We start from the raw sequence: 124,998 nt of genomic DNA, 5'->3' as shown, positions 1-124,998 counted from the left end.
AGGAATTCCAGTAAGCTTCCTTTTACAGACTAGTCTCCTTCTAGTCTGGCTCCAGCAATCACTCACATCCCCTGTAGTTACTGTCCTTTGTTCCAGTTTCTTTCAGGTATCCTTGGGGGTGGAGAGGCTATCTCTTTAGCCAGCTGAAGACAAAATGGAGGGGTCTCCCATGTGCTTAAATAGACTTTCTCTTGTGGGTGGAGACTCCCTCCTCTCTCCTATGCAAAGTCCAGCTTCAAGATGGAATTTTGGAGTCACATGGGCAAGTCCCATGTCCATGCATGACTCCGTTTTTTATAGGTAGCAGCCATGGGTCACATGCTACCTTGAACATCCTCAAGTAGACTTCTTATGTGGATTGGAGCCTTCCAAGATCCATTGTCTCTTAAGTGCTTCTTGATTCGGCACTTAATTTGCACATTCCTTTCTCAAGAAGCTGACCAAATGCATTACAAAGGCTATTTAAAAATCAAGCAAGTACACAGTAAATATTCATAACTTCAAATACAAAAATGTTACATACATGCAAATAGGATTAATAGATTCAGTAGATCATAACCTTTACAGAGATATGTTACATGGCATATGTAGCATAAAACATATTCCAGTTATATCATATATATATATTCATAAGCATATTTCCATAAAGCCTTATGGGGGGCACCGTCACACGCCCTATTTAAAAATATATATATTGGAATTGGAAAAGGTTCAGAAAAGGGCAACAAAATTAATAGGGTATGGAATGGCTGCCATATGAGGAGAGATCAATAAGCCTGGGACTTTTCAGCTTGGAAAAGAGACGACTAAGGGGGGATATGATAGAGGTCTATAAATTCATGACTGGTGTGGAGAAAGTAAATAAGGAAGTGTTATTTGCTCCTCATACCACAAGAACTAGGGGTCACCAAATGAAATTAATAGGCAGCAGATTTAAAACAAACAAAAGGAAGTATTTTTTCACACAATGCACAGTGAACCTGTGGTACTCCTTGTCAGAGGATGTTGTGAAGGCCAAGACCATAACAGGGTTCAAAAAAGAACTGGATAAGTTCATGGAGGATAGCTCCATCAATGGCTATTAGCCAGGATGGGTAGGGATGGTGTCCCTAGGCTCTATTTGCCAGAAGCTGGGAATGAGCTACAAGGGATGGATCTCTTGATGATTACGTGTACTGTTCATTCCCTCTGGGGCACCTGGCTTTGGCCACTGTCGGAAGACAGGATACTGGGCTTGATGGACCTTTGGTCCGACCCAGTATGGCTATTCTTATGTTCTTAATATAACTTTTCAGCATAGACAACCCATAGAAAAGATACAGTTATGCCTATATAAAGGTGCTTTGTGCTCTTATGGGTGTTTCCATCCAGGAAGGGAAATAAGTGATGACAATGTTATACTGGTATAACTGTATCCACAGTTGGGATTGTATTGGCATAACTATTTCAGCTATAAAAAAAAAACCACACCCCTAACCAAAAAATTTATACCAGTACAAAAACTGTGAATGTAGACCAGGACTAAGCACATAAGAATGACCACACTGGTTCAGACCAATGGTCCATCTTTTGACAGTGGCCAGTGACAGGTGTTTCAGCGGGAATGAACAGAACAGGGCAATTCATCAACTGATTCATCCCCAGTTGTCCAGGTCCAGCTTCTGGCAATCAGAGGTTTAGGGACACCCAGAGCATGGGGTTGTATCCCTGACCATCTTGACCAATAGCCATTGATGGAGCTATCCTCCATGAACGAATCTAGAACATAAGAATGGCCCTACTGGGTCAGACCAAAGGTCCATCTAGCCCAGTATCCTGTCTTCCAACAGTGGCCAGTGCCAGGTGCTCCAGAGGAAATGAACAGAACAGGTAATCATCAAGTGATCCATCCCTTGTAGCTCATTCCCAGCTTCTGGCAAACAGAGGCTAGGGACACCATCCCTACCCATCCCGGCTAATAGCCATTGATGGACCTATCCTCCATGAACTTATCCTTGGGGGAACCCCACTATTTACCTCTCTCCATTGTGAAAACTGATAATTTATTCTTACCCGTTGTTTCTTATCTTTTAAACAGTTACTGATCCATGAGAGGACTTTTCCTCTTATCCATGAGTGCCTATCTTGCTTGCCCTTGGTGGAAGGACCTTATCAAAGGCTTTCTGAAAGTCCAAGTACACCTTGTCCATGTTTGTTAAGCCCCTCAAAGAGTTCTGATAGATTGGTGGGGCATGATTTCCCTTTTCAAAAACCACGGTGACTCTTCCCCAACATATTGTGTTCATCTATATGTCTGATAATTCTGTTCTTTCCTATAGTTTCAACCAATTTGCCTGGTATTGAAGTTAGGTTTACTGGCCTGTAATTGCCAGGATCACCTCTGGAGTATTTTTTAAAAATTAACATTACATTATATGTCCACAAGTCATCTGGTATGTGGAGACTGATTTAAGCAACAGGTTACATATCACAGTTAGTAGTTCTACAATTCCAAATTTGAGTTCCTTCAGAATTTGGGTGAATAGTATTTGGTCCTGGTGACTTTTATTACTGTTTAATTTATCAATTTGTTCCATAACCTTCTCTATTGACAGCTCAGCCTGGGACAGTTCCTCAGATATGGTAGTGTAGTGCTCTTACTGAATATTTGAAGAATAAGTTCTACAAGTGCTGATGTGAAAAAACAGGTAAGAGAAAGGCAAAATAACAGTTAAGAAAGGCAGTCTTCATGAGTGGACCAAGGGAATGAAAAAAAAATCATGACAGCAATGCAGGAAACCCAGCAAAAAATAAACTTGTGCTGTAGAACAGAAATAAATAAATGTAGAAAAAAAGTTATAAAATAACAAAGTCAGAACATAGGAAGCATTAACATAAAAAAACACTTAAAGATGCAAGTGCTTAGCTACTAGCATGTTAATATCTGGATATTTGCTATTTTAACAATAATTTAAGTAGCACAATGTTAGCACATCATTTACTTTAGTTCAGGACAGTAAGTCATAAAAATGCCATTTTTAAAATAAGCACACTTTAGGAGTGAAACTACATTAAGTGTGGGGACCAAGGAATGGAGTAGTATGCGGGCAATCAGAACATCAGATAAGAAATTTGTGATTTGCCATGAGATTATATGTAGACATGTTGCAGCTATAGAAGCTGACAAGGAATTCTTTTAAACACCAAAAACATATGAGAATTATGAAAGATTCTGGGATTTTGTATGTGTAAAATATTTCACTGAATCAAGTCTCCTTTCCTGCGGTTTCCCCTTCTGCTACTTTTCCAGGGGCTCACCTCTGTCATCAGGTCCCCAGTTCTGCCTGTCTGTCCCTCTCCTACCCCTCCTTCCACCTGGTTATTCCTCCCTGCAAAAGTTCTCCCCATCCTTCCCTTCCCATTCTGATAGCAAAGAATGTACAGCTAGGGCAGTGCCTTCAGAAGATGTTATTGAGCACGCTCAGATCGGTGGAGCATACCAGTTGCAGGAAGCAGTGTCTAGCACTACGCCTGAAACTCTCCACTCCCTTGCAAGCTGCACAGAGTAGCTAGTCCAGACCAAGCCACCGTTCTCACCAGCAGGGGCTCAGAGCATCGGAGCCTCTTCTCTCATGGAATGAAAACTTCCATCCAGCACAAGGTAAGAGAAACAAAGCAACTGAACGATAGTGTCTGTGTGTGAGCTGGGGAAACGATTTATGCCCTGGGTCTTTTATGTCATTTTTAAGTGATTTAATGTGTTGGGTAACTGGGGTCTCTCTAGTGCCTTGTCTCAGAATCTTAAATGTGAGGCAAATGACAACAGTTATATTTTATTAGTAATTACCACAGTGTTCTAGGCTCTGTACAGAACATATAAGTAAATGTTGACTGTGCCTCACATTACTCTAAGAGCTAATTATGCATTTCTTGTGCTCCCCAAATTCCCAAGGAGCTGTGTATGTGCGTGCAAATAATTCATGATTAAGCCCTAAATGATCAAACTAGTTATGTCCCTCCTAGGACAACCTGTGAAGATGGGCAAAGAAACCTAAATCATGAAGTCCACTGCAGGAAATGCTATTTGAAGGGTCTTTTGAGGTATTTTTATGAAGAAGAAAAAAATCAGCAATCTCTGTGTGACAGAGAGGGAAATTCTCTTCCCATCCACTCCAGCTGTTCCTTTACTCTGAACTGTTTAATAATGTACTTTCTCATTCACCTCTCTATTTTTTTCTGCAGTTTCCAGTATTAGTTGCTAAATACATTGTATTTACTGATGTGTTCTTTACGCTGTAGATCTGAGACCATTTAGTGTGGTTTCCCCCAACTCTCTTCTCTGTATATAAGTAATAGAATTGTGGAAGTTGATCACCATGGTAGTGGCATTTTCTGACTGCCTGAAAGTTCAGAAAAGGATTTTTTAATTTATTTTACAGTCTACTTTTCCTTTTCTACACAACCATCATGGTACTAAAGTTTTTTAAGAGACTGTGTTTAACAAACAGAAACACATATTACATTTGGATTTTTGTGACCTACAAAAGGCTCACTCTTCCTTCCCTGCCCCATAGATGCTGAAGCCAGCGGGAGTTTTTCATTGGCTGCAATGGGAGCAGGATTAGTGCCTTAAATCTGATAGAGGACGGTGTGCTATCATGGAGATTTATTTTTACGAAAACCTTCTCTCCAGAAACCAGATGAAACAACTCTGGGGGAGGACGAACTTCTACTGCCTTTTCATGACATTCAGGAGAAGGTCACATTCAATTTAGGTTTCAAACTGAGGGAGCTACAATGTTCTTTAACTTATTTATTAAGTTAGTTTGGATAATCTCTGTATCTATATAGTGCTTCATTCTACCTGGATTCAGTTCACAGGGGAAATACAGTAACCTTTGCTTGTCTTGTTATTTGTGGCTATAGTGATCAGGAGTGAAGAGAGAGGCTAAAAAGCATGTCGGAGTTCTGGTTAATTTCTGCACCGGGGGATAAAGTAAATCTGCAAGCCCTGGAGAGAATGAACACAGTGACATCCAAAGCCAACCTGTCCAGCAACAATAAATTCCTCATCCCAGACCTCAAGGTAAAAGCAGAAAGAGAGGATAGGGTTTGGGTGGCATAACGAACACAAACAGGGAAATCTTTCTTTTTCTTTATGGGGTACATATGTTGGGAAATGGAAGAGAGTTATGCAGAGAGTCCAATGAAAATGGATCTGAGACAGAGATGATTAGGAGAGAAAAAAGAAATGGGTCTTCTGAGGTTGCCTGCATACATTTTACTTTACTGAGAGGATGTCAGCAAGGAGTGATACATGCCAGGGGTAGCTAGACAATTAAAACTCTACACATGCTGGTTGATCTCTGTTGCACTCTGCTCACCGTTTACCCATGTGCTTCAAGGTAGTATACCATTACACACAATAGGCTCACTAACGCAATGGGAGTAGTTAGATATATGGATACCCAGCAGTGTGTTAATGAGAAACTTGACGAAGAAGAAAATAGTCTGTATGATAAATGTTGCTCTGAGGAAACAAAGAGTTGTACACCAAGGTGTGCACATTTAGATATGATAATGAGCTAAATCTCTCATAGATAGATAGATAGATGATTACACTTCAAATTTCAGTCCATTATTCATCCTTATTTTTAAAGCTCTGAGTCTCATTTTGATCTCAGTTCCAGTCACTCCATTAAAGTCAATGGAGTTACACTAGATTTAGGAACAGATTTTTTGAGGGAGCAATCCAAGTTGACGATGTGCAGCATTTCGAAGGAGAATCTCAGAACATCTGAGAATCCAGCCCTAAATCCAGAGGAACCACTAACCATCTACAAATTGAGTTACTCCAGATTTCTACTGATGTAGTGGAGATCAGAGTCTGGCCTTCTGGCTGTTAAAACACTGAAATGAAAAACAGTTTGTGCAACACAGGACTTTCAGACTGGGACCAGCTTTCCAAATATATAGTTACCTACTATGAGCAACATCTTCAGCTGGTGTAAATTAGCATAGCTCCCTTGGCTTCAAAGGAGATTAGTTGGTGAAAGTTAATAGATCTCCTTTGAAACCAGGGGAGCTATGTTGATTTACATCAACTGAAGATGTAGCCCTATTACTTTGATTACCATATTTTTGCTAATTACACTCTGTAGCATTTGCTTCCACTCAACCCTTCTTCTCTCTTGGTATGACCCTGCAGTAAAGTCCATCATGATGATTTGGCAACATTACAATAATAGATTGAGCAACAGACTGTGATGTCATAAACATAAGATTATGACTATAGTGTGGAATCATACAAAAAGGAGAAGCTGGGCTTGGAGAAAGATATGATCTTCAGTATTAGCAAAGAAAACAGACAAGCATTGCTCAAAAGCATTTCTTTAGTATAAATACTGTTCCTCCTCCCACACCAAGTTTGTTCCTGTGTGTATGTGTTAGTCTCTTAAATTACAAAAATACAGTATTTTATTAGTGAAATGTCCAGCCTATTCTATGTGATGATTCAGGAATCAAAAATAGGAAGGAGGACATCAGTGCATGATCATGAGACTGATGTATGCATTTTTTCCATTTATCATAATGCGCTTTATAGTCCCAAAATCTAAAAAGAGCACCTGCTGCTATTTTCCATTAAGCGAACAAAGTTCTACTAAGTTTGCTGGTTTTATAATTGCTAAAGAGAAGTCGGTGCTGATAAAGCTTTTAAAGCATACGCCTTGCACAGGCTTGTGTACATTTAACTTATTTATGGTCCTTTGCACAGGTGGGGACATTGGATGCTCTTGTTGGTCTCTCAGATGAGTTGGGAAAACTTGATAGCTCTGCTGAAAGGTAAAATAGATGTTATTTACTGCATACAAATGAGAAACGGACGTTGTTTTCACAGGACACAGTGTCCTTGTGTTCATCTACCCTGACTTGTCTAAACCTGGTTCTAGAACTCCACTAAAGTTGATAGGTTTGGCTAGCCTATAGTGGGTCACCACAAATAAGGGGCCAGATTCTACATTCCTTAACCAACAGGCCCACTGAAGTCAGTGGCAGTTTTGTCCAAATAAGAGCAGCAGGACTGGGGTCCTTGTGCAGAATTTGTTTGAAAGGTAACCCTGATTAAGGCTATAATACTAGGAAGGAAGCTCCAATGAGAAATGTAGGAGGTTTTTAAAATCAGGTGCTCCAATGAATAAAGGATTTCTCAAAAGACTCTATTCCCTCCCTGGTAAGAGGCAGGATTTTTCAGGGGAAGGTTTGTCTAAGCAAGAAGTTTGAGTTCTCCAGGAGTCCAATTCACATTCCTCAACTCCTGCCATGCCAACACTGGGTCAGATTGTTGAGCCCTTATTCCCGCAGAGGAGCAACATGTACAGAAGCAAAGAGCCATGCTGATCTCATTGGGACTCACCTTAATGAATGAGTGACCGCTCTAAGGTGTGACCTTTGGGCCAAATCACACTTGCACACAGAGGGCTGCATGCATCATGAAGGGAGCAGAGAGGTTGCCTGGTTACAAGGCATTCTGTAGCACAGGGCAAGACTTCACATGCTGAGCCAGCACAACCTGCTTTTGGGTGTTCTTTGCTCCTTTTTTTTTGGCAACACACATTGCTCATAGTCATGGTTCTGGCGGTGGCAGCGGAATACGCACATGCTCACTTATGGGCTAGTCATGCTAACCCTGTTCAGGCTGTTTTCCTAGCCCAGGTACATATTTGCCGCCTGAAGGGATTTTGTCCAGCAGCTGAAGCTGTATGCAGGGCGACTTGTGAGGGGATATGAGGGCTTCTTACAGCTACATCAGGATTAAGCCCATTAGAGCAAACTGATTCCTGGTGTAATTCTCGACTTCAGTGGAATTACAGCAGGGCTGAATGTGGACCATTGCTTTTAATCATTATATGGTGCACATGGAGTTGCACTTCTTATGGCTGCTTCTCCAGCCTTTTCGCAAAACAGAGCTATTTCATGCTTAGTTCAATGATCAGTCCTCACCCGCCATCCCCGTGGTGGCAGAGGGAGTCAGATTTTCTCCTCAGAATCTTTGAAAACCTAGTCACAGCCGTCAATGTCCACAGTGGTGTGGGGTGAAGAGTGGGCAAGAAATGGGGAAGATGGTTTTCACTTTGTAGTCACCAGCTGTAACAATAGGGTACCACTTATCCAAGTGAGCCAGTGGCCAAGTTACTACATGGTTTGGGTTTGAATGTTTGTCAAAAGCACTTAGGTCCTGATTTTCAGAGGTGCTGAGTATGCACAGCTCCCATCAACTACAGTGAGTGCTCAGTACTTGTTAAGAGTCAGGCTCTTAGAGCTTGGGCTATGCACTGGAGTATTTCAGTGTGTGTAGAAATACAAGGTGTCCTCATCCCTCCCCCAGCCCTTCCCTTTGTTTGTCATCTTCTTGTGTTTTCCTTGTCTTAACTTAGCTCCAGATTCTGATCCCTTATCAAGTCGCACCTGACTCCACAAATGGTCCCATTGACTTCAGCAGTCCCACTTGTGAAGTAACATGATATCCATCGTCAGCAAAGGGATCAGGATCAGGCCCTTATATTATAAGGTCTTTGGGGCAGGGCCTCAGCATACCTGTTTTGTAAAACTCCTGCTTGTCAGTGGTGCTAAGCAGTACCGAGGAATTAAACTGGTTTAAATATAAGACAGATATGTACAATATCAAAGCAAGGGATGAGCAGAGAAAGATATCAGTGGATACAATTGTGGTAAGGCCTTAGCACAGTGAAATACCAAAAAAAAAAAAAAAAAAAGCATATGTTTTATTCACTATATAAATAGTCCGGTAGGTTTTTGAGACTAGATTGTGTAATCCAAGGGTTAATGTACCAAGCACACATGCCTCAGTAGAAGTAAACAATGTACAGTTGGTTATTAGTGACAGGCTATGAAAATGAACTGGACATTTACATTCCTGCTCATTGAAAGGAGCTCCCTGCTGAACTGTTGTTAGATAAACAAATGCAAGAAATGCTGGTTAAAGCGAGGCAGCACAAACCTGTCAGCACTACTTCTCACTAGGACAGCAGAGAAGGGGCAAGAGTTTTCAGGGTCTCTTGTTTCCACATACTTTTATTATTTATTTACACAGCAAGACAGAGTGTTTTTCCATGTCACTGGAAGGCAGTGTTAGGCTCTGATACTTTCTGATTGCTCACTCCTGATACGTGCCTTTACTCAGGGATTCACCAGCATTTTTGTTCCATGGACCACTCTGTAAGGGTCTGAACACATTCACATCCACTGGTTTCAAAGACTGTTGAGGGTGTTCAACACCTTTTCAGAATTGGTTCCTGAGAGAGATCCTGACATTGACCCCTGTCCTGTCCCCATCACCTATCTCCCCCACACCCCTCTGCACTGTTCAGTTCTCATAATATTTCATCCACGTCAATTGAAAAGGAGCTGCAGATCACATACCATTTCCACTGCTCTAACCTTTCCATTAGTATCCTCTGGGCCTATCTACTAACTGCTGTTTAATGCATTGTTGCCTACAAATCCAGTGCTGGGTAGTTTTCTTTAGGTGATGACATTGCAAACTTCTTTCACATGCAACATATTTGATTCTTTGAGTTCAGGGGTTCTCAAACTTCATTTCACCGCGACCCCCTTCTGACAACAAAAATTATTACATGACCCTGAGAGGGTGGACTGAAGCCTGAGCACTGCCACCCTGGGCAGGTGGGGCAAAGGTAAAGCCTAAGCCCAACGGCTTCAGCCCCATGCAGGGGGCCTGTAACTTGAGCCCCGCCACCCAGAGCTGAAGCCCTCAGGCTTGAGCTCTGGTCCCGGGTGGTGGGGATTGAGCTTTGTCTTCAGCCCTGGGCCCCAGCAAATCTAACGCCAGAGCTAGTGACCCTATTAAAAAGGGGTCACAACCCACTTTGGGGTTCCAACAGTTTGAGAACTGCTGTTCTAGACCATTATAATAGACTACAAGATGGTTATTTTGAGAGAACACAGTTCATAGGTTCTGATTCTTATTACTCAAATAAGAGGCTTCATTGAACCATATTTTGCTTCAGTTTTCTCCTTGGCAGTGGAGCCCAGGAGAGTATGACACCAATGCCCAGCAAAGGAGTGGTGAGGAGCCAAGTGCTGCCATCTCTCTCAAGGAGCCAGAGGGAAGAAACCTAGACTAGAGGAAATAGCTGTGTTGTTAGTGAGCTGGGGAAGACAGTAGGGGGTTCAAGGAACTGGACCACTGGCACAAGGCCTCAGCAAGATGTGTTCTTTGTAGCCAGTAAGTCTCCAGATCCCTGTATATCTTGTGGAACCTGCCAGTTCAGGAGGCTGGACTTGCTGCTTTTTCTGCAAGGAGGCAAGTGAAGGGGTGGGGTGCGGGAAATCCCCAACAGAAGTAAAATTTAGAGGAAACTCTGTACGGGGAATTCTGCACTCCCCCAGCTACCTCCCATGGATATTTCTGCAGGAGAGGGGCAGTTAGGCCCGTCCCTCTGTGGAACAATACATAGGGGGTGCACCTTTGCCGTACAGTAGGATTTTGGTTTTGTCCTTAGGAAGCTTTTTAAATCTTAGTGAACTACAGAAATTGATTTAGCATCCTATAAAACTGATTTATTTTTGTTCTAGTTGCACATTTGCATTACTTTTTTTATTTCAACCACAGTTACTCTGGAATACTCAATATTTAGAAGACAATCCCTTGACCATCCTTGGAATTTTATGCACACATACATTTTTCTAGGATTAAGTCTTTATGCATCAGTGTTATGAAGCGTAGTAGATGCACATAAGGTCAAATCCTAATCCCAAAGAAATCAACTGCAAGATTCCCATAGGTTTGAATGGGGCCAGATTATAGCCTCGACTACAGAGTATTTACAGAATACAGTGTATTTAGAAATAAGCAGTGTAGTTATGCAATATGCCATAGGTCTTTTGTTCATCATCATTTGAATTACAAATTAAAAGCCTTGCCTCAGAAATATGTTGAACAAGTACCTCCTTGTTAATCAGATAATTGTTGTAACTGTTTTATCTTCAATTAGATTCTCTCACTAACAAAAGCTTCTCTTGTTACACATAAGCGTAATAAAGAAAGTAGCACAGTACATAGGAGAGGTTATGGAGGACTCGAAAGATAAAGTCCAGGAGAATCTTCTGGCCAATGGAGGTAGGTGCTGTGAATATGAATGTTTTTATTCATTGATGCTTTCTGTATCTACGTTAGAATTTGAACAAGTAGCATTAAGACATCTATCTTTTTTGTGGGGGAGATGCAGGAAATTCTCTAATACTGTTTTCTAAAACAGATCTTAACCCTGGTTCTACTTCCACTGATGTTAATACAAGCTTTTTCCAGTTTATTTCAGTTTCACTTCCCCTTTCCGTTGTCCAGTGTCCATTTTTCATTTAAGATAGAACTTTTATCAGCCTGGGGAGGGGAATAGAAAAGAAGGTAGGCGTCATTGTCTGACTCTTGACCCCTCATGGGCTGCGTGGTTTTGAAAATGTATGGACCACTGAGCCTTAATTTGTTCTGCTTGACTGTCTGACTGGAATGCTAGTTTGTGACATCAGTTAGCAAAGGCATATATGCCTCTCATTCTCCACTACAATACAGAGAAAGGAGGAACTCTCTGGTAACTACAGCTTTACCTACCTGATATCATAAGTGGACACGTCAGTCTGCCTCAGAGCCAGACCCTTAAAAGTCACTTCATCTAATGGAGACTAAGTGCCAGTTCTGGGCAGCAGGACAGCGGACATTGTATTTGTATAATACAGTAGTCTCAATACTTCAGGGGTAAGCAGTACTTTAAGCAGTTTTCTGTACCAATAAGTTAGAATAATGGTGTTCCTGCTTGATACATAGGGCAAAAATCCTGCTTTATTCTGTACAGGAAGAGAGAGCAGATGAGGGGCTTTTTCCAGGGCATGAACTTGCTACAGTGCTGAAAGTGTTTTGAGATGGTCTCTTGAGGACACAGTGTGTGGCCAGGGTACTAGTCTGCCAATTACAGGGCAGGACCAACTCCAATGCAGCAGTCAGTGGCTGTGTGGTAGCTGGATACACACACATGCTGCTCCTGTTTGGAGTGTGTTCCCTTCAATCTTCCCTGTGCAATTCTGCCCTAGCCAGCAGCATTTGTACTCCATAGAGTGCTCTTCATTCTCAAAGCACTTTACAAATATTACAATGACCACTCCTCATTGTACCTCTGCAGGAAACATCATTCACATTTTACAGAAGGGGAAATTAAGGTCACAGGCCATGCCCAAGGCCACAGGGAGAGTCTATGCCAAAACTGGAATTAATGTTTAAGAGCTTCTAGCTCCCAGTCTTGTGCTCATATCATTAGCCTATGAGTGTCTCAGCTGTTTAGAAATGTCTGTTCTCCTCATGTTTTCTTAGGCTACCACAGACCTGTAGAGAGAAATCCTTAGAGACCAGAGGAATACCTTGGCAGTCATACTCTGTGTGTTCCAATTTTAAACAAGTAGTTTAGCGTTGACTGTTTGCACTGTTTTCTTTCCAAACCCTGTAGGAACAGTGTTGGGGTTTCTCTTTTAGAAAAGCTCCTCCTGCATATAATAAATCTGCATCTGATGAGTCGAACTCTGACAGTTTAATAATCCCACTTATTATGTTTCAGGACTGAAGAATAAAATGAAGTGTCTAAACAGTATGTTGAGTATTGATTGTTGCTGTGTTTTTACAAGCATGCACTTGAGTGTGTTAATGCAAATGATGGGTCTCTCAGTCTGGTTGTAGGGATACAGTGATCAGGTTACGAGGGATTTCTCAAGTAACAACCTCATAGCTCGATCACGATATCCCTATGACTTAGATAACAACAGGTTTAACCCATTGTCTTCTTTTATTTCCTCATTTTGCCCTTTTCCTCTCCTCTTCTAACAGCTCTGCATGCACAACAGACAAATGTGGGAATGAGTTGGCTGTGCAATATTTGTTACAAACGTTTAAGTTCTGATGATTAAGATAATTCATTTCTTTCTTAAACTCAGGCTAGGAGTACTTCAGCCTTTCAAAGACTATTGCGTCTTGCAAAATGGAGTCAGATTTTTGTACACTAAAGAGTTCTCCTTATACATTAGGATGTCATGCATAGACGCCAGCTAACTAATCCTTTTTACACCATCTGAGATAAATATTATCCCCACTTCACAGTGGAAGAAACGGACACCCCAAAATTAAAGACTTGCCCAAGGCCACAGAGCAAGTCAGCATCAATACTATAACACTTGAGCTCCTGCTTCCTACTCCCATTTTCAGCCCACTCGACCATACTGGGTCAAATTCTCTCTTCAGTTACACCCATGCAATCCCATTGATTTCAGCTGGATCATGTGTGTGATTGACGGAAATATGGCCCAGACTTTCTGAATTCAGAGAGTTTAAGGCCAGAAGGGGCCACCAGATCATCTAGTCTGATTTCCTGTAAATCATAGGTGACAAAACACCATCCAGCCATCTCCACACCAACCCAGAATGAAACCGAGGTATTTCAGCCCTCAGGAGACTAAACTATCAAAATGGCATGTGTGTCTACATGACAGTGTCTTGTCTACATTCATGCGGGGAGGGCTGGGAATAGCACAACACATTGCCTTTTTAGTTTAGCCAACAGACATATGCAGAGGTCATTAGGGCAGGAGCCAGTTAGTGTTGGGCAGGTGGGGTACACCTTTTATAAAAAGCAAAATGAATATGCTACCAGGAACACTAGCCCATCACAACAGCAAGAAATGCCTTCTTGCGGCATAATTATACGAACTTCAAAAGCTAGGGAGTGAAAATAAAGCTTTTCCAAAGGTGTAGGCCCAAATCTGCTGTCATTTATAGCAACATTGATTCAAGGTGACTTGAAATTCAGTGGAGTTATGCCAGCTTTACAAATTATGTTCTATAGTAGAAGGAGATCAAAACTCATAGGAACAGCAAGAGGGGATAAAACAGGGGTGGAAATACATATACATTTTGAAGAATTAAACAGTGTGGAATAAAATTATTACAGCTGAGTGACTAATTCACAGCCAATAATTTCCTTGAAGGATTTATCTTATAGCCTGTCTTTTGGCTCTTGGAGTGCCAACAGCAGCTGGATTGTAAGCACTTCAGGGCAGGAAATGTCTCTTTTCTTTGTTTGTACATTGTACCCAGCACAATGGAGCCCCTAATTCCAGGTCAGACCTCAGGTGCTACCATAATATAAATATTTACTACTACTAGCAGTGATTTTCCTCAAGGATTTTTAGTATTTGAATTAATGCAATTTTTTGAGGATCTTTCTCTTATCTTTGGATTGATTCTTTACAGTTTTCTGTAAATATCTGGTATTTGGTATTGAAAGTTTGTGATGGTATTGATATTCTGTTTACTTCCTAGGTGGATAAATGTAATTCATGATCAGGAGGAGGGCCTTGCAGAAGCTCTGGGGCTTTGAATCTCAGGGATGAATAGCAGCTTAATCAGTTTTAGAAGGGGTAATGTGTGGCCCATAAGAGGAAACAAAGGCTTGCCTGGAGTGCCATTTCTACTACAATTAGCATACTACAGGGACAGAGCATTGATTGCCTGGGACACACAAAAGCAGTGTGTGCTGTCCCAGCTGCAAAGGTGTGGTAGATTGTTCGGCTCATTTAGTTGCTCCAGTGCTAGCTCTGGTGAGGGGTTTGGGGAATAGTGTGTCCCTGTTGTGTCAAGCAGCGTCCCATCTCAAATTATCCCAGCTCCAAGTACTGTTGCACAACAACTTTGGAAAGACTTAAAGGTCACTTTGGAAGCACTAGTGTGAGTGAAATGCAGACACAAAGAGGGCATAAAAAGGGTCAGAGTGACTGTGAAGTTTGAACAAATGCTTGTGGAAGCTTGTGTAGAATTTGCTACATCTATTTACTATCCAAACTAGGCTGATTGACACCGTCAGATCATTCACAGACTATGTGGGTGACAACCAGTGCTCATCTCTTTCTTCTGACCAATAGTATCAAGCTGGATATACATGAATTTAGCACTCCAGATTTTCTCTCCTGCTGCTCAAATGCCGACTTTCTTCCAAACGCTCTTGACTGGCTAACAGACTTGCAGGTTTACAGTAACCAGCTTTCATTGGCGTTGTACCTGCTCTAAGATGATTTTGAAGTCAGTTAACCCAGTGAGGAAAAGTCACACAGAGTGTTCACTTCTGCTGCCACAGAGAGACCCTTGAGGCTATTTTATCATACTCCATAGCATATGGCTGGAACCCATAAGCTACAATAATTAGAGCATGCATTTCCTCAGGAAGGCAATTCAGTTTGTGTGCATGTTACCTGACCTCCTCTAGGAAAGCTGTCAGAAAAGAGTTTTAAGAGGCATCTGAATGTGGGCAGGAAGGTGCTTTGGTGAATAGGTATTGGGGGAAGGGCATTCCAGACATAAAAAAGAAGCAGAAAAGGGGGATCCTTGGCATCACTGGCAGGTTCAGAGATGATGGAGCAGCAGAGAACACAGAAGGAGGCCAGGTTAGATATCTGGGCAGGGACCATGTGATGTAGCGTGCCCAAGGTAAAGAGAACTCTGAATTTAATGTTTTGAGTGTTTTGGCTTGTTTGCCCCAGGGAGGGGGGTGGTAAAGTCTTCTTGGAACTTCTGTCTTCCATGTGTTTTCATGAGCGATTGCCACATCATTAGTTGCAAGTAGCTCCATGTTGTATTCAGGCACACCTTGCCTAGAAACCAGGTTTCAGTTAGGTTTGTCACCTATAAAGCATTACTTTTCACTATGCACATGAAAGAAACAAACTCTGAAGTGACTGTAACAGACATCTTACCTCTGCAGCACAGAGGTGCATCCACTACCTCACTTTCCCTCCAGCTGCTAGGCTGATTTGGCATGTTGGCAATTTGGCCCTTCACCTTCTCAACTAAATCTCTGTCACAGTGAGCAGAAGGGAGCCTTGTATAGTCATGCCCCTTTTCCCAATAGGCCTTGTTGTCGGCTGTAGTCATATGATCCTTCTGGGGAACTACAGGGTCCCAGAATGCCTGTCCTCAAAGGCCAGAACTTGGAGTAGGGATGGGCTGGACCCCTTGCCTTTCCACCTTGTAACACCCACATAAGTGCAGCCTGCCTCCACACAAAGCATGCAATATAATAAACATTAATGTGCTCTTAACAGGCAAAATCCTCAACCCTGCGAACAGGCCGGGTTAAGGTTATGAGGGGCCAAAGGCTAATGGGAGGGAAGGGCCTAAGTATGAATTACATATTGCAAAAAAATTATGAAGTCATCAAACGTTTATCTACACACATATTTATATATTATTTATTTCTGTAAAATTAACAAGTTTATTTTACTCTCATTACACTCAATTCTTCAAACAGATACTTCTGAGTAAGAGGTAGCATGGGGGACGCTATACTGTCCTTTTCTTAGGCCTCCTTCCTCCGAGGTAGTGGGGGGCTCATCTGGAAAACTGCAGCATTCCCATCCTGCTCACCTCTTTCAACCTGGTGCTTCTACTCTCAGCTGTCCACATGGCACAGTGCAAAGCCAAGCCCTGAAGGTGTTTCCCCCAAGCATGGACTCTACACCACACACCTTGTCTCACTCTGATTGCAGTCTAGGATGCAGCCAGCTTTTATTATGCATAAAAAAAACCACGCAGGTGTAAAATCCACTGAGTAGAGGAAGTAGTCGTGGGGAAATTACATTGGGTGGCATTGTATTTTAGGCTGTCTTGCTCTGAAAACTGCCTCCCAATGTTGCACTGGCTGAGGACAATGAATTACTGTTTTCACATTGAACCCAAATATTATTTGTGGGATGATACCAGTTTGTGGGCCTTTCCCCTGACTCACAGCCTCCTGCAGGCACCTATCTGTTCCCTGTAGGTCTCACTCCCCAGGTCCTCTGCTGGCCTGCTGGGGCCTTTCTCCAATATATGAACTTCGAGCTTCCTAGCCTACAGGGTTACAGTCCCAGACCTGCTGCCTGGATACTGAAGAGAGCCTTTGTCTTCCTTCTTGTCTCCAGCCTCCTCCCTCAACTCAGGCTGCCCATTATATTCCAGCAGGTCCAACTCTGAGGCCCAGTCTTCTACCATGTGATCACAGGACTTATTCCCTTCTGTTGGGAAGGCAGGCTGAGCCTGGCACAGGGTGCAGCCAAGCCCCAGCTCTCTTAAAGGGCCAGCTCACCCCATGACAGTCCTACAATAATTTCTAAGGGTTGCCTGAACTTTTGATGGGACACGGTAGAATTTTAATGTAGCATCATGGTCTTGTCACATCATGACACAACCTGAGGACATGTGAGCTTATCACATCGGACAACCTTGCATAAAGACAGCCCTACACTGACGTAACATCAGTGTACAACTTTTCTGGGTTGACTTATGCAAAAAATTGCCTGTTTCATAACAGCATTTGACATATTGATGAGCAAAAACATTCATTTGGTTTTGTAATGTCTACTCAACCTTTGATGGTACCGGACACTAACGATCACTGTTTTCCAAGAGGTGCATCATGGCAAGAATCCTTTTTGCTAGCTGGGAGTCACTGGTGAATTTCTGCCCCATCACAGGAAGGAGTAGAGGCTCCCATTTCTCAGTTTCAGAGTGACTCATTCATGGGCTGACTTTGGGTCCTGTGATTGATTTATTCTTTCGTAGAAACACTCTTGCACAGCTTTGCTTCCATTAGTCTGGGAATTCTGAGTTTATGCTTGCACTGGTACACTGTCAAAGCCAAATCAGGAGTTTCTTGCTCAGTTTTGACTCACTCCTTATTCAGGTTTGACTTCAGGAGGAGTCTGACAGAATCAAAACTGAGTAACAGTATCAGCTGTATCAGTAGCAAATTGGGTGAAATACTTCTCTCAATACAATTCCATTAATTCCAGTGTTTGCCCCAATGATAGCTCCTACTGATATGATTATAAACTTCAGCCACACTTTAATAATCAAAACTGAGGTGTGTTTCATGAGCATATTTGCCTCAAATGAGAATGACTGCAAAATCTGATACCGTTGAATATCTTTTTGTCCAGAACAGGTACAGCTAATTTTATAGTGACTCTAGTTTGGTGATAGATACTAATGCCCCGATCCTCAAAAATATTTTCCACTGGAAGTTAGGCGTTCGAATATTGTTGAGGATCTGGGTCTAATTGATTGGGAACAATTTACCTCAGTGAGGACGTGTGACTTGATTATTAATTAGTTGGGCCTGTGCTACAAAGTTTAATTCTGGATCTGAACTTTTTCCAAGTTTGGGGAAAGCGGGGGCGGCAGGGGAGGATCTTGAGGGTTTTTTAGAGTTGTGGTTCTGGTTTGTGAAGTTCCGATCTGGTGCGGAACTCTGGGGTCATTCAGACGTGGGATTCTGGGTGAGCCCCTCTCTAATGTTAACGAAAGGTATGGCTAGTGAAGCAAGTGAATAGCTCCCAAAGTTGTATTTTACTTTCAGGTTTAGAACATAGTGTAGTGGATTTCTCAGCTTGCTTGTTTCATACATATATTTGTATCTTTTCAGTTGACCTAATTAGTTACCTGACCCGGTTTGAGTGGGACATGGCCAAATATCCCATAAAGCAGCCACTGAAGAATATTTCAGAAGCATTAGCAAAGGTAAATCGTACTCACCGGCTTCTAAAAAGGCATCCAAATGGGAGTATCATGCTGTTGCAGTTCTCAGGGCTAGTATCAGTGTCTGATCCTTCCCCTATCAGAGTCAATGGAGTTTTGCCATTGAGTTGAGTAGGAGCAGAAGCAGACCCTGTGTACTGAAATAGTCAGTGTGATTTTTTTCATTATGAAATAATGCTGGTGAAATCTACTCAGAATAATATATGGTGAAACCTACTCATGTCACAGGAGGATGACAATGTGCCTTAACAGCTCTTCCTGTAGGGTTGCCAACTTTCTAATCACACAAAACCAAACACCCCTGCCCCGCCCCTTCTCTGAGGCCCCCTCCTTCCCTAACTCTTCCCCACCTTCACTCACTTTCCCCAGGCTGGGGTAGGGGGTTGGGGTGTGGGAGGGGGTATGGGCTCTGGGCTGGGGGTGCAGGCTTTGGGGTGGAGCTGGGGATGAGAGGTTTGGGCCACAGAAGGGGCTCCGGGCTGGGCCAGGGTGTTGGGGTGTAGGGGAGGTGAGGGCCCCGGCTGGGGGTGTGGGCTCTGGGGTGGGGCAGGGATGAGGGGTTTGGGGTGCAGGAGGGGGCTCCAGGCTGGGCCAGGGGTTGGAGTGTGGGCTGGGGCAGGGGATTGGGGTACGAGGGGAGGGGGGGGGGTTCCTGGCCACGCTTACCATGGCTCCAAGGAATCGGCTGCCAGGGTCCCTTTTTGACTGCATGTTCCGGTCAAAAACCGGATGCCTGGCAACCCCATCTTCCTAGAATATTTTATATAAGCTTCCTACTGCTTTAATCTCCTTTATTATAATACTTCTGTTATTATTATATATTGCAATGTTGTTGTCCATATGGAAAATACTGTATTTTTTTTCTACAGTATTCATGGCTTTACATTAAATCAAAATACATCGCAGGATGGATGAATTATTTACACTGTAAACTTCTTGGGGCAGGAGCCATCTGCTATTTTATATTACTATACTGCCTAGCACAATAGGGCCCAGATCCTGGTTGAGGCCTAATGCATTGGATATAATGGAAGGGAGGTGAAATGGAGAGAGCATGGAAACAATGAATTCTGTTTACAACCACTTTTCCTATAGTTATTTTCTTAAACCCAGGTGAAGCTACCTCCTTGCAAGTGTAACACCCTTCATTAACAAACATGCCATCTGATAACTCTCTTACTTGTGCTGGCGGATGCACTGAAAATGTAATGAAAATGTACCTGTAATGAATTTAGCATTTGGTCCAGCTCCATGCATTGTGCTACTTATTTTACAGCACTGTTGACTTTGTAAACATAAATGCAGTCAGTTTACATCAGTTGCATTTTTGCTTTTGTATTTAGCAAATCACACAAATAGAAACAGACCTGAAGTCCCGAACAGCAGCGTACAACAACATTAAAGGAAATTTGCAAAGCCTGGAAAGAAAAACTGTGTATGTACAGTATGTGCCTGTGTATGCTGAGTGTTTGTGCCTGTGTGTTGTTTGTATGTATGTACTTTCCTGCCCACTTTATAAAAGTGTGCATGTTCTGACAGGAATGAGTATCGGGAGTAATTGTCAGAAGTGCTGAGCGCCCACAGATCCCCATTAAGTGAGAATGGGGATGTCCAGTACCTCTTAAAGTCAGACCAATAGATTCCTTCTATTTGCTTCGGCTAAAGTTCATAACTCTTATCTATAGAGGCAATGTGACTGACTTGCTTTGTAATGCGTCAAAACCTAATATCATTGCATTTGTTCTGAGCATATTGCAGAGTATCAGCAATAAGAGATGGGGACGTTCTACTAAGTCAACCAGTGCAATCCCATGCAATGCAGATTGTATCCTATACTTGGTTATAGAAGTCACATGCAATTGTGCTTCCATTATTTCCCCTGGGAGACCATTACACTGCTGTCTGCATCTCACTGATGATCAGCCTTCCCATTCTTAATTTCATCCTATTACTCATAGCTACCCCCTCTTGCTTTTGTAAAGGTTCTCTTTCCTCTCTTCACTGGGTTAAATAAGTTCACTCTTTAAACATGTTGAGACTATTATAAATATAGGGTATGTTCCCTTGATTCACTACTTTTGTAATTTTCCTTAAACAAACAATGAGATTTGGCTGGCAAGCTCCATTCTTTTTAAATTCAAGTCTGCTTTTATCATCTCCCCACTTCCAATGGGAGTTAGAGAATCCTAGGTAAGGATGAATCCTAGGTGAATTGTAAGCAACCCATTTGAGAAGAAAACATCTGTAAACAGAACTTTTGGCGCATCTTAGAGAGTGCCAGGCAAACCCACTGTCAGTGCCAACACAAGTCTCAATGCTAACGTGAGCTTGCCTTTCCTGTGCAGGTTCTCTAGTTCCATAAACAGCCTCACAGCTGCCACTCCACACCGCTGGGACTGTTCCCAGGGAGCTGAACTGTACCAATGAAAGTTACCCAGGCCCTGTGGGAGGGGAAGTAGGGCTCCAGGAATGGAGAAGAGTGCCACATGCAATGTAGCTTAGCACTTTGGAGAATGGTTAGGATGAGAAGTAGCCAGGCATTTTTCATCTGAGTGGGTTTTTTTGTTTGTTTGTTTGATTTCTGTCAAAACCAAAATGTTATCAGGAACTGGTCTGTTTCAATGCATTTTTTCGACGCAAAACATTTTTGAAAAAAAGGTTTTGAAATTGTTGAAATGTTTCATTTTGGCGTGTTTGAACAATTCCGCTTTTCTGTTTGAAATGCCCTTTTGTTTTGAAATGTAAGCTAATTATAGTAAAATAGAACACAGTCAAAGTCTTTTGGAGCTTCAGTTCACAAAAATTTGAGATTTTTGACTTTTTATCCAGATTTAGGATGTGAAAATTTTTCAAAATCTCAAAATTTTTGCCAGAAAGAGAAAAACTGTTTCCTGCCTAGCTCTATTTAGGACGCATCCCCCTGTCCCCCCTTGCAGCAAACCGGTGGATTTGCATCTTCGCTCCCCCAACACAATCTTAATTGTTTGTGGCATAGGCTGGCAGGGTTACTCTGTCTCTCCTTTTGGGTCTGCATTCTTTACTCCCTTCATCCCTCTCTCCTTCCCCCCCTTGTGCTTTTGCTTTTTGTTTTATATTCATGTTTGTTCACTTGAGTTTTGCTGTGCTCCCTGGGTCTTTCCTCCCAGCCCCGACTCAGCAGAAGAGCACTTGCTGCATGGGACAGAAGATACCCATGGGTGGCTAAGTGGAGCTGGGACAGATGCTCCCAGACTAGCTGTCCCCTCTCCAATTCCTCAGAGGGATTGACCTCCAGTATGGGAAAGACAAGGCGAGAAGTAACATGACTGTGGTGGTTCTGTTTCCAGTTATATATTGAGCTGTAATAAGAGATGAGGCAAAAATATGAAGAACCTTAATGAAGGGTATAGTGAAAGCTTCAGTTCTACTCACCATCACAGACTCAGGGGCATGGAGGGTGTCTTTCTATACAGTATGTCCTGGCAATGCGGAAGGGCTGAAGGGCTTCTCTACACAAAACTTATACTGCTTTAACTAGACTCAGTTAACGTGGTACAACACTGCTAGTGTGGGCATGGTGGTACCGGGGTAATAAATATTCCCATATGAGAAGGGGAATAAACTAAACTGATATAAGGCAACTTGATATTGGTATAACTGAGTCCACACTAGGAGTTGTACTGGCATAACTCGTGTAAGAAATCTCACCCCCTTACCAAAATAGATATACTAGTACAAAACCTGTGTGTAGGCGAGGCCTTTAGACATGTCAGATCTGGAATGTGCATTCCTCAGTACGTAACACTACTTCGCAGTTAGCTGTATAGCACTTGACATTTCCCAAGTGCTGTAGTCACCTGTATATGCTCCAGTCATGATTCTTTTTTTCTGATTTGTTTTATTTTAGGGGAAGTCTGTTAACTCGTACTTTAGCTGATATAGTGAACAAAGAAGACTTTGTGCTGAATTCAGAATATCTCATCACTCTTCTCGTTGTAGTTCCAAAGTAAGATAATCTCATGTCTTCCCTTTCGGGGAAGGAGGGAGAGAGACAGAGTGCAAGTGTGTGTGGTTTCCTTTTAAGAGGGAGGGAGGGAGGCAGTTATGAAAGACAGGGTCAGAGTCACAAAGTTTGGATATAGGGTTTTGGTTTGGGCCCATCTCTAAGGGTATGTCTGCATGACAGCAGCTCAGCTGTGCTGCTGCTGTGTTGCACTGTAGCTACATAGTGTAGACACTTCCTACATTAACGGAAAAGGGTTTTTTTCCCCATCCATGTAGTTAATCCACTTTTTTCTGAGAGGTAGTAACTAGGTCAATGTAAGAATTCTTCCATCGACCTAACCACATCTACACTGGGGGTTAGGTTGATGTAATTACATTGTTCAGGATGTGAAATTTTTCACATGAAGCTAGGTCAGTCTAATTTTTGAGTGTAGACAAGGTCTAAGATACATCTAGGAACTACATAAACGTGCAATGCACATGTCACAAGTCATGCCAACTGAGAGCCCATTAAACCTTTATACCAACCCCCATCATCATGGTTTCTTTAATGACACATTGTACAGAAAAGTTATTTTAAGAAACTTTTTGAGAGTTTAAAATACTTTTATTGGGACTATTTAAAAAAACAACCCTGTACCTGTAAAGCTGTGTGTGACACTTTGGGGTTTCCCCCAGACAGTATGGGGTTGTGTCACCATCTGCCCTGTAAACCTAACCGCTTCTGTGTTGGCTCAGAGCCCTGGTCCCAGCAGCCTGCTCGCAGCACCATGGCCTCCGCCTGGCTTCCACCAGCCTGATTACTCCTTGCAGGGTGACCCAAGCAGCACTTCCAGTCCTGGGTCTCCTCAAAACCATCTCCTCTGCAGTGCTCAGCCCCTCTCACTGTAGCACTCCGTTTGCTGTTCCTTTAAAGAAACAGTGCCCAGCACCAGCTATTAGTTTGGCTGAGGCTTTTACCCCGCATTTGGAAATAATCCACTGAGACGGGTGTGTAATAAAACAAGATCAAGTTTGTTAACAAAGCACATGCAGCAGTATTATAGCTATGTCAGTCCCAGGTTATTAGATAGCCCAGGTGGGTGAGGTAATATCTTTTATTGGACTAACTTCTGGTGGTGAGAGAGACAAGCTTTTGAGCCACACGAGCTCTCGAAAGCTTGTGTCTCTCACCAACAGAAGTTGGTCCAATAAAACTATTACCTCACCCACCTTGGTTCTTTAACAAATAAGAGACATTTAAGCAATCCCAAGTAGAAGGCATTGAGATAGGAATGGTTACAAACAAACAAAAGTAAAAGTATGCCTCTAAGACTAAAACCTAACTTAATGAACTAGTTTTCTCGCCATGGTCATTCTTCCAGCATGGCTGGCCAGTTCTTAACCAGGAGCCAAGAGAGAGCTCAAAGCACTCTGTTCCTTTGTCTCAGCAGGAGAAGGATGCCAGAATGGCTCTCTCTTTGCTTATATCCTCAAATTTTATCTTTCTTTTCAAAGTTAGGAAGCCTTCCTGGGGGGCTCAGCTTGGTATGTCCAGCAAGGAGCTGACACCATCTTAATATTTGCAGTCTCCTCCCACTGTCATGACAATTAAGTGGTTATCTCCCCCACTCGCTAGGTTGGTGGCTTTGTTCAAACTCGCTAGTTTGGTGGCTTTCTGCTCTGTAAATGCATTTCCATGGTCTCTCCTTGCTCAATTTACACTGGTGATATATTCAAGCCAGCTGGAAGCACATTCCTTAGTCTAGGGCTGGGTGCCTTAAGCCCTGCCTGCCAAGCGCAGTTGAAGAACATAGTTCCAGCACACATTTATAATTCTTTATCTGCTAACTGCACATACCCTGTGCAAGCATACTAATTGATCAGTGAGTTAGCTTTCCAGTGATATATTGCAAGACACCTTTTAAATAAACATGACAGTGGGTGGTGGGTGTACAGGCCAGCTGAGACTCAGTGCTTCATCTGGGAGCCCCTTGCCCTCTGGCTTTAGGATGCTCTTAGTGGCACATTAAGTGCATCTTTTTACCATGCTGCCAACTGGCCAAGGCTCAAAGGGAGGGGGAAAAGTCATTCTAAAAATACCTTGTCTAAACATCAAAATGTCACTGTGTATAGTCTGTTATCTCAGGCCCTTCCAGGGTGGGCTAGGAGTAAGTGTTGGGTCCCTTTGGGAAGCTGGGAATCTCCCCTCTCCCATGGGATAAAGCTGCTGCTTCTAGACCTTCAAGGCTGTACGATGCCAGATTTTAAAGTTGTGCTATTTTGATATCTAGAAAAACCATCACTGGAAACCTTGGTCATGCTGGGCCTCCAGCTAGAATAACTGGATGGAGGAAGTGGGGAGGAATGCCACATGTGAGGGGATGAGGAAATGTGTGCTGGCAGGCTGATTTCTTATTCATTTATTTATTTAATGGCTGCAGTTTGAAACAGCTCTAGAGTTTGGAATGTTAGAATAAATCCTGGTGAAAGAGCTTCATGGGCAGGTGATGTGGTAATAGACTTTTGATAAGTTAATTTATAATATGCCCTGTGCAGCCTGGCATTGGCTATCACATACCCATGTATATACTTCGTAAAAATGCTTGCGCTTTTCTGTTACTTAATGCACTTTGTTTTGTGTTGCCAACAGATCAAACTATGCACAATGGCAAAAAACATATGAATCCCTCTCCAATATGGTAGTGCCTCGATCCACAAAGTGAGTGACATTCCTGAACTAGCTCCCCTGTTTGCTCCTGAGATCTCTGTGCTGTTTTCATCTTAATCCTTTGAAGTCCCTGGCTTGCAGAGGGAATAGTGCATGTAACAGAAGAGCTCCATGAGACTGTATGGAGCGACACTATCCTCTCAATCTCATTGTTGCTACTTCAATCCCTGATTAAAATGGAAGCTGCTTGGTTGTGGGAAAGTACAGATGAATGAAAATGCTTATGTGAGCTATTTTACAATAACCTTGCTTTTCTTTTGAAATGTCTAGTGATTCAGGTCTCCCTCCTTTTACTTTGACACCTGACTACTCAACAAACCATTTATTTTGCCCGCTATAGTTATGAAAATAGAGGAACACGTTGTTACAATAATATGGGTCAAGTTCTGTCCTGATGTAAATAGGCACGTCATTAAAGCCAGTGGAGTTACAGACACTTACACAAGTGCTGCCATTTAACTGTTTCCTGATTGGGGATGGGTTAATTCAGCTTCCAAGATGTCTCTTGTAGCAGGAAAAGCCTAGTTAACCCTTACCCTGTTGGACTTACCAGGAAGTAAAAGTTCCAGTGGATAGCCAACAGCAGGAAAGTGTAGATCATGGAAGAAGAGAAGGTCCAATCCAGAGATGAAAGGCTTGGAGATGGAAGATCAGGAGGGAAGGAACCAATGGGAGCAGGAGAAAGTGGAGGAGGGCAAGTTAGGGAGTGGGCAGGAAGGGGGATTGTCTGCTACTTCCTGTCTCAAAAATATAGGTGGACAGAAAGGAAGAAGAGGGGCAAACAGGAGCCAGAAAGAAGGAACAATAGGAGAGAAGCAAGCAGACACAGACACCCACCTGACTGGCAGGGTTCAGAAGCTTGGTCATAGGGGGCCTAGAACTGAAAGCCCAGTCCTGCTCCAGCAGAAATCAATGAACATTTTGCCGTTGCTTTCAGTAGCAGCAGACCTAAAAAAGTTCATGCTATCATTCAGTTTTGTAAATGGAAAAGAGAATTGCAACAGAAACCAGGTAATCAAAGCACAGGGCATCCTCTACGCTTGGTCACTGCAGTGCATTTCCTTTCTGCAGAATGATTGCTGAGGATGCGGAGGGAGGACTCTTCACTGTGACACTGTTTAGAAAAGTGATGGATGATTTCAAAGCCAAAGCGAGAGAAAACAGGTACTGTAGTTACTGAATAGCTCCTGCAGAGTGGGCCAGCCTCACGTGGTTGCTCAGGGTGGGGAGAGGATGCAGGGACCCCCTGCCCTGCATGAAGCAGGAGCCAAGCACAACCAGAGCCTTTACACTTCTCTAAGTGCAAGGACTGCTCACGTCTCTTGCTGCTGCTGGCTCTAGATTCACTGAGAGCAGGGAAGCCCAGCAGGGTCTGTCCTCTGTGGGGGTGAATGTACGCGGCATTCTCCAGGAGTGGCACAGCAGCTGTCCACAACCGCCGCTCCTGGTGCTGTCCGACCTGCTTGCCTAAGGCACAATGTCTCTGGGAGAATAACTCCTGCTATGCTGAAGTGACTCCACATTTCTCTGGGGTAACAGCACCATTCAGCATGCTGTATAGTATTGGCTGGCAATTTAGAAATGCGTATTATTCCAGAAGCGTATGACAGATGACCAGGCACGTTACATGAGTGGCAGCTATTACCAGCCAATATATTTGTTTTAAGGTTCATGGTCCGAGAATTTTATTTTGATGAGAAAGAACTGAAATGTGAAAAGGAAGAAATGATTAAATTAGCTTCTGATAAGAAACAACAATATGTAAGTAACAAGTAACGCTTTGATTTGACCTTCCAGTGACTGATTTGGCCCTCATCACTGTAGTATCTCACGAGCTCACAATCATAAATGGATTTTTAGCTCACAGCGTCCCTGTAGGGTAGACAAATCTCTTTTATACAGGGGGAAAACTGAGGCACAGGGTCAAGTCAGTGACTTGCCCAAGGTCACTCAAGCTTGTGGACGAGCCTGGAACCCTGTTTTAGTGCCCCATCCACTAAATCATCCTTCCTACCCTACAGGCCCCCAATCATAAATGTGGATGGTTCATAATTAGCACCAGTATCACTACTTCCAAAGCAAGGTGAGAAACAGCAATGTTACTCTGTTTATTGCCATAGGGGCCACTACTGCGCTGGCTGAAAGTAAACTTCAGTGAAGCATTTGTGGCTTGGATTCACGTAAAAGCCCTGAGAGTTTTTGTTGAATCTGTCCTGAGGTAAGTGGGCAAATATGCAGAAGTTAAAACGAGCGGTTTATTTTCCTATAGCAGTGTTCAGACAACTTTAGAGGGAAAGACTCACCACTTTAGAGTTAGGAATTGCTAGAGCCACCAGCACATGGAAAATTTAGATGACTGAGAGGAACAGCACTGTTACCTGAAGGAGGCAAAAGGGTGAAAGTAACTATTCAAGTGTATTTACAGGCTACAGTGGGGACAGAACATGTTGTTTAATCGACTTTAGACTTCACAAGGGTGCTCCCATGCACTGTGATCAGGTGATGAGACAGCACAAGGGAAAGACATTCTGTACTGGTGGAGAGGAGTGAGCTGGTGAAGACAGGCTGACAGGAGTTTGGAGAGAGAGGAGGAAGAGTTCCCAGAGAGTTTTGAAAGGAATGCACTGTACCAAGAGCAAAAAGTGTACGTCTGTGTATTTAAAGGTATGGCCTACCCGTGAATTTCCAGGCAATGCTGCTGCAGCCCAGCAAGAAGTCTGTAAAACGCCTCAGAGATGTTCTAAATGCAGTCTTCAAACACCTGGACGAAGTAGCAGCAGCAAGTATATTGGATGTATGTGTTCAGGCTACTGCATGAGAGACTATGGCCATTAGTTCTGAACTAGACTATAGTTGCAAGACTTTGTATCAATTTAATTAGAACCAGTGCTCAGGAAGCAGATCACATAGGCCTAAACCCTGGAGCATGAGGTGCTATCTCAAGGGGCTAGGAGATCTAGTGTGGGAGGCCTAATGGGATGTTTCATACACCTCCCTCTGAAACATCTGGCCACCATCAAATGTCGGATCCAGGGTGGCAATTCCTGTGACCAAAAAGCCCCCTGGTTTCTCCCCATCCTCTATGTTGGCTATTCCTAAGCAATATTTAAAAAAACCTCACTTTATTCTAATGGAGGTGAGCACAATCCCATAATAGGGAGCAATTTACAGACAAGTGGCTAGTAGGTATCCACCCTAGAGGGTGGAGGTGGTGAAGAATTAGTTTTGAACAATTAAAAAAATTAATTTATAAATACTTCAAAAAGAATCCACAGTCAGAACTGAGCATAACTTCTCAGACAGAAAGCTTTGATTAAAGCAAATGTAAGAGTATGTTCTGTTTACTGACAGGGATGTAAAAACACAAGTGATCGTATCTCAGAATAGAGTTTATTTCTAGCACCTAAGTTACTTTGTCTCCTTTTGCAGATGAGCATGGACATTCCTGGTTTACAACTGAGCAATCAAGAATACTATCCTTATGTCTATTTCAAGATCGACCTCAGTCTTCTTGATTACAGTTAAGAATTAAAAAAAAAAATTTTTAAACAAAAAATCAAGCTTGACTTACTCATGTGCAAGTCCCCAGTGTCCCAGTAGAGTTATGCTCTTCAGCCATTAACAGTCAAATTAAAATGCAGGCACCTACTTAGCTGGATAATTTTATAAGAATTCTTTTGCATCTGTAGCACAGTAATTTAAAGTGGTCAATCTACTCCACTTTGAAAGAAAAGTGTTTTACTATTTTATAGTCTCTTCACTTTGTATGGTTAGAAACATGCTTCACAAGCAGGTAGTTTTTATTTATTTATTTAGTAAGTTACAAAGAGGGGATCATCATTTTTACTGGAATTTAAAATAAAATCAAAAGTTAAAGTAGTCTGGTGGGTAGTGGGTTAACTAGCAATGTACAATCAGGTCTTTGTAACAGATTTCTTACTAATCCAACAGAAAGGGAGGAAATCTTGCTCTTAACCTTAAAACCAGATGGAATAAAATTTTCAAAGGCTCCAAGTGCCTAAGTCACTTTTGAAAACACAACTTTAGAGCCCAAGGGCTTGTCTACACTTCAAATGCAGCAGCACAGCTATTCCGATGCAGCTGTGCCATTGCAGCACTAAGCGGAGATGCAACCTCTGTTGACAGGAGAGCTTCCCCCGCTGGTGTAGGTACTCCACCTGCCTGGGAAGCAGATGTGTCGGTGGGAGACGCTGTCCCGTAAACCTCGTGCTGTCTGCAGTAGGAGTCACAGAGGCACTTTAAAAAATTTTATCCCAGATCCTTTAGTTAGAATTTAATCATTACTGAAAGCCAGCATGAATCATCATCCATAGCTGGTACAGTCCATCACCTTGTCAGTGTGAAAGACTCTCTAAAGACAATATTGGACTGGGGGTAGATTTGTAAAATTACTATTGTGAAAAGGAGCTTTCAGCTGTGCCGTCTCCCTCTCTTACACACAGGTCAGTCCCACGTACAGTAACTCTGCTAGACATTGATACAAGAGGGGGCCAGCCGCAGAATAATTTATTTAGTACCTTTCGCCTTCAGTTTTTATAATATTGATTTTACAAACAGCAGTAATTATACCAAACACCAAAGTGTAACCACCCCTGGGGTGAAACAGTAAGTATTTTAACAGTGTAAGTTGGGAAGCAAAGAACACCAGATCCAATGGAAAATGCAGGGGACATTTAAGAAGGCAGAATATAATCACCCAAGTTGGAATTGGGCCAGGATGCTGGACATAACACCTGGATTCCGTTGAAGAGACCTGTCAGTATCAGTTTTAGGCCTCTCTCTAGAGAAAGCAGCTACAGCAGCACATTGACCCTTCACACTCTGGTGGGTCACTGACTCACTACCAACTCAGAGGAAAACTGCCACTTTCTGAAATCAGCAGTACTTTTCATCAGCCTGCATTTTCCCTAGAGATCTCCCATTCAAGCAGCAACCCAGCTATCAGATGACAAGATCACCGTCTGAGGTGGTATGTTGTTTCCAAGAAACTGAAAACAGGAGGAAAGGGACTAGACTAGAAAGCTCATTTTAAAGCAAGATTGTCTGGTATAATCTTCAGGCAAAGACTGTCAAGAAGTTTTATAGTGGCAGGGTAGTTTAAGAGCCTTACAGCGCCATTCCTTATGATCCACTGTTCACTTTGCAACAGTCATCTGAACCTGGACAGCTTTAATTGTGTGCTAGTTTGTTGCTCTGTACAAGACTAATACTCTATGTCAAAAATATCTTGTTTTATTCTTTAATTGAAACAGAAGCTGGTCAGGTTCCATCTAAATGAAAAAAAAAAATCACATCTAAAACAGGTTACAGTAACATCCCCCAGAAACATTCAAAAAGCACACACGCTATGGACAAAGTAAAAACCAAGATGTAATCAATGATCAATGTTGTCCTCAAAATATTTGTTACACAGAATACAATCAAATTTACTGGTTACAACAATTCATAGAATTTTTGCAATGTTTTCTTGAGAGGCATACAGTTCACTGTCGCAGCGTTCCAGAGAGCTGGCCAAGTGCTACTTCTCTGTAAAAAGGCCACTGGAATATCCATTTGATTTTGAACAACGTTCCAAACTGCTGCACAAACTCTCCCAAGAAAAGAAACTTCCTGAAGATCTCACAATTCGTCTTTATCCCAGTCTTCGAGATCCACATCACTCAGATCAATGTCATCTTCAACTGGAAGCTGTGGAACCGCAAGCAGAGTTTTTGAACACCAGTGCTTGTAACGCTGTTCTAATATGTGACTTGAAAAATCAATGCCCTGCTGAGGATGACAGAGGTGTCATCCAAAATAAGACTAGGTCTGGATCTACAGACAGAGCTAAAAGAAAAGGAGTACCTGTGGCACCTTAGAGATTAACACATTTATTTGAGCGTAAGCTTTCGTGAGCATCCGATGAAGTGAGCTGTAGCTCACGAAAGCTTACGCTCAAATAAATGTGTTAGTCTCTAAGGTGCCACTAGTACTCCTTTTCTTTTTGTGAATACAGACTAACACGGCTGCTACTCTGAGACGGAGCTAAATGGCACTTCAGTGGAAAAAGGTAAAGCTCGCATGACTGAAAGACCCTTAGTGCATTTCAACACAGGCCCAGTGGCCACTTAACTGAGCTTGGGACCAGTACAATACATGTTGCTGGGAGGGTTTTCTAGCAGGGAATTTATTTACAACATGCTATCCAGAAAGTTGGAACTTGTACGGCATTGCCAAGTTCTTATTAAAACAAAGCCACACCACTGATTCTTTGGCTCCTCCCCGCCTTTTTAAAAACAACAACCACCACCTTTTGCCACTGAACCCTATATAATCAAGGATTTACTGCATGCCTCAATTATCATGACTTCATTATCAATGAAAACTGTATAGCTGAGTCCCATGCAAGTGAAACTTCTGAGTTTCAAGTCACTATACTACAAAGTCAACACCCATCTAAGTTTCAGGTGCTATAGTGTAGTCACCCACTTTAGTTCACACACTAAGGTTCCCTCATAACCAGATGTTGGCAATAAATTGCGTTTCATCCTCAACAGTTTGAAATTTAATACTATTGACTGGAACATAAGACATTAACAAGGCAGAGTATAACTGTCCATGACTTCAGGTAACTAGCTATCTGGTAGGCCTGGTTAGGTTTCCTACTGTTTAAATCCTGTTGTCTCTGTAACTAGGAGATTCAACAGAGGTTTAGTTTAGAGAATGAGCATTACAATATTACCTAGCTATTCTTTATTACCAAGTGGCTATGGAGGTAAGTTTAAAAAGCAGCAGTCTGAATACTTTGTGAGGGAAACTACAAGTGTTTCACTTACTCTTGGAATAGGTATTTTGAGAAAGCATGTCCACCCTGGTTCAGTTCCTATGTCCAGTATTTCTTTATAACCTAACAAGGTGTTCATGCACCCAGCGGCGAGGTGCCTCTTACCTCACCATCTTTGCCATCCCACGGCTCAACTGTGTTAATTTTAGGGAAACCCCCACCACCTACTGGTGCAGTTGATCCTCGACCGAAGGAGAGCTCCCTGGGAGAGAGGGCGGGAGGGGAAGGGGGAAAAAAAAAAAAAAAAAAACATTTAAGAAGTTTCCAATCTCATCCACCTCAAACACACTGTACTACTTTGTATACATTTAATAGGGAATTAGGTGTGCTACTGGATGTTTAGCTTGAATGGATCCCAATTCCACCACATCAAACAGCCCTAATTTGAGGTTCATAGATCATTAGAGAACAGTAAAAACTTTGAAGGTGACAAGAAGAATTTTTAGGGAGATCCCAAGATAAACACCAACAAACTTCAAAGCATTCAACCCATAAACAGGGGAGGTTGGTTTTAAAAACAATTTATTGCCATGACTGGTCAGCTTCTGAGCACCTTTTTATAATGGATTAACCTAGTTGTGCCACTCACAGTAAAGATGAGACAAGCCCAAAATTATTGGTTGGTTTACACGTTCTAGATTCTGGCAACGACGTTTTTATTTTAAGATGGGCAGTAACGTTACTTAGTTGCCAACTGCAGAAGTTCATCTCCTTCAAGTCAGAAGCCTAAATCTTTATCAGTTACGGAGTGACTCACAGGGTGAACAGCTTCTGCATTCATCTCAACCTGCTCTGCTAATTCAGTTTGTAGAAAGAGAGTGACCTTTATGAACAGCAAGCATTATTCCTTTCAGTATTTTTTTTCAGTGGTAAATTCACATTTATTCTGAGGTTGGCCTTCATTATCTCATTGAAGTCTATGTTTTCCTGCTCCTCTCCTCTTCGGAGGCTTAGTTTTCCTGATTTCAACTGAACAGTTTACAGGCTTCCTATCACATTACATAAAGTCGTAAGTTTAGCACCATGCTCAGCGTGCACTAAGAGAGCTAACTAGAGCTATTGTGACTGTACTGCTTCCCTTAGACACAGCACACCTGAGCTGAAGTGTTAATGTCATCTTCTACTTTGCAAGTCCTTCTCTTTGTAAGGTAACATGAATCTTTAATTATACAGCCCATCAATATGGTGGTTACTGTGGGATATTTGCCCTAGGAAGACTGTCCTCTGGCATCACTATTCACAGCACCTGTTGAGGTCTCACTAAAGTTGTTTTAAAACATACAAGAACTAAGTTTGAGAAATGACAGACAGTTGTCATAGCCGTGCTGACCATCAGCATATGGACATTTTCTGATATGCTTTGTGAAGCTATTACTTTTGTATTTAATAGACCTTAAATTTCATGGGTTAAACTTACATCTTTCTGCTTAAAGGAAAAAAGATTCTGGTAGATTTCAACCCAAAACTAAATGGAAAACCCACTAAATCAGTCTAATAAACATTGGTTTAGGTCAGTGGTTCCCAAACTTTAACAACCCGTGAATCCCTTTCACTAAAATGTCCAGTCTTGTGAACCCCCTCCTAAAAATGAATATTTCAAGGGATTTTCTCCCTTACCTGAGCATAAATTATAAAAGCAGCGATCTTGGAAATATAAAGTTTGTTTTTATGACATGCTTATTACACACTATTTATTATTATCATTACATTATGAAAAACACCAACACTCTTCCAAGACCTCACTTTCGTACCTTGTGTCACTTTGATTAAGCCTGTTATAAGACAAGGCTCCTATGTTTCATCCAGGAGTATCAGATGTGAGAAAGCATGAAGGGATTTAAGAAGCCAACTCAAAGAGTTCCTCCTGCACAAGCATTCAGGTCTTGAGCAGCCCAGGCAACCAACGCTCGTTACAACAAAGCTTAAGCTTGTTCTTCATAATCATTTTAAAAACAACACTAGTAGTCATTTAATTTTAAAAACAGCAAAAAAAAAAATCCACTCCCTTTCCATTTCTTGTAAAGAGTCTTGAAGTTTCAATCTCCTCAGTGTGATAGATATGCTTGCTATGATCTGCAGAGCTCTTGGAAGTCCCCGGGGCTCCAGGGCTGATGGCCCCGTGCTGCCAGAGGTCCCTAAGGACAGCTCTGTCTGCCATTAGGGAATTTTTTCCCCAAGAACGCCCTGTAACATTTTGTGAACCCCAGTTTGGGAACCACTGGTTTAGGCTGATGCCTCCACAATGATTTTTACATCCTTGTAAGTATGTATGTTATGCAGCAGCTTCTGTTCTGTGCCATCATCACAGAAGAGTGCTAGGGTTCACAGTGCATCAACTGATTTGAAAGAATACTGTTACAAACTCACTGGTGTTGGCAGTTGTGGGGTTTTCCATCAGAGACAAATCCCTTAACTGAGCTGCTCACAACCAATGGACTCATACTAGTAAAGTTCATGTAAAATCAGGTACTTCCTGATTCACTGAAGCTACCAGGAGCGCATAATCACAATATGAAGTACTCCGGATTAAAATGAACTCTAGTATTGGTGAAGTCACTGTTTGGGAAGTCAGTTAACCAGGATACCACAGGTGCAAAAAACAACTTTTTCTGAAATGGTGGTTAGAACTTGCCATGCTTAGTGCACTCACAATCTGGTGGAGGGAGAAAGAGTGGTGGTGGCAGGAAGAGACATGGAGCACAGAAATGTTTTTGCTTTACAGTGCATTTTTAAAACTTAGGAAGAATGGTGATGGTGCAGACCTACCTTCAAACACTGGTAAAGGAAAATTCTGCATTGGACTTCAATTATTAGCACAATCTCAGTCTATTGGAATCAAACAGTTGGGATAGGCGCCATGTGTCCCCCTCCCCACTACTGCCACACTAACTACTTTGAGTATTTGGCAACTCACAGTTTAAGGGCTCGGTCTGATCCTGCAAATCCTCTGCAGAATCAGGGTCTTATGCTTTCTGACACTCCCCCTTAGCCCCATATTTTAGTTAAAAAAGCCACTAACAACAAAAAATCCACAGCAACTAGTAATCTTATTTCCAGAGCTCCACACTCCTGAATGAATTTACACTGGCATGCCAATGTACATTGTACAATGTGTTCTGTCTCCACAGATCCAGAGACTTAGTTAAATGAACAGTTTAAATTACTTAAAAAAAAAGTTTGTACCTGAGAAATTCATTAATCCCCTGTTCACTTGAAAGATCCTTTCAAGAGTGCAAATTTCATCTTCCGTGCATTGACTGCTGCCATTGCTGGGTACCCAAATCCTCCAATTCCCAATGAGTTTTCAAGCTCAGACTGAGCTCCAGCCTCTGTCCACAGCCACCTTAAAAAAGAAAAAAGAAGAACCTTGAAGACAGTACTGTGTTATTGCTTTACACCAGTTTTGGCAGGTCTGCTTTTTCATTTGCAAAAACATCCTTGTCCTTTGTAGCACTGTTCACAGGGCTGCACAGATTCCCACCAAATAAAACTGATAAAGTTTAAGGAAGATTCCAAAGTTTTTGATCAGTATCATCACGGAGAACTGCACAGAGACCCTCATCTCTATTCAAGTCAGTAAGGTCTAGCCGTGATGTGGAATCATGCTCTGACTATGTGAAGAAAAACTTTTCAATCTTCAACAATGACTTCTAGCCAAGGTCCCAAGGAGGCCCAGCCATTGAAGTCTGTACTATAGAAGTGGCTATAACAGATGCTCCTACAAGACAGGAACCATGTTACTGAACGAATGCTTAAGCACAGTTGAACAGTTACAGACTTGCTCTACTTCAACAGATTGCTGTGCTTTAACCTAGGCAGGCAAGGCTTACAGTGGGCTAAGTCACATACCTAAACAAGAAAAACCTGTAGCCTTGAATAACGCCTGAGGCAGATTGCTGAGCAGAGAAGGGGAGTGTGATGTTTTCACTCTCCAGTTGGCTAATTCAGTTTCTCTTGCCCCTAACAAGTCCTCCACGGAAAGTGAAGCATTAGACCAGTCAGGAGTTCAAAAGGTCTCAGCACTCCCCCGAAGTCCGTCATTCCACCCCCTCTCTCTCCCATGGCCTCTTTCCCAGCAGCTGCCATGTCAGAATGCTCCCCAACACTTCCTGTGATGTCCAGCAACCTGGAGTCCACAGGTAGCCCTAAGGCAACATCACCCTCCTTAGCAGACCTCTCCCTGGCTTGTGGGAAACGAAAGACACACTGGCTCAACCCAGCATGGAGGAAGGGGGAGAGAAGGAGAAAGAAAATGCCAGCTGGCCCACAGTGGGAATGTGAGGCAACACATTAACAGAGCCTGCACTTCTGAAATATAATCAGACACAACAACAGAGAAAAACCAGCCTACCAAAGTAAGGCTCCAAAGAAACCAGACATGTTTTACAGCTCAAATATTGCTTTCAACATTCAGACCTGGGAGGTATGTTTGATCTAATCTCAATGTTTAGATGACATTAGCCTTAAGTAGTCAAAATGCACATTTGAAAGCAAGGTGAAAAAGGGATTAAATCAGTTGTTTTCTGTCTGTTTTTTTAAACAGACCCCATTTAAAAAATAGTCAATTTAACAGAGGTATCCACTGACCTATTCACAGGGCTTTCCGTTTACCATGCTCTTAGCTTATCTGCAAAATAGCACTGTCAGATGCAAAGCTGTGCCCATCTCTGCAAGGTATCTGTGTATTTCTACAGAAAAACAAGACGCGGGATCTTCCAGAACACAGAGTAACTACCTCTCCGAATCTAACGTGGACATCTGAGGTCCTCCACACACACCCCTTTTCAAAGAAGTGGCCAAGCCAGCAATGACACTTACCCCCACATTTTCTTTTGTATTTGTCTGCCATTTTTAACATGACTTCCAAGTACGAATTTCTACCCGCAGCTCCTGTTTGCCAGACAGAATTTGACAAGTTAAGGCAGGTCGTTCTTTTTCCTTAAGTGACATTATAAAGAAAAATGCTTCCTTTTATTCTACCTGTATCAAGAATATGAGGCAACACAGCAATGACACAGAGCTGGTGGGCATCGCAGGTACTCTTCACAATATTTTCATCAATAATCTGGGAGAACGAAACAAGAACCACAGATTACAAAACACCACAGCACTCAGGTGATTAACAGTCCTGGGTGCCATAGCCTCAAACTTAGTCCTGCCTGAAAAGACAACTGCTTTCAGGAGGAAAAAAAACCTACTTTTCCCCATGGCAACATGCCAGAAGAGACACTGGAAGCCTCCCTCTAGTCCACTAGCAGGATGCTCATCTGAAACACCATGCCCAAACCTATGAATATTCCTACCAATACTGTTGATGCTGCATATTCAGATGTGAAGGGAGATCAAATGGAGACTCAGCTGATAGGAAATAAAGTTTTATATAGCCTGTCAGCAGGCTAACTATAAAAGCTAGTGAAGTGGTTAGCAGCAACAGTGGGGAGGAGGGGGGCAGTGCAGCGGACAGAATCGCCATGGTAAAAATTTCACTGAACTGGGAACAGGTTGGGTGATTTCAGTGCCTCTGGTGGAGCCAACCACACTTGGCATGCTGCTAAATCTTCCCAAGCCAAGAGGGACTTCTAGTCTTGAGGCTCATTAACAGACATATTGTGGTTGTCAACAGACAAAAAAAGGCCTAGTCCAACCCTGCCAATCTCCAGGGGGTGAGAGGGGTGCGTGCATTTTATAATTCTGTCAGTCACTAAGATACCATGATTTGGGGGGGTGGAGGGGGGAAGAGGTGTGATGCCAGGCCAGGTAACTATTACTGCTGAACAGTTTATTTCCTGTGAAATAGATGGAATTGCTCCGAAGCGGTGCAGGCACCCAACCCTGGTGAATTTGCATGTGTGTCAGATTACATAAACTGTTGACAGTGCTGCAATGTTAATATTCTCCATGCATACCGTAAACACTTTGCTACAAAGTTCAGCTTAGTATAAGTTTGCCCAGTAGTGTCATTAGCCTCTCTGATGTCAGTTAGAAGGGAGTTTTTGTTAAATGGCAAAGTTATTCAATTGGCCAGTCCCTCACATCAGCACAGATTTTATCACAGGCTAAGGCACAAGATTTGTGGAAGCTCCTTGTTAAAATAATGGCAGCACACCACACTACATAACAGGAGTCCATTTCTGCTTCTAAGTCAGTGGTTCAAATCCAGCCCATGTCAATCAAATTTAGAAGTTACCAACTGTAGGCCGTTAGACTAAGTGACATGAGTGTAGTTTCCACCCAGTCCTTCATGTACAGATGATCCACATGATAAAGCCACCACCAGAGTCTCAGCAAAGGGGCCAATGTTTAGTGGAAATGGAATCTGAACTTTCATCTCACCCCTTTCTCCAAATGAGGATTTAGATACATTGGCAAGATAGCTCATACTGCTGCCACCTTCACGGTATCTATTCCATGGATCAAGGTCTTCAGCATTCAGGACTGTCAGTCCAGCTTCTTTAATGAGCAGTACTATTCACTGTAAAAAATATAAAGCTACACCATGGACGGGATGTGATCTTTGGGTACTTTTGATCCAAAACAAGTTCTGCTCGTGTACCACTTTGGTCATTTCTTTACCGTCACTATTTTTCCTAAAAATAACTGCAGGGCCCAAGAGACAGGATGGAAAAGCACTCAGAGAAGTTAGGTTTGCAGAGCAGGGATACCTCTAGCAGCTCAGGTTGTGGGCACTTTCAGAAAAAAGATCCAGAGCTCGAGCAACTATATCAGATCTTGTTCTTCCACCATCATAATCAACAGGGTCTTCCCCTTTCTGAAAGATCTTGATTGTGGGAAATCCACGGATCTGCAATAAAATATTGGAAGTTATTAGTTCAAATTACAAGAATGTTAGTGGTTGCAATGGAATACCACCATGATGTGGCTCTAGATAAAGAGGAGAGTTTTGCATCAAGACAGGGGATCTCCACACTACATCGCAGGGCTACACCCTCAGCCTAAAACATTTTAAAAGGCAAGTTAGTTATTCCTTGTCTATGCTCCAATTTAAAATTGGGTTAGTCAATACATGTTAAAAACACTGTTAGCTACTTGTAGTATCAGCATCTGTGGTGCATCAAGGGTCCAAGTTTTGACACCAGATCTCCTAGAACCATGGATTTAAATATCAGCAGGGCCAGCTACTCCTCCATGCCTCTGAAGGCAAGGTGAAGATCCCCTAAGTTTATTAGGGGAGAGAGGGTGGCCTGTTAAGAACTGTGGCCACCTCTACCTCACATGGACTTTAAAAAACAACTCGTTTTTAATAAGTTTGTTCTAAGTACCTTCACTGATTGCCAACTGATTATCAGTGACTGTTGAACTGCAGTGAGATTGAATTCACCCTCCACCCGCATGCTACTCAGTGATGTTTTTTCTTTCTACTTTTTAAACTATTTTAGTTATTAATGAGATATGGAAGGACACTTAATACTTTTAAAAAATCAGGCCCTTAGGAGCCAAGCGTGGTTTTCAAAAGCAACTAGACACCTCACACCCATTGAAATCATTGAGTTTTTATGTGCCTAGGTGCCTCTGAAACCCCACTAGGTGCCTAAATACCTTTAAAAATCAAGGAACTTCTTTCTGGGGGAGAGCGAGCCAACGAAGCACCAAGTTCTGAGCCTGCGGTATCACATCTGTATAGCTAACATGACACCTTTGGAATTCTTTCAGCTGGAGATACCAGCTGCACTCGGATCCATGTACAAAACTGCCAGTCTCAGAGAGGTGGTATATACTTTAGGATGGCACTTAGTAAATTACTATAGGGTGCAGTTATGCCAGACCTCGTGGAAGCAAATTGCAGGAGTCAAAGATACTTTCTCAGTGGCAACATCCATATTTATTCCACCTTCTCTCAGCGTTTGGGAAAAGCAACTGATTTCCCCATGAATTGCTCAAGTCCCTTTTATACTAATATTTCTTAGTACTAAGAACTAAAAGTAAGTGGTGAGGTATGAGTTCTTTAGGTATTACCGGGGAACGTGACCTATTAGAGAGATTGCAAACAAGGGAGGGAATTTTCAAGCCTGCAGAGCACACTCACCCCATATCGGCTGGCTAACATCTGATTCACTGTAGCATCTACAGCTGCCAGTTTTACTTTTCCCTTGGTTTGTTCTTTCACTTCTGTGGCAGCAGCTGCCCATTCTGGCTCCAGACTGGAAAGCAACATAATGCCAGTTACTAGTAGTAAAAATTGGTATTTTAGAGGCAAGTTAGTGAAACCACAACCCACAGCTTATACCTGGAGGAATGCGCTCTCTCCAGAGTAGGAGCAGCTCTGGAAAAGGACTCAAGGACTACATGGAATATCTAAGGACATCTTGAATCCTGGGATTAGAAGACTCTCCTAACATAAGAAACTTTCAAAGGGCCAGATCCTGTTCCCACTGGTGGCAGTGGGAATTTTGCCCATGATTTCAAATGAAGCAGAACTGGGTCCAACAAATGCTAAAACTGCTGATGGGGGTGGGGAGGGAAGAAACACAGGTTCCCTGGTAAATTCTGGAGTAGACAAGTTAAAGAGTAACTTGCATCATTGTCAAGACTCACATCCAATAAAACGAGAGAGACAGGGCCCCAATTCAAGAAATAAGCCTGTTTACATAAACTGCAGATGACAAGCGAGTACCCATTTAAAATAATTGCCAACAGCTTCACTTACTTTTTGCAGTGTCCACACCATGGGGCATAAAACTCTACCAGCCAAACGTCATCACTATTCACAACGTTCTTATCAAAGCTGTCATCAGTCAGTTCAATCACATCCTTTTTATCACCGCCTCCACTTTCTCGGCTACTCTGTAGGTCAAAAAAAACCTGTTAAGCTGGGGGAACTTTTGCATTGCTCCCTCACATAACCACACCACAGCCGCTCCAGATGTGATCACTTCCATGTGTGTACCTACACACTTCTTTGCTAAATTAAAACAAGTTTATCAGAAATTTCCAAGTTCAGACAATCTGAGTTTCCCATGCTAGAGCTATCCATGTTAAGAACACCCACAGAGCATATAGATTGCAGCAAACTCCTAAAGACCTATGGGACGCAACACTATAGTCTCTGGAAAGACCAGAACTCTGATCTTAATGGCTCAAGATCTTTTGGTTCACTTTTAGAAAGAAGTCTCACAGCCAGAATATAAAGGGACACAGTCAGGTTAAAAAAAATTACCATAAAAAAGTTCTTATCCACTTTGGTAGGTTAAGTATAAAATTTTCAGGAGGTTCCTAAATCAGTTAGGTGCAAAATCATATTTTTAGAAGCGACTTAGGCACATAGGAGCCCAAATCCTGTTGAAAGTCAATGGCCTTTAGTAACTTTTGAAAATGGGGGCTGGGTACCAAGCGTTTTTGACAATGTTACCCTATGACTTTTATGACAGGTTTCAGAGTAGCAGCCGTGTTAGTCTGTATCCGTAAAAAGAAAAAGGAGGACTTGTGGTACCTTAGAGACTAACAAATTTATTAGAGCATAAGCTTTCGTGAGCTGCAGCTCACTTCATCGGATGATCCGATGAAGTGAGCTGCAGCTCACGAAAGCTTATGCTCTAATAAATTTGTTAGTCTCTAAGGTACCACAAGTCCTCCTTTTTCTTTTTATGACTTTTATAGGGTTCTTATTTTTCACTGTTCTGTTTACATTTTCCACTTCAGGGCTTGGACTATGAAATAATCTCATTCATTCTGCAGCACTTAATGCTTAACAGCTGGTCTTGTTCCTGGTTATGTTTTGCTTTCTGGCTCTCATGTTAATTTAACTAACTACTTTGAGGTCCTCAGATGGAACGTGCCACAGAATTGCAAACACTAATGAACTTAGCCTTAATACAACTCTGAGGAAGGGATGAAGGAACCCCATTTAACACATGGAGAGACAGACAAAGATTGAAGGCCAAGTCACCCCTTCCACAGGGTCTCTCTTGCGTTAGTGCTTAGAAACTTGACAAATCTCCACATTCAGGGCTTGTCTACACTTACATTTTATAGTGCTCTAATTTGCTGGCTCTGGGGTGTGAAAAATCGCCCCCCCCGGGCGCAGCAAGTTTGAGCGCTTTAAAGCGCTAGTGAGGACAGGCTCCAAGTGCTGGGAGCCGCGCTCCCAGTGCTCGGAGCTATTCCCCTTCTGGAGGTGGATTACCAGGAGCGCTGGGAGAGCTATCCCCCAGCGCTCACACGTGACCACACTCACACTTCAAAGCGCTGCCCCGGGAGCACTCCCGCAGCAGCACTTTGAAGTTTCTAGTGTAGACGTAGCTGCAGTTACTCATCTCTTTGGGAGAGTAGGACTTCTCTTCTCATGGAGGGGACTGCAGGTCCTGGTTTCATGAGGCCATTGTGCACAGCAGTGCACTGAGCGCTCCAGAGAATTGCACATCTGCTGCAGGCAAGAACTGATTGTCCAAGTTTCTTTTTAAAAAGGATTTTAGTACACCATTAACCTAATGAGGTTTATATTCAAATCACTATGTGATGCGTTAGCCAAGCTACTCCCACTGACTGCAGTGGATGTGTCAAGGTAAAGAACCAGGCTGCTTTTAAAATATTGATCATATTTTTGATGACTGCCATCAGCATTTAACTTGCTCTAGTTATTAATAACTCTATTATAATACTTAGCATTAGAATGTTGTGGAGATGAAAAAAAGTCAGCTAATACCTAAACGTTCCACTTCGACAAGTCAACAGCTCAAATGATTTTTTCCTGTCAGGGAAAAAAAGTTCCTTCAAGTTGAATTACTGAACCTCTAAAAGGCTGACAGACATCCTGACTGCTTACTGGTGGACGGAGATAAACATGCCATATAAACCATTCTGGCCAATGAAGAGTTCCGCTGCAGCTGGTATACCACATCAGGGTCACATGCAACCTGGCTGTTTTCTAAACCATGTAATTCACTTTCTCTTACCTTATGGGTATGTCTAGACAGCAAGCAGAAACCCACAGCAGCAAGTCTCAGAGCCTGGGTCGACAGACTCAGACTCAAGTTACAGCACTAAAATAGCTGCATAGACATTCAGTCTTGTGCTGCAGCTTGGGCTCTGAAGCCCATCTCCCGCCCTAGGCTTTCTGGTTGCCATGCGGACATATCCTAAGAATGAGACTTGTGGCTTTTCTGGAACGTGCTGCCAAACAGCCCAAAGAGATAATCTTCTGTCAATCAGCTTAACCAATACTCCAAGTTCTTTCACACACTTTGCAAGTGTCGTACCAGCATGAACACATAAAGTGATCCCATGCACCCTCAAGTGCTACACAGATCTTGGAGCACAAGGCTCTGATTTGCTGCAGAAGACATGAAGCCTCATCAATAAAAATAGTGCATTATCCATTCCCTCAGAACTACCTGCTTTCCAGAACTATATCCTCCACTTCTGCCACTAAGACGATCCTTCACCAGTGATCGAAGAGTACTTAAAGCAGCATCAACAATAGCTTCACTTGTTCTGCCACCTGTGACACAGCAGAATAAAGAGATAAAGGGCTGAACTGTCAAATCATATTAGCACCCTATTTTACAAGCTTAGATTCAAGGCCCAATCCTGCTTCAGTGGGCACAGGATTGGCCTTTACTGACATTTTGTGTATGGTGGGACGCAACTAACTTGGGCACTAAGGTTGCACAAGTGTATTTCCTCACAAATGCTAAAAAGCAAGGAAGTTACATGCAAGGCAATATTGATATTGAACACAATACAAGAATTAGGTCACTATCACCAGGACAGCAAACAAATACCCTTTCTAATAAACCCTCTCCTCAGTGCACGCGCATCAAGAAATCAGTAATATCTTACTGCAATGCCTCGGACCTTCCAAACTTGAGCACTGCAGCGTGATTTAACTGGGAATCTGCTATTATGTTTCCATGCCATCACATCAGATGAATTACTCAACTGCAACTACTAGCAGCAGAGTTCTTTTCTGTTTGTTTCCTAAAATAACCACACTCTACATGAAAATACCTGATTATTAAGGCTGAGAGTTTGTCACAGAGGTCATGGATTTTGTGACTTTCCGAGACCTCTGTGACTTCTGCAGCAGCTGGTGCGGCTGGCCTAGAGGCCATCTGAGCAGCTTGGGTGGCCCCCCAGCCAGTCATACCTGGGGCAGTCTCAGTCTCCTCCCCACTCCAGCAGCAGGAGTTTGGGTGTGGAGGGGACTCAGGGTTGGGGCACAGGAGGGGGTGAGGGTTCTGGGTGGCACTTACCTTGGGGGGAGCGGGGGGGTGCTCTCCCAGTAAGCAGCAACATCCCCCTCCCTCAGCTCCTAGGCAGAGGCGTGGCCAGGCAGCTCTGTGCCTTGCCTCCACCTGCAGACACCAACCCCGCAGCTCCTATTGGCCGCAGTTCCCGGCCAATGGGAGCCGGCGCTCAGGGCGGAGGTATCACAGAGCTGCCTAGCCACACCTCTGCCTAGGAGCTGAGGGAGGGGGATGTTGCCACTTCCGGGGAGACATGGAGTCAGACAGAGAGCCTGGCAGCTCTGCCAACCCACCCCACAGCGGAGGTCCCAGGCTGCATGCCCCTGCCCCCCCCAAATCCACAGGCCGCCCCCCCCAAAGATTTAGTCAGGGGTATACAGTACAAGTCATGGACAGGTCACAGGTTGTGAATTTTTGTTTACTGCCCGTGACCTGTCCATGACTTTTACTAAAAATAACTGTGAATAAAACATAGCCTTACTGATTATAGATAGCAGACATGGAATAAGCAATTTCACAATTCTTTTTATCTATCGTGCCAATCATATCACACGAGACATGAAAACACACCACACATGAAAGAGTACCACACAGCACTTACCCTGGTAATCTTCTGCTTTGTTCTTGTTGGATCCAAATATCTTGATAGTTGGAAATCCTCGAACACCGTACTGACCACCTAGGGACTGATGCTTATCTGCATCAACTGCACCAACTTTCACAACACCCTATTTAAATTTTAAAAAGCTTCAACTGTAATTTAATGCATTTGACAGCAGGAGCCATAATGGTCAGGTGGAAAGAACCAGTGAGTAATGTACTGGGGAAGTTTGGGGCCATGGCAGCCTAGTAGTTGGGAATGGGAGACACAAAGTTATCAATTAATGTTTTTTTTGCATTAAACAAAAAGGTGTATAGAAAGACTAAACAGCAAATTCAAAGCTCAGCAGATCACTGCATTGTCACATTTACCATACTGAAACAAATGCTAGTATGTTGCAGTTTACAGAGCTATTTCCACACCCAACCTGTGCTAGGTCTGGGATCTAAAGGCATTCAGAGGCTTTTGCGGGAGGGGGAGAGGGGAGAAAGAGAGAGAGAAAGAAAAATATTTCTCAACCAGAAATCTGGATTATAAACCATTGATTTTTGATTCTATAACAGCCTTCCAAAGCAGTCATGGAAGTTTACCAGAAAAAGCAAAAACCCTTGGACAGATCATTTAGAAAAACCTGACGTTTTGCCTGTTAAAGAATTTTACTTGTCCAGGGCTAGTAGAATTTCACAAGGCTGACCTAAAGTTAGTTGTAAATTTCTAAGAGAGCTGACAAAAGCCAATTTCCCCCAACTCCAAAGCACTGCATGTGCGTGGGAAAGTTTAAACTTACTTTTAATGCTGTCGCTGCTTTCTTCCATTCAGGAGTTAGTCGTTGACAGTGACCACACCTTTTGGAAAAATAAATTTATTTTCATTCAAGTAAGTACTTGGTAAGTACTTCATTTCACAAAATACCTAAGAAATCAATGAAGTTTGAACTCTGCAAGAGTCCAGCATACGAATGTAATCAATCATTTGCTATTTGCATTTTGTGAAACGGAGTTGGGAGTTCTAGCCACGTGAGGGGGGAAGAATACCAAGTTGTGATATCACCGTGTCACTGCAGACACCAGGAGCAAACACTGCAAAGGATTCTTACCCTGCTGACAACGATAATCTAAAAACTAGCCTCAAACGGAGATGGTGAGCTCCAGCCTAGCAAGAGAACTGTATATGATAAGAACTTGGACTGCCTAGTACTGTTAAGCCTTAAAGAAAGGAGAGGGGAAATCTCAAGGGAAGTTATTCCAGTGAAGCAGAACACCCAAGCAATCCTGACTGAGGGGTGATAACTGAGTAGTTTGTTTAAGCAGATCTGCACAAGAGGCATGTCAGAGAAAACTGTAAGAGTATACACATGCTCTGGTAAGCTGTGGTTTTCAGTAAGCTACTCTTCTGTTTCTGGTGTGTAAAAGACATTTTCTTCTGCAAAGAGCATACACTGAGATCTTACCTGTTTCTTATACTTCCATTATGCTTTGCCCCAGGCTAACCCTGAAGACTTTCCCTTTTTCGCTGGTTACTTTACGATAGGTTATCTTTAGTTATAATGGATTAGAACCTGGATGTGTTAGCCCAACAGTGATTCACCCTTGTTAGTATGCTATTACATTTCATAGAGGAGATGAGGGACACATTAATACAGGCTAAGTTGGGCAGGGGTGGGGGCATCATAACCACAAATTCAGCCTTATGCCTTCATGGTGGGGTCAGGATGGGAAAGATCGGACGCAGAGAAACTCTTCATTTAGAACACATTGCTAATCAATTATTTTTAGGGCTGCCAAACAATAAAAAAATGAATTGCGATTAATCGCAGTTTTAAATCGCACTGTTACACAATAACAGAAAACCATTTATTTAAATATTTTGGGATGCTTTCTACATTTTCAAATATATTGATTTCAATTATAACACAGAATACAAAGTGTACAGTGCTCATTTTATATTATTTTTATTATAAATATTTGCACTGTAGATAAGAAAAAAGAGATAGTATTTTCCAATTCATCTATACAAGTACTGTAGAGCAATCTCTTTCGTGAAAGTGCAACTTACAACTGTAGAATTTTTTTTACATAACTGCACTCAACTGGCACGTAAATATCTTGCATATGGCACTGTTGTAGCTGGCGTTGAATGCCTGTTCTCACGTTCAGGTGTCATCGTAAAATAAGAAGTAGGCAGCATTATCTTTCATAAATGTAAACATTTTTGTCTATCTTAGCGACTGACTGAACAAAAAGTAAGACTGAGTGGACTGTAGGCTTTAATTTTTACATTGTTTTTCACGGTAAAGAGAATGAACTATAGTACTTGTATGAAGTGAACTGAAAAATACTATTTCTTTTATTTATCTTTTCTACAGTGCAAATATTCGTAAAAAAAATATAAAGTGAGCACTGTACACTTTGTATTCAGTGTTGTAATTGAAATGAATATATTTGAAAATGTAGAAAAACATCCAAAATATTCATAATAAATTTCAATTCGTATTCTATTATTGTAGTGTGATTAAAACTGCGATTGTGATAAAATTAATTGAGTTAATTTGTTTGGAGTTAATGGTGATTGACAGCTCTAATTATTTTTCTATCTTTACTGAAGTTAATATTGAAAGTTATAAATGCAAAAAGATTTGAGCGTCTAGGCTGGAATCTAATGCACCTCTTACCAATCCAGACTAATTATTTTCCCCCAAGCTGTTCTATAAACCCAGGTTTATTTTGCTGGCCACAAGGCTATTGAAATGCATTGAAACCCAAGTGAGATCTGTGTGAGAGAGTGAATGGTTGGTCCAGGATTTCTAGTAAGTCACCTTTCGTATTCCTCGAAGATATAAGGGTGAGCGGGAAGTCCTTTGCTTATAGAAATTAGTCAACCCTCTTACAAGCCCACCTGGCAGGACAGCATGTGCTAGGATTCTCTGACTAGCTATGATCCTTACCATGGTGCGTAGAATTCTACCAGCCATAAACTGTCGCTCTGAATGACTTCCTTGTTGAAATTTGTTGGTGTTAGCTCTATCACATCATCCACTGGATGAATATAGGCTGTAGCTGCCAGGAAGAATGTGCAGCTCACAGCTCCTAGAACAAAAAGAAAACCCAAATTATACTCTCATCAACAATATCAACGGCTGTACTAGATTCATGGCTGAATTACCCCCCTCCCACCCCCTTTTTCTTTTAGCAGTAGGGAGAAAGAGACAGGAACACCAAATCTGCCAGAGGGAGGGAAATTGCAGCAACCCATCTCTCTCTCCTTGCCATCCTGCAGAAGCCTTCCCATGCAAAGATCATGTGTCCCAGGACTCCATGGATTTAGGTGACAGATGCTTTCTATACCACCATCTTCCAGCAAACCTGATGGAATTTATGCTGCCTCTCCAAACCTCCTCAAGATTTTGGCTCACATTTGGAGGCCACAGCAACTACCTGAAGGCCTGGAACAGCACAGACAGGCTAGACCTCCATGTGCATACCCTGGAGATCTGCAGGATGTCCTCACAGGTCTCGGGAAAAAATGGAGGGTTGGCTGGCCATACCCCTTACCCAACATGATACAAGGACAGCATAGGCCGAAATTCTCAGATCTTTTCCCCCCAAGATAACAGGACATGTATCTTAGTTCAGTTATTTCAAGTTACACTGGTTTGGAGTCTAGGACTTGCTACATTCAATTTGGAACTAGTACCAAACAGCAGCAGCAGGAGGGGTAGGAAGGAAGGAAGGAAGGAACTCCTCTGTCCTTGCTACTGATGAGTCCTAGCACCTACAGTATTGTTTTGTTTCTCAAGTGGTGGGAGGCAAACCAGAAGTTAGTCTTTGGGTCACACCTCCTGGAACAACAAACACTCTAAAATAGGGATGTAAAAGGTTAACGGATAAGCATCAGTCTTATTTACTGGTATTGGTTAACGGTTAATGATTAAACTCCGTTGCCCACTGGAGCCCAGGACTCCACTGCTGCCCCAGGCGCAGGGCCCGACAGCGGAGTCCCCGGGTGCAGTGGCGGGTGGTGAAGGCTGGCGGCAGAGTCCCTGGGCACGTGGGCCGGGATCCCTGGGAGCAGAGCCCCACGTAAAACGTGGGGGTACTGCAGCACCGCCCGCACCCTTAGTTCCCCGGTGAAAGGTTTAACCGTGTAACCGATAAAATTTTAATCGGTTACACGGTCCCTTTTTTTTAAACTGCTATTTACATCCCTACTCTAAAAGGTCCTTTGAACTCTAGAAGATTTTTCATGGTGAAAAGTTGAGCAACTCTTTTTCTTGAACTGCAGAAAGAGCCATAAAATTATTCAAGGGCTGGAAAAAAATGGCTTAAGAGCAAGAGACTAAAGAACTCAATCTGTTTAAACTTATCTAAAGATCAAGAGGTGACTTGAAATACAATATATTAAGGACCTTCGTGGAGAGAAAATACTAGGTACTAAAAGGTTCTTCACAATAGAAGAGAAAAACATAACAAGAACCAATGGCTGGAAGTTAAAGGCAGATAAAAATGTGTGATGTGTTTCTAATTTGAATTTAACAGTGAGGGTGATTAACCATTGGAACAAGCTACCAAAGGAAAATGGTAGATTCTCCATCTCTTGAAGTTCTTTAGATGAAGACTGGCTGCCTTTCTGGAAGATCTGCCTTAGTGATTATGAAATTCTATGGCCCATGTTATAAAGGTGTTCAGACTAGGTAATAATACCACCTCTTACACAGGCGCTTTCCAACAATAGGTCTCAAAGTGCTTTACAATGGAAGTCAGTATCATTATCCCATTTTACAGATGGGGAAACTAAGCCATGGAGGTGAAGAGACTTGCCCAGTCTCAGACTCAGACCTTATGACCAAAAGGAACCATTGTGATCATCTTCTAGTCTGACCTCCTGCACGTAGCAGGGCCACACAACCTCACCCACCCACTCCAGTAATAGGCACATAACCTCTGGCTGAGTTACTTAAATCCTCAAATCTTGATTTACAGACTTCAAGTTACAGAGATGCCTTTTACTCTACTTCAGACCAACAAGTGACCCATGCCCCACTCGACAGAGGAAGGCAATCCCACCAGGACCCCCAGGATCTCTGCCAATCTGACCTGGAGGAAAATTCCTTTCCGACCCCAGCAAATCAGTGCAGTGCTGGAAATATAGCACAGTTCTCCTGAGTCCCATTCCCAGTGATCTCCACTCTGCCACACTGCCTTATAATGGTCCCTTCTGGCCTTAAAATCTGGGACTTTCTTTGAAGTAATCCTGGACCAACTTAAGTATGTTTATTCATGTTCTAGAGCAGGGGTCTCAAACTCAAATGACCACGAGGGCCACATGAGGACTAGTGCATTGGCCCGAGGGCCGCATCACTGACATCCCCCTTGCTGCCCCCGCCCCCATTCCAACCCCTTCCCCGAAGGTCCCCACCCTAACTCCGCCCCTCCCTGCCCCCAGGGGGTGCAGGAGGGATGCGGGGTGTGGCGGGGGCTCAGGGCAGGGAGTTGGGGTGCAGCAATGAGCTTCGGGAAGGGGGGTTGGGGTGCAGGAGGGTGTGGGATGCGGCAGGGGGCTCAGGGCAGGGAGCTGGGGTGCAGGAGGGGTTTGGGGTGCGGGCTCTGGGGTGGCAGTGGCGCGCACTGGGGCCAGGGCAGGCTCGCTGGCTGCCTGCCTGCCCTGGCCCCGCTCTGCTCCAGGAAGCGGCCGGAACCACGTCCCTGGGGGAGGGGGAGGCACAGGGCTCCGTGTGCTGCTCTTGCAGCTCCTCCAGGTACCTCCCCCAAAGCTCCCATTGGCCGCAGTTCCCTGTTCCCGGCCAACGGGAGCTGAGGGGGGGCGGTGCCTGGAAGCAAGCGCAATGCACAGAACCCTCTGCCCCCCTGGGGCCACAGGAACATGGTTCCAGCCGCTTCAGGGAGTGGCACGGGGCTCACGGCGCCACGGGGTAGGCAGAGGGGCGGCGGGGCGCACGGGAAGGGTGGGGGCGTGCAGGGAGCTTGGCAGGCCGCATGAAAGAACGCTGCGGGCCGCATGCAACCCGCGTGTTTGAGATCCCTGTTCTAGAGAGTCTCTCTTCCCCTCATCCCCTTCCTCCAAAAGTACTACCCTCACCACAGGTGATCAACTCATACCAGTGTACTTCAGGAGTGACACGCAGCCCACATACAATTGCTCCTGCAGCATGTCAGGCTGACGTGCAGTAACAGCTGCCATTTAGGGTAAGGTAAAGCATTGAGAAAGCGAAAGAGAGCCTTAGCTGCATGGTACAGCTGCTCTTAAGAGAAAAGGAAAACTTCCCCTCAGAGCTGAGTACACTGTATGTAGAATTACAGCAAAACTTTTTCAGGAAGTAACTCTATATCACCTAAGAGATCTGTGGCAGAATGAAGTCAAAACTAGAGCTCAATGAATTTTATTCAATAATTTCTGCCATTTTCCCCCTTTTCATAAACAGATCTTCCAATTTATCAGAAGCTTTTGTTAATCAGCAAATTGTTAACAGTTCACTATGAAATCTGCCCCAAGTCATTTTCTGTTCCCAGACTGGAAGACATCGCACTAACCAAAAGTGTGATTTGCAATTTCTACAATCGCATATGCAATTTGAAATTTGCCTTCAGCAAAAATTCAAGGTTAAAACTCACTTTCACACAAACAGTAATCAAACCTGGAATAGGGCTTTCAGAACAAAGGGCATAATACAAAGTAAAAGGATCCCCAACACTGTCAAAACAAAATGTGCTTTACAATTTGAATGAATTATACAGAAAACAAGACCATCCATAGTTATGACAGAATAGAAGTATAAATGTTACATAGAAACCTTCACTGTCATGACAAAAGCCACCCATTGACAGGGCTAAGGAAGAAATTTCCCCTAAGGGCAGATTATTTCATGTGTCCCTTACTAAGGATTTTTGTACAAGTCTGATTACTATGCAGTTCATAAACTGGTGCACATGCATGACAGGTAAGACGCTCCACCCTGGCCATGCATGGTGCTGTTTATTCAGCATTCTCACTACCTGTGAATGTTTTAAGGGATACAAACTCACAAAAGCGTTGGAGGGCCAGGTTGAGTAATGGAGGTGGAAAAAAGGCCACAGAAGTATTTATTTAGTCTCTACCCTTCCTTCTTTCCCCCCATCAACATTCTATGCTTTCTGATAAAATATCGATTTCTCACACTGGTATGCAGGATCCTAGCTATGTGCAGCCATGTAAATAAAGCATCAAGACACTCACTGGAGATGTAAAACAGAATTCATTTAATTAGGCCTGGATTAGAGAGGAAAAAATACATACTGTGTATTTTCTACAAAAAACGAACAGGTAATCTCAAGTGTTCTACCACTGTATTTCCTACTGCAAATGATTCATCATTTTGCAATAGTTGAAGTGCACATTGTAGACAGCTTTGCTTTCTATCTTAAGAGAGCCGTCATCTCAGCACTTATTTCCTCTTCCAATATATTTGTGTTGCATTTGATTGCATCTCTTTGGCCATTCCCTCTTATTCATCTTGCATTTCACCTGACAGTAACTGCACATTTCTATTGGTTTCAATATGGATTTCCATTTTCCAGGATCACATCTGAATCCATATTTTGAACCTTCCCATTTAACCATCCATACTGGTTGCCTTCCTGTAATTATTTTTTATTATTTTGGTTAGGGGGTATTATACATGCTTTGACTCTTACGATATATTTTGCTGCTTATGATATACATGCTGAGTCTGAGAAATTTAGTTCTCATTTTTGATTATCTTCCTTTAAAAAAAAAAAAGTCTCACTTTCTAAACTTGCTCACAATGCTTATCCCTCCATGCTAAAACTTACTTACATTGTGGTCGCTAGTACTCAGTAGCCTAGCTATCATTAATTCCTCACCTGTGTGTTACTTAGGATGATAGTCTCTGCTCTTGTGTGCTCTGGAGCTAGCAATTACAAGCAATTCTTTAGGATGTTAAATGATACAACTTATCAACGTGATTCCATTACGACATGATGCTTTTATGAACAGATCACTGCAGTCTCACAGATCATTTTATTAGATCTAGTTGCTGCTTTGGCCTCCCCTCAAAGTTATGCACTCAACACTTTTTACAATTCAGGAATCCAGTAGCATAACCATGCAGCATATTTGTATTCTATGATTTGGCCTTTGCATCATGTTACATCTCATAACTTGAACCCTTATCTCCCGGAATGATCTTCTTCATGCATGGAGAATAGTCTCCTACACCTCCATTGGAAAGCGTGGCTCAACTAAGAATAAGGTTTGCTACAGATGGATACCTTGGTAAGGTTAGAAAATACACAGAGAAGTAAAATTTTTAGAATCAGAGTCCAACAATCCCATGAACTTCCACAGTTGTTCAACAGGAGCTTGGCCCAAGTTAGAACAGAACTGGGTTCCTATAAATGAGAGGGGGGAGGGAGAGCTCAGTGGTTTGCGCATTGCCTTGCTAAACCCAGGGTTGTGAGTTCAATCCTTGAGGGGGGCCGTTTAGGGATCTGGGCCAAAAACTGGGGATTGGTCCTGCTTTGAGCAGGGGGTTGGACTAGATGACCTCCTGAGGTCCCTTCCAAGCCTGATATTCTATGAAAGGATGGAAGAGGCTCACCACTGGCTCATGTAGGCCATTCCCCCAGGAGCAAGCGCAGGATTCTTTCTGGCTATTTGCCAGGCCTAATTTTAAAATGTCTTCAGGAACAGGGTTCCTATTTTCAGAGGGGGTAGACGTGTTAGTCTGCATCAGCAAAAAGAACGAGGAATCCTTGTGGCACCTCAGAGACTAACAAATTTAGGCAAATAAATCTGTTAGTCTCTAAGGTGCCACAAGGACTCTTCGTTATTTAGACTCTACTGTTTCCCCCTCAAAGATTATTCTGCAACCTAACAAATCTCCCCATTAGTTGGTTTCTTCCTTGAGCCCGAATCTATGCTCTTTCTCAATTAGCTTTGGTTACACACTTCTCCCCTCTCAGCTTGTGCCCAGTTACTCAGACCCCCCGCCCCAGCACACACACACAGCCCAACTGCAGCGCTAGGGCCCCCCCGCTCCCGCGTGGGATCTGCAGGAGCCGCCCACCGACCGAGCAGGGAGGCCTGACTCGGCCGTGAGCCTCCCCCGGCCCGGCAGCGCTGGCCCCCGGCCCGAGAGGCAGGGACAAGCCGCGCTACGCCCGCAGGACCCCCGGGCAAGGTGGGCTCGTGCCGAGCCAGGGGCCTCACGGCTCCATGCAGAGCAGGGAGCTCGGCCAGCGATGGAGCCTCCGCCAGGGTCACCGCCCTGCCGGGGCCAGCGCAGCCAGCCTCCCAGGGGAGCCCCCTGACCCCGGCCTGCCGGCCCCACGCAGGCCTCCCCCCGGGCCCCCTCCCGCCGGAGCCCGCGCTCGCAGGGGCGCCTACCCAGCAAGAGGCCGCTCGCGCCGAACATCCCCATGGTGACTGGGCTGCTCCGTGTCCCGCTGGCGGGCTCGCGACCTCCCCGCAACCGGCCCCTACAATCCGCTCCCCCCCGCCACCACCCTGCCCACGCGGCCCCGAGTTCCCAGCCGTGGCCGCTGCTCATTGGTGCTGCCGCCGTTCTCTCGTTTGCATAGCCAATAGATGGCGGCCGGGTCATTCCCAGCTGGGACTGACAGCGTTCGGAGGGTGGAGCCCGGCGGCCCCGCTGAGCCTATGGCGGGCGCGATCGTGGCTGGGTCTGTGGTTGCAGGCTGGAGGAGCGCGTGGGGTTCCCCGCCCTGTTCTCCTCCATGTCCAGCAGCTTCCCCGGGCAGCCGGGTGGGACACGGGCAGTGCACCGCGTGAAGAGCTCCCCGCTGCTAATTTGAGGGGCCCTGTTCCTCTCCCCCTTGAACTGCCTCGCGCTGCTGGCTAGAGGGGCACTGCCCAGTGTATCCCCCAGGAACTGAAACTGGGGAGGGGGTGAGAGCAGGAGGGAGAAGGTGGGCTGTAGTCATGGCACCATAGCAAAAATTGAAAAATGTTTCGTGACCTTTTTATTAATTTTAACTCATGTTTTAAAATCATTGCATATATTAAAGTTAGCTCCACAAGCCGGTGAAGAAGCACAACAGCTACATCCTTCTTGGTTTCGTGTTACAATTTTGCACAACTCTGTTAATGAACTTTTGAATACAGTGTGTCCATCTTCAGTGGCTTCTTGTGTGTCCAGTACTTCCATTCCTTCAACTGATATGCTCATTAGTTCGTTCATATGATCAGGCAGAGGCACTGCTGACAGGTGAATGACCAGCTGGGAGAGACTGCTGCAAGCAGGGAGAGTCACAGTTGCAGTAATTTTAAGACAACTGCCAAGGATTACCCCTGAGAAAGCCAGCGGGTTTTCTCAGGTTGGACTAATTTGAACTTCAATCCCAGAGTATCTTCTGTTTTTTCCAAGAGGTTCAGTCTTTTTGTTCTCCTGCTGAAAAACGAGTATAATGAAGACATTACATTTATGGCTTTTTAAATGTCTTTTGAAGAGTCTGGCGCTCATACTAGTGCTAGTTGGAGTAGATGGCCTCTGCAGCGTGTACAGGAGAGATTAGGGTTACACTTTTCTCTGAGCAAAGCTTGTACTCCACTATGTCTTCCAGAGAAGTTTGCAGCTCCATCAAATGCACAAGCAGCCATCTGTTTGGGATCCAATTTACAAGTATTTAACTCTTCTAAGATATGGGTTGTCACAGATGCAGCCAATGTGTCTTCTATAACCTGAACATCTAGAAATAAATCTACTGGACTACCACTGGCATCAAGATAATGTATGCAATGACGTAATACTTGACATCCATTTTTATCGGTGCATTTATCAGCTCTTTATGCAATTTTTTTGAATGTGGTGAGAGAGTCCTTCACTTTTTCAACTGCTGAGTCTTTCACTGTTGCACCGCATGCTTCTAACCAGTCAGTTGAGTTTCTTGCAGAAAGATAGTGAACATTTGCCAGTCTTGTTCAGAGCCAGTGTCCCACTTCAGGATTAACAAGTGACAATGCACTTAACATTGGCCTCAAGTTTGTAGTGTGTGGTATCTCTTGCTTAAATAGAAAGTATGATGTGACAGCCATATGTTCGCATAAACTGTGTTGTGTCTCCAGCATTCTTAACAGCCTCATAAAGTACTTCTAATATTGGCTTTGACAGTGACTGGTTTATAAGGCTTTCTGCATATCGATGCAGTGCAGATGATTGGGGTTTTGTAGCCTTTTCACATAGTTTGTCAGTATTGACTTTGCAAGTTGGTCTGGAAAACCAAGCCCCTTCACATCAGTTGTAGATTTGGGAAGCTTTCCTTCTTCATAAGCTTTTATGCAAGAGGTGCACTGGTAGCCATCTTTTGTCACTTCAATAAATGGGAAAACTTTGACCGACAAACATTGGGAACTGCCTTTAGGTTTTGGAGACACTGTTTCTTCAGCAGGTTGCTGTATTTGTGCTTTGGGCTGGTCAGATATAGGATATATCACTTTAACCTTCAGATGACATATAGGTATATTCTTGGTTCTTGATGTGTTCTTTATCTTGGCTGGTTTTTGAGGCCTTTGAGTGGACAAATTGTGGCATTGTTTTTTGTCTTTTCATTTTCACTTGGACTTGCAATACATAAAACAGATATGAATAAATTAAATGTTTTGTTAGCATAATACAAATTTAACATAAGGATAATGCAAATTATGCCAAAACACATAACAGTTCTAGATTTCTAAAACAAAAAATATACATAAAAATGTATTCAATTTAAATTGACTTTGGAAAAGTAAGCAGTCATGGGATAAGAAGGAAGGTCTTCTCATGAATCAGTAACTGTTAAAAGACAGGAAACAAAGGATAGGAATAAATGGTCAGTTTTCAGAAGGGAGAGAGATAAATAGTGGTGTTCCCCCGAGGTCTGTATTGGGGCCAGTACTATTCAACATATTCATAAATGATCTGGATAAAGGGGTAAACAGTAAGACGGCAAAATTAGCAGACGATACAAAATTATTCAAGATAGTTAAGTCCAAAGCAGGCTGCGAAGAGTTACAAAGGGATTGCACAAAATTGGGTCACTGGGCAACAAAATGGCAGATGAAATTCAAGGTTGATAAATGCAAAATAATGCACGTTGGAAACATAATCTCAACGATACATACATAAATGATGGAATCTAAAATAGCTGTTACTGCTCAAGAAAGAGATTTCAGAGTCATTGTGGATTGTTCTCTGAAAATATCTGCTCAATGTGCAGCAACAGTCAAAAAAGCTAACAGAATGTTAAGAACCATTAGGAAAGGGATAGATAATAAGACAGAAAATATCATAATGCCGCTATATAAATCCATGGTACACCCACACCTTGAATATTGCCTGCAGTTCTGGTTGCCCCATCTCAAAAAAGATACATTGGAATTGGAAAAGGTACAGAAAAGGACAACTAAAATGATTAGGGGTATGGAACAGCTTCCATGTGAGGAGAGATTAATAAGACTGGGACTTTCCAGCTTGGAAAAGAGATGACTTAAGGGGGGATATGATAGAGGTCTATAAAATCTTGACTGGTGTGGAGAAAGTGATTAAGGAAATGTTATTTAATCCTTCACATAATACAAGAACCAGGGGTCACCAATGAAATTAATAGGCAGAAGGTTTAAAACAAACAAAAGGAAGTATTTCTTCAGACAACACACAGGCAATCTGTGGAAGTCATTGCCAGGGGCTGTTGTGAAGGCCAAAAGTATAAGTGGCTTCAAAAAGGAACTAGATAAGTTTATGGAGGATAGGTCCATCAATGGCTATTAGGTAGGATTGGCAGAGATACAACAGCATGGTCTGAGTGTCCCTTGCCTCTGTTCACCAGAAGCTGGGATTGGATGACAGGGGATGGATCACTTGATGATTGCCCGTTCTGTTAATTCCCTCTGAAACACCTGGCATTGGCCACTGTAGGAAGACAGGATGCTGGGCTGGATGGACCATTGGTCTGACCCAGTATGGCCGTTCTTATGTAAAATTAATTATGATATAATAATAAAAATGTTTAGTACAGAAACTCCCAAGATAACAACCTCTTGAGATAGTAACAATGTGAGATAACGACCTTGGCAAATAATGCATTTTTAAAAATCTTGGCCTACTAGGAAACATATGTTTATATAAGTTTCCCAGTCACAAATCTGGCATTCTGGAGCAAAGTCCCTAAAACATAGTCCAACAAACAAAGGTTCCTTTAACATCGCTGTCAAGTCTTCTTCCACCCCACCTCACTCACCGTTGTTGTCTTTGGTCACTGGAGTTCCGGAGTGCAGAGGTGCTTTCACGAGAGTTCACCTCCCATGGAGGAGGGAGGGGGGAAAGTACCTTGCTGATTCCTCCAGCTGCTCATCGCTTGCTCTGGCCACTGTTGTTCATCATGTCACCGTTCACTCTACCGCTCCATTGCCAATGGCCCTGTGCCCTCACCTTCTGCTGTCACCTACCACTATGACCTCTGCGAGTAGGTCTCTTGAGGTTCCACCCAGCTCTCAGTGATTTCAGCTCTCAGTGGGGGAACCTCACTGCTGGTGAAGGCTGGGCAAGTCTCTTCCACGGAAACACTGTCCCACAGCAGGTCTCAGCACTTAGGCCTGATTATCAGTGATTTCACTTCTAGTGGTATCCTAATAACAAAAGACTCTCAATGGTGCCTAATCAGCTCTATCTTTTAACAGGGGGTAGAGGCAGGTCAAATAGTGCTGGTCACTCTTAGGGCTGGTCTACACTACCGCTTAAGTCAATCTAACTGACATCACTCAGAGGTGTGATAAAGACACCCCCTGAACAACGCAAGTTACAATGGCCTAAGCGCTGTCCACATTGTGCTATGTCAGTGGAAGACGCTCTCCCACTGGCATAGCTTCCACCTCTCGCAGAGATGGAGTAATGATGCCGACAGGAGAGTGCTCTCCCACCGGAATAGCGCGTCTTCACCAGATGCTCTACAGTGGCACAGCTGTATCAGTGCCGATGCGGCGCGGTGGCGTCGACTTGCCCTTAGGCTATGTCTACGCTGCAGACCTTACAGCTGCACAGCTGTACCGCTGCAGCTGCACTGTTGTAAGGTCTCCTGTGTCGGTGCTCTGTGCCGGTGGGAGAGAGCGCGCCCACCAACATAGCGCTGTGCACACCAGCGCTTTTGTTGGTGAAAATCATGTCGGTCAGGGGTGTCTTTTTTTCACACCCCTGACAGACAAAAATTTTGCTGACAAAAGTCCTAGTATAGACAAAGCCTTAGGCAGAGCCCACACCACCAAGCAAAACACCTCAGTCCCCAGCCTCTCTCTCCACTGGGATCTGGCCTCCAAGCCCTCTGCTTAGCGAGTGTAGTTCACTTGAGGGTGGGTGACCCCCTCAGTCAGGACAAGCTACGCACAGTTCTGCTGCCCTTTAATTATAAAATAACAACATTGATAACAACATTTAATTACCCCGGCATTCAATTCTAAAGTGATTTATAACCCAACACCAGCCAGAACTGATCACTTGGGCAACACAACTCTGTCTGCTGGATACCTAGGCAGAATAGGTGTTTTCATATAAATACAATCTGGTCCTGAAGCCTTTCCCCCTCACCCACCCTAGGTCATCACTAGCTGTCAAGGGAGAGCTCATTCAGACCCTGCTTGCAAATCATAATTTAAATTATTAGGTCAGCCAACATCCCTGAAACGAATGCGTCGACAGTGTCATAAAAAACACAGCTGTGTGAGGAAGCTAGTCTTGGTTCATACTTTTCAAACCTATCATGCTTTTTCAGAGACACGTATTTTATCATATACTGTATGTGCTTTTAAAGTGTGTATTAATGTTTCAGTTTGAATTCAAATTTCCAGCCAATGACTAAATTGGCAACAGTGCATGTAACTAGTTGACCATGGGTGGGGTGTCTGGGAAAATTGGTGGAGGAGTGTAGGAAATCCCTGGCACTGCCCCTCTCCCTGCTCTGAACTAACCCCTGCTGCTGCCTGGAGGGGACCTGCCCCTCTGCCCCTCTGAACAGCCCCTGGAGTGGTACGAGGGCAAAATGCAAACAGATTTTTTTACCCAGCCCCCAGCCGCCCACCTGCTGAGCAGAGAAGGGGAAACTGCACATTTAGACTTTTATTCAATCAGAGAAAAAGGCCAAAGCTCAAATCTGCCTGGATTCTGCTGCTATTTAGTATCAAGTCCCCTTTTCTCGCACCAACCCCCCCCCCCCCCCGAATTCTGACAGCACTGGGTACAATTGCTACAAAATCCCAGTTCCAGCTCCTGGATTCAGGCAAATTTTGGCCTGATGCCCCCCATGTTCAAATGCATAAATCAAGAACAACTCTAGCCTCTTCTATTGCACCAAAAACATTCTGGGCTTTGATGAATCTTGTCACATGAGCACTGAAAAATTTTTGATCCACCATTTACATCTAGGTGCATCTTGGCAATTTTTGACTCTAAATTGTTCAGTATAAATGGAAAATCAGTGTAGCTGCTCCTCCTTTATTGGAAAAAATCTGCATTCCATTCTAATAGCACTGAAAACACACCTACATGATATCAGTTGCATGATCTGAGTTTTTACAAGGCTTATGGACTGTGGGGTCCAGAAGTTTTTGGTGCAGTAAGAGTTGAGAGACTGTTCCTCTAACCCCTAGAATATGGGAAATTTGAGCCAAACTTTGGCTGAAGACAGCAGGATCCAGATATCAGATTGGGGTTTTTGTAGTGCTCAGGCTTGAGGATATGCTGAGGTCTGGATTTTTTTGGTAAAAGTGGCTAGTCTTGTTTTCGACTTTGATGGTACAGTTTCAGGGTTGGGCCCAAAGACAAGCAGAACTCACATAGATCTGGTGGTGAGCTTTTTCCTGCCATTGGTGATGTGCCCACAAGTAATGCTGTTAGTGCTACTTATGTTTGGCTCTCAACAGTGCTACATTGTTAGCACAGTAGTGAAAATGACACCCAGACATTAGCCCCAAGTTATCTCACAAATGGGGAAGCACATGGGACGGAGGCACAAGAAATTAAGCAGCCATGATCAGAGTGGCCATCGACAGTAGAAAGATCACATCATCTTTATCTGAGTAGCTATAACAAGGTGCAACCTGCAGAGCTGGCAGGGTGTAGCCTGTGATGTTCCACAGCACCAACATAAAACACTGCATGCTTGGACCTGTCATCTCTGCTGGCTACATTTCTGTATGAAAGATAAAAGGTGGTTGCTGCCTGTTTCATTTTATGTAAGTTATGTGCAGTCCACAACAGCTAATATATTGCCAATACATCGTCTCATGGGGGAACACTGCCCTAGTTTGAAGATATGAATAAAAAGCACTGGAATATTAGGAAAAGCATAATTAATATATAAAATGAACAGGAGTTGCTGTCAAGAACTTAATGCATCCTTTCAACTGTTCCCCAGAGGAGAATTACAGTCAGGATTTCTGTAATGTTGTGCCAGCATTCAAAGAGGGCAAACAGGTTGACCTGAGTAATTAGAGGCAGGTTAAACTGACATCAATCCCTCACAAAATAACAGAAAAACTAATACAAAAATCAAACAATAAAGACTTAAAGGATGGATGCATGGACAACAGGTCTTGGCAGAGAAACCAGATTCCATTTTTTGATAAGTTTGATAACTGTGTAGATATAATAGACTTTTACAAGGCATCTTACTACTGCACAACATTCCGATTTTAAAAAGTAGCATTTTACGACGTCAGTTAAGCAAACGTTAAATGGATGAAGAACTGGCTAACTGTCAGATCTCAAAAAGTAGTTGGCAATGGGGAATCATCATCAAATAGGGATGTTTCTGATGGGGTTCCACAGGATTCAGTACTAGGCCCATTGCTAGTCAACATTTTCATCAATGATCTGGAAGTAAATACAAAATCACTGCTGATAAAATTTGCAGATGACACAAATACTGGCAGTCATTCATTATGCAAGGTAACCTATTTCCCCTTGTTTTTTCCTCCCCCCCCCAGACGTTCTTGTTAAACCCTGGATTTGTGCTGGAAATGGCCCACCTTGATTATCATACACATTGTAAGGAGAGTGATCACTTTAGATAAGCTATTACCAGCAGGAGAGTGGGGTGGGGGGAGAGAAAACCTTTTGTAGTGGTAAACTCCCATTTTTTCATGGTTTGTGTGTATAAAAAGATCTGTACTTTCCACAGTATGCATCCGATGAAGTGAGCTGTAGCTCACGAAAGCTTATGCTCAAATAAATTGGTTAGTCTCTAAGGTGCCACAAGTACTCCTTTTCTTTTTGCGAATACAGACTAACACGGCTGTTACTCTGATTCCTCCTCCTGGCAGTCCTAGCTGGGGGGGTCTCTGCCCCACTAGGACTGCAGCCTCCTCCATACCTTATGCTTGCAGGGATCCAGTATCACTGGCCCCATGGCTGCACAGGGAGCCCTCTGCAGCCCCACTGTCATAGATTCATAGATATTTAGGTCAGAAGGGACCATTATGATCATCCAGTCATGGCCCCACTCACTGACTTACCAGCTGGGAGTGTGGGAGCTGTCTCCAGGTTGGATCTGTTCAGCAGCGGGATGGCTTCCCCCATGGCTGGAGGCTCGTCCTCCTGGTTATGGTCCCGGAGGAAAGGATATCTTCCTGGCAACGCTGGCCATGTGGCCAGGCAAGGTGCACTTGAGCAGGTGATCACCTGACAAAAGGCTAAGGCAGCCGCTAAGTAGGGTTGTCAGGTGTCCGTTTTTTTGACCTGAACGCCTGGTCAAAAAGGGACCCTGGCGGCTCTGATCAGCATTGCTGACCAGGCCATTAAAAGTCTGGTTGGTGGTGCAGTGGGGCTAAGGCAGACTCCCTGCCTGCCCTGGCTCTGTGCAGCTCCCAGAAGAGGCTGGCATATCCAGCTCCTAAGCAGAGGCATGGCCATGGGGGCTCCACGCACTGCCCCAAGTGCCAAGTGCCAGCTCCACAGCTCCCATTGGCTGGGAACCACGGCCAAAGGGAGCTGCAGGGGTGGCGTCACAGACAGGGCAGCACGCACAGCCACCTGGCTGCCCCTGCGCCTGGGGGCCGGAGGGAAATGCTGGCCACTTCTAGGAACAACCTGAGGTAAGCACCACCTGGAGACTTCACCCTGTTACCAGAAGCTGCTGATATTCCATAGTCTGGTAAATGTTTTGTGCACTGAAGTGATTCTAATGAATCCGATCCATGGTTCAAGCTTTTTATTAGCTCTGCTTCGCAAGCATGCATTGGCAGCACACATTTGCCCACATCTTCATCAGCGGAAGAAAATACCTACCTGAAGTTTTTGCTTACCAGCAAGCTGCAATTAAGGATCCTTTGAGTGTTGAGAAATTCTCTGTAGTAACTGATGAAACCCCACAGCTTTCTGGGCAGCCAAAATTAATGTCTTTACAGTGTTCTGCAGTGATCAGAATAAATCACTAAACAGTAATCTCCTGAAGCCTTCTGTTCTTCAGTGCAGTGTGGGATTCATTTAAATTTGGGTTCAAGATGTGTCACCAGAGCACGACCAAACTTGGGGAAACTATGTGTCAATCAACAGTGACTCCATAGTCATGGACAGCGCTATCGTAGACTGGGGGAGACGATACCTCCCTAAACAGCCCAGCATGGCCCCGCCCACACTCCACTCGGAAGGCCCCCTCCTGCTTGCCTTTTCCTCTTGGCCCCAGCCAAGGCAGGCTGGCTGCTACTCTTCAGGGAAGCATGCTGGGGCTGGGGCTGGAGCTAGATCCACCCATGCAGACTAACTTGCAAGACTGGGCTTAAATAGACAGGATGAGATAGGTAGGCATAGAACACAGAAAGAATAGGAAGAAGGAAAACGAGTGACCAGAAGAACACAAGGCTGCATATTTTAACTAGCTGTACAATTTGGACGCTTTGTAGTTATTTGTCATTTTAATGAAATAAGTGAACAGGGGCTGTTAACGAATCACTAATAGATCACTCACCTACCCATTATCATTTGGTTGGCATGGTGGAGTGGATTTAAGAAAGTACCTCTAGTCTATCCCCATTCAAAACCTATCTCTGACTGTACCTAGGCTCTCCTGAGAGGTTCAGCTCAGCCTTGTTTAGCCATAACCACCGACTCAATATAACTCTTTATAAAAAGAAATCTTCCCTACCCCAATTATGCTGCAGCTGACCAGGCAACTCAACGTATTTTTAAGACAAAAATACAAAACTCTTAAACCAATATTAACTGAGTTACCTAGTCACAAACAAACCTGCCTGCAATGTAAGAGATACTCAGCTACTGCCACATGCTTCCCAGAACACCACACAAGCCTAGAGTCAGGGTTCATGCCAGGGGGAAATGATTTAATTCAAGGCAAGCTAAATAAATTGGCTTAAATCACTTGATTTTTTTCAAGTCATTTTTAAAGGTTGACTTTGTAAAGCTAATTTGAAAATTTTTGCTATTGCAAATTTAGATTAAAATACATAAAATTCAAGATACCCTACCAATAATGGCAATTATAAAAAAAAAACCCAGCATTTATAATGTAGTTCATTATAAATTTTATAATATAGAGTGTTACAAAACTGCTATATGCAAAAAAACCCCAAGATATTGAAAATTAAGACCTTGATCCTGCAGACACTTAAATATTGAAACCAATGGGACAGCCACTGGGTTTGAAGTTAAGGATGTGCCAAACAACTGCAGCAACAGGGACTAAAATTGTATTTTTATTTTAAAAAATTTAGTGGCATAAAATCTGTTAACAACAGTAAAAATTATTTTGAAGGGACAATGAAATGTTATCTAGCCTTTCTATACATTAGCAAAGTTATTGGGCACATATTTATACTCACAGGCCAACATTTTCAAAATAGGAGACTAAAGATAGGTTCCTAAGACCCAGATCCACAAAGGTATTTAGGTGGCTAAGTCCCAGTTTTACTCTCCATTGTGCTGCCTAACTCTGTGTGCGCCTAAACTAATTCAGTGACTAAATTTCTGCTGTAAAAGTTCCCTTGGTACCAAAGTTTCTGCCTCAGGGCATGCACGCTGCCTCCTGTCTCTGGGCATCCAGGCACTTATTTCCTGGCTAAGCCCCATGCTATCCACGAACCCGTGAAGGCAGGCAAAGGACTGCCTCTCTCACCTATGGGGCCCAATCCAACAGGTGTGTTCAGAGGCTGCCTGCTGGATCAGGTCCCATTCAGAATCCGGCTGAAGAAGGTGGTGGTGGTTTTGCTATCCGCCTTATAAATTTTAGCCCAGTGGTTAGATCATTTAACCAGGATGTGGGAGACGCAGGTTCAATTCTCCTCTCTGCCTGAGGGGGGAGAAAGGATTTGAACATGTGTCTCCCACCTCTCAAAAGAATGCTGCCACCACTGAACTATGGGATACTCTGATGTGAGAATCCCTCAATCTCTCCTATTGAAACTGTTCCACTGTGTTTTAAATGAAGGGTCACTGGAGCAGGGGGGCTGGACAATGAGTCTCCCACCTGACTGGTGGGCACTCTAACCACTGGGCTATAGAGCCATTATCTCTTTCTCTCTCATGCCCAATGACTCTGTAAGTATATATCCAAAGTGGAACAGCTTCAACAGGAGACACTGAGAGAGCCTCACATCAGAATAGCTATAGTTCCATGGGTAGTGCACTCACCTGAAAGGTGGGAGACCTCTGCTTAAATCTTTTCTCCGCATCAGACAGAGAGGAGGAACTGACCCTGGGCCTCCCACAGCTCAGGTGAGCACTTGAATCACTGGGCTAAAAATTATAAGATGGGCACTTCTTTTTCCTCCTCCTGTTTTATGTGGAGTGAGGCACCTGCCTCACTCATTCTTGCAAGAAATGACTTAGACACCTATACCGCCTGACTCTAGGAGAGGGGCTTTTGGTTGTGGATCGCTAGCAGAGACAGGTGCCTCCCTGCAGCTCTGACTTAAGTGCTTATTTCCATGAGAGGGACAGGGTTTAGGACACACCCTTGTCCTTGGCATCTCCCATTGGCTAGCTTAGAAGGCTTCCCACTTAGCATCCTGGCTTTTGTGGATCACATTCTCAGGTACGTATCTGTCCCCATTCATTGTATAGGGAGTCTAGGTGCCTCACTCAGGCTTTGTGATCACCGTGTTGTTCATGTAATTTTCTAGGCACCTGTAAGTTAAGTGTTGTGAAGCTGAGCGCACCCACCTAAGTCCCTATTTATGTAATCAAATCTAGTATTTTAAAAAATGTTTAAATGACTTAGGAGCACAAGTGTCATTGACTTCAAACTGTAAACGCTGACAGAAGTGTGTAGTATGGTTGAAACATTCCAGATTTGGCTTGTGGAAGCCCCAATGTACTGGAAGCTACTGTTGATTAAAATATAGCATGAACTATTTGAGACACCTCTAGGCTAGGCCCTAGCACCTCATAGCCCCAGCACCTCTGGGCTTGCTGGGTCAGTTATGAAAGTAAAAAAAACTGCTTGAGCCCTAGCACCTAATTGTTTGAGCCCCGGCACCTCTTTCATGACAAATTAAGTACTGAACAATGCCTAACATCCATTTTAAAACTATAAACTGGGAAGTAAGGAACTAGGAAAGTGTGTACAAAAATCTGATTTAAGTTTAAAAATCAATTGAAATGAAAAAGAGTCATGATTTACAATTTAAAAATTTAAATTTCATACTTTCTTTTTAAAATTCATGAGTTTATCTAGCCTGGTTTAGCTCACCTCAGACCCAGGAAACCCCAGCTTCTGGCCGAGCTTTCATTTCAGGGAGTTTCTCCCTGCAGGGAAGAGACCAAAGGTAATGTTCCAGCTGTCACAGGCCATCCTGCTGTGTTAAAAAGAAAAAGCCTATCATCAACTGACAATTAAATGAGATAACTTAATAATAGCTCACCAAGCCCTTCTGAATTGCACAGCATATTGTACTATTGACTTCATTTACTTACTTGTCCCCAGAAATAAATCTTGTTGAGTATAAAAAGAAGAGTGGGGCCTTTCAAAACATCCCTGTAGCAGGGTGCTGCCAGAACACACTGCGCCATGGTATAGTACTGCAGTCACCCTGCCTCAGTTTCCCCTCTTAGTTCTCCAATTATCTCACATGCACCCAGGAGCTTTAAAATAACATTCCCACTCCAGGGGCCATCACAAAATAGACACACAAATCCATTGGCCAGTCCAGGCTCAGATCACTCCAACTATGGTGCAGCGTCTCCGCAGCCTTCCTACTAAGGGCTGGCAGGCCACCTCCACCCAGCCATTTGCTAGCTCTGCCATAGCAGAGCTTTTCTGCTCCTTGCAGATCTCCCAAGTGAAGCTTTCCCCTCAACCCAGCTTGTCTTCACAAGCCCTCAGGCTGGGAGCTCTGGAGAGCTGTTTCTCCCTTCCTCTCTGCCTCCAGCAGGCTCTCTAGAGGAGACCCTCACCCTCCCTCTCTGGCCTCTTTTAGATTGCTAATAGGGCCAGCACACCATCAAGGTGCCCTAAAAGCCCTGGTTATGACCAGGGGAGGATTCCCCTGCCACAGGCCCCTTGGATGACAGCTATCAGGCTATGCCTTAGCTTGCTCATGCACACAAAGTCATGGTAACCACATAGTCAAATGACAGGTTCTACTTCTGACCAACTAGCGGACTGCACAGTTACTGTGATTACCACTCAGTGCTCTGTTTTTTACTGTTCCAGCTTTGTGCTTTTTCCTGGCACGGCCACCCTGCTGCAGAGCCATGTACACACACAGCACTAGAAAATAAGTCATAATAAAGATGTGGGTAGTGAAGGAGCTTAAAACTGATGCTAGGATCAGAAAAGGAGACAGAAATGTCTGAGATGTTTAACTGAAGGAAGAATTTCAGTGTAACAGCTGTGTTAGTCTGTATTCGCAAAAAGAAAAGGAGTACTTGTGGCACCTTAGAGACTAACCAATTTATTTGAGCATAAGCTTTCGTGAGCTACAGCTCATTTCATCCGATGAAGTGAGCTGTAGCTCACGAAAGCTTATGCTCAATTAAATTGGTTAGTCTCTAAGGTGCCACAAGTACTCCTTTTCTTTTTGAAGGAAGAGTATTTGCCATACAACCATAGACCCAGGATAATGAAAAAACAGTAATGTATCAAATTAGGAGTATGTACCTAATGAGGCCAGCAAGAATTAGTGTTAGTGTCAGTATTAATGTCTTCATTAATGATCCAGAAAAAAAGCACGCTCATGAAATTCAGCAGGCAATGGTCCTTTGGAAGATGATGCTAAGTGAGTGCAGAGAAATAATACAAAGACCTAGAAACAAGGGCGGAAAATAATAATGAGTTTGAGCTTGGAAAAATGTAGGCAAACACATCTGGGAAAGCTATGTGAAACACAGGTACTCACTGAGATGGCAACATCTGGAAAATAGTAATATAGCAGGAAATGAGGGGTGAGATCCCTATTGACATGAAACTCCCGTGCACTTCAGCCGAGCGAGGATGTCACCCTAAGTGCTATAGTAGGCAAATAAGGCATGAGTATGCAATGCTACATGCCAGCAAAAAGATAAATCCAATTTGGGTACATACACTGACCTTCCCTGTAAGGCTCTGGTACACATACACTTCCTGTATGCATTCAGTTCTAGATACTGCCTTGCCATACAAGTATCAATGAATTTAAGAGATTTCAAAGAAGAGCACCAAAAATGACTACATGCTAGGAAGAAGGATTTAGGAGAAATTATTTAAAGAGCTAAGTATGCACTTGTATAGCTTGCCCAAGCAATGATGAACTGGAAAGGGGACATATGAAAACAGCTTACAGGTATCTGCAGAGTATAAACATCAAGGTGACTGAGGAACTATTTAGTGTGATACAACTAGGAGTGATGGGATGAAATTAAGAAAGGGACCATTTAAGCTGTAGAAAGGGAAAGACATCCAGATAATTAGCCTGTGGAATAGTCTCTAAGGGAAGTAGTGGAAAGCATATTGCTTGGAGCATTTAAACTGCATTGACAGGGGGACGGAAAGGATGACCTTATGGGTCTGCTGTTCCATCTTTTCTCTCTGTATTTCTCTTTTTCTCTCTCCAGGGACGTGTCCTAGCAATGGGCCCTGATTTAGTATTATAGCTTGGCAGTATTATAGCTCTGACAATATAATAAAAATCCACTAGATGGTGCTCTTGACGTTTCTTAACCAGCATCACAGTATAAGAACACACTACACAAGCAGTAATGTAGAAAAGGATACATTTAATGTTTTAAAAATAATTGAAGTACCAGAGTCTATAACAATGGCAAGATCAGGTGAGTGTGAGTGAGAGTGATGGCACCTTTCTAAAACACTGAGATATAAATCTTGTGCAATAAAAATAAATGTGCAATTGAACAAGATTACCTAAAGAGAGAGCATTCAAAGAAACCATGTAATGGGAATGGAGTATTTATTCTGCAATGTCTAGTACCCAGTTAGAGAGGAATTTCTAGGGAGATGTATTTCATGTTCTAATGAAGGCCCCATCAGTAATAAATAGTGTTATTGCTGTAAACATTTTCTACATCCATAATATCTCATTAATCGTAGTGTCTCCCAGATCAGATAATACAGCTACTAAAACTACCGTATCACAGGTACTCCCTGGGCTCTGAAGCAAATGAGCCCAAATACAGCTCTAATATATTGTTCACTTCCATAATACTTTGCCATTAACTTGAGAAACGGCAAAACCAAAAAACTTCTTGCTTGTACTAAAAGATGGAAAGTAAAAGATCTGCACTTATTCTGTTGACCTTGAATTAAAACTTGTCATTGCTTTTACCTCCAATTGAAGCACATAGATTACATGTTCTGGCTGAATTATGTAATTTCAGATTGATTTATTGACCAAAAGTGTGCCATTTTTCATGCATATTATTTTAGATTTGCTATGCACAAACTTTAAAAGGATATCTTTTCATTTGGGTAGATTCAGTCAATGGCTCCTTCCCAACAAGGAGCAACATGCAGGTGGACCCTGGAAACCACCTGCAGCCCCTATTCAGGCCAACGGGACATTTCCTGCAGTTCTCCATGCAAATCCAGGTGGCAATGATGTCATCTGAAAAGATGGGATATTTCCTGTTGCTCTGTAGAGAAAAGAGCGCAGATTCTGACTGATCTGTCCACATATGTGGTAACTTCAGGATTTTCAGAGGACGGAAATGAGGCCTTCTCTGCCTGAGGATGCTGGTGCTCACTAGGGTTCCAGATATCCTGGAAGAACTCAATTCCACAACCTGGTCTTTGGGCCCCATCCTTCCTAACTGGGAGTCTGGTAGAGAGATCCTCTAGACCTTCCTGGAAGAGATCAGCTGTATGTCTGATCTGGGAGACACTATGATTAATGAGATATTATAGATGTAGATAATGTTTACAGCAATAACACTATTTATAAGGAACTGAAGGGGTCTTTATTAGAGCATGAAATACATCTCCATAGAAATTCCTCTCTAACTGGGTACTAGTCATTGCAGAATAAATACTCCACCCCGTTACATGGCTTCTTTGAATGCTCTCTCTTTATTGTACAAGATTTATACCTCAGTTTTTTTAAAAAGGTGCCATCACCCTCATGACCTGATCTTCCCATTTTTATAGAGCTGAATCTCATCTACTTTTGAGTAAGATCATTGAGAAGGGTGTGGAGAGGTAGCTTTGAGTGTCTAGATGTCTCAGATCTTCCTCATCTGTTTGGCATCAGACCTGGTTATGGCACTGAACATGTCCTGGCAGTGTTGGTCTATGTTTACCTCCTGGCGATGGATAAGGATCAGATGTCCAGGCTGATATTATCAGAACTGTTAACTGCCTTTGACACCATTGATCATGAGGTATCATTGACTCGCAGACCCAAACAAGAGAAGATGGAGCTGCCTTGCAGCAATTTCATCCTTTTCTCTCAAAGTGATTTAAGAGGTTAGTTTTGGATAATGTTTTTTCTGTCCCAGAGGCCACCTCATGTCAGGTCCCTCAAAGTGCCATCTTATCACCCTTTCTTCTCAATGCCTATATGGAATTAATATGAGGGTTAGTGAGTGGATGTGAGTTGAAATTTTTTCAATATGCTAATGATTCTCTCCTCTCTTATGCCACTCTATTCCATGAAGAGCATAGGACCTTCATCCACTGCCTTCCATCTTTGCCAGTCACCTGCTGCAGTCTTAGCTTTTTCCCATGTCATTTCTGATAGCTTTTAGTTCTGCTTCTATTGTGTGTTTCCATGTTATTCTTGGTCTACCTCATCACCTCCTGCCCTGGAGGTTTCAGTCCAACACCTGTCTTGTCATGTTATTCAGATCGTTCCTCCATATATGTCGTAGACATCTCCATTTTCGTTCTGAAATTTCCGTCCAATTGGTTTCTGTTTCGTCCTCTTCCAGAGTTCTTTGTTTGTGATTTTTTTTGGCCACCTGATATTGAGGATTTGGCTGAGGCAGCTGTTTATGATAACTTGGAGTGTAGATAGTAAAGGTCTTAATAAGTCTCCAAGTTTCAGCACCATCTAGTAAGACTGACTTTATAATGGTGTTAGATATTCAAAGTTTAGTTTGGAGCGCAATATTTCTGTTTCTCCAGATTGGCTTAAGAGTTACAAAGGCATATTTGGTTTTTGTTATTCTGGTTTTAATTTCTTGGTCTGTACTTACAATGCTACCAAGAAATGTGAAATATTGGACCTCTTCTATGTCAGTCCCAGAACTTTGTCATAAATCATATTGTTATAATCCTTTCTGAAACTGGTGCCCATTCTATCAGGCTTTTGCCTGCGCTCCTTGATCAGACCCACACCATCTCTGTGTACATCACTGGAATTCAGTAGTCCAGAATATAGTAAGATGTGTCCAGTTGGTAAGGTTATTTGTCCTGATGTTACCCATCTCATTTCACTTAGGCCTAGTATATCTAGTTTATCTATCAATTTCTTTTGTTACTTGGACCATTTTACCAAGATCTGCACATTCCATGTACCAACTTTTGATAATGGATTTAGGAGAAAGCAAATTCATCAGCAGAGTAGCTTCCTTGCAGGTTTGGCCACTTTGTGTCATCATCTTTCTTCTAGGTCTATTTAAATTGAGTTGACTTGGACATGAGTTTGTTGAACAGAGCAGTAGCATACCCTAACGACTTTGTTTTTTACAGGAGAAGGTCGGTAGCCCACTCTCAACCCCTTATGCTAAAGGGTGCTAAAGACACTCATCTCTATATCCCTATTTCAATGAACTCAAAGGGTATGGTCAAGCCTGAACCATGGATGAAAGAGCCAGCTGCCTGAGGCTCAATACAGGGACGATTGAGGTGATGTTGGTAGGTTGGAAGAAGAAATTGGAGGATAGGGTGAGGATTAGATCTGCTTTTTAAACTGAAGGGGCACATTTATTGCTTGTTAGTAGCATTCACAATTTAGGGGTTTTGCTAGATACCCAGCTGCTATTAAATGGTCAGATAGCAGCAATGACTAGGACAAATTCCACCCCTCCCCCCGTGATTAATCAAGAGATGGTAACTTTTCTCTCAAATGTGGACCATCATTGCTATGGTTATTCATGTCTTTTTCTCTTTGAGATAAGACTACTACAATGTGTTCTACATACGGCTATTTGTTAAATCAGCTTGGAAAATGAAGCTAGTGTTGAAGGTTAAGTCCAGTATTTTGCTGTGATTATGTGGTACCTGATGTGGATTTCTGGATGGTGTTTAAGGTGTTGATTTTGATCTGTAGGGTATACCTGCATTGCACAGTTAACCCAGGCTCTTACCAGGGTTTTAACCTTAACCTCACTACCATCCACACACAACAACCTCTTACCTGATGCTTTCAGCCTGGGCTAGCTGACCCAGCTGGGGGTGCCGGTTAAAACCCAGGCTTCAGTTTAACTCAGGAAAGAACCTGCCACTTTGCAGTGAGGAACACTCAAACTTGGGCTAGTCCCAGATGCTGATCACACAGGTTTACTGCAGTGTAGACACAGGCATAGTCAAAGATAAATATCTCATTTGTTTGTATTATAGTGAGACTAAGCTCCCCAGGGCAGGAAGGGACTGTCTTCTGTTTCTTGTATAGCACTAAGAACACTGTCAAGTAATAAAAATAACTGCACTGGGTGGTGTACAAGTTGTCAGTGCAAATGTGGACTTTGTTTTTCAAATATTGGTTCAGCTGGGGTTTTTTTTTGAGTTCTGCACTTTGAGTTATGGAGAGTTTTCCATTTGAGAAACATTCATACAATGAATCAAAATGTCTTATCTTCAGATAATAGCTGGTACTCTGTGTGACCTACAGCTGCTGGTGTTTAAAAAAATAGGGAGACGCATAAGCACAACAATCACTATTGAACATACTGGGAAGGGTTGTTCTTTCTGTGGTTAGTGTATGAGATTCAAGATTCCTGGATGCTGTTTCTAGCTCTGACACAAGCTCCTTGTGACTGAGTTTACAAGTCTGCAAACTAGTTTATCTTCTCTTCCCCACACTGCTCTGGCCTCTCTCTCTGATAAACCCCAGTGACCCGTGAAGTAAATATCACTATTTTACAGACAAGTAAACTGAGGAACGAGGAAACCCTGGCAGAGCATAACAGTGTTAGTGTCAATGCTTTAGCAATTGAGAGTGTCATTTTTACTTGACAGCTACTAACACACACAGAGCAAAGCACACCAGAGAAAGAGACAGCAGTGGTAACGGGATGTGGGGGAAAACATATCAGACTTTCTAATGCCCTTGCATGGAGCTTGGACTTAAGATTTGTGGTCCCCTGTGGTTCATTTCAGGATCCCAAATATTTGGAATGTGCCAGGCTAATGTAGTGCTTTTGAAGGAACACAGGATCGTTCCAGAGGATTGAAAGCAGAAGCATAGTATGGGGCAAACAGAGGTGAGCGTCTAGGAGAAAAAATAGAGGAGTGAAAGGGCCCTTCACCCCTGGGGAGTGCTGGATACCTTTTTAAGCTGAGCTCCTATTAGTTTATGAGGAGGAGCTGTCTGTCTGTGTGTGGCACTTACTGAGGGAAAGTGAAGTCAAATAAATGAGTTTTGCTTTTGGTTCTGAAAGTGGCTAGTTCCATGGCCGGAGAGAGTTCCTAGTGTAAGTCCAGCTCCTGTGAAAAATCTGTTTCCTTCACTCTGAAGCCTCCCCTGTTGGCTGATGGTTGATAGTTTCATTTTGTTCCAGTGGAGCAGGATGATTGTGGGAGATCACAATCATGGGGTGGGTGTGGGGATGGTGGAAGGAGAAAGAGGTTAGGGCCAGTCCCTGCGAACACTTTGGATACCATGACAGAGAGTTTGACCCAGGCTCTTTATCCAATAGGCAGCCAATGCAGAGAGTCACAGCAACCGGTTTACTAATCAGATCGGTTGGATTTTACACCAGTTTGAGATTTTCCAAGATATGTGGCTCATTACAAGATAAGACAGGTTTCAGAGTAGCAGCCGTGTTAGTCTGTATTCGCAAAAAGAAAAGGAGTACTTGTGGCACCTTAGAGACTTACAAATTTATTTGAGCATAAGCTTTCGTGAGCTATAGCTCATTTCATCGGATGCATTCAGTGACCGCAAAAAGAAAAGGGTACTTGTGGCACCTTAGAGACTAACAAATTTATTTGAGCATAAGCTTTCGTGAGCTTTTTGAGCTGTAGCTCACGAAAACTTATGCTCAAATAAATTTGTTAGTCTCTAAGGTGCCACAAGTACTCCTTTTCTTTTTACAAGATAAGAGTTTCTTGTGGCTCATGAATATACAGATCATGGGGCCAGATCTCAGTTTGATAGGATGATATGCAAACTTTTGGGCAATTACAGATGGAAAGGAGCATATTTTGCTAACATGGCTATTTGGGCATCTAACAACACTGGAGTCCCAAAGGACCTCAAAGTGGTGAACTAATTTCACAGATGCCCTCACTGCAGGGGGATGTTATCGGGGGATGGGGCAGTAAATTTAATGAAAACATTTTCTCTTCCTGCATGAGAACTGCGTGGGTTCAGTCTTAGCCAACTGCTCTCTGCAAGGCCTGGGAATAACTGACAGATGGTGCTGTTTCCTTTTGATGCAGAAGAAATGTCGGGGGTGGGTATCATCCTCAGTCTGAGTAGTCTTGCCTACTCTCCAAAGAGGGTCATACAGATGCTGAATTCTGTGGGGAAGGGGGCTGAGTCTTGTGGGCCTTGAGAACTTTTATTTAAAAGAATCCTAGCATAACAAATCAAACGACTGGGGTAACATTGTTGCAGTATGCAGTATTTTAGGCCATTATGGAAGAAAACTCACGTTTAAAATTAGACACAGAGAGCAAGATCTTCAGCTGCTGTAAATTAGCAAAGCTCCATTGTTAGAGCTACATCAGTTTACACCAGAGCATTTTGTGCACTGAATTTCATTGTGCTTTTATAGACTGAAATGACCACATCAAATCAAGTGGTAACTTTCTATTTTATTCAGACAAATATCAGAGCAAAATCACCAGGCTTAAGAGGAAATCAAATGCTCCAGCAGGAGCAAACGGTGACCTTTTCCAGACCGCACAATTTAGAGATGCTAAACTGCATTGTACAGAAGAATCATGTTTCAGATTAAGAACTGTAGAAGGAAACAAGGATTATTTCCTGTGAGTCAGGTGCATGAAAGGAAAATAAAATAGCTTTGCCGCTTAATATAGGATGTTGATGATGTGATATTTTGTAAGATACAACAATGAATTTCTCACATAGTGTTGGTAGGTTAAAATAATTCGTGCATCCAATTTCTTGAGTACAGAGTAGTGTACAGAGTCCTTTGTGATTTTTGGTACAAATGCTTTGTGATGCTAAGGGAAGACTAGTGAAAGCCAGAATTGAGTTACTGACTACTTCAAAAAGAAAAGGAGTACTTGTGGCACCTTAGAGACTAACCAATTTATTTGAGCATAAGCTTTCGTGAGCTACAGCTCACTTCTTCGGTGAGCTATAGCTCACGAAAGCTTATGCTCAAATAAATTGGTTAGTCTCTAAGGTGCCACAAGTACTCCTTTTCTTTTTGCGAATACAGACTAACACGGCTGTCACTCTGAAACCTGACTACTTCAAAGCATCCTTGCCTTGTTCAGTTCCAGATCCTACCTTTCTAGAATGGGCCATTTAATCTGTATTGCTAGCTGTTACCAGTGTGCTGAACAAAATATTCATGGCATATTCTCATCTTAATGTGTGGGACACTGTCAGTATAGCATCCCTTGGTGTTTACAGGAGCCATATAGGTTAAAGCCCTGCAAATTCAAATATATAGCTGAGAAATACTTGGTATCTTGGAGGTGAACTGAAAGGCTTTTTCCTGTCTTAAGCCTGAGAGCTGAATTCAGCTTCCTTTCACCAAATGATAATCTCATATGTATTAGCACCTTTCATCCTGAGAGTTCCAGAAAACTTCACAGTTTTTACAACCATTTCTCAGATGAGTGAGTAGCTGCCAACATGCTGCAAACAGCAGGGGAGAGGTGAAAATTTTGGGCAAGGACAGTTAGGCAAACCCCTACTCTAATATGTCATGGGACTTTTAATGTTGAACAGAGCAGAAGGGACCTGAGTTTTTAAAGGTCTCATCAGATGGACCTCCTTCACATACAGCAAACTGCATGGAACTCACTTGATGTACTGCAGAAAGGTGATAGGCTGATGTGCTGGGAGGACTAGTTCATGTTAGCATAGTCCTCTTCAAACAGGACTACATTAATATGAACTTGGAACCTTTACATTTGCCTGCAGAATCTACATGGGGGAGTTACAGTGCAGCACTTTGGTGCACATTGCTATTCACACCCCCATAATCCAAACTGCGGGGCAGTGTAGTCAAGACCTCGAATGCTATTTCTGACTTTGCCACTGAGTTGCTGCATGACCTGAGGCAAGTCACCTGAGTCAATGTTTTCAAATTTGGGTGCTTAGAGTTTGGCACTCAAATCCATCTTTAGCCCCATAAATAAGTGCCCTGACTTACAGAGCTGCTGAGCAGCTAAAGCTTTCATTGAAATCGGAAAGTCAGGTCATTTTATTTATGAGCCTAAATTATTTAAATCACTAACTTTAGGGATCTGAGTTTTAAAAAATTTGTCCTTGACCTCTAACTGTGTCTCACTTTTCTCATTTGCAAATAATACTTAGACATCTTTGTAAAGTGCTTTGGCGGCTACAGATGAAAGGCAGTCTATAAACAGGATTATAAGTGTTAATATTATAAGACAACTATTCTTGGATTTGAACTTTTGATTCCATGCAGTCTTGATATTTCAAACTTGATACTTTGACTACTCAGCCATCCCCCGGGGAAAGGAGAGCAATGTTTCACCCTTCAAAAAACCAACTGCTTTCCTTACACGGCTTGATTTGTGAAGACATCAACTCCAGCAGAGAGCACAGAATCCTGAGCTCAGGTTTTGATAAGTAGATAGAGAAGGAAATACTTTCAATTTAGTTTTACACCAGATTTTTAGTCTTAAAGTAAAAAAAAAAAATAGGGAAAATTCTTCTCACATTTACACTGGTACAATTTCATCAACTTCAATACAGTTACACCAGAGTAATTGAGCAGAGAATTTGCCTTATGTGGCGTTCTTGATTTGGACTCTTAATAAATTATCTGCCTCAATAGAGTTTGTTTTCCAGCTTTTTTTTTGGTCACATTTTCTGCTGTGTTTCTACATAATGATTGGAGCTGACTGGGTATACAAAGCAAACAACTACACATTCCTGTGTCACTCTTTCCATATACAAAAATCCAACAACATTCTTTATTAAAAACATTTATTTCAGTTTCCTTTTTTTACAATTTAACTTTTTCTCTGACAGAGCACAAGAATAAAGACAAATGCAGAACAATCAACACGCCATGTTTAAGAAATATTGGTTTCTTCAAATCACAAATCATTTCATATATACTGCAAATTCACTGTTTAGGGAAACTTTCTATTGAGAAAGTCTCTGCTGGAGGGAGCCTTCCCCACTACAGGGAAAGACTCTGGCAATTCCCCAATACTGAAGCCTGCCCCTGCTCCAGGGAAAGACTCCGGCAGTGGGGAAAGGCTCTGGCAGAGGGAGGCAGTGGGGAAAGGCTGCCAGAGCCTTTCCTCACCACAGGGAAAGGCTCTGGCAGTGGGGAGCTGCCTTTCCCAGCTGCCTCACCCTGCCACAGCCTTTCACTGACACTGCAGTGTGGATGCAGCTTGTTTTTCATTGTGGCATGTAGCTAAAAACATACCCTATATGCCACTGAAAGTGGTGTATAGTGTAGGTGTAGCAAAAAAAGAAGAAAAAGCTGTCTGCCAACAAGCACTAAGGGACAGATGGATGGAAGTAGTGAGCTGCCACCCCAACTGTCTTCTGGGACACAGGGATCTACCACAACACCATTGCGCCTTCCTTGTCCTGATCCTGAGAGATGTCCTGACCTGAGCGGGCCAGAGACAGGGAACCAGATAACATCACCACCTCCACCTGCTTTGACTAAATCCCAACCACCTCCTGGGATATGAAACTATGTCAAAAACAAAAAAACCCTCCACATATCTTTTTCCTTCTCTACTTTGTTTCTTCTCTCTCTCTCTCCTTTTTTCCTTCGGTCTAATCAGAGACTGGCTTAGCCAACCAAGACTGTATATTTTGCAACACTGCTGTGATCCTGAGACCAAAAGGGGCAGCTAAAAGCAACGCCCTAAATAGCCTGACACTGGTACAAGTTTGCCAGGTTTTGCAGTGGCTGATAAGATGATGTGCCATGCCTCTGTGTCTCCACCAGTGTCAGCACCAGAGACAGAAGCTGCACCTTTGCTGTTTGATTTTCTCTCCCCTCTTGTGTGTGTTTTGTCTTTTAGGAAACACGATTAGTCTTTAACAACAACAACTCTAGCTCATTTCAACTAACTCTTCTCTGTTCCCTAAAAAGAATAGTTATTACCATTTTTAATGCCATCTAAACAACTGTCCTTCTAAAAACTCTCTTCAGCTATAGGTAAAGGGAACAGGGAGATGTTGCTATAATGAAAGCCTTACTTAATTCTATACTTTTCAAATGCTGTAAGTCATTTCCCCCCCCCTCTTTTCTGTATCTTTAATGAAAGGCTAAGCCAATTTCTAATGGTGTGTTTGCCATGGGACTAATCAGACCGGGATCTTTCTATTCCAAGCAGTGAACCTTATTTAAAAGTGTTTAATGGTAGACAGTTACGGGGTCATGTTAATACCTTTGAGTCTGTGGGTATGTCTTCACTACCTGCTGGATCGGCGGGCAGCGATCGATCCAGCGGGGATCAATTTATTGTGTGTAGTCTAGACGCGATAAATCGATCCCTAAGCACTCTCCCGTTGACTCCTGTACTCCAACACCGTGAGAGGCGCAGGCGGAGTCGACGGGGGAGTGGCAGCAGTCGACTCACTGTGGTACAGACACCACGGTAAGTCGATCTAAGTACGTTGACTTCAGCTACGTTATTCATTGAAGGGTGTTGGTCCATCCACCTGCAAACAGTCAGGGCACACCCTGACCGTTGTGAGGAGCAACACATTGCTCCGTCCAAGGACGAGGACCAGATATGAACCCTGGGAACTTGATTAAAGGTGGGAACTTGATTAAAGGACAGTAATCGTGGGAAGCTTCCTTGGCTTGGCCTTAAGGCCTGAGAATTAAGAATGTAGTAGATAGAAGCTGAAAAACAAGAATATTAATCAATGTCATGCATTCCTTTGCGGTGAAAGTAGGTAATGTGCAGGGGGGAGAAATATAATAAAGGAGAAGGTGGAAAGCTGACAGGCAGCAGCCCATTTCAGCTGACCAGCTTGCTTGCTTGAATAAATCTGTGTTCTGTCTCATCATTGAACCGCCACAACTGGCGCCCAAACGTGGGGCCCTCAGCACTCACCTCGCCCGGCAAGGGTTTCAGACGCGTCACTCATCCGCTTCGTGGATCCCGGTGAGTATTTTTCGTTGTGGTAAGTATGGGAAGTTCCCTCTCTGCTTTGCAAGTGCAACATCGCACTGAGCTACAGTATTTGCTGCGTAAGGCTCAGCATGTCTGCCCCACTCGAGAACTCACTCTCCTGTTACAGGAGGTGAGTGCCCAGTGCCCGTGGTACCCTGAAGCCGGAACCCTTAAGCTAGCGGACTGGGAGCGTTTGGGCCAGACATTGCATGAAGAACCTCGGGCGCCCGTGCAGGCTTTACATGCCTGGCACCTCTGCCGCGATGCGATACAGCGTGTCGCCTCGGACAGGCCCTCCGTCGCGAGGCTGGTGATCTCGCCACGCCCGTCGGCTCCTGCAGTCACCCCCCCTCCTACCGATGCAACACAGTGTGTCGCCTCGGAAGAACCTTCTCTCGCGCCAATAGAGGGGCTGCCAATTCCGCCACCGCCGTCGGCTCCTGCAGCCATCCCTCTCCCTGCTTCGCCCCCAGTGCCTTTTTTACCACCGCCTCCCTTACCTTCCCCGCCGGAGCCGGTGTGTGATTACCCTCCCCCCCTAGGACCCCATGCTTCGGGGCCCCCCACGGGGTCGTCTGCATCTGCTCAGAGGCTTTCGCTGGTGCAACAAATGGTTCACGCAGCGAAGACTCGCTCAGATCTTACAGCAGAGGAGCTGGCTGAGCTGGTCTCAGTTTGTCCGGTGACCTGGCAGAATGACGACCAGGGCAACCCGGTTGGAACCTGGGTTACTTTGCCTTACTCGGTGGTTAGAGAGGTAAAGAAAGCGATTCGCGAGTTCGGTCTGACTAGCACGTTTGTGCGTGGTCTCATTGAAGGGCTAGGTAGTGGGTACTCCTTGATCCCTGAAGATTGGAAGGCGCTGTTGCGCATGATGTTGTCACCCAGTCAGTATGTTATTTGGGTCAGTGAGTATCGGCAGGAGGCGGACCGTCAGGCCCAGATTCATAGAGCAGCAGGTGTTAATGTTATTTATGAGCAATTGGCAGGGGAGGGACAGTTTGCTACCGTTGAGCAGCAGACCCAACTCCCTCAGGTCTTCTTCCCTATCATTTCCACCTGCGCCCAGCATGCTTTCCGGAGGGTCCCGGATTCAGGCAAGCCTACAAAAAGCTTTGTCAGTATCCGTCAGGGTGCATCAGAGTCCTTTCTGGATTTTACCAACAGATTGCAGGAGGCTATCCTCCGACAGGTGGATAATGCTGTGGCCGCTCAGGAGATCCTGTTAAAATTGGCGGTTGAGAATGCGAATGAGGATTGCCGCCGTGCTCTCCAGACGGCGCAAGTCTCTGGCATTTTAGAGCTCTCAGACATGCTACGGGCGTGCCAGAACATCGGCACACAAGCCCATAAGGCTGGAGTTCTGGCTGCCGCCCTGAGAAAGACCGGGAGGGAGGGGAAGCGTTGTTACCGCTGTGGTAAGGAGGGTCACTTTCAGCGGGAGTGCCGCTCATCAAAGGCACCCGCTCGACCCTCAAAGAAGTGCCCCAAGTGTGGGAAGGGCTATCACTGGGCTAATCAGTGTCGTAGCGGGTCGGGAAACCGCGCAGCGGGTACCCCCCGAACCCAGGGCCAAACGGGGGTGTTTCCCACTCAGACAACCATTCCTCTGCCTTAAAATCCATAGACTCTATGAGGGCGGCGACTGCTGGAAGTGCAGGGCTTGATTTGATCATGCAGGAGGACACTGATTTTCGGCTGCCAGGGGAGGTCTGCGCCATACCTACTCAGGTGACGGGACCTCTCCCTGCCGGCTTTGTGGGTCTCGTTCTCCCTCGCTCTCATGCTGGGAAACAGGGCTTTTTTGTCATCCCCGGAGTCATTGATGCCGACTACACCGGCATTATTAAGGTTCAGGTGTGGACTCATCTTCCACAGTCGCTCCCGCGTGGAAGGTCAATTGCACAATTGATTTTAGTCCCCTATCAGGTGCCAGCTGCCGAGGATCGAACTCGGGGCGGAGGCGGCTTTGGATCAACGTTGTCTCACTCGCCGTCTCACAGCGCGTCCTCTCCACTTATTGCTCTGACAATGTCAGTCCGCCCCTCGAAACCTCAGTTAACACTTCTCTTAAATGATGTTCCCTTCACAGGGCTGGTGGACACTGGAGCTGACGTTACGGTGATTCGTGATCCGGAGTGGCCGGTTAGTTGGCCTACGGTTCCTTCTAAAGAGTTGTGGGGGATCGGGGGTAGTAAACCCGGGCGACAGAGTTTGTCTTGGGTCACGGTCTCTAAACCGGGAGGCCGTGCCCTTGCTACTATCCGCCCTTTTGTGCTCCCTGTCCACCTCAATATTTGGGGCCGTGATTTACTTACAAAGCTGGACACCACCCTCGATATTAATATCTGATGGCTCAAAACCCTCCCTCACCCACATTGCCCTCCGCATTACCCTTGGTATGGCAATCCTTAGAGCCCGTCTGGATTGACCAGTGGCCCCTCCCTCTAGAAAAACTGAAAGCGCTTCATTCGCTTGTGCAGCAGCATTTGCAGGCACAGCGCTTGGAGTGCTCTACTAGTCCCTGGAACACCCCGGTGTTCGTTATTAAGAAAAAATCTGGTGCTTGGCGGCTGTTACATGATTTAAGGGAAATAAATAAACGCATCCAACCTATGGGCCCCTTGCAGTTTGGCTTGCCAAATCCAAATTTAATTCCTCAAACCGATCAGCTGTGTGTGTCAGATTTAAAAGATTGTTTTTTCACCATCCCCCTTTGCCCACAAGATCGCGAAAAATTCGCGTTTACGGTGCCACAATATAATAATCAGCAACCCTCTCAAAGGTATCAGTGGAAGGTCTTACCCCAGGGAATGCAAAATAGTCCAACCTTGTGTCAGCTTTTTGTGGATCGGGCCCTCACCCCTTTCCGTGCCCGGTACCCTACGCTAAAGGTCTACCATTATATGGATGACATTTTGCTTAGTGGTCCCCAGGTCACGGAACAACAGATTGAATCTTTGTCTCAAATTCTCGGCCAAAATGGCCTGTTGGTGGCACCAGAAAAAATCCAACGCTCTTATCCCTACCACTACCTCGGCCATAAGGTTTTACAAACCTATGCTGCTCCGGTTCGTCCGGCACTAACTCTACCTCAACCCCTAACCCTTGTTAAATTACAACAGATTTTGGGTCATTTAAATTGGATTCGGCCCTATTTTCGTCTCCCCACCTCAATGCTGCAGCCGTTGTTCGAGCTCCTACGTGGAGCCCGAGCACCGGGTGCAGTTATTGCCATCACTGAAGAGCACATTGCCTGCATTCGACAAATTAATGCAGCATTGAGTCAGCAGTTTGTGGACAGACCCCCTGAGGTCCGTCCCCTACGGTTGATTCTTCTTGCCACCCCTCATACGCCCACTGCGGCTCTGTTTGTGCCCCGTACGAATACAGCCGTCTCTATCATCGAGTGGCTGTACCTCTCCTCCACTCCTCCTCGGAATATTTACCCATATCTAGATGCCCTGTCTGATCTTGTTCGTAAAGCCCGCCACCGTGCAGTGCAACTCACTGGCACTGATTTAGTTGATATTGTGTTCCCCTTGTCCCGTAGTGAATTTGATTCCTTGTGCCACACCTCTTTGGCTTGGCAGGTTGCTCTTTGTGATTATGTGGGAGAAATTTCTTATAACCCCCCAAAAGATCCTCGGTTGGTAATTACCCAAAAGGTGCCTCTAATTGTTCATCGTCTTAGCCACTCTCAACCCATTGTTTCTGCTGTTACTCTTTTTACTGATGGCTCTTCACATCGAGGTGTTGTCACCTATCAATCCGGTGACCCCCCTCGCTGGCATTCTCGTTTTACACTGCCTCAGCGTTCCGCGCAGCGCTCGGAACTGGCTGCTGTTATTTTGGCCTTTCAACTTTTTGCTGATTGTCCCTTTAATTTAATTGTGGATACCCATTATGTTTATCAAGTGATTGATCATTTACCCCTTGCCCTCATTACCCCTCAGGTCGATGCGGACCTCCTTCGCCTATTTTTGTCTTTGCAATATCTTATCTCCACTCGTAATTTTCTTTATTTTGTTGCTCACATTCGCAGTCATACCCCTTTGCCTGGGTCACTCACTGAGGGCAATGCGCGCGCCGATCGCGCGCTACGTGGTCAGGTAAATTCTCTTTTTTCTGACCCCATTGAAAGCCATGCCTTTTTTCATCAGTCTGCCTCAGTTTTGGCCCGGCAGTTTCACATTCCTACTGATCATGCACGTTCCATTGTTCGTTCCTGCCCCCACTGTGCCGCTGCTGCCCCTACCTTTTCTTATGCCGTTAACCCCAGAGGTACCGCAGCGAATCAGCTGTGGCAAATGGATGTCACTCACGTGCCACAATTCCGCCCCTATTCCTTTTTACATGTTTCTGTTGACACTTATTCAGGATTTCTCTGGGCAACCCCACAGCGTGTGGAAGCCACTGCCAAAGTGATTCACCATTTGCTAGCCTGTTTTTCTGTTATGGGTCGCCCAAGCCAGATTAAAACAGATAACGCCCCAGCCTACTGCTCCACAGCCCTCTCCACCTTTTGTGCCCGATGGGACGTCCGTCTTAAACACGGGATCCCTTATAATTCCACGGGCCAAGCCATTGTTGAACGTGCCAATCGCACGCTCAAAACCTTGCTTGATAAACAATTAAAACAAGGGGAGCTGCGTCTCCGAACCTTAGGAGACATTCAACAACAAATGCATATCCTTTTGTTTACTTTAAATAACTTAACGCTGAACGCAGATCAGCAGACCCCCGCGGATCGGCATTTTCACCTATCTGAGGTACTGGAAAGACCGCGTGTCTTTTACCGTCAGCTGCCTGATCCGCAGTGGCTGGGCCCAGTACCTCTAATCACTTGGGGTCGGGGATATGCTGCGGTGTCTCTCCCTGCAGGACCGTTGTGGGTTCCAGCCCGGTGTGTGCGACCGGCACTGAAACAGCATGGCATGGCGCCAGGGGCTGCCGAACCCCATACCGGAGTTTCAGCTGACCTTGGAGGAGAACGCGGTGCCTCCCGGGTCAACAACGGCGGGACGGAAACGGAAGAGGCGTAGCGCCCCAAGCCAGCCCGTGACATGGGGAGCAGTAAAAGCATTGGTCGCGGCGGCTCAACGAAGACTGGCAGCAAACCAACAGCCAGAGACTCCTGAGACTTTGTTTGTGGCGATTCTCGCCCAAATCACTGCTAACTCTGTACTGATTGTATGCTTTTTGTGCCTGCTAATTCCTGTAGGGGTTGGCTCGGAAGCGCTTCCCCCGTTACGGGCCCGAATGACATATAACATATGGGAAAGATTGGCTTCAATAGCAAACGTTACCCACTTTTGCTTGTCTAATTCTGTAGAAGCCGGAGAATTGTTAGGTACATGCCTTATTCCAGTATGTCATCACCCTGAGGAGATAGGGAATGAGACGATGCTCGCTGCTTACGCGAATCTCTCTTCCCAGTACTCTGGCATGGCTAATTGGGGCCCGGCCTACTATACCTTGCCTCACACGGCTATATCCCTCCACACACCGTACCCGGCCGGGGCCAACGATGTCACCTGTGCGCGTGTGGTTAACTGCACTAGTACAAGCCATCTCTAGGCTGGCTGCGACAACTTTTTGGTTATGCTGTGTTTATAATCATTGGGCTTATTTTTTGCTGCTGCTGTGTACAATGTATTCCCTCTTTGCTAAGGCTTTGTAGAGATTCGCCCTGGCAAGCTCCCCGAGTTATGTCCTTGCCTATTTGGGAGTTAAATTGCTCGCAAAAGCAAATTGCCGGCTCCCATGAGAGGGCCGAGTATAATTAAACAAAAAGGGGGAGATGAAGGGCCCATGTTTGGTCCATCCACCTGCAAACAGTCAGGGCACACCCTGACCGTTGTGAGGAGCAACACATTGCTCCGTCCAAGGACGAGGACCAGATATGAACCCTGGGAACTTGATTAAAGGTGGGAACTTGATTAAAGGACAGTAATCGTGGGAAGCTTCCTTGGCTTGGCCTTAAGGCCTGAGAATTAAGAATGTAGTAGATAGAAGCTGAAAAACAAGAATATTAATCAATGTCATGCATTCCTTTGCGGTGAAAGTAGGTAATGTGCAGGGGGGAGAAATATAATAAAGGAGAAGGTGGAAAGCTGACAGGCAGCAGCCCATTTCAGCTGACCAGCTTGCTTGCTTGAATAAATCTGTGTTCTGTCTCATCATTGAACCGCCACAATTCATGTAGCTGAAGTTGCGGAACTTAGATCGATTCCCCACCCCCAGTGTAGACCAGGGCTGTGTGTCCATATTGCCATCTAAATCAATGCAACTCTTCCCCAGCTGCAAAATGCACTTCCCTACCTCACAGGGGTATTGTGAGGTTAAATGCATAAAACTTGTGAAGTACTGAGATACTACCATATTGGGAACCATAAAAATACTTTAATCTTGCATGGATTTGACATTGCAATACATGCCCAGGGTCATTCCCTTTGCTACTGCATGTCAGTGAGACCCTTTTTGGAAGCATACAAATGGCCATACTGGCTCAGACCGGTGGTCCATGTAGCCAAGTATCCTGTCTTCTGACCATGGCCTATGCCAGGTATTTCAGAGGGAATGAACAGAACAGGGCAATTATTCAGTGATCCATCCCGTCATCCACTCCCAGCTTCTGGCAGTCAGGGCCTGGGACACCCAGAGCATGGGGTTGCATCCCTGACCATCTTAGCTAACAGCCATTGGACCTATCCCCCAGGAACTTATCTAATTCTTTTTTGAATCCAGTTATAGTTCTGACCTTCACAACATCTCCTGGCAATGTGTTCCACGGGTTGACAGTGTGTTATGTGAAGAAGTACTTCCTTATGTTTGTTTTAAGCCTGTTGCCTATTATTTCCTGGTTCTTGTGTTATCTGAAGGAGGAAATAACACTTCCTTATTCATTTTCTCCACATTATTCATGATTTTATAGACCTTTATCATACCCCCACTTAGTGGTCTCTTTTCCAAATTGAAAAGTCCCAATCTTTTAAATCTCTCCTCATATGGAAGCTGTTCCATATCCCTAATATTTTTGTTGCCCTTCTTTGTACCTTTTCCATTTCTAATATCTCTTTTTTTGAGATGGGGTGACAGAACTGTATTCAAGGTGTGGGCATACCATGGATTTATATAATGGCATTATAATGTGTTGTTATCTATCCCTTTCCTAATGGTGCCTAGGATTCTGTTAGCTTTTTTTTTTTTTTCCACTGCTGCTGCACATTGAGTGGATGTTTTTAGAGAACTATCCCCAATGATTCCAAGAGCTCTTTCTTGAGTGATTACAGCGAATGTATAGTTGGGATTATGTTTTCCAGTGTGCATGACATTGCATTTATCAACACTGAATTTCATCTGCCACTTTGTAACCCAATCACCCAATTTTGTGAGTTCCCTTTGTAACTCCTCCCAATCTGCTTTGGACTTAACTATTCTGAGTAATTTTATATTGTCTGCAAATTTTTCCACCTCACTCTTTACCCCCTTTTCCAGACCATTTATGAATCTGGTGAACAGTACTGGTCCCAGTACAGATCCCTGGGGCACATCACTATTTATCTCTCTCCCTTCTGAAAACTGATAATTTACTCCTACTCTTTCTTTCCTGTCTTTCAACCAGTTACTGATCCATGAGAGGACCTCCCATCTTATCCCATGACTTATCAGGAAACTACAGACCGGTCAGCCTCACCTCAGTCCCTGCAAAAATCATGGAGCAGGTCCTCAAGGAATCCATTTTGAAGCACTTGGAGGAGAGGAAGGAGATCAGGAACAGTCAACATGGATTCACCAAGGGCAAGTCATGTCTGACCAACCTGATTGCCTTCTATGATGAGATAACTGGCTCTGTGGATATGGGGAAGCAGTGGATGTGATATACTTTGACTTTAGGAAAGCTTTTGACACGGTCTCCCACAGTATTCTTGCCAGCAAGATAAAGTAGTATGGCCTGGATGAATGGACTATAAGGTGGATAGAAAGTTGGCTAGATTGTCGGGCTCAGTGGGTAGTGATCAATGGCTCCATGTCTAGTTGGCAGCTGGTATCAAGTGGAGTGCCCTAAGGGTCGGTCCTCGGGCCGGTTTTGTTCAATATCTTTATAAATGATCCGGAGGATGGTGTGGATTGCACCCTCAGAAAGTTTGCAGATGACACTAAACTGGGAGGAGAGGTAGATACGCTGGAGGGTAGTGATAGGATACAGAGGGCCCTAGACAAATTAGAGGATTGGGCCAAAAGAAATCTGATGAGGTTCAACAAGGACAAGTGCAGAGTCCTGCACTTAGGACAGAAGAATCCCATGCACCGCTACAGACTAGGGATGCAGTGGCTAGGCAGCAGTTCTGCAGAAAAGGACCTGGGGATTACAGTGGACGAGAAGATGGATATGAGTCAGCAGTGTGCCCTTGTTGCCAAGAAGGCTAACGGCATATTGGGCTGCAGTAGTAGAGCATTGCCAGTAGATCGAGGGAAGTGATTATTCCTCTCTTCAGCACTGGTGAAGCCACATCTGGAGTGCTGTGTCCAGTTTTGGGCCCCCCACGACAGAAAAGATGTAGACAAATTGGAGAGAGTCCAGAGGAGGGCAATGAAAATGATTAGGGGGTTTGGGCACATGATTTATGAGGAGAGACTGAGGGAACTAGGCTTATTTAGTCTGCAGAAGAGAAGAGTGAAGGGGGATTTGATAGCAGCCTTCAACTACCTGAAGGGGGGTTCCAAAGAGGATGGAGCTAGGCTGTTCTCAGTGGTGGCAGATGACAGAACATGGAGCAATCCTCTCAAGTTGCAGTAGGGAGAGGTCTAGGTTGGATATTAGGAAAAAACTATTTCACTAGGAGGGTGGTGAAGCACTGGAATGAGTTACCTAGGGAGGTGGTGGAATCTCCATCCTTAGAGGTTTTCAAGGCCCAGCTTAACAAAGCCCTGGCTGGGATGATTTAGTTGGGTTTGGTCCTGCTTTGAGCAGGGGGTTGGACTAGATGACCTCCTGAGGTTTCTTCCAACCCTAATCTTCTATGATTCTATGACTGCTTACTTTGCATAAGAACCTTTGGTGAGGGACCTTGTCAAAAGCTTTTTGAAAGTCCAAGTACACTATATCCTGTGGATCACCCTATCCACGTGTTTGTTGATCCCTTCAAAAAATTATAGTAGATTGTGAGGCATGATTGCACTTTACAAAAGCCATGTTGACTCTTCCCCAACAAATTGTGTTCATCTATGTATCTGATAATTCTATTCTTTACTATAGTTTCAGCCAATTTTCCTGGTACTGAAATTAGGCTTACTGGCTTGTAATTGCAAGGATCGCCTCTGGAGCTTTTTATAAACATCAGTGTTACATTATCTATCCTCCAGTCATCTGGTACAGAAGCTGATGTAAGTGACAGTTTACATGCCACAAATAGTATTTCTGCATTTTCATTTTTGAGTTCCCTCAGAACTCTTGGGTGAATACCATCTGGTCCTGGTGACTTATTATTGTTCCATTTATCAATTTGTTCCAAAGCCTCCTCTATTGACACCTCAATCTGGGACAGTTCCTCTGATTTGTCACCTAAAAAGAATGGCTCAGGTGTGTGAATTTCCCTCACATCCTCTGCAGTGAAGAACGATGCAAAGAATTAATTTAGCTTCTCCATGTGACATTACTCAGGATACAATCTGGACTGTTAAACAGCTGAGTCCTCTCAGTTTGCCAATTTGGGGTGCCTTTTACACTGCTTTGCTGTGAGAACAACCACTCTTAGTCCTGCTCACACACAGGCTCTAGCATGCAAAATCACTCCTAACTGAATTGGCTATTAACCAAGATGGACAGGGATGGTTTGCCTCTGTTTGCCAGAAGCTGGGCATGGGCAACAGGGGATGGATCACTTGATGATTACCTATTCTGGTCATTCCCTCTGAAGCACTTGGCATTGGCTACTATCAGAAAATAGGATACTGGGCTAGTTGGACCTTTGGTCTGACTCAGTATGGCTGTTCTTATGTTCTGAATTACATGAATGCTCTGGCCAGCCACCTATGAATTACATAGAGGATAACACCAGCAAATTCCCAGTCCCAGACCTTCCCTAGAAATGAGTTAATACAAGGATAGCTGAAATCTCCCATTATTATAGAAATTGAAATGATGAGTTCTAGATAGAAAAGAGAAGTTGAGACAATTTTTTTCCAGTCATAGGGGAACGGACATATGATATGAAAGTCTAAAGACTTTAAACAAATGAGCAATTCAATAATTTACAACACTGAAGCAGAACCATGTGTGAGAAGATGTCAACTCTGGAAAAATTCCAGTCATCCCAGAAGGTGAACAATTTAATTATTGATTAAAATACCCAATTTTAAAAATCTATTTTAGAATTTAGATGAGGAGAAATACAGGGTAAGCATTTTCTTAAAGATGAACTAAGAAACTTTTGTAAACAGAGAATTACTGGATGAAGTCTCACAATACACAGAATGTATGAGCACAGTCAGCGCCTGATTCTTACTGCTATGTTGTGAGCATTGACCTGAGAGGGAGCACTCCTTGGGGCACAGAACTTCCTGGCAGATTTGGATGTGTGAGCAAAGAAATTACATGCTGTTTGTCCCAACTGTGTTCAGGGAAACAGGACTTTGTGTACATTCTTTGTAAATAAACAGAATTGCACCAAAGAGTATACCTGACTCATTTCAAATTTCTTCTCCTAACAGAAACAACCTAGCAAGGCCCCAAATATTGGCTAACCACTCCGGCCAAAAGGGGCAGCAATATATTGGTTTGAGTATTTAAAATTCACAGTTAAAGGTACTTTGTGTATTTTGGCCCAAATTCTTCTCTCACTTATGCTATGTAATCCCATTGGCTTCCTGGAACTAGACTGGTGAAATGAGAATTTTGTTGTTGTTGTTGGCTTTGTACTGCTTTTTAATGTCTGCTAAAATTCGTTTAAAAGCCACAGAAAGAAAGAAACATTTTACACGTAAGGAATAAACCACTATATTAACAATAAAGCTTTCGGAGTTGACTGGCCATAAATGAGAGGGAGGCATTAACATAGAAGAATTCTGACACTTTTGAGGAGACTTCCAAAACCCCACAATATTTGAAGTCGGTAGAGGGTGGGGTGAAATGGAGGTGACACAGAGCAGTTTTTGACCCAGCTGCAACTGCTGAAAAATGAAAGTTTGGATCCACAAGGCTGAGGATGCAGAACCTAAGTGACAGGTCAAGAGACAAGACTTCAGCAGAAAGGGCAATGCCATTTTTAACTCTGGCCCAGAAAAACAAGAGACTAATTAACCATCTGTCTCCAAAGAGAACATTTTCAGCCCTTTTTATCCATTATTAGATCTGCCTGGAAATGAGCCCTGACTGGAAAATTACTTACCTTTTAATTAACTCCAAGAAGTGCTGAACTGAGATAGGTGCTGAGCCACGAAAGATGTGCAGAGCAATTTTAAAGCTGCCTAATAGGAACTGAGATGCCAGAGCATCCAACTCAAACACAGGTGCATTAAGAGCTGTCAGGTGCTGGACTGTTAAGGAACAGTGAAAGACCATTCCTATCAAGCAGTGAAATTCTTCTTCGCCCCACATCACCCCCAAAGGGGATAAAATGGCTCAGAAGGGGCTATTTGACTGAATGGGCTGCACCTGGATGAGCTGTAAGCTGACTATACAGCCCTAATTGAATCTGGAGCACACCTGGGCAGTATAAAGTGTGAGCGCAGCAAGCAGAAAGGGGCTGTAGGGAGACAGAGTTGGCAGTCACTCTCAGGATTGAGAGAAAGGAGTAGGAAGAAGCCTAGGGACAACAGCCACCAGAGTGAGACCACATGGACTGTACTGTAACTGCTGATTGTGGGGTCCGTAGGCTAGAACCCAGTGTAGAGAGAAGCCTGGGTTCACCTCCCAGCCATTGGGAAAATGGCACTGGCAATGGACTTTGAAGACTGCCCATGGCAGTTTGGTTAGAGAGACTTTGATACCCTGAGAGAGGGAGGGGGAACTGGCTGGAGAGCCAAGCTATGAAGAGGAAGCACTACAGTTGTGGGACATGAGAGAGGCAGCTCAATGAGAGATCAGGACAAGGGGTTGCAAAACCACAAAAGGAGGTGTCAAACCAGGGTGAGCAAAACCCAGATGAGCCACAAGGAGGCACCACAGCAGTGAGTGGAGCAAACCCCATCACACCAACAAAGGAACAGAGGAGGGGGAAAAAAACCTTAACACGTACCTCTGTTACATACTGTAAATGGGAAATGACATTGATAGGTAGTCATATCTGTTATGTAATGGCCCATAGACTTATTGTCCCTGATTGATCTTAAGACATGAAGTTCCCTATATTTATTAGTTAACTCTCATAATTGTGGAAAAGAGGTTAATGGATTCTTGAGAAAGAAGAATATCATCAGCATACTTTCTTTTGTAAGCGGAGTCTCATACTTGAAATCCCTACCCTTCACCTAGGTGCCCTCTTAAATAAGCATAGACAATGGTATGATCTAACAGAAGAAGTGACAAAGTACTACCTTCTCCAATACCCTTTGGGATTTCAAATGCAGAGTAGAACTGCTCCTCTGTGGCTAGGAGGAAATTATAGAGGAATCTGATCCATTTGATAAAATTTGGCCCAAATCCTAAATTCAGCTGGCAAAGATATTTTGAACAAGACTGTTTTTCCACTGGAAAATGGGGTGTCCTCAAAATCTAAATTTTCTGTGGGAAAAGATTGATTTCAATGGAATTTTCTGCCAGGAAAGTTTAAACAAAATGATTTGATGTAGAAATGTCTAAATGTTCTTTCTGATGGAAAATGTTAAAACAAAACATTTTGACATTTCCAAATAGAAATTTTTGAGAACTATTCATTATTTGAAACATTTGGATATTTTGACTTTTTTCATTGTAATTTGAGATGAAAACAAATGTAGAAATATTAGCATTTCCCTTGAGATAAATATTCTGTTTTTCCAATCGGCTCTAATCTTAAGTACAGTTAGTATCAAAGGTTCTGGAGCCAAATTCTACCCTTAGTTATGTTCTCCTATCTCCAGCTGTACAAGGACAGCATTTACCTCAATCTTTTCAGAGGTACAACTGGCCTAAATACAACAGTGATGGAGGCATTAGAAATGACTAGCTGGCTGCCTATGGGGTGCTGATTTTATCTTTGCACTGGATGAATGAGAGAGAGAATTTTTTTAGTGTTGTTAGCACCAAGTCTGCCTTTGAATACACAAAGCTACACATTATGCAGCATTTGCACAAAATAACTGCTATAATCATTAGAAAAGTCAAATCCAACCCATGTGGTAAGCTTATGTTCTGTAAAGATAATTACCCTGTATCATATAATGAAGTACAGAGGTTCAAATAGTTATATTCCCAGTGTAAGGCTAGTTATTCAAGTAATGAATACTCTATCTACCTTACTTGTGACAGAGAGGATTGCGATGGAAAGAAATCACTTATTTTATTTTTGAACAAACCAAGTAAATTTGGCAATAGCCAGAAAATACATCAGTTGATATCGTGAGAAATTGCCTAATTTCTGATAATCTATGTAGCAGGATTCCAGGATTGTGACTCTGTGTCACTCTGAAGCCTAGAATGTCTGAGTCAGTGTGAAGTGATAGAAAACAGCTAAAGTAAGGCTCAGAGTTCTTTTTGTTTAGAATGTCACCAAGTTCAATCATCGCTAGGATTCATGGCCTGCCATTCTCCAGTTGTTAAATTCTCAGCTATTTTGGGCTTTTCTACATTTTATGAATTATAGCTGTATGTCTACACAGGCTCTCACCTAGTGTTTGATATGACTGAAAGATTACAATTCTATAAAGCGCTTATATGATTAGTATATTTTATCCTATTCTGTTCATACAGCTAATTCAGTTCATTTGAATGACAGACAGTTGCTTAATGAGAGATTGTGGTAAATAATTAGCAGTAGTATTTCTGCTAAATTGAAATCTTCATTTCTGCTTCCTGCTATTTAATAAATTAGGCATTAGGCAATTTCTTTATCCATGCAGTCCTTATATATGCACACAACCCTACTGTCAGCATGTTTCTTTGACAGTGCTTGGTTTGATTTATATGTTAATGAATGTATCTGCTGTGCAGACAGATTTGGTCAGAGGCCAAGCTAAGGAAGCATGCAAAACTACGAATTTCTGAGTATATATGCCTCTAAGCCAGAAAGACATGGAAATTAACAAACTGCTTTGGCAGGGGGAAATCAGCCATCTTAGAGAATACTACAATCATGATCCCTTGAAATTTAGTACCTCTCAGTGCCATTTCCCATACCAAGAGTAAAAGAACTGGAATTGCATATGGCCACTTGAACTATGCCTATTCTTGCAGAATGTGTGACTGGCTTTAGAAGGTTGAGATTTACATTTTTTGGCAGTCTCCTTGGCGAGGGAATCAATTTCTCTCATTAAGGACTTATCAAGTAAAGCATGGGGCAGAGAAAGCCCTGAATTCAGGGATACCAGTGTAGGGAGCATGCATGGGCATCCTCTGAGTGCTGCACAGGACAACCATTCCATAGCAACTCTTCATCGGGCCCACAGAAAAAGTTTAGAGGGAGGACTGCTACATGGGAATCATGGACATAATTTCTACTATCAGGAGATAACCGTGTTAGTCTGTATCCACAAAAACAACAAGAAGTCCGGTGGCACCTTAAAGACTAACAGATTTATTTGGGCATAAGCTTTCGTTGGTAAAAAACCCCACTTCGTCAGATGCAAGAAGTGGGTTTTTTACTCACAAACGCTTATGCCCAAAGAAATCTGTTAATCTTTAAGGTGCCACCAGACACCTTGTTATAATTTCTATTGCAAACTTTTGGGGCTGCATTTGCTGCTTGTCTTTAGGAGCTTGCCTTTGAAAATCACCCTGTTGGGACATCTGAGAACCCAGGCTACCATCACACCTCTCCTGTCAAGCACAAGTTGTTGCTGTCAGAACTCACTCCCACTCTGGCTGTGCCCTCCTTTGAAAGGCCTGTTGAGCACAGACATCTCTTGCACCTCCTCTCGTTGGTGCAAACCCCCAACCTAGTGGAAAAAATTCTTTTGGAAAAATTAGCTTGCAACTGGTGTAATGGAAAAGCAGTGCGTACTAGCAAAGGTCAAAAAGCATAGGGTCAGCTCAACGTAAACAGGTGTTCGATCAATCTCATGTGGTTGGCATTCAAAGTTATGCTAATGTTATAAATCATTTCCCCGCATCTGCCTTCTGACTGGTGCCACATCACAAAAATAGATTACCACCTCCAAAAGGACTTTAGAAGATGGATCAACTATTCCTTACAAGCCTATAAAATAAATGTTAATTGCTGGGACCACAGTACCCATCCTGGGCTAAATTAATCTAATGAAGTCAGTGGGGGACAGATTTTTAAGGTGTCTGAAGATGCAGATAGGAGCCTAGCAGGATTTTCAGAAGCACTTAGGTGCCTAAATCCTATGTATGTCATGCTCTTAGATGTCTAATGGGATTTTTCAAAACCACTTCTCTGTTTCATGAAACCAGTTTGGTTTGTCTGTGTCATGATTGTAAAGGGAAGGGTAAACACCTTTAAATCCCTCCTGGCCAGAGGAAAAACCCTTTCACCTGTAAAGGGTTAAGAAGCTGGGATAACCTCGCTGGCACCTGACCAAGATGACCAATGAGGAGACAAGATAACTTTCAAAGCTGGGGGGGGGGGGGACAAAGGGTCCTCTCTGTCTGTGTGATGCTTTTGCCGGGACCAGAGCAGGAATGCAGGTCAGAACTCCTGTAAAGAGGTAGTAAGCAATCTAGTTAGATATGCGTTAGATTCTGTTTTGTTTAAATGGCTGATAAAATAAGTTGTGTTGAATGGGATGTATATTCCTGTTTTTGTGTCTTTTTGTAACTTAAGGTTTTGCCTAGAGGGTTTCTCTATGTTTTGAATCTGATTACCCTGCAAGGTATTTACCATCCTGATTTTACAGAGGTGATTCTTTTACTTTTTCTTTAATTAAAATTCTTCTTTTAAGAACCTGATTGTTTTTTCATTGTTCCTAAGATCCAAGGGTTTGGGTCTGTGTTCACCTATGCAAATTGGTGAGGATTTTTATCAAGCCTTCCCCAGGAAAGGGGGTGTCGTGCTTGGGGGAATATTTTGGGGGGGGAGACATTTCCAAGTGGGCACTTCCCCTGTTATTTTTGTTAGACACTTTGGTGGTGGCAGCATAAGGTCCAGGGACAAAAGGTAAAAGTTTGTATCTTGGGGAAGTTTTAACCTAAGCTGGTAACAATAAGCTTAGGGGATCTTTCATGCAGGTCCCCACATCTGTACCCTAGAGTTCAGAGTGTGGAAGGAACCTTGACAGTCTGAAATTTTATATTGATTAAATATTTGAAACTAAAACCAAAGCAAAATGGTGCAGTGAAAAGCACAACAGAAGTTTTCATTTAGTTTTAGTTTTCAAAAGGCATAACAAGCAAAATTTCAATGTGGAACAAAACTAACATTTTCATTTAGTCTCATTTTGAATTTTTTCCATCAAAAATGTTGTATGAAGTCAATGAGTTTGAAATTTTTCTTGGAAATTAAATTGGATATTTCAAAATTATTTGAGCCAAAAATATTGTTGCAGCAAGGTTGCCAAAGTGAATTTTCATGGCACTGGTGAAAATAGAAAGGGCAGGCCCTACTACCAACCACATTTAATCAGGCTGGGACTAATTTCTACATGTACCATAATTTGTCACATGTAAGAAGAACAAGAACTCGTTCCCTGGTGGATGTTGCCATCATGTTTGTCCACTGTACTTCTCACCAGCTCTGCCTGGGCAAATACTGACACAGTACTAGGTGGGGTCTGTAAGGTTTATGGTCAAAGGAAGTCTCTAACCATGGATTCAGAGCAATGGCTGGTATGACACTGGGCAGTGCTCTAGCCATGTTTTACTGGCCACCAGGGACCTACCAGCAGCCAGAGCCACAGCCCTCCCAGCCAGAGATCAAGGAGCAGATAGAGCCACCCTCACGCAGCCACAAAGGAATGGGTAAGGCTAGCCAGCGCTAGGTGGTACCCAGCTAGGGGCCAGCAGCCCAGCCAAAGCATTCTCCAGCTGAAGGCAGGAAGCAACCATATCCCTGTCACAGCACAGAGCAGGCAGAAGCCAGCAGTAGAGTTTAGCCACACAACCACAGCTTTCCACCAGTTCAGGACAAGGCACAACTGGAGCAGAGCCTCAGGGAACTGCCAGAGCATAGCAGTTCCTATGTTCCTAAAGCTTGCTCCATGCTGGAGCTTTGTCAGTCTTTAAATTCTGGTAATCAGGATTGTGATGGAGTATACCAACCCCTCTGGGCCAAAAGGGGTTTAAGGACAATACTGGCCCAGATCACCCCACCCCTCAAGATGTGCAGAGAATGCTACCACTGGAGAGGAAGCTTAAAAGGGAGCAAACCAGCTCTCAAGGAAGGGGCTGGAAAAGAAGACAGACCTACCCTGATGCCTCCCCTGCCCCTGACTTCAAGGGTGCAGAAGAAGCCTCCTGTGAGGAATAGAACTGCATGCTGAATCCAGTTGGGACTGAAGATTTAGTTCTCTTTGCTCTTTGTCTTATCTTGGACTTGGAGCAATGGGGAGAGATGGATAGTAAGAAGTGACCAGGGGAGGTTAATGCTAAAGGCATTGTAAGGGCCAGATACTGGTTGGCTCTTTGAGGGCCCTGGGTCAGAACCCAGTGGCCTGGGAGGGCCCAGGCTCCCCTACCAACTGCTCCTGCTACAGGAGGGGCATAAGCCACATTCCAATCTCACGTCCCCTCTGACGTGAAGAGAGCAAGGACACTGCAAACCTGAGGTGAGCCAATGCACAGGTGAGGAATTGGACTGAAAGGCTTTTCTGCTGGGAGGAGAGAATAGATACTGGATGTGCTAACCACTTGACAACATGGCCCTCTGAGGACTCTATTACAAGAACATTTGCTGCTTTAATAAATAAGACAATGTGTAGTAAAATATGAAATTTAGGATTAAGTCATTTACATACCGCCTCCAGATTTCTGAACTTTCAGCCTTAATGGGTTTGGGTTGCTAGGTGACAACAATGCACTTACTTATCACCTCATTTACACAAATCATGCACTGAAAAGCAAGAAAACGAAGATGTAAGAACATCATAAGTCTTACACTAACCCAGGGGTTCTCACAACAATATTTTTGGTGGCTTCAGTGTGCAGCTACCAACTCTTGCTGGTGGCCACACTGACACCTTCCCCCCCTAAAATACTTAAATTAACTTTAGGAAAAACAAATAAATATGCTGACATACATGTCCAAAGCATTGTAATTTATTTATGTAGGATATTTTTCCTGACTCAATAATAAAAATAATGTACAAGTTGTCTTTATTCTTCACTGGACCTAAACAGAATAGAAACAGAATAAGGTGCTTTGCACATTCTTGTCCTTTTTTTCTTGTTGTTTCTTTAAAAAACCCCACAAAAAAAGACTTGCTAGCTACTAAGTTTGCTGTGAAAAATGATATTAACAAACTTACAAATATCACTTTTCACAGCAGACGTACTCAGCCCCAGCCAGCCCAGATATAAATTAAGCCCTGGGTGGGGAGGAGGGCATGGAGGCAGCGGGGGCCGGGGCAATGGGTGAGCTTGGGGCCAGAGCCTGCCTCCTTGTGGCCAGCCAATGGAGCCTGGTAGAGCCCCGTGGCTGGAGTCTGCCACCTGCCACCTTAGGGTTGAAGCCCAACCCCACTGCCCCCTGGAAGGTGGGCAAATCACTGGCTGCCTTCTCCTCCAGCTTTAGTATCTGCAGAGGGGGGCAGGGCCTAAGCACTGCTGCCAGCCCCAGTGGAGGGGCCACTGCTTTGTTCCCCCCCCACCAATCACTGCCCAGAAGGCTGTGGCTGCAAAAAAAAGCCCCTGGTGGCTGCAAGCAACCATGGTGGCCGCATTTGAGAAACACGGCACTAACCACACTATAAACAAACATTATTCTTAACATGTAGAGAGAGGTGTATATTTTGTCACAATACAACTCAACTCTGACTCAAAACAAGTACTATTCTTTCATCAGTAATCTCAATATTTACTTACAACGTAAAACTCATCTGAAAAACAGAATTGTAGATGTAAGCTGTGTTCTTGTAGTCGTGTTGGTCCCAGATATTAGAGAAACAAGGTGGGTGAGGTAATATCTTTTATTGGACCAACTTTTGTTGTTGAGAGAAACAAGTTTTCATGCTACCCAGAGCTCTTCTTCAGGTCCTCTCTCACCAACAGAAGTTGGTCCAATAAAAGATATTACCTCACCCACCTTGTGTCTCTCTAATGCATCTGACTGAAATGCAAATCCATGTACATAATTTTACTTATAAATTAATATTTTACATGTCATATTAAAATTCATACATTATTCTCAAGAAACAGCAGGTACAAGTCTTTCACCAAAACATTATTTTGAGAATTATATTGATACTGTTAAATCAAAAGTATCCCTTAGAAAAAAAATTAGATATGTTAAGATAACCAAAATTAAAAAAAAACTTGAAGTCCCAACAATCCAGAGTCCAGAATTCAGATTGTTGTGTTGAGATTGGTAAGAATGTCTATTATGTGGATAGTGTGTGATTTGTCATGTCGTTTACTGTTCAGTTCCTTGCATTTAAATGCTTGAGTACTGAAAATAATGTAACTGCCTTCTGAAGTGAAATCTTTTGGTTTTGGAATATTATAGATATGGGTTAATTTATTTTTATTGCAAGTATTTTATAACGGTGCTAAGGCACTGATAAATATCTAGCTGATCTCCTCCCCATTTTCTTACTATTCCATGGAAGCCTTAACAGTTACAGTGCCTACATCTAAAGTGGCTTCTAAAGACATCTTGAAAATGTAGTGCCATTATAACTATCTCTATTTGTAATTCAAGGGCCTTTTTATATTTGTCCACAGTAACCTTTTATTTTTGCTTCTTGTAACAAGTGGATCACTTATGTACAGTATTATATCTTCCAGTTTATTTGTTGTAACACTTCGTAATACACAATACAAAATTCATCTTACTAGTCCTGATTCCAGAGATACTTGAAAATGCAGCTGCGACCATGTTAGCTTTACTCCATGGAAGGCAATAAAGCAATTCTGATTTACACAAGCTGAGGTTCTAGCTCTTAGAGCTTCTACGGTGGTAACCATAAACAGGACATCATAGCAATGAGCAGTCTGCCAGAGATTTATACTATGGAAAGTAACCCATGTTAAGCCAGCAGTCACATTGCATTGACATCATTAGCTTGATCCTAAAAGGTACTGAGCATCCTTAGCGCTGTGACTACAGGAGTCAAGAATTCTCAGTGTCTCCCAGAAGCCGCTCAGCTCCTAGCAGAATCCAGACTCTGGGCCAGCACAAGATTTATGCATTACTTAAATCCCTCTTAATCCCTATTTTAAGAACTTATGTGGGACTGAGCAGGATGGCAGCTCAGGCTAGCCACTCAAGTACAGTATGTACAAAGGGTCCTGGATTGGGGTTATAATGCTTTAGGCTAGTCAGTGCTGCTGCTGCCCCAGAGACGTTGTTATTGTTAGCTAAATCAAAGCTAGCTTTGGGTGTATCTACTAATGCTGAAACTGTACCTCCTGATTGCAATGTAGATAAATCCAAGTGGTGCATAGCCCTTCTCTGGCATGTGCACAGGGGTGTATTTCACATCTAGGAAGGAAAAAGGAAAATTGTGCCAATGAGCTAGCAAATAAATAGCAATTTGCTCCAAGGCAAATTACTGTAAACTCATTTGAGATATTCCTGCCATTTGTCTCACTTTCAACCTTAACTAAAAATAAGGTGACATATTTGAATATTTTAGTTTCTAAAGTTCATGCTGCAAGAACCTAAATTTGACAATTTCAGACAACTTCCTTATTTACTAAATAAACTCCAAGCCGGGAAGGCCCACTTAATATTCTTGCTTTTTACAGTTATAGGGAGAGTTCAAATACTGGTAAGCTTTGTGTATCTTCAGGCAAAGATTAGTTGTGTGGTTTTCATTGTCGTTGATACGGCCCATTTTCCAGATAGACAATACAAATACATTTTTAAAAATCCACATGGCAGAAAGAAGCAACAGAAATGGAACATTTAGGTTTTGATAATAGCTGGGTGCATTTTACAAGACATAACTTCTTTGGTGTTTCATTTAGAGATAGAGGATATTACAACCAGACAATCCCAGAGGAATCTGAAAAGTACACATGGGTAATTAGATAACTGAACCCGTCCCATTCCCTGATAAAATACCAGTAGGTGTTTTATGCCTAAATTGGTTACTGGAAAAACGAATGCCTAGAACTTCCCCCACCCCTCCCTTTAGCATCGCTGCTATAGAGGGTTGGGGTGGGGGGCAGAAATGAGAAAATATGTATACATAAGGGAGAAGAGCTAAAAGGAGGCAAGTGGGGAGAGACACAAATGCAGTTCTCCCTGCAGATTTATTTAAGTCCCTGATGAAGGACTGGTTCAAGAGAATATGCAAAGCCACTTGAATACCATTCCAGTAGCAAGGTCCAAGAGTCAGTCTGAATTTCCCCTTGCATAAAGTGATGAATATATATCCCAGTTTTTCATTTGATGTCCCAGTGCCCTGAGGACCTCTTTCAGGATGCCTTAAATGTCAGTCAAAATGTTTTTTGTTTTTTTTTATAGCTACACAATATCTCAACAAGACGTATCGCCACTCTGATATAACATGTTCCACGCTTATAGCAGAGTGAGTGTTTTGTGAGAACCGGTGTCAAGGGTAAAAATTTGTCATAACTAGAACTGGGCAGAGAGCAGTAATTCCACTTCATGGATAATTTTGTGATTTCAGAATTTGTTTTGTTCCAGTTTGGAATGAGAAACCCAAAATGTCAAAGTTCTCCATGAACCAGAAATTGGAAACCAGGTGCATCTGATGAAGTAAGCTGTGGCTCACGAAAGCTTATGCTCAAATAAATTGGTTAGTCTCTAAGGTGCCACAAGTACTCCTTTTCTTTTTGTAAATTGGAAACTGAAATTCATTCTGGTGAGTTGAAAGGGAAGGTTGAAGCTCTGCTCTGCAGCAGCCCAGCAGCTTGGGAAGGGGTCGCACAGCTCCCCAACTTCTGGGCCAGGTGACTCCCAGGGTGCCCAACTACTAGGAGTCAGGCAGTCTGGGGAGTTAGCTGCCACAGACAGTGTGCCTGGCTGGATGCCCTGGAACCATAGATGCTGGAAACCTGGGCTCTCTAACAACTTGCTAGGCCGGTTGCTGAGCAGCCTGGTGGGTGGGTGAACTGGCAGGAAACCTAGAAGGTTTCCCAACTGACCAAGGTTCTACTGAAGCTTTGTTGAAATCAAACGCTCTCCACCAAACCTTTCACACAAAAAGCAGGAGCTGGCCAGAGGACAGCAATTCCATTCGTGGCCGCTTTAGAGGTTCTGAAATGTGTTTTTCCTTCTGTATCAGAACAAAACCAAAACCTTTCAAATGTTCTCACAAAATGGAATTGTGTAGAAATACCCACTCTCTGCTCAGGATTTAATTTTTTTTTCTCCCTCTCTCTCTCTGGTTCGATGTAAAAGGAACACCATTTCCTGAACAGCACTTAAAGTAAAGGCTTTCTGGTCAGAATTGCCCAGAGAGCCCTGCGCCCCAGAAATCATCCATACAAACACTTTGCTGAGATCAATAGTCTGAGTGAAATGTTTCGGCTTCACTGAAGCACCCTATTTCAATGAAAATACATTTTGTCAAAATCTTGGGGTATCAGTTCCTCACAGCATTTACAAGAGACTCCCAGCTGCCAGGGGAGATCAGCCCACCTTAGTAACCAAAGGGAGCCCATTCCCATTCGCCCACTGACAACTCTTCCTACTCTTCAACATACCAGGGCTGCAGAATGAATCATCTGCTGTAATTACTGCCAGCAGAGGCCACAGAGCAACTCACTGTCACCATTGCGACTGGAAGGACCAGTCGCAAGGTGGTGGTGGGGAGGCAGCTAAAGGAGCATCACTGACTTCATGGGAAGGAGGAGGCACGGTGAGTCAAGAGGTCCTGGGCCTAGGGAGCAAAGGACTATCTGTGTTAAGAGGGAAGGGCATAGAATTCATTTTTGGTTTTGGAAGGAAGTGTGGACTGGAATAGAGGAGAGTGTTTTACCCAAGGAATATTGCCTGTATTACTCTGGGGGGAAATTGAGGGAGCCCTTGTTCCCATGTAGGCAGCGCATCACTGTCACAGCTGGAACTGGAACATTCCACCTGTATCTGGACAGGCAAGAACTTTTAGAAATAAAAATTCCAGTTTCATTTAGCTTTGCATGCGATTGCTTGGTGCCAGAGGTGCGTGGGGAACTTGATGGGGCTGGCAGCAATTGGGACAGCCTCAGTTGAACAGGCGAGGAGAACATAGGCTGAGGGGATGTAGTGGTGCCCCTCCTCTTCAGAGTCTCTAGCCATTCATTGGCTAGTTATGGGAAGAAGGAAGCTGATTGGTTCCTTACCTTCCCCTTCATTAATTTAAACCCTAGCCCAGGCCAAGTGAAGCCTCTTTTTGATCCTTCCAGCAGCCCCACCCTCTTCACCCTGTACTGGTAGCCTCGGTGTTGTGTTTTCTGGATGCTATGGATCTGACCAATCACCTATTTTGGGGTCAGAAAAGAATTTTTTCTTCCTGTAAGGGCCAAATGGGAAGAGGTCTGGGAAATTTTTCCTCGTGGAGGTGCAGTTAAGTGGAATAGGATTTCATAATTAGTGATAGTACTTGGTAAGGATGTTAGTTCATCGCAGCTAGTGGCCAGTTTCCACTGTGGCTACAAGGAACGGTTCCCAGAAGTAAAAGACCTGGGATTTTACTGAAGGGGGTTTGTGTTCATGGGAAAGGGAAGACTTTGTGGTCTTCATGAGCCAAGGTCCTACCTTTTAGTGTCCTTTGTCCCCCTCACAGTGGGTGGATTATAGGCCTCAGTAAAGTGAGCTGCGTCCTAGGGTAGGCTGAGCAGAATCTACCCCAAATAATGAGATAGATGATAGAAGCCCTGTAAAGTCCACACTGGAACAACTTAAAATGCCTAGGAGATGAGTATGGGTGACAAGGCAGATAGTGCCCTTCCCCCACTGTTAGGTTTTATAAAGTTGTGGCCTGTTGTTTAAAATCCATCCCTGTGTTCGTACTCATACACCATCCTGGCTGCATCAGTAGGATGTGTTCTTAAGGGCAGTCTGTGACACACTCTTTCTTATAATGTCTGGCATATCTAATCACCTACCACACAGGAGAGCATCAAACAGTGTTCAGAGCCCAACTCCCACAGCCAGACTGAATTAGAGCAACTCTGGGTGTCATTTTATCATCTCTGTTTTTGCAGAGATATTTCCTTTCTTACAGTGCAATGCTAACACCAGGGAGAGTGCATAACTTAAGAGTTTGACATCTTCCAGATAAGGTAATTCATTATCTGGAACATAACTGCAGATTTTTAACATTTACTGTTCTGGAAGAGGAATAACAATGGGAGCAGAAAGGAGCTCAGCTTTTTCCAAGTTGTCACAGGGCTCTGCTCAAGGCAACAGTATTACAATACAATAATATGGCTCTCTTTGGCTTAATGACTGTTGTACAAAGGGCATCCTAAAATGCTTTACAGAATAGTGCCTCCATCTGCATTTCTCCCAGAGGGGAACGCTGCAATTCACCCCACTATTGACTGGATCACCCACCTGCAACACCTTACAGCAAAGAGCGTAATTATGAGGGGGATGAGAAAAATTGATGTTAGACTGGCAGTCGCCTGTAACTGTGGATTTATGCAAATGCAGGTGTCTCTACTTTTCCCTTGCCCTCCTCATTTCTGTATTTATCAATCTGCTGTGTATTGTCTAAATAGCTCGTCTTGTGCTCTCGGGCAGGGATTCTGTTGTTTGTTTGTACAGGGCTTACTGAAGTGGGATCCTGACCCTTGTGTGTGGTCTTTTGATGCTACCACAATAGAAATAGTGTTCAGATGAAATGGGATACAACTGGCCAGTGGAGGTGGTAGAGAGATACTGGAAGATTATTACAGATGACATGAGACAGATGCTGAGCTCTGCATTGACAAGATTTGTGAAGAGGACAGGCAAGGTAGGTGCATGATGAATGGGAAGAATCAGGGAGGGAAGTAGAAAGTGGTTAAAAGCTTTGAAGGGTTAAAATTCATTGCTAATGTAATAACCTGGTATATGGATTTGTGTACAGGCCCAAACTCGAGAGTTGGGTCAAGGGGTCAGAGGTCTAGCAATAGCTAAGAGAAAGCAGAATAAACAAAGATAACCTTGCTTTTGCTAAGATATGCCTGGTCAACAAAACGCCATGTGTTGGGGCAATAATTGTGTCTTATTTAAAGTTGAAAATAGAACAAAGAAGCCCTGTTTTGGTAGTGTTAGTTTTTTTTGTAGGGAGATGTTTTTCCCACACATTCAACCTTGAGTTTATGAAATTATAAGTATAAGATATGTCCTCCTCCCACCACCCTTTCCCAGGGACCAGTGCCTGCCTTAAAACACAAATGAACAACTTGAAAGACAATCTCTACCATATACTTTCACTGTTTTTTTGCTTTTACCCCTAGATATGTATCTGTTGGACAATCAAAGGAGCTACTTCATTCCTATGGACCCCAAATCAGAATTCAACATATATATTTTATACTAATACATTTATTAAAGTACTAATTAAATGGTAAATGTTAATTTGTCTATTTGAGACCATGGGCGGAGACATTATGTAACCTTTGACCATTGGCTACTGTGCTATCATGTCTTTCAGCTAAACCTATCCGGGGGTGTGGGACTGCCTACCCCGTCACTTTCCCCCGCCCATAGAAAATCCATATATTCCATTGGAATCAATTAATTGACAGTGTCTGAGCCTAATAAGCAAGGTGACACTCTGTCAGCGCTGTACATAATAAACTCCTGTGCTTGACCTCTACACGGTGTGGATTTATGTCTTTCAAGCTTGATACAATATTTTAATTATGAGAGAACTACAGAATCCTCAACATGGAAAAACTATACATTTGATGAAGATACTTATAAGATAGAGGGCAATGATTAGAATAAAATTAATGTGTCTACTCAGGCTGCTTATTCTATGGTCACGGTTCAGGGATAAGTCTGTGTGAGCACATGTTCCAAATTACAGGCCTCCACCTGCACTTCTCCCCGAGGGGAATTCTGCAGTTCACCCCACTATTGACTGGATCACCAACCTGCAACACCTCATACTCCCACTGTCCCGTCATGATTACAGAGCAGTGCATTAGAACCCACTTTGCATACCCAGCTGTTCTCTGCAAACAGCTCCCTGAAGATGGGAGATTCAGGGACCTCTTGGTGCCAACGGGAAAAGGATGCAGGGTTTTATAGGGATCCCCTGGTTCCCTTTTAAAAATTGTTACACTGCCCCCCCACCTCCTTTCTGCAGAAGGTGCTGGCCACATCTACACTACAGAGCCTATGCTAGCATAGCTATGCAAGCAGAGCCCCCTAGTGGAGATGGCACATATGCCAACGGAAGGAGTTCTGGCAGCATAGCTACACCACCTCCTCCAACATTAGCTATTCTGACAAAAGCTTTCTGTCGGCATAGTTGCATCTTCACTGGGGGTTTTGTCAGCATAGCTATGACAGCTAGGGGTGTGGTTTTCTCCATACACCCCAGCTGACATAAATATGTCAGCAAAGCTTTGTAGCGTATACCGGGTCTTTGTGCCTCACAGGGGCATCTCACTTCACCACTCCATATGGCCACTGGCTTTCCACGCCAAACAAAACCTTCTTTATTTGCTCTATCTTTGTCCTATATCAAATGGAGGAATCTCATCTACTCATAAGTCCCGATGCTACAGTCCTTCCCACTGAAGTTGAGGGCAGTCTTGCCTGAATAGAGACTTCAGAATGAGGCTGACAAATCAATAAAATTAACACAAAGTAAACTGAGCAAAAAAGAGAAAATTTAAAAAGGAAGAAAATGCTATTTGCTTTGTTAAACTAAATGCAGGTTTTGATTTGGCAACACTGAAGGATAAATTACACACTCAATCAAACCTCTGCTCTCCTTACAATCTCACATGGGTCACTACAGCAGATTGCAGTAATCGAACAAAGTCAGCACAAACAGTTTTCTTGTTAAACCTCTAGTCTTCAAACCTCTTTGCTAAGGTTACAGGAACCCAACATAACTTTTCACAATTTAATTACTGGGTGGAAGCTACAGGATTAAGATTCATCACAGCCTCAATTGCTTCTTTGTCATGTACAAAGGCTATAAACAATAGATATGCCAGAAGTGGCCTGGTGTATACTGTAAGCTTGAGATGTTAGAGTTCATTGGTTCAGATCCACTTTATTTTTGTTCTTTTGGTGCTGTATTAATTATATTTCTCATGACTAAAGCCATTTTATGTACTGGTGCCTTTTCCAATCTGCTTTCAAAACACAGTTCACATACTGCAGAGTCAAAAATTCACATCCTTCCAGTGGGCTGGCTTTATTAACACACAAATTAACAATACAATAAAGTTCAGTGCAGCAACCTCTCCAGGCTGACCTGCCCAGCCTCCACCATAGAAGGGATCTCAACTGATCATCTAGTCCAGTTCCCTGCACTCAAGGCAGGACTATGTCATAACTAGACCATTCCTGACAGATGTTTCTCTCTCTCCTCCCATCCCCCGAGAAGCATGCCCATCTCCTTTATATCTCGTTAGAGTAATGAGCTACCTGCCTCAGAGTTAGCAGGACCCACTTAACCTTGTCCCAGCAAGATAAACATCTACTAACAGAGGAGGGTGGTGTAGGCAAACACTGCCTGCCTGTTACATTCTTCTCAAGACACTGACAGCCATGAAAAGTTAACTGGGTGATTTTCTTCGGCTGCTGTACAGAAGGAACAAGCAGAGAATCTGAAATGAAACGGCAATATAAATTATTCTAAAAATGGGCCAATTTTTTGGTATGTTTGACAGCATTTTGTGATATGGTAGTAAGGATGGGATTTTCCCATGTGATTAGGGAGCACGTGCTCCCAAGTCACTTGGATGCTTTGGAAAAATCTCACCTGAAAATATTTAGTGTGCTGAGAACAATTTCCAAATTGTATATTTCTGCAGTATGAACATGTCTCCCACCATTAATCCTCTAATATAAATCCCATCAAGCACAGATAATGTTATTAATCAAGAAACCTCAGGAGTAGTTTCATACAGGCAGGCAGTAGTCTCACAGCAGTGGTGCCCACTGTGGGGTGATGATGATGCCTGAGAGAGTGGTCTCTCCCCTTCTCTGTGGCAGTGGTTTTCAAACTGTGGGTCATGACCCAGTACTGGGTTGCGGAATGTAAGGCACTGGGTCTCAGCGGCTCTGGTCAGCATCGCCGACCTGGTGGTTAAAAGTCCCATCGGCGGTGCTGCCTAGGCTAAGGCAGACTAGTCCCTACCTGTACTGACACCGCGCTGCACCCCGGAAGTGGCCAGCAGCAGGTCCAACTCCTAGGCAGGGGAGCCAGAGGGCTCTGTGGGCTGCCCCCTCCATGAACACCGGCTCCGCACTCCCATTGGCAGGAAACCAGCCAATGGGAGCTGGGGAGGGGCGGTACCTGTGGGCGAGAGCCACACAGAGCTGCTTGCACACCTCCGCCTAGGAGCTGGACCTGCTGCTGGCCGCTTCTGGGGTGCAGCGTGGTCTATGGTGCCAGGACAGGGAGGAAGTCTGCCTTAGCACCCCTGCTGTGCTGCTGACCAGGAGCTGTCTGAGGTAAGCCTACACCGCAACTTTGCGCCCCAATCCCCTGCCCCAGCTCTGAGCCCTGCCCAAACCTGGAGCCCCTTTCTGCACCCCAAACCCCTCATCTCTGGCCACACCCCAGAGCCTGCATCCCCAGCCCAGAGCCCTGACCTCCTCCCATACACCAACCCCCTGCCCCAGCCCTGAGCCCTCCTAAACCCAGAGCCCCTTCCTGCACCCCAAACCCCTCATCCCCAGCCCCACCCCAGAGCCTGCACCCCCAGCCTAGAACCCTGACCCCCTTCTGTCCCCCAACCCCCTGCCCCAGCCAGAGCCCCTTCCCACACCCTGAACCCCTCATTCCCGGCTCCATCCCACAGCCCTCACCACCGCACTCCAACCCTCTGCCTGAGCCCCTCCCACACCCCAAACCCCTCATCCCCAGCTCCATTGGGTAGCGAGCATCAACAATTTTCTTCAGCTGGGTCTCACACAGAAAAGATTTTACGGCCTCAGGAGAGAGAGGGAGATACACCATTCCACTGAGCTTGCCTCCATTGCACATAGCACAGAGGACACGTGACTCTTGGCTGCCTGTACTCACTGCAATCACTTATTAAAAATTTCTAAGGAAAAATGGAACAATCTGGCTGTTGAGAATTCATAATTGCTAAAAATATCTTTGCTTGGTTATTGGTTTAGAGTATTTTACCGTACACTTTTCTGTTGGTTTAAATAAACAGCATTAGCACTTCTCTGCTGCGTTGGGCGCAGGTAGCATGGCCAGGAGAATGACCTTTTAGCTGAATTATCTGGATCACCAGTCTGGAAGCATATGGGTTTCTGAGGGGGGAGGTGTTTGTGAAGCTGCAGGCGACTGAACTGTTTGAGATACATGGAGTTCTAGGGCAGCTGGGAGATGTGGCAGGGTAAGGGGAATAAAAAGACATTTAGTGGTTCAATCCAGACACTGCAATGTACTGAGTAGAGTTTTTTGCAATAGTTATTTGAATTGCAATTTAAAAAAAGAATCTTTGCAATTAGATGTGCTAAATTCCTGCTCCTTCAAAGGAAATTGCTAGTGAGAGACTTGGTGTTGATTTCTCATTCTAATTACACTAGAACAACCCTCAAATTCTTTTTTACTTGTCTCCTATTACACTTGGTTGTCTCCTTTTCCACTTCTCCATCCCCTTTTATGTGGGAAAATATCTATCGAGGCATTCACACCATACTCATACGGTGGTACATGAGCACTTTTCCCCTTCCCTTTGTTTTTGGGCATGCAGTTACCACAGATGGGTATATTTTTAGCCACTCTCCTTATCTGGGCTTTGTTGGTTAAACTGGATTGATTTATTCCTCAACACAATGGGATCTTTGCCCTCTCTCTCCACTGCAAGGCACAACTTTTAAGATACTAAAAGAAAAGCAGGCTCTGAGATCCTGATTTTGCTCTGATATATGTAGGTGTAATGGGCTGATCCAAAGCCCACTGAAGTCAATGGAAAGACTCCCACTGAGTCAGCAGGTTTTGGATTAGGCCCTAAATCAGAAGTAGCTCTGCTGAAGTCAGTGGTGTTACATGGTGTAAAATCAGGGTGTGAGCAATATCAAACTGTAAGCTACTTTGCTTACTAAAAACAAATTGCTCCAGGTGAAAATCTGTCTTTTCACAACCGAGTAGTGAAAAGTCCACATTTAAGTTTCACTTCATATGAAAGGGTCTGTAGAGGTTTATGGGCTGAGAGAATATTATTTGAGTTAGGAACTTTAAAATTAGTTTGGATCCTGATCTTCCACACTGGGGCATGGTGAGCAGAGTGGAATGCCTTTTATCTTTTGAACTTTCATACTGCTCGGCTGCATGAATGAATATAATTTTCTTAAAGACAACAAATAAACAAAAATGTGTTCCAAACTCTTGGGTGCATCTGCTGTGATGGCCATCTACTACACAACACAGGGCTGGCTTCTGTTCTCAATAACACCTGCATCAGTCTGAAGTAACTCACTGTCTGGTACTGATGTAGCTGATGAGAATCTGGCCCCTGAAAAACGGGGTTTGGAAATCCAAACTGTAGGCTCTAATACCTACTGCATGAGCAAGATCTTAAATCCTAGTTTCTCATCTAATCAAAATAGCCATAGAGCTTTTTTGGGCCACGTTAGAGTAAAATGAGAGAGAAAAGAGCTATTTAAATAACAATTACTCATTGGTCTGGCAGGTGGTAGCAATGGAAGAGTTGACTCATCAAGTTAGAACAAGACAAGGAAGACAAAAAGACTCCTCTAGAAATCTGATTGCTCTTTATTTCATATTCAGATAAAGAGCACTTGCCTGCTGTTTAGTCCCAATATCTACAATCATTCTCCGAGTGCTGATAATCATATGATGCAGATCCCCCATTCCCCAAAAAACAGTACTCTAATCTGGAGTCACCTGGAATACAAAGATGAATGAAATTGTTTATTACCTCCCTATAAGTAATGCAGTTTATATAAAGGCCTATTATACTGCTGAAAGAAGATGTATATATTTTAGGGGAGAGGCCTGAGATGATATAAATGTATCTCCTAATGTTGATTAATTCATAAATTAATAAATGATTAAAAATACATTCTGGAAGTCTCTATAATTAAATAGAGAATGAGGTCCTTTCTAAAGGGTTTTAACTATCCTATGGAGTCCTATGGCAAGGATAACATTCTCTATTAAATAACAGGACTTTTCCATCAAGCCACAGACTGGAGGCTTCATTCTGTACTTATTTTCCTTATCTATCTAGGTTCTCACATCATGCCCATCATCATGGTATTGTAGTGCCTACAAAGTGAATACTGAGAAATAACCATAGCAACAAACTGTTAGAGAACCAAATGGGAAAGAAAACAGGAAAAAATCCACAATTTATTTTCCCTTGACTCTTCCACGTAATGAAAGAGAGGGAGAAAGAGCCCATAATATTCGGAGAAACTTATTTACTATGTGTATCACAGAAGCCCCATCAGATCAGGGCTGCAGTGTTGCTAGATGCAGTGCTTAATTTGTAATGAAAGAGGTATCAGGGCTCAGGCAATTAGGTGCTGGGACTCAAGTAATTTTTTTACATTCATAACTGATGCAGCAAGCCAAAAAGTGGCAGGGCTATGAACTGCCAAGTCTAGAGGTGCCAAGGCTCCTCCCTGGCACAAATTAAGCACTAGCTGGATGCTGCATGAACTCAGAGGCTTGGGCTTCACATGGAAAGTGAGTTGGGTAAGAAAACTACTTCTTCGTCTCCTTATCCCATCATCTTGGGCTGGGTCATCATCATGCAAGCATCTGCCATCTTCATCTGCCTGAGGCAACGATAAGGTCCACCTGCTTACCATCTTCTTTGATGCAACCCATGCATCACTTCCTCAGCTTTCCTTGGGGTTTCTTTCTTACCATCCTCTCCTCCCATGCTAACTTTACCAGGTCCTTGTCATTCGTGACAAGCTAAATAGATTGAGCTCTTTGAGTCTAAGAGAGAATCGTAGGACTGGAAGGGATCTCGAGAGCTCATCTAGTCCAGCCCCCTGAACTCATGGCAGGAATAAGTATTATCTACCATCCCTGACAGGTGTTTGTGCAACCTGCTCTTAAAAATCCCTAATGATGGAGATTCCACAACCTCTGTAGGGAATTTATTCCAGTGCTTAACCACCCTGACAGTTAGGAAGGTTAAAGGGCGACTTGTTTACAGTCTATAAGTATCTTCATATATTTAATAATGGACTTTTCAATCTAGCAAAGGAATAACATGATCCAGTGTCTGGAAGTTGAATCTACACAAATTCAGACTGGAAATGAGGCATAAATTTTTGCCAGTGAGGGTAATTAACTATTTGAACTGGTGGTAAATTGTATAGTCAATTGCTTGGCCACCCTTTTGTTCATTATGAAATATACTCAAGAGACCAAATAACAAAGGTCAGTCAGGTTTATTGCTATGAGCCAATGATAACAGTACAGGAACAAGGTTCTATACAATATCAGTCTCCAGGAAGCCATCTTATGCAGCATTGTTATATTCACTTTACATAGAAGGTGTGCTCCAAAGTTACACATTTCAGCTGGTAGCATTTATAGGGTGATTTTATAAGTTACACATTTCTTTATATGTCACTAAAATTTAACCCCTCAGTTTGTCCCAGTTCCTTAACTTGCTGTTCTGTTCCTTTCCTGATCCAGGTACTGGTCCATGAAGGTACCTTCTAGGTTTGTACCAGGGATATCTTACCCTCTTCCTTTGGGATATTCCAGTACTGGCTTGTGAGAATAACTCCCTATCTGTTGCTATGGTAAAATGTTTATATGTCCTGATCCTAACAGCTTTCCTATCTACTTAAGCCAAAACTTATTTTAGTTAATGCAAGGTGTTATGGGATACTTAGCATAAGTGAACAGGATTAGAGTATTTAGGCCTCATAGCTGCTATAATATTTGTGTTTAATGCTATTTGTGTGCATATATATGTATATTGCAGACAATACATATTATTAATTATATATGCTAGCCAGCATATATTATTCAACAGAACAATTTACTAAGGGGTATGGTGAGTTGTCCATCACAGACAATTTTTAAATATGACAATTTAAAAAGCAAGATTGGATGGTATTTCTGAAAGGTATGATACAGGAATTCTCTTTAGGAAGTTCTATGGCCTGTGTAGATGATCACAATGGTCCCTTCTGGCCTTGGAATCTATGAATCTATTAATCCTCTACATGTGTCCAAACCCATGAAAGTTGCCTTTCCTGGATTTTGTCAGCCAGACATTTTAATTAGTATGTTTTAAAATACCAGTTAGCTCCTAGCAGAGACAGTTGAATTTCAAAGTGTCTTAGCTGCTCCTAGCTAAGTGTAGCATTTGAGTGTCCCCCCAGTGGATGGATTGGATTTTGTAGTAAGGGTGTTAAGGTTAACCACCTTCACCTCGTATGTTTTTAAACATGACTGTCAGTCTATACCAGGGGTGGGCAAACTTTTTGGCCTGAGGGCCACATCTGGGTGGGGAAATTGCATGCAGGGCCATGAATGTAAGGCCAGGGTAGGGAGCTGGGGTGTGGGAGGAAGTGCAGGGTGTGGGATGGGGGTGCGGTGTGCAGGAGGGGGCTCAGGGCAGGGGGTTGGGGTGCAGGGAGGGGTGCAGAGTGCAGGAAGGGGCTCAGGGCAGGGGATTGGGGGTGCAGGAGGGGTGAGGCAGTAGGCTCAGGGCAAGGGTAAGAGGCTCAGGGCAGGGGGTTGGGGTGCATGGTGCAGAAGGGGTTTGGGGTGCAGGGTCTGGCCTGGCACCACTTACCTTGAGCAGCTCCGGGGTGGCAGCAGCACGCAGAGGGGCTAAGGCAGGCTCCCTGCCTGCCCTGGCCCCATGCCGCTCCTGGAAGTGGACGGCACCATGTCCCTGTGGCCTTGGGGGGGGGGGGGGGGGGCAGAGGACGCTCTCACCTGCGGGTACCTCCCCCAAAGCTCCCATTGGCCATGGTTCCCCGTTCCTCGCCAATGGGAGCTGTAGTGCCATAGTGCAGATGCTTCCTACGGTGACAGCGTTGCTGTAGGCCAGTGTTTCTGAAACTTGGGATGCTGCTTGTTCAGGGAAAGCACCTGGCGGGCCGGGCTGGTTTGTTTACCTGCCGAATCCGCAGGTTCAGCCAATCGTGGCTCCCAGTGGCCACGCTTCACCACTCCAGGCCAGTGGGGGCTGTGGGAAATGGCAGCCGGTATGTCCCTTGGCCCGCGCCGCTTTCCGCAGCTCCCATTGGCCTGCAGCGGCGAACTGCGGCCAGTGGGAGCCGCAATTGGCCGAACCTGCAGACATGGCAGGTAAACAAACCGGCCCGGCCTGCCAGGGGCTTTCCCTGAACAAGCGGCGTCCTAAGTTTGGGAAAAACAGCTGTAGGTAATCCACTTCCCTGAGCTAGGTCAATGGAAGAGTTCTTCTGTGAACCAACCTGTGTCTCCCCAGGGGTTAGGCTGGCATAGCTACGGTGCTCAGAGATGTGAAAAACTGATCAAGTCACCCCTTAATCTACTTTGTGTTGAGCTAAATAATTCGAACTCCTTGACTCCCAGTACAGTGCATGTTTTCTAATAGTATAATCAGCCTCATGGCTCTACTAATTTATCAACAACCTTCTTGAATTGTGGACCCCAGAAGTGGAAACATTATTCTAGCAATAGTCACCCCAGTGCCAAATATAGAGGTAAAATAGCCTCTTTACTCCTACGTGAGATTCCAGTTTATGTGTCCAAAGATCACATTAGCCCTTTTGGTCACAGCATCAGATGGGGAGCACATATTCAGCTAATTATCCACCATGACCTCCAAGTCTTTTACAGAGTGACTGCTTCCCAGGATACCTGTAAGTATGGCTTACATTCTTTGTTCCTAGATATATGCATTTACTTTTAGCCGTACTAAAATACATATTGTGTGTTTGCATCCAGTTTACCAAGCAATCCAGATCACTCTGAATCAATGACCTGTTCTCTTCATTATTTACCACTCCCCCAATTTTTGGGTCATCTGCAAACTTTCAGTTATGTTTCCTTCCAGGTCATTGATTACAGGGTCAAGAACTGATCCCTACGGTACCCTACTGGAAACACACCCATTCAACATTGATTCCCTGTTTACAGATACATTTTGAGACCTATTAGTTAGCCAGCTTTTAATCCATTTAGTAGGTGCCATGTTAATTTTATGTAGTTCTAGTTTTTTTAACAAAATGTTGTGCTATACCAAGTCAAATGCCTTACAGAAGTCAAGGCTATTATCTTTATCAATGTAACTTGTAATCGCTTTAAAAAAAAATCAGGTTATTTTGACAGGATCTATTTTACATAAACCCATGTTGTTTGGCACTAATTATGTTACTCTCCCTTAAGTCTTATTAATCTAGTCCTGCATCAGACACTCCATTATTTTGCCTGGGATCAATGCCAGACTGACAGGCTTATAATTATCCAGGTCATCCTGTTAACCTTTTAAAATATTTGTACAATATTAGCTTTTCTCCAATTTTCTGTTCCAAGACTCATTGAAAATCTCCACTAACAGTCTAATGAGCTCCTGAGCCAGCTCTTTCATAACCGTTGGATGCAAGTTACCTGGACATGCTGATTTAAAAATCTCTATCTTTAGTACTTGCTGTTTTACATCCTCCCAAGATACGAGGGAATGGAAAGAGTGCTGTCATCATATGACTTGATTATGTCATCTGTTTCTTTACCAAATACAGAATTTATTGAACACTTCTGCCTTTTCTGTATTATTGATGATTCTTCCTTTTCATCTAGTAATGGACCATTGTCAGGATTCTTTTTTTTCCTACTATACTTAAACTCCTTATTGTCCATAACTCTGCTGGCCATTGATTTCTCCTTGTGTCCCTTTGCTTCTCATTTCAATTTTCTACAATTCCTAGTTTCTGATTTCTATTTGTCACTATTACCTCCTTTTTCATTCATGTGTTATAGATTATTAATTTTATTTTTATAGCTGCTTTCATTTCTTCTCTAAACCATCGGTTTTTAACTTGTAAAGTTTAAGTTCTTCCTTGATTGTGGCTTTTTGGGCATCTAGTAAAGTGTTCTTACACAACTCCCAGTCACATTCTGATTAAATTCTTCCTCCCAGCTGATTTGGCTCAATTGTTTTCAGCTTGATGGAGAGATTGTTTCTGATCTGTCTGTGTTGTCTCCCTCCCTTAACTCTGTCTGTTAGTCAACAGTAGATTAAAAAATAAATATAGGTTAATTTCCTATTTTAGGACAGAAGAATAATGAGAAATAACCATAGTAACACACTGATGATTAATTAGAGTCTCAGATAACTGCTATGAAACCACAGGGGAAAGGCAGCAAAAATCTCAGAATGGCTTGATTTTTCCCCCATGCGGGGTTCGGGCTGAATACACATACTGCCTAGGCCCATCTCATACCCCTCTGTGGTAAAGCCCACAGGAAGGAGGCAGATGGCTTAGAAAGGAAAGGCTAGAGGGGACTGAGGGAGAGTTAGGGGGCACAGCATCTGAAAGCTGTGGATCCCTTTGATTTGAGATGAAAAGCAGCTGCAACCCCAAGCTGTGACAACCTGTCTGCAGTGATGACTGCTCCTCTTCCCTCCCCTACTCCCCACACCATGGCAGTGCAGCTTCCTCTGGAGTTGTGTTGCCATTGGCTTCCCTGCATGCACTCTGAAAACCTCCCTCTCCAAGGGGTGGTGGAGTTGTGGAGAGGAGTTAACACCACCTGGAGCAGCATTAATTCCCACACAGCTATCTTTCCAGCTCAGAGGATACCAGGCAGTAGAGAGCGCTGCTCCCCAGCCCTGCCTGTGGATGGCCTCAATAGCAGAGCATGCTCTTCAACCTGCATACCCCAGCTTTGTGCAATTGTGATTAGACGGGCTTCAGAGGGAGTCAGGAGGAGAAAAGGGAGCATGGCAAACTCTCTGCTCTCCAGTTCTGTTCCATGGTCACTGGCTTCTGATCCCCCACAGTAGTGAGGAGAGCACAGGCTCTGGTATTGCTCTCCCAAACACTGTGCTATTGATGTTTTATGGTTTACCTTAAACTTGTCTCCCGTGGAGCAAAGCCCATGCATTTCACAGCATTTTACAGCTGCTTTTCCCTCCCCATTTTAGCTTCTTGATGTCAACTGCTCTAATACTGACCGATGCAATACCTTCCTTCCCCTCTCCTCATTCAAGAGCTTCCTGAAGGCCCACCACTGTTGTGATGCCCATGGGAAACTTGCTGACTGACTATGCCATGCCTGAGAAAGGAACTGATATAAATTTTTGTTAACAACTGTAGAGCTGTTGCTTCTTTTTTCCCTACCTACTTGGCTGTCTTTGGACTGTCATCTCCTCTTCAAGGCAGGGATTGTGCCGCCTTCTTTGTGGAAACTACCAGAAATAAATAATAATAAGTCTGGGATATGTTTGAGTGCTGTTGCTCATCCAGTTAATGTACAGCAAAACCTGCCAAGAGCAACCATTCATGGGAGTTAAAAGAGATCACTTTTTCTAAGAGGTGGTCGCTCTTCAAAGGTTTGTATAGCAGAGACCGGTGGTGTTCTGTGGCCACTGCAAGTAGTCACTTGTGACAGGTAGTTGCTCTCTAGTGGTGGTCGCTAAGGCAGGTTTCACTGTATTAGTTTCTGAAACAAAGTTTTCAGTGTAACACCTCTTCGTGCCTAGACGCCTCCTGTCTTGGTGGAATACCTTAAGAGGTTGTTCACGTGCCACAAAATAGGCTACATCATACAGTAGAACCTCAGAGTTATGAACACCTCGGGAATGGAGGTTGTTCGTAACTCTGAAATGTTCGTAACTCTGAACAAAACATTATGGTTGTTCTTTCAGAGGTTTACAGCTGAACACTGATTCAATACAGCTTTGAAACTTTACTATGCAGAAGAAAAATGCGGCTTCTAACCATCTTAATTTAAATGAAACAAGCACAGAAGCAGTTTCCTTACTTTGTCAAACTTTTTTTAAAACCTTTCCCTTTATTTTTTAGAACTTTACATTTAACACAGTACTGTACTTTATTTGCTTTTTTTTGGTCTCTGCTGCTGCCTGATTGTGTATTTCCAGTTCCAAATGAGGTGTGTGGTTGACCGGTTGGTTCGTAACTCTGAAGTTCTACTGTACTAACAGTGTGACTGATTCTGTTTTACTGTCATGATCAATGAAGCAAAATGAATAGTGCTTCTACAAGCTTTTGTAATAACCCTCAGCTAACACAAATGGGGATCTGGCTGGCTGGAGGTGCTATAGTACCAACTGATGAGGCTTGAAGGGGAGAAAGACAAGAGATTTACTTCCTTGTGCTACTTTAAAACAAAATGCCTCATCTGTAGATATTAGGAGAAGCCACTGTGAATGGTGAATGTCAGCAGATTCATCTTTTACTAGTGAAAGAATATAATTTCTATTTCAAAAAATTGAAACAGAAATGTAATGCCTTGTTTTCTTCAGAGAAGACACTGCTCTCTCATTCCAAACTGACTTAAGTATGAATAACCAGCAGTTGTTTAACTTGGACCTGTATTTGATTTACAGATGTGTCATACCATGGAACTCTAAAATATTGATTCTGGATGGCGACTTGAAAGGAGGCTTGTAATGAGAATCGTAAAAACAAGTAAAAAAATCCAAACCACCCAACCATAAAACCCCCTCTGATTTATGCATAGTTTCACTAATAAGTTTAAAGTTTGCTTTGTTACAATGTTCACTACTTGTAACTGTTCTGACCACTGCTGTGCATTTTTGAAAATATTTATGAATCTCAAAAGTCTCACAATTTTTAGCACAAATTCATGCCTAAGTTCAATATTTGTTAATTTCTTGCTTTAAAAAAAAGGAGCAGAAATGTACCATAGGTGATCAACACAAATAAATTGCAAACGGTTGAAGTGAACAGCTCATAGGCCAAAAATTATTCATCGGGACTATTTGGTGGATACTGACAGAAAGCAAAATACATGTGCAAACACAGTCAGTCTCTCTCCCTTGGGTTGGCTTCCTTTGGGGGACATGGTGTTGATCCCTTGACAATAACACTGTCTTGACTGACAGTCTCAACTGCCTGGGAATCCTCAAGAACTTATCAGCTCTATTTAAAACAGTCACCACCCTTAAAGGTTTTACTTTTTAGTTTAATTGGGGGGAAGGTGTAGGGAGGAGGGAGTTTACTGCACCCCTGTGTGACAGGTGTCAGCCGGTCCTCCGAGCCCCTAGGGAGGATGGAGAGCAATGGTCGCCACGGCCGTAGCGCCCCCCTCCGGCCGGAGGGGAGCGCCGCGGTCGGGGAACACAGGCCCACCCAACTCCACTGCGTTCCAGCCCAGAGCCCTGACAGTGGCAGGAGGCGAAGGTCCCGCCACTGGGTCAGCCCGCACCCGCTGACCAAACACACCCACCCCACGGTGTAGTTGGGCCCCTGGGCTACTTCCTACCCGGTCTCTCAGGCGGGTTGCTCCGGTCCCTCCATCTCCTCCGGGTATTCCACGGCAGGCAGCTCCGGTCCCTCCATCTCCTCCGGGTATTCCACTGCGGGCAGCTCCGATTCCTCCGGGTACTCTGCTGCGGGCCACCCCCGCTCCCCCTCGGTCTCAGATTCACGCTGGCCCAGGCTGCAGTCAGGCCCCTCCAGGTCCTCTGGGTATTCAGCGGCCGGCAGCCTGGGTTGCCACAGGCCTTCCCCCCAGTCAGGCTCCTCCTTGCCCAGGGCTTCACCTGGGTCAGCAGCAGGATCATAAGGGAGCAGCCTGTGTCTGTCTCCCTCCCTGGTGCTCTCCTCACTGGGCAGAGGGCCCCGCCCTTTGTACTTCCTGTTCCACCCTTCCCCTTCTGGGGATTGGCGGAAGCTCGGCCTGGCCCTGCCCGCCCAGGGGGTGGCTCTTTACCCTCTGGTTCGGAGGGGAGCTACCCTGGCTCCCTACACCCTGCAAATGATAGATTATATGGGGGTCAGCTGAGAGTATTGTAGCTATAATAAAGTGCCTTTACTCCTTTCTTGCTCAGGATCAGTTTGATTCTGCAGTCAGAATCTGCTCTTAGTTACACTTATGAAAATTCAGAGTAACTCCACTGAAAAACAGAATTACTTTGAATTTACACCCCTGTAACTAAGAGCAGAATTTGGCCCTTAGATATTACAAATGGATGAAAGCTCTACTCTTCACCAGAGATGGAACAAAGAGATCCCAAGACGCATAATCTGGAGACTCGATAGAATGTCTGTTATTGCTCACTACGAGAAGAATAGAGTTGGTCTATTAATCCAATGTTTTAGCTCTTTAATGCAGTAATCTCAATGCTCCATCAGCAAATTACTGAATGATATCCTGATAATAATGATGCTAGGGATTCAGAGTGAATTACTAATGCATTTTGCCTTTTCTTGAACAATTATAACTTTATTTCGCATGAAGAGAATTATCATTGCTATTTAGTTTTAGACTGATAAATTGCAGGATATTAAGAGATTCTCCACTGACTCCAAACAATGGAGAACCTAATTATTGCTAAGAGTATTACTGAAGTGTTATGGAACAATTTGAAATTCAAGTTGCAAGGCTAGATTTATTTTAAATCTGACATTTTCAGCTTTGGCTTTTACTCTCTTCTTTCTTCTTCCACTCCAACACAACACATCTGTGACATTGCACTCTGTATGTTTATGGAAATATGCTTATAAGTGTAAATATAATATAACTGGAATATGCTTTATGCTAGATATGCCATGTGACATATCTTTGCAAAGGTTATGATCTACTGAATATATTCATCCTATTTGTATGCATGTATCATTTTTATACCTGAAGTTATGAGCGTTGGCTCTATGCTTGTATTTGAAGTGTTTGCTGTAGGAAACACATAAGGGAGGTTTGGCCAACATTTTGTGAAGGGGCTATTCAAGTAAGTGCGAGTATTTAACTACAATGGACTTTGGGAGACGCCAATCCACAGCTGTGCTTTCCTGAGAATGTTCAAATTAACATGTAAACAATGGCATCAGCTTGCAAAAAGCTGAATCATTCATGGACATGTGACTTGCCCAGGTGACTACAAACTCCATCTTGTTGCTGTGATTTTGCATAGAAGAACAAAGGAGTTTCCGCCCACAAGAGAGAGAATATAAAAGGCCCTGGAAGCCTCTCCGTTTGGTCTTCAGCTGCCTCCAGAGATGGCCTCTCTACCCCAAAGAGATGCCTGAAAGAAACTGGAACAAAGGACTGTAACTACGGGGGTGTGAGTGATTGCTGGACCCAGGCCATAAACTACAACGTTGGTCTGAAAAGGATTGTAACATTCTGAGATAACATCTACGGTGAGAAGTTAGTGTTTGTAACTAGATCCTTAGGGTATTAAGTTAGCCTTGCATATTTTGATTTATTTTACTTAGTAACCTACTTTGTTCTGTCTATTATTACTTGAAACCACTTAAATCCTACTTTTTATACTTTTGTCTATTAATTAACCCAGAGTAAGTGATTAATACCTGGGGGAGCAAACAGCTGTGCATATCTCTCTATCAGTGTTAGAGAGGGTGGACAATTTATGAGTTTACCCTGTATAAGCTTGATAAAGAGTAAAATGGAATTATATTGGGTTTGGATCCCATTGGGAGCTGGGTGTCTGGGTGCTGGAGACAGGAGCACTTCTTAAGCTGTTTTCAGTTAAGTCTGCAGCTTTGGGGGCGTGGTGCAGACCCTGGGTCTGTGTTGCAGCAGGATTGCATGTCTGGGTCAACAAGGCAGGGTTCTGGAGGCCCAAACAGGCAGAGAAAAAGGATTCAGGGGTAGTCTCAAGCACATCAGGTGACAGTCCCAAGGGGGTCTCTGTGACCGAACCCGTCAAAATATCAATCTGCTTTCTAACAGAGAATTTATCAATTTTTATCAAGAAAATATTTTTTCTTTTATTTGTATGTTTTGCAGCAAATCCTCTTGCACTGCATTGACAAGGCTTCATGCAGCAAGGTTGTTCCCTGGGCGTAGGGGCCAGAATAAAGACGATAGTAGTATCTGCAGTCCAGGTGCCCTTGCCTCCCTTTTGCCAGGGTAGAGCTGGTCGAAAAATTTTCAGTGGCAACATTTATTGTTGAAAATGCAGTTTCAACACTGAAATGTTTTGTGGAAACGTTGATTTTAACAAGATTCTTGATGCAGGAAAACCATTTAATTTCAGCAACACCAGAAGGTTTTGTTTCTACTTGATCATTTTGATTCATTTCATTTAGCTATTGTTACATTAATTTATTATACATATGTAGATAGCTTATAATTAATATTTTAATAAAATATAAAAGTGAAAACAAAACATTTAGACTATTGACATGAAACATTTTAGATGCCCCAAATGAATTTTTTGGGGAGTTTTCATTTTTGTGGGAAAAAAATTACCTTTTCATTCTGATTTGGAACCAAAAATACTTTGAAATGTCAGAATTTCCTACTGAACAGAAATGCCAGTTCCCAGCCAGCTCTAGCCAGAGGGAAGTGCACAGTGTATCCATGTATTTGTGGGGATCAGCTAGCCCTGCTACAGCTCTTGTCCCACATTGAATCCCACCTGCCGTGACATCTTAGGAGACCCACAGAGCTCTGTTCTGCAACATATAGAGGCTGTGCATCCATTGCATTGGTTCCAGGAATGTTCCCTTCCCCACCCACATGCCATAGACAAGCAAGACAGGGGCCTTCCATGGCTATAGAGCATAGACCAAGATGTGAGCCTTTAAAGTCTAACAGTGTTTTCCCCACAATTAATGAAAACATCCAAAATGAAAAACAACCCCACCCTCCAAATAGAAACAGGAGACTGAAAGGTTCAGGGGCTTGTAACTGAGGATGTGGGTCCTGGTACAGCACAATATTTAAGCACTGTGTACTTTTAAGCACATGAATAGTCCCACTGACTCATATTCTTAAAGCTATGCATAATCTTAAAGATAATCAGTTCCTGTGTAGCCTTCCTCTGCCATGGAAATTATTACCATCTGATGGCTGGTTGGCTGCCCATGTAACGTGAGTTGGGCTCCTACTAGGTCAGTGTCCTCCACATCACAGAACCAACCACCATGACTGGCACCAGTTAGCAGTCTCAGCAGAGACTGAACACTGAAATTACATTGAGAATGTATTGCTCTCTCCCATTGTACCCCAATCCAGAATGACATCTACCAGGGAAAGTTTGAACTGCTCTGGCCTGGCCTTTAACTGCTCTGTGGATAAAAAAACCCTATCATTTTCCTGAATTGTATGGGACCTTTCACAGAACTCACTCACTTTTGTTAAACTTTTAAAGAAAAACAGAAAGAGACAATGTGATTCTGAGTGCAGTAAAATTAACTGGAGCGCCAGTGACTGATGGATAACTTTTGCCCACTCATTCTTATCATTTATTAATGATCTCTCAATTCTTTCAGTTGTAATTTATCAAGTGTCCAATTCTGTGGAGATGATAGAGTAAGAATGTTGATCAAAGCCCATAAAGTCTATAGCCGGAAGTCTTGAAGAGTGACTCCGAGAGATTACAAAACCACTTTAATAAAGATAAGCTGCTGATGAAGATTTTAAATCACCTCCAGTATATCTGAGAGGAACAGTTGGTACTAACCACCCATATTAAAAATAGAATATTCTATTTTAAAGGCCCCAAAATGTGATCACAATCCTGTCACAGGTTGTCCCTAAATGACTAAGATAGGATTTAGTGCAAATTTCATATTTCTATTATTTAGGCCCAAAACTTCTACCCATCTGAGTTGAGGAAATATGGTATTGGATTACAAACCAGGAGACATTGGTTCAATTCTTGGTCCTGCAAGACTTTCTGTGTGAGATGGGGCAAGTCACTTAATCAATTGTGCCTCTGTTCCCCATCTGTAAAATGAGGTTAATATTTAATAGTTTCATAGATTCCAAGGCTAGAAGGGACCATTTTGATCATCTGACCTCACCTACTGTATAACAAAGGCCATAGAACTTTCCCCAGTATAATTCCAACAAGCATATCTTTTGGAAACACATCCAATCTTGATTTAAAAATGGTCAGTGATGGAGAATCCACCATGACCCTTGGAAAATTGTTCCAATGGTTAATTACACTCACTGTTCAAAATTTGTATGCAATTTCCAGTACGAATTTGACTAGCTTCAACTTCCAGCCATGGAATCATGTTATACCTTTCACTGGTAGACTGAAGAGCCTGTTATCAAATATTTGTTCCCCATGTAGTTACGTACAGACTGTGATCAAGTCACACTTTAATTTTCTCTTTGTTATGCTAAATTTAATTTCTTGAGTCTATCACTATATAATTGTTTTCTAATTATGTAATCATTCTCATGGCTCTTCTCCAAACCCCCTCAAATTTATCAACATCCTTTTTGAATTGTGGGCACCAGAACACATTATTCCACTGTTTTCAGAGTAGCAGCCGTGTTAGTCTGTATTCACAAAAGAAAAGGAGTACTTGTGGCACCTTAGAGACTAACAAGTTTATCTGAGCATAAGCTTTCGTGAGCTACAGCTCTCTTCATCAGATGCATTCAGTGGAAAATACAGTGGGGAGATTTATATATATAGAGAACATGAAACAATGGGTGTTACCATGCACACTGTAATGAGAGTGATCACTTAAGCTGAGCTATTACCAGCAGGAGAGCGGGGGGGGGGGCCTGGGGGGTAGAAACCTTTTGTAGTGATAATCAAGTTGGGCCA

General features: G+C 43.5%; 2 protein-coding genes and 1 long non-coding RNA gene across 3 annotated transcripts; 1 reads left to right on the top strand and 2 right to left on the bottom strand.

Annotated features, from left to right (window-relative positions):
• Nucleotides 1–3,311: 3,311 nt before the first annotated feature.
• On the top strand, nucleotides 3,312–28,875 carry ATP6V1C2 (ATPase H+ transporting V1 subunit C2). Its single transcript, XM_007053172.4, has 13 exons — nucleotides 3,312–3,640; nucleotides 4,906–5,065; nucleotides 6,755–6,822; nucleotides 11,055–11,140; nucleotides 18,513–18,607; nucleotides 19,969–20,060; nucleotides 22,512–22,610; nucleotides 25,242–25,310; nucleotides 26,391–26,483; nucleotides 26,987–27,080; nucleotides 27,440–27,537; nucleotides 27,984–28,113; nucleotides 28,749–28,875. Exons 2-13 carry the CDS (start codon nucleotides 4,937–4,939, stop codon nucleotides 28,842–28,844), a joined length of 1,149 nt encoding a protein of 382 aa, XP_007053234.1. The 5' UTR covers nucleotides 3,312–3,640; nucleotides 4,906–4,936; the 3' UTR covers nucleotides 28,845–28,875.
• Nucleotides 28,876–30,556: 1,681 nt separating this feature from the next.
• Nucleotides 30,557–54,527, bottom strand: PDIA6 (protein disulfide isomerase family A member 6). The gene is given in 15 exon segments (XM_037894059.2): nucleotides 30,557–31,028; nucleotides 32,269–32,365; nucleotides 35,347–35,375; nucleotides 35,377–35,506; nucleotides 36,978–37,053; nucleotides 37,144–37,228; nucleotides 38,826–38,848; nucleotides 38,851–38,965; nucleotides 40,208–40,322; nucleotides 40,829–40,965; nucleotides 43,512–43,618; nucleotides 44,968–45,094; nucleotides 45,755–45,812; nucleotides 47,912–48,053; nucleotides 54,370–54,527. Coding segments are annotated over 15 exon segments (1,344 nt in total). The 5' UTR covers nucleotides 54,404–54,527; the 3' UTR covers nucleotides 30,557–30,959.
• A 7,117-nt stretch (nucleotides 54,528–61,644) lies between these two features.
• On the bottom strand, nucleotides 61,645–91,434 carry LOC122464926. The gene is made up of 3 exons (XR_006289367.1): nucleotides 91,301–91,434; nucleotides 66,672–66,777; nucleotides 61,645–61,840 (listed from the first exon to the last, which is right to left on the bottom strand). It is a non-coding gene; the product is annotated as an uncharacterized LOC122464926 (long non-coding RNA).
• Nucleotides 91,435–124,998: the final 33,564 nt, after the last annotated feature.

This window comes from Chelonia mydas, chromosome 3 (assembly GCF_015237465.2).
Source record: "Chelonia mydas isolate rCheMyd1 chromosome 3, rCheMyd1.pri.v2, whole genome shotgun sequence".
Lineage (NCBI taxonomy): Eukaryota > Metazoa > Chordata > Testudines > Cheloniidae > Chelonia > Chelonia mydas.
This window is presented reverse-complemented; position numbering and strand designations above follow the sequence as displayed.

Coding starts and splice junctions, on each gene's coding strand:
- ATP6V1C2 (XM_007053172.4), top strand. CDS start 4,937: ATGTCGGAGTTCTGGTTAATTTCTGCACCGGGGGATAAAGTAAATCTG. Junction 6,823..11,054: donor CTTGATAGCTCTGCTGAAAG/GTAAAATAGATG, acceptor GTTACACATAAG/CGTAATAAAGAAAGTAGCAC. Junction 27,538..27,983: donor TTTGTTGAATCTGTCCTGAG/GTAAGTGGGCAA, acceptor GTGTATTTAAAG/GTATGGCCTACCCGTGAATT.